At 44.4% G+C, this 144179-nt stretch overlaps 2 protein-coding genes across 10 annotated transcripts; both read right to left on the reverse strand.

Annotated features, from left to right (window-relative positions):
- Positions 1–33957: 33957 nt before the first annotated feature.
- Positions 33958–98051, reverse strand: LOC124002529 (SEC14-like protein 1). Of its 9 annotated transcripts, XM_046309989.1 has the most exons (22): positions 97732–98051; positions 96636–96760; positions 95798–95973; positions 94842–94928; positions 93871–94026; positions 82120–82209; positions 80307–80482; positions 47583–47732; positions 46654–46785; positions 45221–45349; positions 44343–44655; positions 44069–44178; positions 43678–43912; positions 41387–41475; positions 41222–41292; positions 40420–40591; positions 40126–40260; positions 39806–39940; positions 38934–39191; positions 38464–38642; positions 38129–38155; positions 33958–36980 (listed from the first exon to the last, which is right to left on the reverse strand). In XM_046309989.1, the coding sequence occupies exons 7-22, from the start codon at positions 80331–80333 to the stop codon at positions 36875–36877; spliced, it is 2268 nt and encodes a 755-aa protein (XP_046165945.1). In that variant the 5' UTR covers positions 80334–80482; positions 82120–82209; positions 93871–94026; positions 94842–94928; positions 95798–95973; positions 96636–96760; positions 97732–98051; the 3' UTR covers positions 33958–36874. The 9 variants fall into 9 exon arrangements, with proteins under 9 accessions (XP_046165945.1, XP_046165947.1, XP_046165939.1 ...); XM_046309991.1 differs by lacking the exon at positions 80307–80482 and having other exon boundaries at positions 43678–43867; XM_046309983.1 differs by lacking the exon at positions 80307–80482.
- A 2324-nt stretch (positions 98052–100375) lies between these two features.
- Positions 100376–102600, reverse strand: LOC124002356 (immunoglobulin kappa light chain-like). Its single transcript, XM_046309728.1, has 4 exons — positions 102461–102600; positions 101940–102241; positions 101626–101653; positions 100376–101006 (listed from the first exon to the last, which is right to left on the reverse strand). The coding sequence occupies exons 1-4, from the start codon at positions 102507–102509 to the stop codon at positions 100669–100671; spliced, it is 717 nt and encodes a 238-aa protein (XP_046165684.1). The 5' UTR covers positions 102510–102600; the 3' UTR covers positions 100376–100668.
- Positions 102601–144179: the final 41579 nt, after the last annotated feature.

Below are 144179 nucleotides of genomic sequence, written 5' to 3' on the forward strand. Positions count from 1 at the left end.
GGACTTTTAACGTTGTTACCCTGTATGCAGGACTTTTAACGTTGTTACCCTGTATGCAGGACTTTTAACGTTGTTACCCTGTCTACAGGACTTTTAACGTTGTTACCCTGTCTGCAGGACTTTTAACGTGGTTACCCTGTCTGCAGGACTTTTAACGTGGTTACCCTGTCTGCAGGACTTTTAACGTGGTTACCCTGTCTGCAGGACTTTTAACGTTGTTACCCTGTCTGCAGGACTTTTAACGTGGTTACCCTGTCTGCAGGACTTTTAACGTTGTTACCCTGTCTACAGGACTTAACGTTGTTACCCTGTCTGCAGGACTTTTAACATTGTTACCCTGTCTGCAGGACTTTTAACGTTGTTACCCTGTCTGCAGGACTTTTAACGTTGTTACCCTGTCTACAGGACTTTTAACGTTGTTACCCTGTCTGCAGGACTTTTAACGTTGTTACCCTGTCTACAGGACTTTTAACGTGGTTACCCTGTCTGCAGGACTTAACGTTGTTACCCTGTCTGCAGGACTTTTAACGTTGTTACCCTGTCTGCAGGACTTTTAACGTTGTTACCCTGTCTACAGGACTTTTAACGTGGTTACCCTGTCTGCAGGACTTTTAACGTTGTTACCCTGTCTGCAGGACTTTTAACGTGGTTACCCTGTCTGCAGGACTTTTAACGTGGTTACCCTGTCTGCAGGACTTTTAACGTGGTTACCCTGTCTGCAGGACTTTTAACGTTGTTACCCTGTCTGCAGGACTTTTAACGTTGTTACCCTGTCTGCAGGACTTTTAACGTGGTTACCCTGTCTACAGGACTTTTAACGTGGTTACCCTGTCTGCAGGACTTTTAACATTGTTACCCTGTCTGCAGGACTTTTAACATTGTTACCCTGTCTGCAGGACTTTTAACATTGTTACCCTGTCTGCAGGACTTTTAACATTGTTACCCTGTCTGCAGGACTTTTAACATTGTTACCCTGTCTGCAGGACTTTTAACATTGTTACCCTGTCTGCAGGACTTTTAACATTGTTACCCTGTCTGCAGGACTTTTAACATTGTTACCCTGTCTGCAGGACTTTTAACATTGTTACCCTGTCTGCAGGACTTAACGTTGTTACCCTGTCTGCAGGACTTAACGTTGTTACCCTGTCTGCAGGACTTAACGTTGTTACCCTGTCTGCAGGACTTAACGTTGTTACCCTGTCTGCAGGACTTAACGTTGTTACCCTGTCTGCAGGACTTTTAACGTTGTTACCCTGTCTGCAGGACTTTTAACGTTTTTACCCTGTCTGCAGGACTTTTAACGTTGTTACCCTGTCTACAGGACTTAACGTTGTTACCCTGTCTGCAGGACTTTTAACGTTGTTACCCTGTCTGCAGGACTTTTAACGTTGTTACCCTGTCTACAGGACTTTTAACGTTGTTACCCTGTCTGCAGGACTTTTAACGTTGTTACCCTGTCTACAGGACTTTTAACGTGGTTACCCTGTCTGCAGGACTTAACGTTGTTACCCTGTCTGCAGGACCTTTAACGTTGTTACCCTGTCTGCAGGACTTTTAACGTTGTTACCCTGTCTACAGGACTTTTAACGTGGTTACCCTGTCTGCAGGACTTTTAACGTTGTTACCCTGTCTGCAGGACTTTTAACGTGGTTACCCTGTCTGCAGGACTTTTAACGTGGTTACCCTGTCTGCAGGACTTTTAACGTGGTTACCCTGTTTTTAACGTTGTTACCCTGTCTGCAGGACTTTTAACGTGGTTACCCTGTCTGCAGGACTTTTAACGTGGTTACCCTGTCTGCAGGACTTTTAACGTTGTTACCCTGTCTGCAGGACTTTTAACGTGGTTACCCTGTCTACAGGACTTTTAACGTGGTTACCCTGTCTGCAGGACTTTTAACATTGTTACCCTGTCTGCAGGACTTTTAACATTGTTACCCTGTCTGCAGGACTTTTAACATTGTTACCCTGTCTGCAGGACTTTTAACATTGTTACCCTGTCTGCAGGACTTTTAACATTGTTACCCTGTCTGCAGGACTTTTAACATTGTTACCCTGTCTGCAGGACTTTTAACATTGTTACCCTGTCTGCAGGACGTTGTTACCCTGTCTGCAGGACTTTTAACGTTGTTACCCTGTTACCCTGTCTGCAGGACTTTGTGTGACACTGGACACATCAGTGTGCTTTGTCTCGTCAACAATTCACCCCTTTGGGTACAGTAAAGCTTAACTAAATTGAATTGATTACTACTACTAGCCCGAGCTGATGGTCAGTGCCACAAGACTGGCGCTGTTCCTGAGCTGCAGTAATCAACTTCCCTGGTGAGCCCTCTGAGTCCTTCCTCCCTAAAGGAAAGAGAGCAGAGTGGTGTTATGTCTTTAGCATTAGTTCCTTGTTGTCCATTAACAACTTCATGTCTTCCTGTCAGTTAGTATGGATTTCTGCTGTCCGGAGATAATTACCAGACGAGTGGATGTGGCCGTATGGTGCGGCGTTATTCACTGTACGGTCTGCATGGCCTCCGTCAACATTCGGTGAAAGGACTCTTACTGTCCATTAGCTTTGTTTGTGGCCTCATTAGGAAAGGCTAGGAAGAAGGGAGTGTGTGTGTGTGTGTTATTGACACAGACTTGTCAATCTTCCTCTCAGGGCGCGAGTGGGTGAGATGGAGAGCTTCATCATGTCCGTGTAAAAGCGCGTGTTCCTCCGCACTCAACGCACTGTGCATACAGACTCTGCTGCAGTGCCTTGACTCTTCCCTCAGCCCTCTGCACCATCAACTCTTCACTGCAGACTCCAACCATGATGTCACCTTTCTCTTTCATCTCTCTCTCTCTCTTTTAACTGTAGAGATCAGACAGACTGAGGGTTTTTCTTTCTCTCAGCTTTAACAGGTACAGTGAGGAGGGGAGGGGGAGAGGAGAGGAAAGAGAGGAGGGGAGGAAAGAGAGGAAGGGAGGAGAATAGACGAGAGGAAAGGAAAGAGGAGAAGGGAAAAGATGAAAGAAGGGAAGTGGAAAGGACAGGAAAAGATAGGGGAGGAGAAGAAGAATGGAAATAAGAGGCAAGGGGTTTAAGTTTACATTCTGAACAGGTGCCACTGCAACCTAGTTAAAATTATTTTGCTACAGTATGATCCCCAACCCATCTCACATGAACGGTCTACATACCCAGGTTCTTAATGCAACCTGTCAACCCAAATCCCTGCTTCCGGTGCCCCAAAAACCTCATTAACGTACACACTCCAATTTGTCCCTCTTCCTGAATGCATAAACAATGCCTGTGCCCTTATTTGGCAAACCTCCGCCACCTGCTCCTGTGTTTGGGTCCCAACAGTAAACTGCAATTAAACGCTGAGGAGCACGAGCATATTGTTGTTTCCACAGCACAAGAAAACTTGGCAACCTGTCGCTGCTGGCTCTGAGCTATCATCAGTGTGTATGTGTACACACCTGTTTGAGTGCTGGCTGGCAGCAGTACAGCTTATCAAGGGTCAACGTTGATGACCGTCTGGAGAGAGAGGTGTAGAGAGACAGAGAGAGGTGTAGAGAGAGAGAGAGAGAGGTGTAGAGAGAGTGGTGTAGAGAGAGAGAGTGGTGTAGAGAGAGAGAGAGTGGTGTAGAGAGAGAGAGAGTGGTGTAGAGAGCGAGAGAGAGTGGTGTAGAGAGAGAGAGAGTGGTGTAGAGAGAGAGAGAGTGGTGTAGAGAGAGAGAGAGAGAGAGTGGTGTAGAGAGAGAGAGAGAGGTGTAGAGAGAGAGAGGTGTAGAGAGAGAGAGAGAGGTGTAGAGAGGGGTGTAGAGAGAGAGAGGGGTGTAGAGAGAGAGAGGGGTGTAGAGAGAGAGAGAGGGGTAGAGAGAGAGAGGGGTGTAGAGAGAGAGAGGGGTGTAGAGAGAGAGGGGTGTAGAGAGAGAGAGAGGGAGAGATGTAGAGAGAGAGAGATGTAGAGAGAGAGAGGGAGAGAGAGAGAGAGAGGATGTAGAGAGAGAGGGGTGTAGAGAGAGAGAGGGTGTAGAGAGAGAGAGGGATGTGAGAGAGAGTGTAGAGAGAGGTGTAGAGAGAGAGAGGTGTAGAGAGAGAGAGGTGTAGAGAGAGAGAGGTGTAGAGAGAGAGAGGTGAGAGAGAGAGAGAGGTGTAGAGAGAGAGAGAGAGGTGTAGAGAGAGAGAGGTGTAGAGAGAGAGAGAGTGAGAGAGAGAGAGAGAGAGAGAGAGAGAGGTGTAGAGAGAGAGAGAGGTGTAGAGAGAGAGAGGTGAGAGAGAGAGAGAGGTGAGAGAGAGAGAGAGGTGTAGAGAGAGAGAGAGAGGTGTAGAGAGAGAGAGGTGTAGAGAGAGAGAGAGAGGTGTAGAGAGAGAGAGAGGTGTAGAGAGAGAGAGAGGTGTAGAGAGAGAGAGAGGTGTAGAGAGAGAGAGAGGTGTAGAGAGAGAGAGGTGTAGAGAGAGAGAGGTGTAGAGAGAGAGAGGTGTAGAGAGAGAGAGGTGAGAGAGAGAGAGAGAGAGAGAGGTGTAGAGAGAGAGAGGTGTAGAGAGAGAGGTGTAGAGAGAGAGAGAGAGTAGAGAGAGAGAGAGGTGTAGAGAGAGAGAGAGAGGTGTAGAGAGAGAGAGAGGTGTAGAGAGAGTGTAGAGAGAGAGAGAGAGAGAGAGAGGTGTAGAGAGAGAGAGAGAGGTGAGAGAGAGAGAGAGTGTAGAGAGAGAGAGAGAGGTGTAGAGAGAGAGAGAGAGAGAGAGAGAGGTGAGAGAGAGAGAGAGAGAGAGAGTGTAGAGAGAGAGAGAGGTGTAGAGAGAGAGAGAGGTGTAGAGAGAGAGAGAGGTGTAGAGAGAGAGAGGTAGAGAGAGAGAGGTGTAGAGAGAGAGAGGTGTAGAGAGAGAGGTGTAGAGAGAGAGAGGTGTAGAGAGAGAGGTGTAGAGAGAGAGAGGTGTAGAAAGAGAGAGAGAGAGAGAGAGAGGTGTAGAGAGAGAGAGGTGTAGAGAGAGAGAGGTGTAGAGAGAGAGGTGTAGAGAGAGAGAGGTGTAGAGAGAGAGAGGTGTAGAGAGAGAGAGGTGTAGAGAGAGAGAGGTGTAGAGAGATGTAGAGAGAGAGAGGTGTAGAGAGAGAGAGGTGTAGAGAAGAGAGAGAGTGTAGAAAGAGAAGAGAGGAGAGGTGAAGAGAGAGAGAGAGTTGAAGAGATGGAGAGAGTTGAAGAGAGAGAGAGGTGAAGAGAGGGAGAGAGTTGAGAGATGGAGAGAGTTGAAGAGATGGAGAGAGGTGAGAAGAGAGAGAGGTGTAGAGAGAGAGAGGTGAAGAGAGAGAGAGGTGAAGAGAGAGAGAGTGAGAGAGAGGAGGTGTAGAGAGAGAGAGAGTTGAAGAGAGGGAGAGAGTTGAAGAGATGGAGAGAGTTGATGAAGAGAGAGGTTGAAGAGATGGAGAGAGTTGGTGAGAGAGAGAGAGAGGTGAAGAGAGGAGAGGTTGAAGAGAGAGAGAGAGGTGTGATGAAGAGAGGGAGAGAGGTGAGAGAGAGAGAGAGAGGTGTGAAGAGATGGAGAGAGGTTAGAGAGAGAGAGGTGTAGAGAGAGAGGTGTAGAGAGAGAGAGGTGTAGAGAGAGAGAGATCGACAAAGACAGATAAGTGAGATGAACCAAATAAAGCGGGGAACGAGAGAAGAGATGGAGAGAGTTGATGAAGAGAGGGAGAGAGTTGAAGAGAGGGAGAGAGTTGAAGAGATGGAGAGTTGATGAAGAGAGGGAGAGAGTTGAAGAGAGGGAGAGAGTTGAAGAGAGGGAGAGATGATGAAGAGAGGGAGAGAGTTGAAGAGAGGGAGAGAGTTGAAGAGAGGGAGAGAGTTGATGAAGAGAGGGAGAGAGTTGAAGAGAGGGAGAGAGTTGAAGAGAGGGAGAGAGTTGAAGAGAGGGAGAGAGTTGATGAAGAGAGGGAGAGAGTTGATGAAGAGAGGGAGAGAGTTGATGAAGAGAGGGAGAGAGTTGATGAAGAGAGGGAGAGAGTTGATGAAGAGAGGGAGAGAGTTGATGAAGAGAGGGAGAGAGTTGAAGAGGGAGAGAGTTGAAGAGAGGGAGAGATACAAAGAGAGGGAGAGATTGAAGAGAGGGAGAGATACGAAGAGAGGGAGAGATATGAAGAGAGGGAGAGAGTTGATGAAGAGAGGGAGAGAGTTGAAGAGAGGGAGAGAGTTGAAGAGAGGGAGAGATACGAAGAGAGGGAGAGATACGAAGAGAGGGAGAGATACGAAGAGAGGGAGAGAGTTGATGAAGAGAGGGAGAGATACGAAGAGAGGGAGAGATACGAAGAGAGGGAGAGATACGAAGAGAGGGAGAGAGTTGATGAAGAGAGGGAGAGAGTTGAAGAGAGGGAGAGATACGAAGAGAGGGAGAGATACGAAGAGAGGGAGAGAGTTGATGAAGAGAGGGAGAGAGTTGATGAAGAGAGGGAGAGAGTTGATGAAGAGAGGGAGAGAGTTGATGAAGAGAGGAGAGAGTTGATGAAGAGAGGGAGAGAGTTGATGAAGAGAGGGAGAGAGTTGAAGAGGGAGAGTTGTTGAGGAGAGATACAAAGAGAGGGAGAGATACAAAGAGAGGGAGAGAGTTGAAGAGAGGGAGAGAGTTGAAGAGAGGGAGAGATACGAAGAGAGGGAGAGATACGAAGAGAGGGAGAGATACGAAGAGAGGGAGAGATACGAAGAGAGGGAGAGAGTTGAAGAGAGGGAGAGATACGAAGAGAGAAAGAAACAGAGTGGTTATCTCTCTGCCAGTCCCCTTGCTCTCAGCGATGTCCAGGTTCAATCTTATTGGACAAACCCCTAGCACCCACTAAACACATTAGCACACTCACTGATGAAATGAACACACACACAGGAGGAGATGAGTTAGCCAAGGATACACTACTGCTGCAGCTCTCCTGGCAATATACTGAGAATAGAGGTGTGTGTGTGTGTGTGTGTGTGTGTGTGTGTGTGTGTGTGTGTGTGTGTGTGTGTGTGTGTGTGTGTGTGTGTGTGTGTGTGTGTGTGTGTGTGTGTGTGTGTGTGTGTGTGTGTGTGTGTGTGTGTGTGTGTGTGTGTGTGTGTGTGTGTGTGTGTGTTGACTGCAGTGGAGAAAAATGACAGTGAGAGACAGAGAGGGGGGGGTAGAGAGAGCGAGAAAGAGTGAGTGAGTGAGTTTATGTGCATGTGTGTGTGTGTGATAGCACTGGGTGCAGTGCAGGGCTGATTTTGACAGCAGCACAGTGTGTAAGGCAGATGAGTTATGGCACCACACTTTTCTCTAAGGGAACAGCACAGTCTAGTGGCAGGAATGCAGAATAACACTAACAGACTGCAGGTGGAGATGAGCATAAAGTTAGAAAGAGAGCCTGCCCACCCTGTTTTTGCCATTATAAACTTCAATGGCGCTGCCCACGCTACAACAGGCTTTGTGGCAAGTCCAGCCGCTATCCCGCTCTATGAGAGAAGCAGAGACAGGTGAACTTCACATGGTGTCCCCTGTCCAGCAAGCCGTATTGATTTGCTCTGTTCCTCCCAGCCATTTGACATTTAACAGGGGTTCATCACAGTTGGCTTTCATTGATCGGACTGACTTCTAATCTGGTGACGGAGTGGCTCTTTTCGTATGCGTGTGTTTGTGTACCTGTGGGACACGGTAGCAGGAGTGTGTGAGGCGCAGGGCCGTGTCCAGGTTGATCTTTTGACCCACTGTGCATGTAGAGAACTTGATAACGAAGCTCAAGCTGAGAATAGGTTTTTATTACCGGCATAAGGCTTGTTTTTCTTTTGAGGCCAGGAAGGAGCTGGTACGATGTACATTACTATCGGTTTAAGATTTTAGTGATGTTGTATATATAGTTGTATATATGTTGTATAGTTTACTCAGCTCCGTGGCCCTGGAATTCTCTCCTGAATATAAAAAAAATGTGATGCTCTAGTTCCGTTGATGGATCTTAAACACTTGATCAATGAATATATCACAGAAGAGTGTAATTGTCCTTAGGCCAGACTTTCGTGTTTTTAACGTAAAATATTTTTGTTGTACTGTATGTGTGATTATAGTTTTGTTTAATGTTGTGTTAGTGTATGCAAGTTGTTTTGTCTGAAACGTTGTTCACCCTGCTGCTATTGGACCAGGTCTCTCTTGGAAAAGAGAAGTTCTCAATAAGAAAAAACCTGTATTAATAAAAGGTTTTAAAAAAACAACAAAAAACAACACCTGCACGGGATCGGTACATCCGAACATCACACCTGCACGGGATCGGTACATCCGAACATCACACCTGCACGGGATCGGGAACATCACACCTCGGATCGGTACATCCGAACATCACACCTGCACGGGATCGGTACATCCGAACATCACACCTGCACGGGATCGGTACATCCGAACATCACACCTGCACGGGATCGGTACATCCGAACATCACACCTGCACGGGATCGGTACATCCGAACATCACACCTGCACGGGATCGGTACATCCGAACATCACACTTGCACGGGATCGGTACATCCGAACATCACACCTGCACGGGATCGGTACATCCGAACATCACACCTGCACGGGATCGGTACATCCAAACATCACACCTGCACGGGATCGGTACATCCGAACATCACACCTGCGGGACAGGTACAGGATGGCAACAACAACTGCCCGAGTTACACCAGGAACGCACAACCCCTCCATCAGTGCTCCGACTGTCTGCAATAGGATGGGAGAGGCTGGACTGAGGGCTTGTAGCCCTGTTGTAAGGCAGGTCCTCACAAGACATCACCGGCAACAACGTCGCCTATGGGCACAAACCCACCATCACTGGACCAGACAAGCCTGGCAAAACGTGTTCTTCACTGACGAGTTGCGGTTTTGTCTCACCAGGGGTGAAGGTCAGATTTGCGTTTATCGTCAAAGGAATGAGCGTTACACCGAGGCCTGTACTCTGGAGCAGGATCGATTTGGAGGTGGAGGGTCCGTCATGGTCTGGGGCGGTGTGTCACAGCATCATCGGACCGAGCATGTTTTCATTGCAAGCAATCTCAACACTGTGCGGTACAGGGAAGACATCCTCCTTCCTCATGTGGTACCCTTCCTGCAGGCTCATCCTGACATGATCCTCCAGCATGACAATGCCACCAGTCGTTCTGTCGTGTGCGTGATTTCCTGCAAGACAGTATTCGGAAGGTGAGGGCTAAGGGCAAGCGTTGGCTGGAGTGGTGAAAGCTCGCCGCCATTGGACTCTGGAGCAGTGGATATACGTTCTCTGGAGTGATGAATCACGCCTCACCATCTGGCAGTAAAGTTTGGTGGAGGATGAATAATGGTCTGGGGCTGTTTTCTATGGTTCAGGAGTCTTAGTTCCAGTGAAGGGAAATCTTAACGCTAAAGCATACAATGACATTCTTGACGATTCTGTGCCTCCAACTTTGTGGCAACAGATTGCGGAAGGCCCTTTCCTGTTTCAGCATGACATTACCCCCATGCACAAAGCAAGGTCCAATCGTTTGTTGAGATCGATGTGGAAGAACTTGACCGGCCTGCACAGAGCCCTGACCTCAACCCCATCAAACACCTTTGGGATGAATTGGAACGCAGACTGCGAGCCAGGTCTAATCGCCCAACATTAGTGCCTGACCTCACTAATGCTCTTGTGGCTGAATGGAAGTAAGTCCCCACAGCAATGTTCCAACATCTAGTGGAAATCTTTCCCAGAAGAGTAGAGGCTGTTAGAGCAGCAAAGGGGGGACCAACTCCATACTAATGCCCTTGATTTTGGAATAAGATGTTCGACAAGCAGGTGTCCACTTACTTTTGGTCATGAAATGTATATCTTGTTTGAAGTGCATTGGCTGGTGTGAGTCATTGGTCCGTGAAAAAATGCACAATCCCGTCTTCACTCGACCTTAAACTTGAAAGGTAAAAATCTGATATTACACATATTGGAAGATATCGTGTTAAAATGAGAGAGGCTCTCAGATCCTGCAATCAGCTTGAGATACATTCAGATCAAAACGAACCATCCTCATCCCTGTTGCCAAGACTGATGCTGTAACAGGTGTCTCATTGGAGATGAGGACTTGGCTATAAACTAATGAAAGCATTGATGTCCTATCCATTTCACTATAACTAATTATAATACAGGACATGAAGATACGCCATGTGAGTGGCCAGGTAGGGCCCAGGGCCCATCTGGTGGCATTTAGGAGACCAGTGTGTCTGTCGGAGTCAGCCACCCTGGGCAGTAGGACATGAGACAGACCAACCATCAATAACACGGTGGTTTGACTCAGAGCCAGAGAGGAAGAGGAAGAGGGAGGGGGAGAAAGAGTGCGTGAAGGGTTCTGGGAGAGGTAAAAAATGACGATGAGATATTGAGAGACGGCAGTTGCAGAGAGAGTAGAGAGAGAAGGAGTGAAAGGAGTGAAAGGAGTGAGAGCTGGGAAATAGAGTGGAGACAAAGAAAGAGAAGTGAACAAGAGAGACAGAGAGGAATTCCAGCCACCTATCATCAGGCAGGGGCAGCAGATGTCGTGTGAATGGAATGAAGCCTCTATCCATCGAGCTCATCTCATTCAACAGTCCTCAGTGAGTCACTCCCTGGCAATGCACACAATAGAACCATTGATGGCCTGTACACCTGGGGCTGAATGTGTTGCAGTGACGCACAACACACACATTGTACACATGCTCGCGCTCCTACACACACACACACACACACACACACACACACACACACACACACACACACACACACACACACACACACACACACACACACACACACACACACACACACACACACACACACACACACACACACACACACACACACGAGAGAAGACCAGTGGCATGTCCATACAAACCTTCAGCCCATAATAAGACACAGTGGGTAACACAGACACAGAAATGTGATGTCACCGTGACAACAGAGGCTCCACGATTAAAGGAACTTCTATACAATCCTTCATGTTTAAATCCCATGAACTATTCACGTCAATTGTAATGCGATGTTTCAATGGACACTTTGCTTGAATTCGAATTGATTGTCCAACAGTAAACCTATTGGGCGTCATCGCAATGTTACAAAAAACACTTGGACATTTCATAACCCGAGGGACACATTGGGTGTCTGTGAGTGTCTGACGTCTCCTTCACTCTAGATGTAGGAACACAGATTCCCCTAATCTAATTTCAGGTGAGAGCAGTTGGAGGAACAAATATGACTCATGTTGCATTGATGTGATTAACGAGCAAAAACAACTGCACACATGGCAGTTTAACGCTTGCATCTAAGCAATATTGAAGTCAGGGAGGTCACATCTATCATTCTACAATCTGCAGTGAGTCATCGTTTGAAAACGGACCCTGACGCCAGTCTCAAAGTCAAGATAAGAGGTGTTCTAATGTTCCATTTAAAATAACTGGAGCGTCGCTCGCTAAAAGCCTGAGGGAAATGTATCTGGACGGCTAAAAGCTACCTGACACCTTAATGAAAGACTAGCTAAGAGCCAGCGCTTCTGAGCCTCAGAACAGATACTGTTCAGAGGCTCAGAAACCTCAGCCAATGCAATCCACACCGCGGCTACAGTAGTTCGGTTAGCGAGGCTTACGCGATCGCTATGGTCTGTGAGACGCTAACTGTCGCCTGAGAGAGATCGAATTAACTTGGGAGTCGCTACCCGTTTCTCTGGTCATAAACAGTGGAAACCTAATCTGAGTCTAAACATAACAGCCGTTAGAGCTGAGGGACATCAACTGTTTTTCACAAAGTGTTATGTAAGATCAGTGCGGTACACTAACATAGATGTGTGTCGCGGGGACAGTTTGAGCTGCGGTTATTGACTGGTAATTGAGTTTTTAGGGTGCGGAGGCCTTTTGGCAGTTGATTGCTGGTGGCGCGTGTTCAGGGTACTGAGCTAAACTCCCATGGCCTTTTGGCAGTTGATTGCTGGTGGCGCCTGTTCAGGGTACTGAGCTAAACTCCCATGGCCTTTTGGCAGTTGATTGCTGGTGGCGCGTGTTCAGGGTACTGAGTTAAACTCCCATGGCCTTTTGGCAGTTGATTGCTGGTGGCGCGTGTTCAGGGTACTGAGCTAAACTCCCATGGCCTTTTGGCAGTTGATTGCTGGTGGCGCCTGTTCAGGGTACTGAGCTAAACTCCCATGGCCTTTTGGCAGTTGATTGCTGGTGGCGCGTGTTCAGGGTACTGAGCTAAACTCCCATGGCCTTTTGGCAGTTGATTGCTGGTGGCGCGTGTTCAGGGTACTGAGCTAAACTCCCATGGCCTTTTGGCAGTTGATTGCTGGTGGCGCGTGTTCAGGGTACTGAGCTAAACTCCCATGGCCTTTTGCGATGGAAATCTGTTACCATTGTGGTCACATTAGTCATGTTAGTGCCATGTCTGTCTGTCCGACTGTTTGTCTGTCTCCATCTCTCGCATTCAAAATCCTTCACCAGAAGAGAGTGAAACCCTTACCTCTGATATTACTACCACCCCTCCATCAGTCATTACAGACACCAAACCATCACACTATAGTATTGCTCTGTTGCAAGCCTGAAGCATGCAATTCATTTCCTTAAAATTAAATTATTTTGCACGCCCAATTTTTCAGTTTTTGATTTGTTAAAAAAGTTTGAAATATCCAATAAATGTCATTCCACTTCATGATTGTGTCCCACTTGTTGTTGATTCTTCACAAAAAAATACAGTTTTATATCTTTATGTTTGAAGCCTGAAATGTGGCTAAAGGTCGCAAAGTTCAAGGGGGCCGAATACTTTCACAAGGCACTGTACATAACACAAATTGCTGCATAATTGCTTTAAAAATATATATATATTTACCGGAGACTTCTCCCACCAGTATTCTCTTCAGTAAGAGCTGGTTTACGGTTTTCACCAACAGGTTTTTGATCAACTTGTATAATACTGTTCAAGCCACAGAAACACTGGGGAGAGAAACTAACATCCCACAATAAAATATTACAATAGATCCAGGCAAGAAAACACAGTACCTTAAAAACATTTATCACAATAGAATGATGAATAATGCATTGTGCTCTCTGTGCTCCAATTTCAACACAGCTACAATATGTCTAAGTGTGAAAAATAGAGCTCAATGGTAGACAAGAGCCCACATGAATGATTCATGAAGATTAAATTAACATTATAAAACTGTATGCCAATAATTATTTTGTTGTTGCATTCAAATGTTGTTTGATACAGCAACAGGAAAAGTGACCATGCCACGAGTATGGTATGGTCCCCAGAATGGTATGGTCCCCAGTATGGTATGGTCCCCAGAATGGGATGGTCCCCAGAATGGGATGGTCCCCAGAATGGTATGGTCCCCAGTATGGTATGGTCCCCAGAATGGTATGGTCCCCAGAATGGGATGGTCCCCAGAATGGGATGGTCCCCAGAATGGGATGGTCCCCAGAATGGGATGGTCCCCAGAATGGTATGGTCCCCAGAATGGTATGGTCCCCAGAATGGGATGGTCCCCAGAATGGTATGGTCCCCAGAATGGATGGTCCCCAGAATGGTATGGTCCCCAGAATGGTATGGTCCCCAGAATGGGATGGTCCCCAGAATGGGATGGTCCCCAGAATGGGATGGTCCCCAGAATGGGATGGTCCCCAGAATGGTATGGTCCCCAGAATGGATGGTCCCCAGAATGGTATGGTCCCCAGAATGGGATGGTCCCCAGAATGGGATGGTCCCCAGAATGGTATGGTCCCCAGAATGGGATGGTCCCCAGAATGGGATGGTCCCCAGAATGGGATGGTCCCCAGAATGGTATGGTCCCCAGAATGGGATGGTCCCCAGAATGGGATGGTCCCCAGAATGGTATGGTCCCCAGAATGGGATGGTCCCCAGAATGGTATGGTCCCCAGAATGGTATGGTCCCCAGAATGGTATGGTCCCCAGAATGGTATGGTCCCCAGAATGGTATGGTCCCCAGAATGGGATGGTCCCCAGAATGGTATGGTCCCCAGAATGGGATGGTCCCCAGAATGGGATGGTCCCCAGAATGGGATGGTCCCCAGAATGGTATGGTCCCCAGAATGGGATGGTCCCCAGAATGGGATGGTCCCCAGAATGGGATGGTCCCCAGAATGGGATGGTCCCCAGAATGGGATGGTCCCCAGAATGGTATGGTCCCCAGAATGGGATGGTCCCCAGAATGGGATGGTCCCCAGAATGGGATGGTCCCCAGAATGGTATGGTCCCCAGAATGGTATGGTCCCCAGAATGGGATGGTCCCCAGAATGGGATGGTCCCCAGAATGGGATGGTCCCCAGAATGGGATGGTCCCCAGAATGGGATGGTCCCCAGAATGGTATGGTCCCCAGAATGGGATGGTCCCCAGAATGGTATGGTCCCCAGAATGGTATGGTCCCCAGAATGGTATGGTCCCCAGAATGGGATGGTCCCCAGAATGGTATGGTCCCCAGAATGGGATGGTCCCCAGAATGGTATGGTCCCCAGAATGGGATGGTCCCCAGAATGGGATGGTCCCCAGAATGGGATGGTCCCCAGAATGGGATGGTCCCCAGAATGGGATGGTCCCCAGAATGGGGATGGTCCCCAGAATGGGGATGGTCCACAGAATGGGATGGTCCCCAGAATGGGGATGGTCCCCAGAATGGGGATGGTCCACAGAATGGGATGGTCCACAGAATGGGATGGTCCACAGAATGGGATGGTCCCCAGAATGGGGATGGTCCCCAGAATGGGGATGGTCCCCAGAATGGGGATGGTCCACAGAATGGGATGGTCCACAGAATGGGATGGTCCACAGAATGGGATGGTCCACAGAATGGGATGGTCCCCAGAATGGTATGGTCCCCAGAATGGGATGGTCCCCAGAATGGTATGGTCCCCAGAATGGGATGGTCCCCAGAATGGGATGGTCCCCAGAATGGGGATGGTCCCCAGAATGGGGATGGTCCCCAGAATGGGGATGGTCCACAGAATGGGGATGGTCCACAGAATGGGGATGGTCCCCAGAATGGGGATGGTCCCCAGAATGGGATGGTCCCCAGAATGGGGATGGTCCCCAGAATGGGATGGTCCCCAGAATGGGATGGTCCCCAGAATGGGATGGTCCCCAGAATGGTATGGTCCCCAGAATGGTATGGTCCCCAGAATGGGATGGTCCACAGAATGGGATGGTCCACAGAATGGGATGGTCCACAGAATGGGATGGTCCACAGAATGGGATGGTCCACAGAATGGGGATGGTCCACAGAATGGGGATGGTCCACAGAATGGGATGGTCCACAGAATGGGATGGTCCACAGAATGGGATGGTCCACAGAATGGGATGGTCCACAGAATGGGATGGTCCACAGAATGGGGATGGTCCACAGAATGGGATGGTCCACAGAATGGGATGGTCCACAGAATGGGATGGTCCACAGAATGGGATGGTCCACAGAATGGGATGGTCCACAGAATGGGATGGTCCACAGAATGGGATGGTCCACAGAATGGGATGGTCCACAGAATGGGATGGTCCACAGAATGGGATGATCCACAGAATGGGATGGTCCCCAGAAGAGGAGAAGAAAAGCTTGACAAAAGCTTGACATTGGCAGTCAGACATTTGCTCAAATGCAGACCTACTGTAGGTAGGCTACCGTTTAGTAGTCCAATGTCAGTTGAGATCTCATTTGAGTGCTATCCATCAGAATTTCTTAACCAGTTGTTATTGTAAAAACAAAAAACACATTAAATATAACTAGCGAACACTCCACCATTAAATCAATGGAAACTAGTCCTTTGATTCAATGCAATTCCACCCCTCTGCAAAAATGTGTTTATCTGTTCATCATTTTGGTCTCTACCGGTGTGAAATGTGAGCGGTGGAGATCTCACCTGTGACTGGTCTCCTCGTTCATCTCCACATCCTGCACCTGCAGGAGGTTCTTGGCCACACCTATACAGGGAAGCCCTGACAGGACTACCAGGTGACACGCCAGGCCAAACTCTGGAAAAAAGACAACCCTGTATATATAGTAGGGGACATGACCGTCACAACCAGCTGAAGTCTGAATTGTTATGCAAGTATGTAGCAGGCTACTGTTAGTAGTAAATAGTCAATGCTATTAGTAGACAGTATGTAGCAGGCTACTGTTAGTAGTAAATAGTCAATGCTATTAGTAGACAGTATGTAGCAGGCTACTGTTAGTAGTAAATAGTCAATGCTATTAGTAGACAGTATGTAGCAGGCTACTGTTAGTAGTAAATAGTCAATGCTATTAGTAGACAGTATGTAGCAGGCTACTGTTAGTAGTAAATAGTCAATGCTATTAGTAGACAGTATGTAGCTTGAGACAGTAAGTAGCTCAGTCTCAGTTTGAGACAGAGACTATCTGTTCCACTACTCACCTTTGTAGTGGAACAGGCCATTTCCATCCACCAAGACCACTTATTGGGGACAGATACAGAACGAGGCAACGGGTGAGAAATGGGCAAGAACAGAAAGAGGCAACGGGTGAGAGATGGGCAAGAACAGAAAGAGGCAACGGGTGAGAGATGGACAAGTACAGAAAGAGGCAACAGGTGAGAGATGGACAAGTACAGAAAGAGGCAACGGGTGAGAGATGGACAAGTACAGAAAGAGGCAACGGGTGAGAGATGGGCAAGAACAGAAAGAGGCAACGGGTGAGAGATGGGCAAGAACAGAAAGAGGCAACGGGTGAGAGATGGGCAAGTACAGAAAGAGGCAACGGGTGAGAGATGGGCAAGTACAGAAAGAGGCAACGGGTGAGAGATGGGCAAGAACAGAAAGAGGCAACGGGTGAGAGATGGGCAAGTACAGAAAGAGGCAACGGGTGAGAGATGGGCAAGTACAGAAAGAGGCAACGGGTGAGAGATGGGCAAGTACAGAAAGAGGCAACGGGTGAGAGATGGGCAAGTACAGAAAGAGGCAACGGGTGAGAGATGGGCAAGTACAGAAAGAGGCAACGGGTGAGAGATGGGCAAGTACAGAAAGAGGCAACGGGTGAGAGATGGGCAAGTACAGAAAGAGGCAACGGGTGAGAGATGGCAAGTACAGAAAGAGGCAACGGGTGAGAGATGGGCAAGTACAGAAAGAGGCAACGGGTGAGAGATGGGCAAGTACAGAAAGAGGCAACGGGTGAGAAATGGGCAAGTACAGAAAGAGGCAACGGGTGAGAAATGGGCAAGTACAGAAAGAGGCAACGGGTGAGAGATGGACAAGTACAGAAAGAGGCAACGGTGAGAGATGGACAAGTACAGAAAGAGGCAATGGTGAGAGATAGGCAAGTACAGAAAGAGGCAACGGTGAGAGATGGACAAGTACAGAAAGAGGCAACGGGTGAGAGATGGGCAAGAACAGAAAGTGGCAATGGTGAGAGATGGGCAAGTACAGAAAGAGGCAACGGTGAGAGATGGACAAGTACAGAAAGAGGCAACGGGTGAGAGATGGACAAGTACAGAAAGAGGCAACGGTGAGAGATGGACAAGTACAGAAAGAGGCAACGGGTGAGAGATGGACAAGTACAGAAAGAGGCAACGGTGAGAGATGGACAAGTACAGAAAGAGGCAACGGTGAGAGATGGACAAGTACAGAAAGAGGCAACGGGTGAGAGATGGACAAGTACAGAAAGAGGCAACGGTGAGAGATGGACAAGTACAGAAAGAGGCAACGGTGAGAGATGGACAAGTACAGAAAGAGGCAACGGTGAGAGATGGGCAAGTACAGAAAGAGGCAACGGTGAGAGATGGGCAAGTACAGAAAGAGGCAACGGTGAGAGATGGACAAGACTCAACGCAGCTCTCTGCTGTCCCTTGTACTTCTAAGCATGAGGTCTTTCTTCATTACAGGCTAACAAAATAAGAGTTTTCCCAAGACTTTGTGAGATTTTGTTGGCTGGATGTATTGAACTGTGCCAACAGCCCTTTCACTGATTTGTTACAGTGTCAAGGTGGTTGTACAGGCATGTTTCTGCTGTGAATCATAAGCCATGTAGAAATCATTTGAGAGGCTGTACATACAGCAGCGGGGACTGGTCTGTCAGTGTCCGTGGCTAAATGTCAGTGTCCGTGGCTAAATGTCAGTGTCCGTGGCTAAATGTCAGTGTCCGTGGCTAAATGTCAGTGTCCGTGGCTAAATGTCAGTGTCCGTGGCTAAATGTCAGTGTCCGTGGCTAAATGTCAATGTCCGTGGCTAAATGTCAGTGTCCGTGGCTAAATGTCAGTGTCCGTGGCTAAATGTCAGTGTCCGTGGCTAAATGTCAGTGTCCGTGGCTAAATGTCAGTGTCCGTGGCTAAATGTCAGTGTCCGTGGCTAAATGTCAGTGTCCGCGGCTAAATGTCAGTGTCCGCGGCTAAATGTCAGTGATAAATTCATGAGGGCAGTGTGCATGTGTTAGGCAGAAGACGGCGAGTGTGTGTGAGTGTTTTGCGCTGGAGAGGTGTTTTGCATGTGTGTGCATGTGTGGATAGGGACCCGACTTGAGGTGGGAGTGAGTGATTTGTGTGGGCTGTGACTAACACAGGAGAGTGGGAAGGTATGGATGGCACAGAGCTGACTTATGGACACAAATCGTGCGAGAGGAAGACGGAGGGTTATTGGACAGCTGAAAAGAAAAGCATTAACACCCAGAGCTGCATCGCTCTGAGGTGAACAGTTGGACACAGCAAACCGGAAACGTCAATGAAACGGAACATTTAGTCTCAACAGAAGTTAGACCAGACCGTATGAGACATGTCAGAGTGAGATTTAGTAAATTGAACTAAATGTAAACATTAGTGTTCTGAGTATAACAGTAAATACGTCAGTTAAACCGAAACATCTCCAATGTGGCCAGACCCTGACCAGAGGTAGCCGGCTGAGGTAGCCGGCTGAGGTAGCCGGCTGAGGTAGCCGGCTGACGTAGCAGGGGGGGCTGGGTCGTCTCCAGGCGCTGCAGGGCCTCCAGCAGATAGAGGTTCTCCCTGAAGGCCAGGAACCCTGAGATGTAGGGGGCGGTCAGGGTCACCATCTGACTGTCCTCATACAGCAGCTGGTAGTGGACACAGGGAACAGACAGCAGAGAACACCAGTATAAACGTATGCCTGTGTTCTATCTAATGCAGCGCCTTCAGAAAGTATTCAACCTCCTCAACGTATTCCATATGTTGTGGTGTTACAGCCGGAATTTTAAATAATTATCATTCTCACCCATCTACACACAACACCCCATAATGACAAATTGAAAACATGTTATTAAATCAAATCACATTTTATTTGTCACATACACATTGTTAGCAGATGTTGATGCAAGTGTAGCGAAATGATTGTGCTTCTAGTTCCAACAACGCAGTAATAACCAACGAGTAATCTAACCTAACAATTCCACAACTACTACTTTATGCACACAAGTATAAAGTGATGAAGAATATGTACATAAAGATATATGAATGAGTGATGGTACAGAACGGCATAGGCAAGATGCAGTAGATGGTATCGAGGGCAGTATATACATATGAGATGAGTAATGTAGGGTATGTAAACATTATATTAAGTGGCATTGTTTAAAGTGGCTAGTGATACATTTTTTACATCAATTTCCATTATTAAAGTGGCTGGAGTTGAGTCAGTATGCTGGCAGCAGCCACTCACTGTTAGTGGTTAACAGTCTGATGGACTTGAGATATACTGAAAAACAGCTTCTCTCGGTCCCAGCTTTGATGCACCTGTACTGACCTCGCCTTCTGGATGATAGCGGGTTGAACAGGCAGTGGCTCGGGTGGTTGTTGTCCTTGATGATCTTTATGGCCTTCCTGTGACATCGCGTGGTGTATGTGTCCTGGAGGGCAGGTAGTTTGCCCCCGGTGATGCGTTGTGCAGACCTCACTACCCTCTGGAGAGCCTTACGGTTGTGGGCGGAGCAGTTGCCGTACCAGGTGGTGATAAATCCCGACAGGATGCTCTCGATTTAGCATCTGTAAAAGTTTGTAAGTGCTTTTGGTGACAAGTCAAATTTCTTCAGCCTCCTGAAGTTGAAATACAGAAATATCTCATTTCCTTAAGTATTCACACCCAATACTTTGTTGAAGCAAACAATTCAAGCGCTTAAATTGGATGTTGATCATTGCTAGACAACCATTTTCAGTTGAATGCACCAATTTGTAAGTCGCTCTGGATAAGAGCGTCTGCTAAATGACTTAAATGTAAATGTAAATGTAAAATGATTACACTGAACAACAAAATAAAGGAAATATTGAATGATCCAGCGCATCTCCCAAAAACCTTTACAATATACATCTGTAAAATGAGTCTAGAAACTAAAGCTTTGGTTGTCTTTAGAGGTCGACCGATTAAGATTTTTCAACACCGATACCGATTATTGAAGGACCACCAAAAAAGGCCGATACCGATTAAATCGGCCGATTTTTTAAAACGTGTATTTGTAATTATGACAATACTGAATGAACACTTATTTTAACTTAATATAATACATCAATAAATTAATATAATACATCAATAAATATCAATTTAGCCTCAAATAAATAATGAAACATTGACCATTTGGTTTAAATAATGCAAAAACAAAGTGTTGGAGAAGAAAGTAAAAGTGCAATATGTGCCATGTGAAAAAGCTAACGTTTAAGTTCCTTGCTCAGAACATGAGAACATATGAAAGCTGGTGGTTCCTTTTAACATGAGACTTCAATATTCCAATGTAAGAGGTTTTAGGTTGTAGTTATTATAGTATTTATAGGACAATTTATCTCTATACCATTTGTATTTCATATACCTTTGACTATTGGATGTTCTTATAGGCACTTTAGTATTGCCAGTGTAACAGTACAGCTGCCCCTCCCTCTCCTCGCCCCTAAATGTACTCGAACCAGGAACACATCAACAACAGCCACCCTCGAAGCAGCGTTACCCATCGCTCCACAAAATACGCGGTCCTTGCAGAGCAAGGGGAACAACTACTCCAAGTCTCAGAGCGAGTGACGTTTGAAACGCTATTAGTGCGCACCCTGCCTACTAGCTAGCCATTTCACATGGGTTACACCAGCCTAATCTTGGGAGTTGATAGGCTTGAAGTCATAAACAGCTCAATGCTTGAAGCACAGTGAAGAGCTGCTGGCAAACGCATGAAAGTGCTGTTTGAATGAATGCCTACGAGCCTGCTGCTGCCTACCATCGCTCAGTCAGGCTCTATCAAATATCAAATCATAGACATAATTATAACATACAGAAATACGAGCCTTTGGTCATTAATATGGTAGAATCCGGAAACTATCATTTTGAAAACAAAACCTTTATTATTTCAGTGAAATACGAAACCGTATATGCAACGGCCCAAACTGTTGCATATACCCTGACTCTGCAAGCAATGAACGCAAGAGAAGTGACACAATTTCACCTGGTTAATATTGCCTGCTAACCTGGATTTCTTTTAGATAAATATGCAGGCTTAAAAATATATACTTCTGTGTATTGATTTTAAGAAAGGCATTGATATTTATGGTTAGGTACAGTGGTGCAACGATTGTGCTTTTTTCGCAAATGCGCTTTTGTTAAATCATCTCCCATTTGGTGAAGTTTGCCCTCTTTGTCAAGAAGAAAGTGTCTTCACACAGTTCGCAACGAGCCAGGCGGCCCAAACTGCTGCATATACCCTGACTCAGTTGCAAGAGAAGTGACACAATTTACCTAGTTAAAAGAAAATCATGTTAGCAGACAATATTAACTAAATATGCAGGTTTAAAAATATATACTTGTGTATTGATGTTAAGAAAGGCATTGATGTTTATGGTTAGGGACACGTTGGAACAACGACAGTCCTTTTTCCAGGAATGCGCACCGCATCGATTATATGCAACGCAGGATATGCTAGATAAACTAGTGATATCATCAACCATGTGTAGTTATCTAGTGGTTATGATTGATTGATTGTTTTTTATAAGATATAAGTTTAATGCTAGCCTGGCTTCTTACTGCATTCGCGTAAGGCAAGCAGGCTCCCCGTGAAGTGCAATGAGAGGCAGGTGGTTAGAGCGTTGGACTAGTTAACTGTAACTTGCAAGATTGAATCCCCGAGCTGACAAGGTAAAAATCTGTCGTTCTGCCCCTGAACAAGGCAGTTAACCCACCGTTCCTAGGCTGTCATTGAAAATAAGAACGTGTTCTCAACTGACTTGCCTAGTTAAAAAAGGTGTTTATTTTATTTATTTATTTATATTTTTAAAAATCGGCCAGATTGGTGTCCAAAAATAACGATTTCCAATTGTTATGAAAACTTGAAATCGGCCCTAATTAACCGGCCATTCCGATTAATCAGTCGACCTCTAGTTGTCTTCCTATCAGGCTTCCATGTCTTCTCCCTGGATCTCCTCAATGTCCACGTCTTGAACATCAGACTGAAGCCTCATCTTCACTGTCACTTTCCAACCTTTTTGAGGATGGCTTGTTGTCAGCCTCAAAAAGCCTCAAATTTGACCCGATGGTCACCAATTTTTCAACCCAGACAGTGTAGTAGTGTGGGCTCAATAGCATCTCATTAGTGTGCAAGATTTTGAGAATCAGATGTACATGTGATGGAAGAATGCACTGTGCATGCAAAGGGTTGCAATTCCTTTTAATTGGGGATAGAATTGCCTCATGTGTATCCCACAAAAAAAAGGTTCACTGTTATAAGCATAACAGTTGTTATGCTTATTATTAAGCATATCAACTGTTATAAGGTTCACTGTCATCAGCACAAATCTAAATATATGTTATATTTCAGATTCTTCAAAGTAGCCACCCTTTGCATTGACGAAAGTTTTGCACACGCTTGGCATTCTCTCAACCAGCTTCATGAGGTACACATGGAATGTATTTCAATTAACAGGTGTGCCGTGTTAAAAGTTAATTTGTGGAATTTCTTTCCTTAATGTGTTTGAGACAATCAGATGTGTTGTGACAAGGTAGGGTGGTATACAGAAGACATCCATATTTGGTAAAAGACAAAGTCCATTTTATGGCAAGAACAGCTCAAATAAGCAAAGAGAAACTACTTTACATCATTACTTTAAGACATGAAGGTCAGTCAATGCAGTCGCAAAAACCATCAAGCGCTATGATGAAACTGGCTCTCATGAGGACAGGAAAGGAAGACCAAGAGTTACCTCTGCTGCAGAGGATAAGTTCATTAGAGTTACCAGCCTCAGAAATTGCATCCCAAATAAATGCTTCAGAGTTCAAGTAACAGACACATCAACATAAACTGTTCAGAAGAGACTGAGTGAATCAGGCCTTCATGGTCGAATTGAAACCACTGCTAAAGGACACAAATTCTAAGAAGAGAGTAGCTTGGGCAAGAAACACGATCAATGGACATTAGACCGGTGGAAATCTGTCCTTTAGTCTGATGAGTCCAAATCAAAGATTTTTCGGTTCCAACCGCCGTGTCTTTGTGAGACGCAGAGTAGGTGAATGGATGATCTCCACATGAGTGGTTCCCACCATGAAGCATGGAGGAGGTGTGATGGTGTGGGGGTGCTTTGCTGGTGACACGGTCTGAGATTTATTTAGAATTCAAGGCACACTTAACCAGGTTGGCTACCACAGCATTCTGCAGCCATACATCATCCAATCTGCTTAGCGCTTAGTGGGACTATCATTTGTTTTTCAACACAGGACAATGACCCAAAACACACCTCCAGGCTGTGTAAGGGCTATTTGACCAAGGAGAGTGATGGAGTGTTGCATTAGATGACCTGGCCTCCACAATTCCCAGACCTTAACCCAATTGAGATGGTTTGGGATGAGTTGGACCGCAGAGTGAAGGAAAAGCAGCCAACAAGTGCTCAGCATATGTGGGAACTCCTTCAAGACTGTTGGAAAAGCATTTCTCAAGAAGCTGGTTGAGAGAATGCCAAGAGTGTGCAAAGCTGTCATCAAGGCAAAGGGTAGCTACTTTGAAAAATCTAAAATCTATTTAGATTTGTTTAACACTGTCATGGTTATTACATGATTCCATATGTATTATTTCATAGTGTTGATGTATTCACTATTATTCCACATTGTAGAAAATTGAAAAAATAACAAAAACCCTTGAATGAGTAGGTGTGTCCAAAATTTTAATGGGTACCATATAAACAAAGAAAGAGAAATGCTTGTGCACAGCAGTGTGTCTAGGTCCAGGGGCTGTTTTTTTCCAGAAACTAGCATTAAAAAACAAGAGTATATACAGTGCCACACCCTGAAAAAATATAGGTGACCGACCTTGACTTAAGTGCTTTACAATCAGTTCAAATATGAAAAGTAAATAAACACTAAAGTCAGGGTCGGTTACCTGTCTTTTTTTCAGTGTGGTTTTTATAAATATGTAATTTCACAGAACTATCCCTTTAAAGGGGCGGCAGCGTAGCCTAGTGGTTTGAGCGTTGGACTAGTAACCGGAAGGTTGCGAGTTCAAACCCCCGAGCTGACAAGGTACAAATCTGTCGTTCTGCCCCTGAACAGGCAGTTAACCCACTGTTCCCAGGCCGTCATTGAAAATAAGAATGTGTTCTTAACTGACTTGCCTGGTTAAATAAAGGTAAAATAATTTTTTTTAAAAAGCCACACTGATTCTGGTGCAAAACATAATGTCTCTGTTGGTCTTGAGAGGTAGAGACCTGAGTCTGTGTTTCGAAGTCAATACTGTACTGCATACTCACTTAAAAGGGGATGTGATTGATCAAATGTTATTTCCCTCTCTTCTGTGTGTGCTCTTTCTAGATGTCTCAGGAGGGCCTTGAGTTTAACCCAGAATATCTTTCCACTGACCTGGACAACTCTCTCGTGTTCTGGCTTTTACTTATTTTGACAAAGTTGGGTCTCAAGTAAAACATTTAGTTAATCATTGAACAGAGATATATATCTCGGTCCCCAGTGATGGATCCATTGGAGTGGACGGTATCTACCTGAAGTCGATGACAAAGTCTTTGGGATTTTTCCTCATTCTTTTGCGACTTGTCGTGTTACACAGGGGGGAGTTATTTTTTTTAAATGAAAAATAAAATCTGGTGTTTAAGTCTACCAAAAGGTTTATAGATGGTCCTGAGTCCTGGAATTTAGTTACCCTGCTTTAGTAAGAACATTATGATACAATACAAATTAATCGGAATATACAGTATATATTTTTTTGAATATTAATGTCATCTTGGGGGTGAATTATTTTTAATGAGGCATTTTAATTGACGCGGTAATGCAATAAATAATGCAAATATTTATTGATTGATGGAGGCGTTTTGGTGTATTTGATATGTCCCCAGGGAAGACATGTGGAGAGAGTTAGTCTGTTGTTGTTGGAAATTCCATCATCAGAGGCATTATTGAATTACGGTGGCTTTTGAGCATGGAGGGGGGGGGGTACCTTAATAAGCATCTCAACAATAGACGGGCGTGATAAAATTCCATTACATAATTTGTGCAAACAATCCTTCAAAAACACAGAGAGGATACATTTCTTCTGAAATTCGTCAGAAAACAAAATACTGATGTTGACATACTTTCAAAGATTGAAGAATGTATGTGTGGTTTGGTAAGAGCAACGTTTGAGGAAAAAGAACTCATAAAAAGCCTTGTGGAAGTGAGGAATGACATGGTGCTCCCAGATCTGGGTGGGGAAGTCTTGCTGACGCATTATATTACATTGCCTTTAGTTTACAGCGCTCGTTGGACCACAGCTGGTATGGCACATTTTGCTCTTTCTCCCTCACCAGTTATTTGTTCCAATTTTTAGATCAGGTTTATCGGAAGATATGAATCTCTTACAGAGGCTCAGAAATATGTTTTTTTTTATGGCATTATGGTTAACCAGGAAATTATAGAGTTCAATATATACTATGATGAGCTTTGTGATAAATACTTTGGCCGAGATATTCATTATTACACATTGCTTTGTTCAGCTGACCTATGGTTGATTCGCTCCGATTTTGTTTTCGGGTCTCTACATCCAATTGTGCCAAACATCGTATACACATTGATGGCTTCTACTGCAAGCCTGTTCAACCGCTCCACTGAAATTGCTTCTGCCTTTTCCCAACGCCTCAGAAAGTCATGTGGAGACATGTTAGCGATAAACCCTCCATTTCGGGTAACAATACCCTCCTGGTAAAATGGCTGGCTCAGTCTGACCTCCTTGGTCATGACAAGATCAGAGCATTTGTATGGGGTTACAAATGTTGTCAAGGAGGCCATTTACCATGGTGTTGAGTTTGCCACTGTTCCAAGACCAATTTGACAATCTTCTCCAGCTGGAGAGAGAGGAGGAGCCAAGGTTTTAGACATTGGCAGTTTCAATAGAGGGATCTTCCTTCAGGGCTTGCAGGAAGTTCTCCACAATGGGGCCTTCAAGTGCAACATGCAGAAGCACTCTAGACTGCAAGGAGACCATTCCATGAAGCCACTGGACAGGGCCATCTACTGGATCGAGTTCGTCATGAGACACAAAGAAGCTGCTGATTTGCGCCCAGAGTCCCACAGGATGACATGTTACAACTACCACTCAGTGGATGTCATCACCATGTTGTTGGCAATGGTGCTCCTCTTCCTCCTGCCTAATGAAGCTATAGTAAAATACTGTTGCTGCAGGTTGTGTTGGAAAATAAAAATGTATCATCATATTGTACTCATAAGTAAAAGTTATTATTTCTGAGAGCTTCAAGTATTTGTGACTAACTTGTTGGGAAATGGGTATATCACAAGTGTATATTTTGTTTAAGAAATTGTGTTGATTTATTTCACATTGTCGGAGTACTCCTGCTAAAATGCCCGTCCTTGTCAGAATTTTCATTTAGTATTTTACTATCTTCTACGTTAATTGTCATGTGAATGTCACATAAATTATTATGATTCAGAAAATTACTCAGATATTCATCCTTGGATATTCAAAACTATTTTAAACTTCAAGCAGCCAATTTGTAAAAATTCATTGTGGCTCTTGGCTATTCTGAAATTGTTTGGGCGGATGATGCAAAAACCACTGTGTTTTGAATGAATCCAGTAAAAACCAATGGGAGAGACTCTGGGTAAATGATTGTGTCTGCACTGACTGGGGGACATTTAATTAGTCTTAGTATAATAAGATTACAACAAAATTGGTCCATATATCAACAAAACAAGCTGGCAAATATCATTAATTATGATGGGTTGTGTTTCAGAATGTGTTGACAGCCCTTGATGGAGAATTAGGGTCGGGTCCAATAGAGGGAGCGGAACGGTTAAGAATGAAAAATAGAGGCAATGAAAAGTTGAGGCAAGACTCGTGGTCACAAACTGCTAGGATGACTGAACAGACATGGCCTGTGTGTCAATACCTTCAAGTCACTTCCATTCCTCGTCTCCTTTCTTTGATCCACACTAATGCAGAAGAGCTATTCAGGTGAAATACAAAAAGAACACCATCTTTCTTTCATCTAGTATGCTCAAACAGTGCCTATGAGTCAAGAGGAGAAAAGGAAACCACTTTATAGTACTAAGACGCAGCCCATGGTTAGCATGAGTGTCGAAATGGTCTGTTTGGGCTTTATAGCATTAAGATGCAGCCAATGGTTAGAATTTGCATAGAAATGGTCAGCTGAAAAGAGTCAGTGTCTTACCTCTAGGTCTGGGTAGCTGAGCACCACTAGCTGGGCACAGGCGTTGACGTCATCTCCTTCGATGAACGACAGGTCCACTCCTCCAACCCGGTGAAGTCTGGACATCTCTGCCAATCCTGTGTGTCCTCCTCCACCACCTGCTGCCTCCGGCTGGCCGGTTCACTAGGAGAGAGAGAGAGAGGGAGCAAAAACAACAAAGGGTTAGGGCCAAGGGGGAAGAGGTTGGGAGAACATTTGGACCAGCCAACAGATGAAGACTTCTACTAGTAATGAGGCATTCTACAGCACCGGTCCCCCAACACCATCTGCTTGGCTTCTACATCTCTAGTGTCAGACACAAATCTACCAAGGAGGCGGCGCTGGGAAAAGGGACATGATACCATTATCAGTGACGGTCACAATAGATTCACAAGTCAACGGCTGATAGCTGATACTGGCAGCATTCCAGGGTTACTGTTGGCAGGGAACTTTTCTCTTGCGGAAAGGTCTCACCTCACCTGCCCAGTTGCTGTGTCCCTCAGCTGGTGTAATAGGGAAACTTACTACTGTTCTCCCAAGACAACCCTACCTGAACCTCACAAGGAACAAGAATAACTAGGCCGACATTCAAGACCTTTTACATGGTTGTGGTTGATATGTGATATTCAACCATAGGGTTTAAAATACCAAACTTGTGCAGGGCTGGTTCCAAGCCAGAAACTCAGTCTGGGTCTCAACTTACTGTTGAGAGCAAGAATAGTAGAATCCACAAGGTGCAATTTCTAAATGTGGTTGTGCATCAGCAGTTTTTCTCTTGTTCTGTCTGTCCCCCAGTGGCGCTGACCTCCAGGAGGCCCCCTTTGTTCTGTCTGTCCCCCAGTGGCGCTGACCTCCAGGAGGCCCCCTTTGTTCTGTCTGTCCCCCAGGGGCGCTGACCTGCAGGAGGCCCCCTTTGTTCTGTCTGTTCCCCAGGGGCGCTGACCTCCAGGAGGCCCCCTTTGTTCTGTCCGTCACCCAGGGGCGCTGACCTCCAGGAGGCCCCCTTTGTTCCGTCTGTCCCCCAGGGGCGCTGACCTCCAGGAGGCCCCCTTTGTTTTGTCCGTCACCCAGGGGCGCCCCCTTGGTTCTGTCTGTCCCCCAGGGGCGCTGACCTCCAGGAGGCCCCCTTTGTTCTGTCTGTCCCCCAGGGGCGCTGACCTCCAGGAGGCCCCCTTTGTTCTGTCTGTCACCCAGGGGCGCTGACCTCCAGGCGGCCCCCTTTGTTCTGTCTGTCACCCAGGGGCACTGACCTCCAGGAGGCCCCCTTTGATTTTGTTAGTCACTCTCACTCAGTTACCATTAACATGGCATAAGTCATGTAGGAAATGAGCTTTAAAAATGTCCCCCTTGTAAACTGAGTAAATGTGGATATTGAATTGACCACTTCAACATGGTTTTGTGGCACAGTCGATGCCACTGTCTCACTACACTACAATCAGACGGGGAAATCAGATTTACATTTTTATGATACCTATAATTGTAAGCCAGGTGGTTCAAGCCCTGAACGCTGATTAGCTGAAATCACTGTTTACTGTTCTAATATCGTTGGTAACCAGTTTATAATAGCAATAAAGCATCTTGGGGTTTGTGGTATTTGGCCAACATATGCATCGTTTTCCTACCAACAGGTTTCTGTGCCAATGAACCACACACAACCAATAAGCAATGCATAACTGCATACCGATTATCGACTTCCTCTTGGTTTACGTTTTCAACACTAGTCAAATAGAGTACGTCAACCTCGACAAACATAAAATAGATCCCTCCCTACTCAGTATCAACGGCTTAGTTTGACAATCTATGAATGTCATTACATTTGTGGGTGTTTTGTATCAAATGTCTCTTGCCATTGATTGAATGGCCAGTGTGCAGTTTGGATGCTGGAATTATATTTGAGTGGAGTGGATGAACGTGCGCAGGTAGGTTACATGAGACTTTTGACGTAGACTAATCAGATTAAAACATCGTGACTAGTTATGTTTCTGACACACAAAGAAAGGTAATACATTTTAAAAGTGACAAATATGTCGGCTATATTGAAGCCTTGGGTTCTAGATCTAGGAATATCCGCTCGGGTCGGAAAGGAGGCAGAACGTGCGTTAAATTTCGCTGAATAACAAGGCCTGCTGGGAGTATAGGGCTATGTGACTTCACTATATAGGAAGACTTCGGGGAATGATGATCTGCAACAGACAGTGCATCAGTATCAGAAGTAAAAATACAGCCGGACTGTCCTGTACTCTGCCTTTCTAGATTGTATCATCTGAGAGTAGACCCACAATTGATCCAAATGGAATTAAACATTCAAATAACAGGGCTTTTGCCCCATTATTTCAATTGCATGTTCATTCCAATTTACAGTCTATAGGAGAACTGTACTGACTTGAAAACAATAATGTCTCTAAGACTTTACAAATTGAATTAACTGTATAACGGATAAAACATGTTGAAATGTAAAACGAGCCAGCAAAAAAACAACAATCATAATGTTAGAATGTTATTAAACTTGCACCCCAATAATACTAAACCTGTGTACAACACCTAGCAACCTCACCAAGAGACTTTAGTGTTTTGGTATTGTAGCGAACAGTGGAGCAGGGAATTTACAACTCAGATCGCTGGCGTGAAAGACAAACATCGTGCCAAAAGGGTTAACCCAGTTGCTGGGAATTGTAACGTGGCTCGTATAGTGGGTTTTTCTACACTGCCCCCTCCATACTTGAAGGCAACGTCGCTGTGCTTCGACAACTCAGCCACCGAGCACATCCGAACCGTGCGTTCCCTCCATTCCACTTCTAACAATGTTTCTTAAACAGAAGCAAACGGGGATTAACATATTTGAATTTGTCCAACAAACGCTTGCAACTGTTGGGACTAATGATTACATCCAATATAAGCTTGATACAGGCAAGAGTGCGCAAGGGGCAGTATTGAATGTCACTGTCACCTCAAATGTATCTATCGGCCTGTGTGCACCTACGTTAACTTTCATTCACAGGCTAGGTTGTAGCAACATGATGGGTATAGGGACAATTTGAGCATAAAGTAGTTGCCTAAACATATCACTTGTTACATTGAACTGGGTGAATGAAATTTGAATGACATTCATCAAATATGCTTTAATAGAAAAATAAGGTCATGCTTAGGAAAAGAAAATCATCCTCTCTCATCTTGAACGGCACTGACGGTCAATACTCCATGTGCCAGACAACTGCTCTGCCCCTTGTAATGTCTGGCTTGATTTATACTAACTAGCTAGAAAGCACTGTAGCTTCCAAGAGGCTGGCAAATGATGTGAGCTTGCTAGATAGCTAGCTGTCACACCTGTCTGTGGTGTTCTACAATCTGACACAGGTGAGGTGGAGCAGCGCGTGCTCCTTTCCACTGCGAGTAGCTGTGGAATACAGTTGACATATAGCCATTCTATTTCTTCTTGAGGAAGAATAGACGTAGTTATTCGAAAGGAACAAGCAGAAGTGTCAAATTATTGCAGCGAAGATCTTATTTGTGTGTACCACAGACAGGAGAAACTCGAGACACTTCACAGGGACTATAAATCTGAAACATTCGTTTTCTTATCACCAAATATGGCAGTGAGAGGAAGTACAGTCGCGGGTCGTGGAAGAGGATGGAACTAGGTGAAACTGGGCCGAATTCTCTCTTTCGAAACATCTGCTCTCAATACATTTCTGTTCGCAAAACTATAATATGTTACGAACACAGTGCACTAAGTTTTATAGACTTGGTGCTTTGCCTAAGTTTAAAAAGGAGTGCAACGTCGAATTGAGTTTGTGCACACGCGCACTTCAGAGGAGGCGTTCCCTAACGAAAATATGCAAATACATGCCACAACGCCCCAATAGGATTTTGCTAGCTCGTGCTTTGGTTTGCCCACTGCGGCTATTGCCCCCACTGTAAACGAGACAGTGTCTTGGGTTAGTTATAAATATCGTTGGTCGTACCTTGTGTTGTTTCGTGACATCTCTCCATGTGGGCGGGCAGACCAGAGGCGGAACCAAACAGCGCTTGTCGCGCGTTCAGAACAACTGGAAACTCGGGAATTTCCGACTTCAGTGCATTCGAGACAGCTGGAAACTGGTGAGAAAACGAACTCCAACGGGGAAATTTGTTTTGAATGATCATCCAAGTTGGAATTCCAAGTCGGAAACTCGGGCATCCTTCTCGAGCTCCGGCTTTCCGACCGGACGATCACGGACTTTATAATTTTACCCCCGAGTTTCCAGTTGTCTTAAACACCAAGTGTCACTAAAACGTTCACATTTAGCAGTTCCATTGCAGTGGCACTTGTACTGTATTTCAAACACAACTGAGACAGACTCATAACATATGCATTGTACAAAATGTGCAGTTCAAATCTTAATTTGTCTTTTGGACCTGCATCCTGACTGGTTGCATAACTGCCTGGTACTGCAACTGCTCGGCCTCCGACCGCAAGGCACTACAGAGGGTTGTGCGTATGGCCCAGTACATCACTGGGGCCAAGCTTCCTGCCATCCAGGACCTCTATACCAGTCGGTGTCAGAGGAAGGCCCTAAAAATTGTCAAAGACTCCAGGCACCCTAGTCAGACTGTTCTCTCTGCTACCGCACGGCAAACATTACCGGAGCGCCAAGTCTAGGTCCAAAAGGCTTCTGAACAGCTTCTACCCCCAAGCCATGAGACTCCTGGACAGCTAATCAAATGGCTACCCAGAAGCTTCTTTTGCACTGCAGCTACTCTGTTATCTATGCAGTCACTTTAACTCTACCTACTACCTTGACTAACATGTACCCCCACACATGGACTCTGTACCGGTACCCCCTGTATATAGCCTCCACATGGACTCTGTACCGGTACCCCCTGTATATAGCCTCCACATGGACTCTGTACCGGTACCCCCTGTATATAGCCTCCACATGGACTCTGTACCGGTACCCCCTGTATATAGCCTCCACATGGACTCTGTACCGGTACCCCCTGTATATAGCCTCCACATGGACTCTGTACCGGTACCCCCTGTATATATCCTCCACATGGACTCTGTACCGGTACCCCCTGTATATAGCCTCCACATGGACTCTGTACCGGTACCCCCTGTATATATCCTCCACATGGACTCTGTACCGGTACCCCCTGTATATAGCCTCCACATGGACTCTGTACCGGTACCCCCTGTATATATCCTCCACATGGACTCTGTACCGGTGACCCCTGTATATATCCTCCACATGGACTCTGTACCGGTGACCCCTGTATATATCCTCCACATGGACTCTGTACCGGTGACCCCTGTATATAGCCTCCACATGGACTCTGTACCGGTGACCCCTGTATATATCCTCCACATGGACTCTGTACCGGTGACCCCTGTATATATCCTCCACATGGACTCTGTACCGGTGACCCCTGTATATATCCTCCACATGGACTCTGTATATATCCTCCACATGGACTCTGTGACCCCTGTATATATCCTCCACATGGACTCTGTACCGGTGACCCCTGTATATATCCTCCACATGGACTCTGTACCGGTGACCCCTGTATATATCCTCCACATGGACTCTGTACCGGTGACCCCTGTATATATCCTCCACATGGACTCTGTACCGGTGACCCCTGTATATATCCTCCACATGGACTCTGTACCGGTGACCCCTGTATATATCCTCCACATGGACTCTGTACCGGTGACCCCTGTATATATCCTCCACATGGACTCTGTACCGGTACCCCCTGTATATATCCTCCACATGGACTCTGTACCGGTGACCCCTGTATATATCCTCCACATGGACTCTGTACCGGTGACCCCTGTATATATCCTCACTATTGTTATGTTACTGTTGCTCTTTATTTGTATTTTTTTGATTAAGCAAGTATGTCACTGTAAGGTCTACTCCACCGGTTGTATTCGGCACGTGACAAATAAAATGTTGATTTGACTGTGCATATTCTGTTTGATATTTGATGATTGCCACCTACTGGGCATTAGGCAGTAGTACCTTGGACAGCTCCTCAATACCCATTCAGTAATGAACTATTTTCATGTTGCCAAGAAATCACTTTCAAATGAGATTTTAGGCTTCAAACAGTCCCTTCGTACATGCTATCTGCTTGTAATTCAGAGACCATCTTCCATTCCAGTCTAAAAACCCCAGCGTGCATGTAATCCCGTCCATCCATTGGTTCACCTATTCAACCACTCAATGTTCAACTCTTTCTGCTTATCATTTTGCCTGAGATATCTGTATGTAGGTGACTTGAGCTAACAAAACATTGACAGTCAAATTGAGTTTAAACTAAGATTGCTGCGTGCATTGCAGGTTGAAGCCGGATCAAAAGTAGAAAGACATGTTACACAAACAGGACAGCTTTTAATTCTCATAATTCAAGTTTAATGGTTTGAAAAATTGGAAAGACGCTATTTTATATTAATTTGAAGTTCTATCTTTAAACATAATTATGAATTTCAAGGGAAATAAAGATATGCAACATTATCGTTGTCTTACAGGAAGAGAGGCCAGATGAGAGAAATGGAGAAATCAGGATATGGTTGGTGACAAACAAGACAGAAATATGAGAGACATGGAGAAATCAGGATATGGTTGGTGACAAACAAGACAGAAATAGCCCTCATATGTAAATGAGTTAAGTAAAAGTGAAGGTTGACAAGTAGAGCAAAGCAGGTTACATAGCAGATACATTTCAGTAGTAGCAGTGACATTATGTTGAGGTCAGTTGAAACTGAAAGGTAACTGAAGACATCGGTCTCTGGTTTAACACAACAGCCACTTCTAAAGCACTGTTCCAACTCAGCTAAAGGAAAAACTAACATCGTCTCCTCTCACACGCATGTCGTGTTCAAAGAGGACTGGAACCTTTCTCTAAAGCTTGGTGAACCGTTGAGCACGTTACACATTGTGTTGATATTATGCTACACATTGTGGACATTATGAGTTTCCTTTGATAGAGAGCTGGAAAGTAGGAAACTACGCTAGTCTCGCTCTAGACATGCTTCAAGGTTAAAATGAGTACAGAAGACAATAAGTACAACTATACATCCTCAGTCCTGACATGGGTGACACCCTTACAGACATTTAGTTACTCATTATTCCATTCATTCAATAAGTTAATGAGTTCGTTCTGGACAGCTCTCGTTCTGAGCGGGTCCTTTCCCCAGTGAGCAAAGCATTTCATGCTATTCAGTTAGACTCACACTGTACATTAGACTGTTCACTTTGACCTTGGGTTTTCGTTATCATCGTTAAAAAAGTAGCATCTCAAAAAGCTGTTTAAAACAGACGTGCTGCTCGCCTGATTGGCCGATAATCCTTGAAGTGAGATCCAACGCCCCATCAACAAACACGTCGTTGGCCCTCAACGTCAAGCAGCAGCATGATGACTTGTCTTGAGAGCCTCAACTTGTAATGCAAGGCAAAAGCTTATCAAACCTTTGAACAGCCAACAGTAATCGGTAGAGAAGTTCATATATCTCTTTTGTGAGCTTGAAGCTCACAAAATATCCCCTAAAAACACTCAAAAATAGTTTGACAAAAACAAACAAACATGGAAACTATAAGACGGAACAGTTTTTTTTCTCGTCGTCTTTGGTGCTTTAGAAGCACACGGTTGCTGTCCAGAACATTATTTGCATATTATTTGCATGGGTACGTTGCATTACAATGGAAACATCCTCCACTTCACTCAGTCGAGGCAAAGGGGGTGTCCCCTAACCAAGCAGATATATTTCTTATACACATGGTTAGTTACAAAGGCTAAAATGGTGCTAACAAATGGCTCATGAGTAGTTACTATGGTAACTCCTAAACTAAAATCAACCATATCCCAATATGAACATGCAGCAACCCACTTCACTTTCAATGAAAACTAACAATCCAACCAGCACTAGCCCAGGTACATGTATGCATCAATACATTTCCATGAATGGCGCAGTAGCAAATGATAAGCTTCACCACAAAAAACATTCACTTCCTCCCTCTCTATATCTACCCCTCTATAAAGAATAGCAGTTTGACCTAGTCCTGTGACCCTGACAGTTCGGGGCATTCCATTGGCTAGCAAAAGCTCACCTGACCATCAGTAGCACATTCAAACCAATGACCACAACCACACCTAGCTACGGGTCAGGTTCATTCTGCAGACAGGGACAGATGGGAAACACTCATTTTGGGGTGGAATCTATTCAAATTCAAGTCACAGTAATTGAAATTCAAGAATTTAAACGTAATCATTGGTTAAGTGTCTTGAGCCCAAAATAGACTGGTAGATGTGTAGATGAATTTGCAAACACATTCAAAATGTGTCAATTCAAATTTCAAAAATAACCTCTGGCAATTTCTTTTGGCTATTTCTCCAAATGAAAGTTCAGCTAAATTAAATGTCTGTCTGTCCATCTAGTCACCCGGGAACTGGAAGGTCACCTATACATTGCACACATAGCACCCATGAGGAAAAACCTCCATACATACAATTTTCATGGTAAATAGAAATGTAATTATTTCAATAGTTGATATTCAAACTCTGCTTATTGCTTCTAAACGACACCTCGCTACGGCTTTACCCTCAATCCTTACATAAACAATTCACCAGGTCGAGACCAACCCCACTGATGATATGGCAAATACTGTGTTTCTCTGCATGTCATTGCAGGTGTGTTTATGGTTTGTGTCTATACAGTATGTGAGTGTGTGTCTTCCTATGTTTGAGCATGTTTTGTCTGCAGGTAACAGCGCATCCCGTTTCTTCAACCGCTCTAAAAAGTGTCCATGTTCTTATGTAACAGCGCATCCAGTATCACCAATACCTTGGAAGTGTGTGAAGTCTTCTAATGCACATATGTATCGACACATCCCGTTTTTATCCAGTCCCACAGCTCCTTAAAGGAGTGTGACAATTGCTTGAACTGGCATTGCGCTCCATGGGTGCGACACTTCCCACACCTACCAACGTCTCAGCAAGCAGAAAACGTTCTGCCAACGTTCTGTTCAGCAGCCCAGGAGAAAGCTGGGAAGAAATATACATGGACTGCTGCAAGAAAATAGGAGCCCTTTAAATCACAAGTCTTTGTTTTCAGTTTTTCAACCGCCGACATGTTCTTTCTCCTCTGTTGTGCAAGCATGCTTCAGATCCACATTGTGACTGACTAATAGTAGTACAGGTTTGAGGTGGTTAGGGCGGAAAGTGTAGACTGTGAAGGCTGGAGGAGCTGGGACTTGTAGTTCGGCAGAGGGAGAATTGTAAGTCCTTGGCAGGAGATGTAGTCCTCTACCTGGAGATCATGGAGCTGGACTGGGAGTGGTTAGAGGAGGAGGTAGCGTGGCTGAGCTGGGAGAAACCACTGTGACTCGACTCCAAACTGGTCATAGAGCCCCTGAGAGAAAAAAGGTTAGATTTGAGTTAAATGAATTGTTGGCCTAACTAAGGTTTTAGAACTACATACTAAATGGGCTTAAAAATCAGACCTGGGTGCAAGTACTATTTGAATTCTTTCAATTACTTTGAGCGTTTGCATTAGGAGTGACCAGTGCGAGGGGTTTGCACTTGTGGGACTCGTTTATTGGTTCTATTGCAGCAGGAAAGCTCAATCAAGCACAGCTGAAGTATAAACAAACAAACAAAGTATCTTGTCACATAGGAAACGATTTCAAATAGTATTTGATCCCTGGTCTGGTATTAATGATGCCCAGCTCAAGCTCCTGCTTTGTCAAGTCTAGTGCCGAATAGTGTAGATCATGCAGCAAGTCAAACCAAACGGGGGTGAATCCACTCTGTGTGACATTCATTTAGCATACTGCACTAAATAGGTTGTCCTTCTAAACCACAGGGACTAAAACATGGCCTCTCATGCTTCAGTGATAGTTTTGAGGGGCACGAATGAAAATACTTCTTATCCTTATCAACCAATTTGAAGAGGCAGAAAAACACAGCAGGGATCATCAGCTACATTCAGCTGTGTGCTGATTTGGTCTTGAGCAGATGGTCAGGGGGGCCGGAACAGAATTACAAATCATTTGTAGGACTGCAAATTGACCACAAGAAGCCCAAACAGATATCATATTTCGATAAAAACCTTTTCATTTTAAATGTACATAGATTTGTATGACATCACGTACTTCTATTATGCATGGCAATACTCGGGAACAGATTTCCTAAATTAAAAATAACTTTTATCTGTCTTTTATTTAAAAAAAAAATAAAAAAAACACCCGCAAGCAGCCAGTTGGGGAACCCTGAAATACAGGTAGCCCTTTGTGGCAAAGGAGGAAGGCAATTCAAACTAAAAAGGCATGTGTCTGTTAGTCATTCATGCAACGGTGAGACTAGCTAGCTTAGTGAGTGGCCTTTCTCTAGCTGAAGCACACAGAGAAAGCCTAGCATTACTGGTGAGGTAACGCTCAAATAAAGCCATAAGCGAGGGGTCAAGATGCTAGCATCTTAGAGTTGTCGCTAACTGTTAAAAGGGAGTTCTCATAAGCAACCAAACGCAATGCAAAGCTAAGGGAACACAAGTCCACTTACAAACTTTGAACATCAAAGCAAGCCATTCTTCACAGGAAGAGACAGAAAGAGAAGGGATAGAAGGAGGAGTGGAAGAGGGGTTGGTGAGCGATAAGAGGACAGGAGCGCATTGAAAAGAGAGTGGAGGGTAAAACGGACATCTCTCTCTTTAGGAGGGAAAGCCTACGCTTGGCACTTCATAATGGATACAATGTTGATGTCAATATTGTATACAAAAAATATAAAATGGAAAAAAGTGATGATACAATACAATCATAACACAATATACAGTATGATTTAAAAAATAATTAAAGTTACTTTGATGACCCATTTGATATCAGCTCACACACACTAACCTGAAGTCCTCGGAGCCAATGACCTCTGTGTAATACATGACTTTGCACTTGTGTGAGGAGACCTGCAGGGAGGCGAGGACGTCGTCCACGCGGGGCAGGTTGGTGGAGGCGCTGCCCGGCATGGTGTGGAACTTCCACTGCAGGATGTAGAACCCGGGCCACCTGGTCACGTGGGAACCCTGGGAGAGGAGGAGAGGGACGGCGAGAGGGAGAGATGGGTTTTAATCATTGTCAATCTGAATGTTCTTAACATTAGATCTATTAAGTATCGAAAGGCATTTAAAATCACACTTAACACTAAACTACTGGTTTCAACATTGGTGTAATATGCAAACCTGTATAATTTAACGAGTCAATCTTAATTCATTCATTCAGTCAAGAGATTCTCTCAGGCACTGACAAAGAGGCACCTGCATGCCTCATGTCTTTCTCAATACTACGAACATCTAGTCTGCTGTTCCAGTGCTGACCTGCACGCTCTCCCCCTCCTTGCAGGTGAGTGGTGACTCCACCATGCTGTAGTCCAGGCCTATGGTCCAGGACTTGTCTATGAGCTGGACGTTGTTCCCCCCGGGGGTGGTGATGCTGCTGTGTTGCCCCACTAGGGGGTCCTTGCGGGGGGTTTGGGGGGCGCGCTTGGAGTGGTAGAGGTGGAAGACCACGTCGCCCTTACACACGTCAAAGTCCCAGGTGATCACGGAGGAGGCGTCGATGATCTCGATCACCACCTGGCAGGGAAAGCAGGGAGGAGGGAGAGAGAAAGAGGAGGGTTGAAGATGAGGGGAGAGAAAAGGAAGGATGGGAAAATCAGGAGAAAAAGAGATGAGAAGAGTAGAAGTAAAAGAGAGATTGAGAAAGAATTAAAGAGAACAGATGACCGAGGGAGGGAAGACAGCAGATTTCTACCGAGTAGTATCCACATGGCTTCGTTTATAATAGATTATATAATCTACTTTCCTGTGACAGAAACAAAAGAACAAATGGGTGCAGATTCCTCTCAAAGCAACATTCATGTTCAATTTGTGACAGAACAGTGTGACAGAACAGTGTGACAGAACAGTGTGACAGAACAGTGTGACAGAACAGTGGCTTAAGGTCTGAAGATCAGTTTCAATGCACTTTCAGGATTTCTCCAGTCGTTGGCAGTGTTGGTCAAGTAACTTCAGCAGACCAATATTTGGCTTGTTAATTATTTTCCTCTCTCTATCCACATCTTTCGCTCATTCTTCCCATACCTCTTTCCCCATCTCTCTCTTTCTCTCCTCCCACCTATCTGCCCTTCTCTCACTTTCTTATTTCTCCACAAATGACTTCAAAGCTCCAGCTAAGGCCACAGTCTCACCTCGTGGGGCGCTCCCTTGAAGACGCTGGCACTCTGGTAGATAGTCTCTGTCCACAGGCTGATGTCTTCGTTCTCCAGCTCCTCTGCAGTACGGTACAGAGACTTGGGCACCAGGCCTCCCTCTGGGACTTCACACTGCACACAGACGACACACAAAGAACTAGGCCATAGGAGAACGAAAACTGCATAGAAAGTACACCTTTGCTACAATCTTAAATTCAAATCATAATATAATTTATAAAAAGGGATACAAACGTTTTCATGGCAACCACACAACAACGTGACTATGTTGGGTGATGACACCACACCCAGTGACTCACCATACACTCTCCTCCCAGGAAGTCAGGGATGACCTCCTTGTCTATGTAGTCCAGCAGGCCGCCGGGGCCCTGGTAGTCATTTCCAGCGTAGATCAGGAACTTCTTACGGGTGTTCTCGTCGATGAACGGGCTCACCTGAACACAGGACAGAGACGGTGGGACGAGTCAACACCCTACTGCTCCCGCCTAAACACATCATGCCTAACTGCAGCTTATCTAGTGTCCTATGAGCACTATATAGGGAATAGGGTGTCGTTTAGGAGTCTCCAGCCATAGTATTTCATAGTGTCTCACCAGGGTCCAGAGCACAGGGAAGACTCTAGGAGCCCTCAGTATGAGCAGACGTCCCAGGGTCTCTGGGTAGTTGGCCTCCACCACCTCAATGATTCTTAGAAGGGCCTTAACCCCCGGTCGCCACAGGTGGCGCATGTTTAACCCTTCGAGGTCCACCAGACAAGTCCAACAACTACACACACAGAGAGAGAGACAGAGAGAGATTGTAAGTACTCTACACAGATTGCAAGTAGAATACACATTACATTTCCAAACCAGACCTTATGACGTCAAAAAGGGAAACAGACAGATTCCTTCCCTTTCTCAATCAGGGGCTCTGGCTCCCTGTCTTACATGAGGGAAGCTCCATGGCATTCCACCCTAGCACACTTGAGATTCCTGCATGGCTTCTCTCCACAGTCGCGTCCATCTGATAAGCCTGACAGCTGCCAGGTAACACCCCCCCCCCCTTCTCACCCCTCTCTTTTCCGCTTCTCCTCTCACTCGCTTCATTTCTCTGTCACTTAATCAATTTCTCTCTCTCTCACCCACACCCTTCAGAGAGGAACCGTCCATTCTTTCCATCTTGCCTAGAGATAACTTTAAAGAGCATCCCCAACACTCAGCACTCGGTGTTAATAACCCCACTGCACCAAGGCAATTCCCATGATACACATTAGCTTAGCAACAGATAACTTCTCCCAAGAACTCGTGTCCTGTAGATCTGAGAGGCCTGGATAGGTGTATGCAATATGGCTTAAACTCCACTTGACCTATCAGAGGGAGTGGTGGAGCTACTACCTAATAGCAACAGGGTGTGTACCTGATTGGTCGGCCGAAGACTTTGGTGTTCTCCTCACAGCGCCTTAGGCCCTCCTCGTTTATGGATAGAACCTGAAGGGTTAAAAACACACACACTTAATGTAGGTATGTTCACACACACTTTAGTTATTACATGTGTGACTGACAGCAAAAGAGGCCCCCTCACGTGTCTGAGTAGAGACTCCTCCCCCAGGGCTCGGACCAGCCCCTTGGTGTCCATCTGTCCCAGACGCAGGATATAGAGAGGACGACCCTCTGGAAGGACACAGACAGACGCATATTTAGGGATGCGAATTTGGTCCAGTTTGCTGCAGATTAACTAACCCTCGTTAACCAGTCAACAAACAAAAAATACAATTCCAAACAGTAAAATATTATGCATGCATACAAGGAATGGACATTTTTCATTATGAGAAACATGCAACAGCAAGTCTATCGTCTTCCAGTCAAAAGGCTAATTACAGTCTATTATTGAACATTCAACTCGTGTAATGAAGCAGCTAATAAAGCATATTTTTCAAACATTTACCAAAATGCAATTTGTGGGAAACCAGTTCTAAAACAGTGTGCCTAATGCAAGTGGCTCCATATGACAGTGATTCAAATTTCTGCTAGAAACGTAGAGGGGGAATCTAATAGCAACAACTAGGATGGGTTGGGTCTTTGGCTTCTGGACAAAAATAAAGTTGATATGAAAACCAATAGAACAGGTGAGAAATGCTGGATAAATAGGATGGGGAAGTCTTTATAAAATGCTACTGGTTAAATGGGATGGGGAAGTTTTTATAAAATCTTACTGGTTAAATAGGATGGGGAAGTCTTTATAAAATCCTACTGGTTAAATAGGATGGAGAAGTCTTTATAAAATCCTACTGGTTAAATGGGATGGGGAAGTCTTTATAAAATCCTACTGGTTAAATGGGATGGGGAAGTCTTTATAAAATCCTACTGGTTAAATGGGATGGGGAAGTCTTTATAAAATGCTACTGGCTAAATGGGATGGGGAAGTCTTTATAAAATCCTACTGGTTAAATATGATGGGGAAGTCTTTATAAAATCATACTGGTTAAATGGGATGGGGAAGTCTTTATAAAATCATACTGGTTAAATGGGATGGGGAAGTCTCTATAAAATCATACTGGTTAAATGGGATGTGGAAGTCTTTATAAAATCCTACTGGTTAAATGGGATGGGGAAGTCTTTATAAAATCCTACTGGTTAAATGGGATGGGGAAGTCTTTATAAAATGCTACTGGCTAAATGGGATGGGGAAGTCTTTATAAAATCCTACTGGTTAAATATGATGGGAAGTCTTTATAAAATCATACTGGTTAAATGGGATGGGGAAGTCTTTATAAAATCATACTGGTTAAATGGGATGGGGAAGTCTCTATAAAATCATACTGGTTAAATGGGATGAAGTCTTTATAAAATCATACTGGTTAAATGGGATGGAGAAGTCTCTATAAAATCCTACTGGTTAAATGGTATGAGGAAGACTTTATAAATTCATACTGGTTAAATGGTATGAGGAAGTTTTTATAAATTCATGCTGGATAAATGGTATGAGGAAGTCAATATAAAATAATTAGTTCCACATTTCTATGGATGGATGCTACTTCGAAGCAAGGTAAGACATGCCTTATTATTTGAAGTAAAGTAAAACGTTCAGGTTTCAAACAATTATGCTGCCTCATGCTCACATTGCAAAGTGGTGTGTGACACGCTGATAGCCTGCCTACCTCTGACTTTAGCTTATGCACTTGAAAGGTGAATTGGAGGCGGGCTTTAATTACAAGTTGAGATGGAGAAAAAAAAAACAGTAGCTCTTTTTCCAATCGTGGCCATCAAAACAGTTTACACACGATTGCATTTAGAGTTGTTGTTTGCTGCTTAGAAAAGCACGGAGCTGCTCTCGCGCTGCTCCTCAAACAAGGCTCTTATACATTTAATTGTGTGATGAGCGCAATGTCTTGGGACTGCCGTGAAGACATGCAATAAACCAGAGCATGCAAATACCCAGGGCAAGTATGAAGTAACAAAGATGTATTTGAAACTGGGACTCTGGTGAACTGCAATGTCAATTCTAAGCTGTATTCCTTCATTGGACCAATATGGTGTATGACAGGAAGTTGTGGCTTAGACTTCTTTTTCTATCACAGTGAAATACAAAGTGACGTTTTGGGAAGTTATTTACAAAGAAACCGGACACACACAACATTTTTCTTTTAACCAATAATAAGAGTAAATGATACGAGTACAACAGTGTTTGTGCCGTGTGTGTCTGAGTAATTCTGAGTGACTACTGTATATTGTGAACATCATATGACTATCCCTCTACATCAAATCAAGACTTCATGACAATTATTAGCGACTAATTGTGTGTGTGTGTGTGTGTGTGTGTGTGTGTGTGTGTGTGTATGCCTGAGCACCTCTCTCGGTGTCCATACGCCATACCTTTATCATGGTGGTGCCACCCTCCAGTGTAGTAGTCATTGAGGACCTGTGGTGAGGTCCACGTCTCTAACAGATAGTCCACCTGGTGCTGTTTCCTCCACGTTAAGGACTGACACAGGATCTCCCTGGCCTTCTCCATGTTAAAGTCCCTGGCCCGCAGGAAACGAAGGATGTGTTCATCCTTAGGGATCTGGAAAGGTGGCGAGGAGGGAGAGGAGGGAGTGAGGGCAAGGGTCTCCAAGGGGGGGTTCAGAGGGGGCAGGGTAAGAGTGTGTGTGTGTGAGCATGTCACACATGCCTCTATATTTGTGTCTCAAGTAGCAGAGTATGATTATAAAGATAGAATATTCTTTAGTATGTGTGTATTGACAGCTGTAAGGATGTGTCTCACCTTGCCCTTGTGGCTCTCCTGCAGCCACTGTCGTAGTCTGATCAGACAGCTCTCCTGCAGAGGCGTCAGGTCTCCCAAGTAGCGCTTGATGTAGTCTGCATCCAACTTGTCTACAACACACACACACAGACAACATTAGGGGATTCTCAAGTCAGTCAATTCAATCTCCTTCAAAATCAATCACGCAGCTAAACGCCACTTAAAAATAGTGTTTCCCATTTTCCTCGTGTATTGAACCTTTTGAACAGTGTCTCAATCATTCATTAGTACTAACCATCAGGTGTGCCCGTCTGGTTCTCTGTCTGGTTGTCAGGTTGGCTAGCGGCATCGTTGCTGGTGGCATCACTTTGGGTGGCATCATTATTGGTGGCAGTGGCAATCTCATGGTCATTGGCATCAGTGGACAGGGGGATTGAGACGGCGGGCGTGACAGGCAGCTCCAGGTGGAGGAGCTTTGGGGTGGCACAGACATGTTTGGTGGTAAAGGAGGAGGAGGAGGGAGCATCCAGGGAGGGAGTCCAGCGGGGCACGTGGCTTATCCCCTCTTCCTCCAGCTGGTTTAGGTAGAACTCTATGATCTCCTTACCCTGAAGATGAGGGAGAGCAAGAGAGATGGGGGGGGGAGGAGAGAACGAACGACAGAGTGAGAAAAAGAAGATAGTTATTCATATGGAAGGAGGCTAAATAGGGAATAGTAGCTTACCTTTGTTTACATTGGCTCAGCAAAGTGGCTTTACATGACATAATAGGAATCACTTAGCCAGAGACCTCACCACTCACGGCCCAATGGCATGTCTGCTGTATTAACACTGGATTCCATGGTTGGGCCAGTTCCTTTTCATTTAACTCAATGCAGGAGATGAATTAAATTCCCAATACAATTAGGTTATTTAGAATTTCAATTCACTTATTGAGTTAAAATGGAAACTAGTTGGATTAATTATTTGTTGCATGAGGGGAATGTTTGACCTCTGGTGAATTCTCTACATACATCTGGGTTGTATTCATTAGGGCGCAACGTACCAACGGTAAACGAAAACCAACATTTCTTAATGGACAAGGTTCAGGTAGTCCTTCCACCTTTCAGTCTGTTTCTTACTGTTAATGTCTAATGAATATGACCCTGATCAGATCTGGATCACACACACACACCTTCTTGATACTGCTGGCGTACTGCTTCATGGCCATCTTCTCCACCGTGCTCTCGAAGCCAAAGAACGATTTGATGTCCAGGCTGGCCGACTGCTCGAAACACGTCCAGTCCTCATTCTCAGGGTGGGCCTGCGCGCACACACACAAAAGAGAATATACAAGTGTTACCGTGGCAACCACATACACCAATATGACTGGGCCGAGCACTGACGGACACTACAAGCTACACATCCTCAGCTATGTGTGGGAGTGCGTACCGATGACACTGCCCACTGGCATTATACCAATACGGACAGGTTGTGTCGTTATATGCCAACAAATATTGATAGGAGGGAATTTTGTGCCGGTATCAAGCACAGACAGCACATTCACAATAGATTTTGTCGAATGTCAGCGAGTGGAGTGGGTTAGATAGGACTGGGAGTGAGAGTGTTGAATGTCAGACACCGCTAGGCAAACCGAGGCAAGTCATACAGTGATCCCTCCGTGACACAACTTCTGAAAGAGCTTATTTTACTATGTAGCTCTTCGGCTAGCTCGGGCGTTGGATACCTGTTATCTCTGGCTACCAAAATATGTCAGCTTTAGCCAACTTTAGCTGTCTAATGGAGCTACCTAGCCCTGTTAGCTTCCGCTAGCTAACTGTAACGGTTCTTCCATAAGGAAAGCTGCATAACGGACCTAAAATAGGCCCGCTAGCCTCGTTAAATGCTAGCGCAATGACCTCATTAACTCAGAGCGCATTCATTCACCACGGGAGTCTGGTGAGAGTAGCACTGAGGTCAGAGGAGGGAGTGCCGCAACACACTGCAGTAGGCCTGGGTGGTGTGAAAGAACTGACTCCAGAACAGTGTGCGAGTGCGTTGAGGCGGAGTGCTGCAGGGAACAATGGGAGGTCTGAATTATTCAGTGGGAAGGAAGCAGCACATGAGAGGCTGGTTGGAACACAGCTTTCTCTGCATTGTGATTGCATTGGAGGGAAGGTCTTTCAGACAAGTGTGCCGTGGACAACTTGCTTTTACAGGGCTGTGGCGTGTCAGTGTCGTGTGAGCTAAGGTGATAGAAAACTAAGACTGAAGTGGCGTGTTTGTAGCTACATATCAGGAGCTGGTTGGAACACAACTTGATCCGTCCATTTGAAGAGACATTGTGAATGCACAGGTGTGCTGCCGACAGCTGGCTTCAAAGTGGTTTAACAGGGCTTTGTGAGTGTGTGATTGAGTGCGAGTGTGTGTGCATGCGTTTGACAAAATAAAGCCAAGGCTTGAATGTGTGTTAGCGAACGGACAGGTAGCTTATGTAACCATACTAACCAAAGGTACATTTTAAAATGTGTGTGTGTGTGTGTGTGTGTGTGTGTGTGTGTGTGTGTGTGTGTGTGTGTGTGTGTGTGTGTGTGTGTGTGTGTGTGTGTGTGTGTGTGTGTAACACACCGAGTAGCTGCAGAGTTCGTGGATGATGACTCTGTTGGAGAAGGTCTCATTGTGGGACTCGATGTGGAGTGTCCTCTCTCTCTTGTTCAGAGTGTTCTCCTGGCTGAAGTACACATAGTCCACCCCCGCAATCTGCACACAAAGAACACTCATGAAACCAGTTGCAGCAAACTAAATGGTCATAAAGGATACACTGATTACCAAATGGCCGATGCCTGATTTGCGTGTTACCTAAGGTCTTTTTATTTATTTATTTATTTGTCATGTCAGCTTCGCTTAGAATACAAGCTACGGATGTTTCAAATGCAACTTTATTTCAACTGCCCCCTGAAAATCTCACTTAAAATGAATATTCTGTTAACTCGTATCCAAATAATGTTGCCGACTCGTCCAATTCTCGTACTTGTGGCCAAAGCATAAATTGGAGAAAAACACCTCAAACTTGTATCTCAAATAAACCATTAAAAAAATGCTAGCTATTTCCTCATAGAAGAGATCATCTTCTTGAGGAGGATGAGCTGGCCAATCAGCCATCTACTCACATCACTATTTTTCATGACCGGTATACATCAACACCACTCTTTGTTTGGGGTAAGCCAACACCATTCCAACACAGAAAAGATACTTTATAAGAAATTAACATTTCTGGAAGGAAAACTATTTCACTCATATTTGAAGTAATTATAGGTCATATTTCACAGCGGAAACTGTAAAACAATACTCAAACACTCATATGGCTTTCTGCTTGGCCTTTGGGATCTAGACTGTGTTACTGTAAAGCACTTTGACAGCCCCTGACATGCAAAAAGGGCTTTATAAACACATTGGATTGGTTGATTGATTGATTGACTGACAATGGTTGATAAAAATACATTTGATTGATTGACTGACAGGACTCAAGAGAGAAGTTAGCGACAGGTTAGCCGTACCCGTTTGAGGAGACGAGGGGCGTCCACGTCCAGTTTGCAGCGGCGTTGGACCTGGTGTATGGATCCGTCCTCGCTCTCAGTTTCCTCCAACACCTCGCTGTCCACAAACATGGGAATCAGGTGACACGTGGGGAATCGCCTCTCGTAGGCCTGCGAGAGAGACGGAAAGAGAAAGGGTTATTAGTGTGGGACTCATTTGTTGAAACAACGCAAACTCCTTCACATTCCATGTTCATAAACTTGATAGTATAGCCAACAATGACATTTCATTGATGGATATTCTAGTTCCCAAAATCTATTTTGTCAGCTGTTTTCATATCTCAAAAAAGTGAGTAAGAGAGAAAGAGAGAAAGGTGGGCATGAAAGTTTAGGACAGAGAAGATAGACAGCGAGAGACAAAACACCCTTCAGGTCTATTAAACTCCCTGACCCGCACTCTGGTTCTATCGTTGACTCGTATCCAATTGTCTCAGCAGCTGGCACACATTCCAGCATTACACAACGCATCGTTCATTATCTAGGATGCAAAATAATAGGCCCAGTAATAATAGGCCCAGTAATAATAGGCCCATTAATGGCACCCCAGGCACAATATAGCAGTAGTATTCTGCTCATAAACACATACCACCTAGGTCGCGACCAAAATTGCACCCTATGGGCCCTGGTCAAAAGTAGTGCATGATGTAGGGAATAGGGTATCATTTCAAACACAGCCCTCAATTTATTGTGCTGCTGAAGGCAGCTGTTACACAATGTAAGGTCCTTGGCACACAATGGGCCTGCATTGGTTTCATAATGGTTTGATTACTGATCCTGGACCTAATTGGCAGGGCTACGTAAGCAGCAAGGGACATGAGAGGACATGTATCGACAGGTCCCCGATCAGTTTGGAGAGGTGTGGGAGACAAGGTTAATGCTTCAGCCCACCTAAGTGACACTGCGCTAAGTACAGTTAAGAGACTTGTACATTATGACAGCGTCTTTGCTAATTCTAGGCCAAGTCTGTGCCATGTGTTGTAATAAAGGAACTCATTTTGTCTACTTCTTCCTGGCTGCTCTAGACACCATTATTTATTTCATTTTGTGCTGAATGGGCAGATTCTTATCCTGGCCCAGCTGGAGTCTGCAGTCTCGAGAGAGCGAGAGGAAGGAGAGAGAGCAAGAGAAGAGAGGAAGGAGAGAGAGCGAGAGGAGAGAGGAAGGAGAGAGAGCGAGAGGAGAGAGGAAGGAGAGAGAGCGAGAGGAGAGAGGAAGGAGAGAGAGCGAGAGGAGAGAGGAAGGAGAGAGAGCGAGAGGAGAGAGGAAGGAGAGAGAGCGAGAGGAGAGAGGAAGGAGAGAGGAAGGAGAGAGAGCGAGAGGAAGGAGAGAGGAAGGAGAGAGAGCGAGAGGAAGGAGAGAGGAAGGAGAGAGAGCGAGAGGAGAGAGGAAGGAGAGAGAGCGAGAGGAGAGAGGAAGGAGAGAGAGCGAGAGGAGAGAGGAAGGAGAGAGAGCGAGAGGAGAGAGGAAGGAGAGAGAGCGAGAGGAGAGAGGAAGGAGAGGATGAGAGGAGAGAGGAAGGAGAGGATGAGAGGAGAGAGGAAGGAGAGAGAGGAGAGGAGAGAGGAAGGAGAGAGAGGAGAGAGGAAGGAGAGAGAGTGAGAGGAGAGAGGAAGGAGAGAGAGTGAGAGGAGAGAGGAAGGAGAGAGAGTGAGAGGAGAGAGGAAGGAGAGAGAGCGAGAAAAAGGAGGGAAGTTGCGTTGGGGTAATGAGAGGCCACCACCGGGCACAAATCCACCACTTAGTCAAGATGGCTCAGACTGAAAACACACATGTAAAAGCACTCACTAAAAGCTAAGTAAGAGCACGAGCGAGAAAGAACAAGCTTTTTTACAAATGTTTTACTCAAGGTTGGCAGGGTTCACAGCTCAATCATCAGTTATTATGGAGCAAGATGTCCCCGTCCTCTAAAAAGGCTTTGGGTTCAGCTTAGGTCCTCTAAAACCAGTGTTTTGAAATCCTTTTCATACCAGGGACTCACAAGCTATGGCTTTTCCTTTTTGGGGCCACAGACTGGAGGTTGAGAAACACCCCTGTAGCCTAGACAACTACCTCAAGCACATACTGTATTTCATTATTTATCTATCTTGCTCCTTTGCACTCCAGTATCTCTACTTGCACATTCATCTTCTGCACATCTACCATTCCAGTGTTTAATTGCTATATTGTACTTACTTCGCCACCATGGCCTATTTATTGCCTTAACTACCTTATCTTACCTCATTTGCACTCACTGTATATAGACTCTTTTTTTCTACTGTTCTTATTGACTATGTTTTGTTTATTCCATCTGTAACTGTGTTGTTGTATGTGTTGAACTGCTATGCTTATCTTGGCCGCCAGGTCGCAGTTGCAAATGAGAACTTGTTCTCAACGAGCCTACCTGGTTAAGGTGAAAAAAAGGGCTTTGTCATATAACTGTAATAAGGGCTAGAGCTTACCCTGCTAAAATGGGACCGGTATTCAGGTCGGGGTGTGAGGTGACGAGCAAACCAGGCTAACTAGGGGCTTAGGAAATTGGCAATAGCTGCACCCCCCATTCTTGGTAGCTCCAGTCAGCATGGTACCAGACTGCCTAATAACACTGCCAGGGCTGTTGGCTGTGTCCCAAATGGCAACATATTCCCTAAAGTGCTAAGGTAGTGCACTATATAGGCAATAGGGTGCTATTTGGGTTGCAACCATTGAGCTGTGTCCACTATCATCATGCTGAGTGCTGTCTCTCTCTCTGGTCTAGAAAAGATGCTCTCGCAGGTGTACAGTCAGCACTATGGCAGGAGTAAACACAGTGTTTGGTGTTTGCCCATCAACAAATGCTCTCAACAGCACTAAACATCACATGAAGCGGTAGGCCAAATACAAACAATTCCTCACACAACACACCTCAACACAAAACAGACATATACTGCTCACAGAAGTAAAGGGAACACTAAAATAACATCCTAGATCTGAATGAATGAAATATTCTTAATTACTTTTTTCTTTACATCGTTGAATGTGCTGACAACAAAATCACAAAAATTATCAATGGAAATCAAATTTATCAACCCATGGAGGTCTGGATTTGGAGTCACACTCAAAATTAAAGTGGAAAACCACACTACAGGCTGATCCAACTTTGATGTAATGTCCTTAAAACAAGTCAAAATGAGGCTCAGTAGTGTGTGTGGCCTCCACGTGCCTGTATGACCTCCCTACAACGCCTGGGCATGCTCCTGGTGAGGTGGCGGATGGTCTTCTGAGGGATCTCCTCCCAGACCTGGACTAAAGCATCCGCCAACTCCTGAACATGTCTGTGGTGCAATGTGGCGTTGGTGGATGGAGCGAGACATGATGTCCCAGATGTGCTCAATTGGATTCAGGTCTGGGGAACGGGAGGGCCAGTCCATAGCATCAATGCTATGCTGGATGTTGCAGGAACTGCTGACACACTCTGGCCACATGAGGTCTAGCATAGTCTTGCATTAGGAGGAACCCAGGGCCAACCGCACCAGCATATGGTCTCACAAGGGGTCTGAGGATCTCATCTCGGTACCTAATGGCAGTCAGGCTACCTCTGGTGAGCACATGGAGAAAGAAATGCCACCCCACACCATGACAGACCCACCGCCAAACCGGTCATGCTGGAGGATGTTGCAGGCAGCAGAACGTTCTCCACGGCGTCTCCAGACTGTCACGTCTGTCATATGTGCTCAGTGGCGAATTTGCCAATCTTGGTGTTCTCTGGCAAATGCCAAACACCCTGCACGGTGTTGGGCTGTAAGCACAACCCCCACCTGTGGACGTCGGGCCCTCATACCACCCTCATGGAGTCTGTTTCTGACCGTTTGAGCAGACACAAGCACATTTGTGGCCTGCTGGAGGTAATTTTGCAGGGCTCTGGCAGTGTTCCTCCTTGCACAAAGGCGGAGGTAGCGATCCTGCTGCTGGGTTGTTGCCCTCCTACGGCCTCCTCCACATCTCCTGATGTACTGGCCTGTCTCCTGGTAGCGCCTCCATGCTCTGGACACTACGCTGACAGACACAGCAAACCTTCTTGCCACAGCTCGCATTGATGTGCCATCCTGGATGAGCTGCACTACCTGAGCCACTTGTGTGGGTTGTAGACTCCCTCCATCTCATGCTACCACTAGAGTGAAAGCACCACCAGCATTCAAAACATCAGCCAGGAATCATAGGAACTGAGAAATGGTCTGTGGTCACCACCTGCAGAATCACTCCTTTATTGGGAGTGTCTTGCTAATTGGCTATAATTTCCACCTGTTGTCTTTTCCATTTGCACAACAGCATGTGAAATGTATTGTCAATCAGTGTTGCTTCCTAAGTGGACAGTTTGATTTCACAGAAGTGTGATTGACTTGGAGTTAGATTGTGTTGTTTAAGTGTGTATATAGAGCAGTGTATATAAATAAAAAAAACTCAACATCCAACATGTTCAATCCCAATTTACACCCCAGACTGCATAAACAAAGCAAATATTTCTGGGCAAATACCTTTGAATTCAATCACTTTTTGACAGTACCCTTTTTGATTTGAATGAAACATTCCATAAATATGTTCCCATTGTAGAAGTGGTCAGAAAGTGAGTTGTTGGACCTGAACACCAAAACATTCACGAGATAAAGGTGATCAAAGTTGACCTTTTGCATCCATCTCTTCATCACTGGAAAATAAACAGTTGAGTGATTATTTAAAAGCTTACAAAACAGGGTTGTAAAACTTTTAGAATTTCTAGAGAATTGTTTAAAAAAAAAATTGAATGTTATTTTTAACCTTTAATGTCAATTACACATTCGCATAGCTTAGACCCTGTTTTGCATCAGGTTGTGATGAGACAACATGCTCTTGAATACAGGGTGGGTGTTATGTTTTGGCTGACAAATGTACTAACATGGGAATAACAGACATTTCTACTTTCAAATGGGAACACAAAGATGGTTGGAGGTCCACACATCAGAGAATGGGAATATCTGTTTTAAATTATACGGTCAATCTTCCACAGGAAACCTATTGAAATCCTAAAAATATAAATAGAATAGACATGACCATTTAAGTTGACATTCAGTGGGTGGAATGATGGGCATCTTTGGGGTTGTAATTTATTTTTTATTTTTAAATAAGCTAAATTGCAGTGGTCTGAAGGGATAGGTCTTTTCTATGGATTTAAATGACACCTGCCCCTGTATTCAAGAGCATGTTTTGCCTCAACCGATGGCAGGTACAACACAAAAACCTCAGACGATATGAAAAATGGTCTAAGATACAAAATATGCAACATTTGAGATGAAACAAATCAGAGTTTAAAAAGGTTTAACATTTTAGAATTTATGAAAAACTTTTTTCCCCATGAAATAATACAATTGTTTTACAACACTAAGCTTTTAAATGATAAACTCCAGTTTCTCTTTTCCATTGGTGTTTCATGGTATGGCAAAGTATGGAAAATTGGTCAACTTTGAGAACCTTCATTTCTGAATGTTTTGGCATTAAGGTCCAAAAAGGCATTTTATGACCACTTATTCCATGGGCAAACACGTATGGCAAGTTGTTTTAATTAAAAAGGTACGTAGTTAAAAAGTGATTGAATTCTAAAATGAATTTACTCTCATGTCCAACATGATGTTTCAGACCAAAAACAACACACTAGGCTATAGGCTACAGGTAACTGCCAAAATAAAGGAAACCCCAACACAAAGTGTCTTAATAGGGTGTTGGGCCGCCACGAGTCAGAACAGCTTCAATGCACCATGGCATAGATTCTACAAGTGTCTGGAACTCTGTTGGAAGGATTTGTCACCATTCTTCCATGAGAAATTCCATCATTTGGTGTTTTGTTGATGGTGGTGGAAAAACGCAGTCTCAGACGTCACTCCAGAAACTCCCATACGTGTTCAAGTGGGTTGAGTTCTGGTGACTTGAGAGGGCCATGGCAAAATGGTTAACATCATTTTCACGCTCATCAAACTCTGTGGATGGGGGGCATAGCTCTGGTTGCCAAAATAATGGCCTTGCCAGCATTTTAATACACAGCCTTAAGCATGGCGGGATGTTAATTGCTTAATTAACTTAGGAACCACACCTGTGTGGAACCAACTACTTTTAATATAGGCCTACTTTGTATCCCTCATGTACTCAAGTGTGATTGATTTTGGAGGTTAGATGTATTTAAAGAGTCAACATACACCCAATGCTAAACAAAGGTCACACATGACAAGGGAAAACAAACCCCACAATGAATAGGAAAGCAAAACAGGAAATGTAAAGGCCATGATAGTGACTATTTTTAACAGAGAAACGCAACACTACTCAGGCCAGTACTCAGTGTCCTGACTGAGGGGGGGGGGGAGCTGACTCCAGATCAGTGTGGGGAAAACAATGATGGTAACTAGAAATCACGTAACCCGCCAAGTGCCTTCTAAACACGGTGCAGTGTGTAATATGTAGCGGCTGTTAGTGGTAGCCCAAGGACAATGTACTAGCTTGTTGAGGGTGTCGCTTGATGCCAGAGATGCCCTTGAGATACGTCAAATCGATCCGGGATGCTTCTTCCAAACAGGAAATGACCTACTTATTACATATTTTCAAATTCCCTATCAAAAGGCCCGAGTCACATCACTGGAACTCAAATACCACATTTGCAAGCATGACTCATTGCTCGGTCACAGCTGAGCACATCTTCAAACATCAGAAACTCACAAGGGAGACTGGGTCAATATTTAGGCCTTAGGCCGTCTAATATTGACACAAAGCATCATGGTCTTTTTAAAGTCAATTCAAGATAAGGGTGTCGGTAAAAGTCACGGGAGAAGTATGTCAAGGAAGAGGGAAATACTTAAGAATATTCAAAAGATGAAAAGGTAATTGGGACAAAGGCCTAGGCAGTCACGCGAGCCACCGCCCCATTGTCACATGACTCTAACAGAGCTGCAGCAGTTCATCCAAACAGACCCAAGCGGCAGAGCTCCACCACAGCACGGAACATTTGTATTCGATTGCCTCCAGCTCAACTCTTCCCCGAAGCAGATTAAGGCTAGCTATCAAACAAAACGGAAAGAGACATTTGACTAAAATTGGCTATATCAGGTTTCCAAATAAGCACGAAAGCATGCGTGTGTGTTTATGTGCGTGTCAGCTCAGGTCTCCATAGCTACAGGATACACTAAGAGGATAGGCAGGCCAAGTGTGTGAGTAACATTCCCAGGAATTTAGCTGGGACGTTTATAGGATCACTTTCCAGACATGCATGGGGAAATGTCAAAACAATACACAATACCTAATCCTTTCCAGGAAATAGAAAGGCCTTCTTCCTTTAGGAAAGGATAGTAAGACTGAGGGTGGAAGACTGGAAGAGGAACTATTTCTTAGTGTTTTCAGGAAGGGGAACGGCGCACACTTTGGAATGGAAAGCAAGGAAGTGAAAACAGTGGGAATAAATGAGTTGGGTGGAAAAGGAACCGAAGGATATTATCACGACTATTTCCAGACTAGAGGGGACTAGATGGTGTGTGAGTGTGGCTTTGAAAGAGACTGGTCTTTAGAAAGGGAAGGACACTGGCCAAGGTCAGGCTGCTGGAGCTGACGTGTGGGCGGGTGACTGCCTTAGTGTTGCCGATGACGTTCATCAGTAGCAGTGATAATGTTTGAGTGTGTGTAAATGTGTGTGTTGGGAAGGGAAATTGACGTGCCCTGCGATGGTCAATGACCACTGAACCGCAGTGTGTTTATGAGACCTGTTCTGCTATTTATGCCTACTGTATGTGTGAAAAAGGTTGGGTAGGGTAGAGACTCATGTAGCTTGGGGCAGAGCAGCCTGTCTGCACGGGACACACACACAAATCATCCTCACATCACAACAATTACATCAGCTCTAATTAAGCTAAGATTTGCTCTGGGATCAGTTATTCACCCTACTTGGCAATCAGCAGAGGTCTAGCCCGACACTGAGAACTGACTCTAGATGAGATGACAGGATCTGATTAAGAGCAAAAAAATAAAAAATGGACAAACAATGCAGACAGGCCCAACAACAATCTGAGATCACAAATACCTAGTCCTACACTCTCCCTAACACACACACACACAGAGGGAATATTGATGTAATTGCACAGTGCTGACGTAGCCTAATGGTTAAATCAATAGTAATGGGGGGACCCATGGCTTATATTACAACACTGTTTATAGTGACAATACTACAGTGCTGGGGTTACACAACGCAACTTTCACACAGTTGCAAGGGACATCATCTCAAACGCAATTGAAATTGCCTGGGACTCCAGTGGACTTCCTAGATGGGTGTGAGTGTCGTCTCCGGACTGTATCAGCATTGTTGTGTAAAAACAACAGAGCCAAGAGCCAACAGGACGTCAGTTCCTATATTTATAACAGCTGTTCAACGGCGACGAGCAGGACATTTTGGTGAGGGGCCGCTTTTGAGATTAAAACATTTAATGAGGGCTTGGTTTCCACGCAACATCAAAACAAAAGCAAAAAAACAAGGCATTTAGATGTCTGTGATATGGCCGGAATGTTTTTCTTTGGTTTTTAATGGTTGACAAAACAATTATCTTGTTCGAAAAGACAGATGTTTACCTTAGAATTAAGCTATTTGTACAAAAGAGATTGAGGTATTTGGAGTGTTCGGTTATGTACGAAGCTCTTTGGTCCAACATAGACTTTCAGATGACATTTCATAGTAATATTTGAAATGAGAACAATCCCCTTTTTTACATTCCCTATATCCATTATTCCATTTCTCTTCTCTTTTTCCAGCACAAAGTGGATTTAATTCAGGGCAGCCCCCCACCCCCCACACACACACAGTAAACAGAGAAACAAAAGGAGCATTATTGTGATTGCCTTCAGCACTATTCTGGAAAGTACTGTACTGTCAATGCCAGGCCTGGTAGCCAGGGGAATGAAGTGTTGCAGACTATGATGGCAGTGATCAATGGATGCTTTGAGTGTGTCTGAATTGGTACCCTATTCCCTATATAGTGCACTACTTTTGACCAGGGCCCCTATTGAACATGGCCCAGGGTTCCTGGTGGTTCAATATGTTGAACATGTTGTGCCACATGCGTGCTGTAGCCAGGTGAACGGTACAGGGTGGCTGTTGATTAGACTGACTGGGTCGTGTCTACTGACCTAGCTGGCAGAGAGGATGGGGTGTGGGTGTGTGTGTGTGTGTGTGTGTGTGTGTGTGTGTGTGTGTGTGTGTGTGTGTGTGTGTGTGTGTGTGTGTGTGTGTGTGTGTGTGTGTGTGAGACGTGTGTTGGTCAAATAACCACTTGACCCCAGAGTATATGTGACGCCTGTGGCTGGGTCCTGTGCTGTTGCTATGTAGTCCAACTGGCAATATTTTTGGCACCTCTTCCACTGGCATTAAGCTGAAATATGAAGCATAATTCCACATCTATTCAAGAGATCACACACACACACACCTGCTTACACAACTTGATTACAAGACTGCATCCATCCTAAAAGGGTCAGGGCAGGCGTTCAGGTGTGCTGCACTCTGCACCAAATGTAATGTGAGGGAAAAAAATTCCTCATGGTTTCTATTTTCAGAGTTTAGCCAGAAAAGCAGGTCACAGTGGAGTGAGAGAAAGAGAGAGAGACAGCTGTGTTCCAGACTGTTCTGAACGGTCGAAATGCTAAGAAAATATTGTGGTTTTGTGCAAGTCCAGACTTGGTAAGTTCCACAAAAATAGGGATAAAAAAAAACTTTTAAAAACTTGTCTTAATATTCCTGAGTGACTCCCTTTCCTTGTCTCCTTTCCTCTGTGAGTACTGAAAGGGACTGGATAGATTTCCTAAAGGTTCAACCATCACATCTTTGAAAGATTAGGGGTCAAGGAAAGGAGATTAGGAAGGAAGCCATTACAAGCTACTGAGACACAGCCAAGGGGCTTTAAGGATCCCTTAGAGTATTCCTAGTATATTTCTATGGTTTCTCCTTTCTGTAGGCAGTGTAGAATAGTCTAAATTCCCTTTAAATGGCAAACTCCTGCCAGGTGTCACAGCCTCCATTTAAGTCTTTTCACTGCTCATCAAAACCGGTTTCCTTATCCTGCCCAGTCCCTCACCTCTCCTGTTTAATAGGATGATAGCTATTGACTGAGTGTGGCCTGGAGTAGGTGGAACCGCGCCGTTGGGAGTCCTTGGGTAATACACCGAGGCCTGTCACTCCTGCTCAATACAGAGCATAGGCTAACAGGTTATACAGCTTTAAAGTGGGGCATATGAGGATGCAATGGCTTCCCTGTTATACACAGAGTACAAATCATGAGGAACACTAATATCCACTTCAAATCAGTGTAGATGAAGGGGAGGAGACATGTAAAAGAAAGGTTTTTAAGCCTTAAGACAATTGAGACATGGATTGTGTATGCGCCATTCTGAGAGTGAATGAGTAAGACAAAAGATTGAAGTGCCTTTGAACATGGTATGGTAGTAGTTGCCAGGTGCACAGGTTTGAGTGTCAAGAACTGCCACGCTGCTGGGTTTCACACTCAACAGTTTCCTGTGTGCATCAAGAATGGTCCACCACCCACTTGACACAACTGTGGGAAGCATTGGAGTCAACATGGGCCAGCATCCCTGTGGAACGCTTCGACACCTTGCCCTGCCGAATTGAGGCTGTTCTGAGGGCAAAAGGGAATGTAACTAAATATTAGGAAGGTGTTCCTAATGTTTTGTACATCATGTATGGGCTATTCTATTGTTCATATCCTGATTGTTTCCACACATCTCAACGCTAAGTAGCTACAGAGTTTAACTGCAGTATTCAGTTTGGTGCACAAGCATCATGACTGTACAGCACACTCAAGAAGATTGTGTTTCGGTGTGTAGGGGTGAAAACTATTAGAACTATTTGAATAGCTACATAGCTAGCCTAAGCTCTGTATAGGGCAGCTACTAAGTACCCACCACCACCCACTCTACAGCCCTCATCAACACAGAGGGTAATGTCAGGGCAGTATTCTTAGCTCTGCCAAGGACGGTATAGTGGGCATGAGCCCCCTTTCTGGGAATGCAGTCGGCATGAGATGGTAAGTGTGTGTGTGTGTGTGTGTGTGTGTGTGTGTGTGTGTGTGTGTGTGTGTGTGTGTGTGTGTGTGTGTGTGTGTGTGTGTGTGTGTGTGTGTGTGATAGAGAGAGAGGACTGAGGAGAGCTGAGGAAGCCCATCTGTCAGCTGTAAAAAACACTCTTGCCATCAAAACAGGAAATGCTGAGCTAAAAGTAGACACTCACTGTGCCACGGCCAGACATACATTTAGAGAGGCCACTGCCACCGTGACACACACAAAGCTGTTGGTGTTGCCCAGTAATGCTACACATGGTTCTACTTCTGCAACATAAAGTAGTCCTGATATTTAACCAACTGAGTTAGGCTACTTTAAAGGTGTCAAATGTAGATCCAAGTACAGAATGAGGCGGTCACAGGGCGGAACGGGGCAGTCAGAGGGTTGATTTCAAGTTTTCATAACAAATCGAAAATCGGTATTTTTGGACACCGATTTGGCCAATTGTTATTTTATTTTTACCCCTTTTTATTTAACCTTTATTTAACTAGGCAAGTCAGTTAAGAACACATTCTTAATTTCAACGACGGCCTACGAACGGTGGGTTTACTGCCTTGTTCAGGGGAAGAACGACAGATTTTTACCGTGTCAGCTCGAGGATTCAATCTTGCAACCTTACAGTTAACTAGTCCAACACTCTAACCACCTGCCTCTCATTGCACTCCACGAGGAGACCTGCCTGTTACGCGAATGCAGTAAGCCAAGGTAAGTTGCTAGCTAGCATTAGACTTCTCTTATAAAAAACAATCAATCATAATCACTAGTTAACTACACATGGTTGGTGATATTACTAGTTTATCTAGCGTGTCCTGCGTGTTGCATATAATCGATGCGGTGCGTATTCTCAAAAAAGGACTGTCGTTGCTCCAACATGTCCCTAACCATAAACATCAATGCCTTTCTTAAAATCAATACACAGGTAAATATTTTTTTAAACCTGCATCCATTTAGTTAATATTGCCTGCTAATATGACTCTTTACGAACTGTGTGAAGACTATTTCTTCCTAACAAAGACAGCCAACTTCGCCAAACAGGGATGACTTAACAAAAGCGCATTTGCCAAAATAGCACAATCGTTGCACGACTGTACCTAACCATAAACATCAATGACTTTCATAAAATCAATACACAGAAGTATATATTTTCAAACCTTCATATTTAGTTATCCAGGTTACCAGGCAATATTAACCAGGTGAAATTGTGTCATTTCTCTTGCGTTCATTGCACACAGAGTAAGGGTTTATGCAACAGTTTGGGCCGCCGAATTTGGCAGAATTTTACATAATTATGACATAACATTGAAGGTTGTGCAATGTAACAGGAATATTTAGACTCATGAATACCACCCGTTAGATAAAATACAGAACGGTTCCGTATTTCACTGAAAGAATAAACGTCTTGTTTTCGAGATGATAGTTTCCGGATTCGACCATATGACCTAAGGCTCGAATTTCTGTGTGTTATTATGTTATAACTAAGTCTATGATTTGATAGAGCAGTCTGACTGAGCGCTGGTAGGCACCAGCAGGCTCGTAAGCATTCATTCAAACAGCACTTTCATGCGTTTGCCAGCAGCTCTTCACTGTGCTTCAAGCATTGAGCTGTTTATGACTTCAAGACTATCAAATCCCGAGATTAGGCTGGTGTAACCCATGTGAAATGGCTAGCTAGTTAGCTAATAGCGTTTCAAACGTCACTCGCTCTGAGACTTGGAGTAGTTGTTCCCCTTGCTCTGCAAGGGCCGCGGCTTTTCTGGAGCGATGGGTAACGCTGCTTTGAGGGTGGCTGTTGTCAATGTGTTCCTGGTTCGAACCCAGATAGGAAGGGCAGCTATACTGTTACACTTGCAATACTAAAGTGCCTATAAGAACATCCAATAGTCAAAGGTACAGTGGGGCAAAAAAGTATTTAGTCAGCCACCAATTGTGCAAGTTCTCCCACTTAAAAAGATGAGGCCTGTAATTTTCATCATAGGTACACTTCAACTATGACAGACAAAATGAGAGAAAAAAAATCTGAAAATCACATTATGGAATTTAATGAATTCATTAGCAAATTATGGTGGAAAATAAGTATTTGGTCAATAACAAAAGATAATCAATACTTTGTTAAAAAGTTTCTCAAACGTTTTCTGTAAGTCTTCACAAGGTTTTCATACACTGTTGCTGGTATTTTGGCCCATTCCTCCATGCAGATCTCCTCTAGAGCAGTGATGTTTTGGGGCTGTTGCTGGGCAACACAGACTTCCAACTCCCTCTAAAGATTTTCTATGGGGTTGAGATCTGAAGACTGGCTAGGCCACTCCAGGACCTTGGAATGCTTCTTACGAAGCCACTCCTTCATTGCCCGGGCGGCGTGTTTGGGATCATTGTCATGCTGAAAGACCCAGCCACGTTTCATCTTCAATGCCCTTGCTGATGGAAGGAGGTTTTCACTCAAAATCTCACGATACATGGCCCCAATTCATTCTTTCCTTTACACGGATCAGTCGTCCTGGTCCCTTTGCAGAAAAACAGCCCCAAAGCATTATGTTTCCACCCCCATGCTTCACAGTAGGTATGGTGTTCTTTGGTTGCAACTCAGCATTCTTTGTCCTCCAAACATGACGAGTTGAGTTTTTACCAAAAACTTCTATTTTGGTTTCATCTGACCATATGACATTCTCCCAATCTTCTTCTGGATCATCCAAATGCCCTCTAGCAAACTTCAGACGGGCCTGGACATGTACTGGCTTAAGCAGGGGGACACGTCTGGCACTGCAGGATTTGAGTCCCTGGCAGCGTAGTGTGTTACTGATGGTAGGCTTTGTTACTTTGGTCCCAGCTCTCTGCAGGTCATTCACTAGGTCCCCCGGTGTGGTTCTGGCATTTTTGAGTTCATCATTTTGACCCCACGGGGTGAGATCTTGCGTGAAGCCCCAGATCGAGGGAGATTATCAGTGGTCTTGTATGTCTTCCATTTCCCAATAATTGCTCCCACAGTTGATTTCTTCAAACCAAGCTGCTTACCTATTGCAGAGTCAGTCTTCCCAGCCCGGTGCAGGTCTACAATTTTGTTTCTGCTGTCCTTTGATAGCTATTTGGTCTTGGCCATAATTTGCCAATAAATCATTAAAAACCATAAAGCGATTTTCTGGATTCGTTTCTCATTTTTTCTGTCATATTTGAAGTGTCCCTATTATGAAAATTACAGGCCTCATCTTTTTAAGTGGGAGAACTTGCACAATTGGTGGCTGACTAAATACTTTTTTGCCCCACTGTATATGAAATACACATTGTATAGAGAGAAATAGTCCAATAATAACTACAACCTAAAACTTCTTACCTGGGAATATTGAAGACTCATATTAAAAGGAACCACCAGCTTTCATATGTTCTCATGTTCTGAGCTTTCTTACATGGCATATATTGCACTTTTACTTTCTTCTCCAACACTTTGTTTTTGCATTATTTAAACCAAATTGAACATGTTTCATTATTTGAGGCTAAATTGATTTTATTGATGTATTATATTAAGTTAAAATAAGTGTTCATTCAGTATTATTGTAATTGTCATTATCACAAAAAAAAGGGCGATTAATCGGTATCGGCTTTTTTTGGTCCTCCAATAATCAGTATCGGTGTTGAAAAATCATAATCGGCCAACCTCTAATTCAGACCTTGACTTTTTCTACATCTTATTCTAAAACTGATTTTTAAAAAACACACAAAAAAAATCCTCAGCAATCTACACAATACCTACACGCAAATGTATAAAAAAATAACATTGAAATACCTTATTTGCACAAGTATTCAGTCCATTTGCTATGAGACTTGAAATTGAGCTCAGGTGCATTCTGTTTTCATTGATAATCCTTTAAATGTTTCTACAACTTGACAAGACAAGATTTGTAAAGGCACACACCTGTCTATGTAAAAAAGGTCCCACAGTTGAAAGTACATGTCAAAGCAAAAACCAAGCCATGAGGTCGAAGGAATTGTCCGTCGAGCTCCGAGACAGGATTGTGTTGAAGCACAGATCTGGGGAAGGGTACCAAAAATGTCTGCAGCATTGAAGGTCCCCAAGAACACAGTGGCCTTTATCTTTATTAAATGGAAGAAGTTTGGAACCACCAAGAATCTTCTTAGAGTTGGCCCATCCTGCCAAACTGAGAAATCGGGGGGAGAAAGGCCTTGGTCAGGGGAGGTGACCAAGAACCCGATGGTCACTGACAGAGCTCCAGAGTTCCTCTGTGGAGATGGGAGAACCTTCTAGAAGGACAACCATCTCTGCAGCACTCCACCAATCAGGCCTTTATGGTAGAGTGGCCAGACAGAAGCCACTCCTCAGTAAAAGGCACATGACAGCCCGCTTGGAGTTTGCCAAAAGGCACCTAAAGACTCAGACCAATCGGAAACAATCTTCTCTGATGAAACCAAGATTGAACTCTTTGGCCTGAGTGCCAAGCGTCACACCTGGAAGAAACCTGGCACCATCCCTACAGTGAAGCATGGTGGTGGCAGCATCATGCTGTGGGGGTGTTTTTCAGCGGCAGGGACTGGTAGACTAGTCAGGATCGAGGGAAAGCTGAACGGAGCAGAGTACAGAGAGATCCTTGATGAAAACCTGCTCCAGAGCACTCAGGACCTCAGGCTGGGGCAAAGGTACACCCTCCAACAGGACAACGACCCTAAGCACACAGCCAAGACAGCGTAGGAGTGGCTTCGGGACAAGTCTCTGAATATCCTTGAGTGGCCCAGCCAGAGCCTTGAACCCAATTGAGCATCTCTGGAGATACCTGAAATTAGATGTGCAGCAACACTCCCCATCCAACCTGACAGAGCTTGGGAGAATCTCCCCAAATACAGGTGTGCCAAGCTTGTAGCAACATACCCAGGACTTGGGCGGCAGGTAGTCTAGTGGTTAGAGCGTTGGACTAGTAACTGAAAGGTTGCAAGATCGAATCCCCGAGCTGACAAGGCTAAAAAAAATCTGTCGTTCTGCCCCTGAACAAGGCTGTTCCTAGGCAGTCATTAAAAAATAAGAATTTGTTCTTAACTGACTTGTCTAGTTAAATAAAAGGTTTTAAAAAATACTCACGGCTGTAATTGCTGCCAAAGTTGCTTAAACAAAGTACTGAGTAAAGGGTCTGAATAATTATGTAAATGTGATATTGTTTTATAAATTAGCAAAAATTAAAACAAATGTTGCTTTGTTACGATGGAAACAATCTACAATGTGTATTTTGATGAGGGAACAAACTATTTGATCAATTTTAGAATAAGGCTGTAACCTAACAAAATGTGGAAGAAGTCTAGAGGTCTGAATACTTTGTGAAGGCACTGCACCTCCATTGACTTACAAGAAACACATATCCCTGGCATCTTTATTGATGGCTGTGGGAAGTTGGCAATCTATAACATCTTCCCATCCCCATTGACTAGTTATAGAAAACAACTTGGCACTTTTGCTGACAGCCTTTGGAAACTGGTCCTCTTTTCATAATTTCTTCCCATCCTCACTGGCTGTGGAGCAACTCCATTGACTGTATTAGTGAATGGTGCAGAGGCTGCATTGAGCGTGTCATCACTTCCTGGAAATAAAGGCTGCTGTGTCAGGAGGCTATGGGCCGTGAAGCATGGGACAACGAGGAAGACCGGGGGAGCAGGGCGCAGGTGATTTGTGGTGTACTGCGTCAGAGGGAAATAACAGCACAGAAGGAGAGTGTGTGTTATTGTGTTTGTGTAAGTAAAGACGCAGGATGGGGGAGGGACTCACACACTGTACATATAGCCTAGCCTACATACTGGTATACAATACATATGTACACACATACACAAACATTACACTGTATGGGAATATGTAGGTCAATCATATTCCTATTAACGTCATACTGGCTCCCTACATCTGTAGTGAGTCACATTGACTGCAGCTTGGCTCTACGTAGACTGCAGGGCTGGGGAGAGGGCTGTCGTCGATAAGTCGTCGCAGCATCTCGACCTTGCAATGGGGAGTACTGTGATAAGTGAAACAGATCAGGATAATTCTCACAGTCCCAGAGTCAGTTGATAGAAACTCTGATTAATACAGCTTACTCGCACATAGCAGGCCCAGAGTCAGTCTCATCAATGCTGCCTCACAGAGCAGAGCGCTTCTCTAGGGGCTACAACCAGTCTCTGGCAGACGCAGAACTGTATCGGACGAAGTGAATTACACTCCGCAGGCGGATGCTGCTTGCTGACAGACTCATTCACAAAGTGTGTGGAGGAACAATTCCGAACCAAAATATAGTCATAACGCCAGCCACAGGGGAGAAGGCAACTCTCTGCATAATGCATAAACAACTCGCATCACAGAGAATGGAAATAATACTGTAGGCAATATGTAATGAGTTCCCTAAAACGTCAATTAAAAAGACCTCTAGCCTAACCCGAAAGAATGGAAAAATGGCTCCGTCTTGTATAAAATTCTCATTAGCGCAGTAAGTGCACTTGAATTCCCATTAGCGCAGTAAGTGCACTTGAATTCCCATTAGCGCAGTAAGTGCACTTGAATTCCCATTAGCTCACATGGTCAACATAGGAATGAAACAGCTGTACTTGGCCTACTACTGTTGAAATCCTAATGACAAAAGCCTGAAAGGTGACACGCTGGACAGGATGGATTGAGAGAATAAATGGACAATCCCCAGGTTTAGGGGCCTATAGGAGATGGTAAAGAGATTAGAATAACAATACAGCTAGAGACGGAGATGAAGAGAGAAACTACAACACTTCAGGTGAGAATGTGGCGAGAGCTGAAATAGCCTAGATCTGGGATGGAGGAAGAGGGATGAAGGAAGTGGGTCAGGATGAGGGATGGGATGAGACGGCTCCCAGGTCATACTGGAGTTGTTCTTCTACACTGGGCCAGAGAGACTACTAGACAGAGCACAGCTAGTCAGGTCTGCAAGCTAGTTTAGAAATTAGAGGTAAGCAGATCCACCTGTAAATCCAATCTTATTGGTCACATACACATGGTTAGCAGATGTTAATGTGAGTGTAGTGAAATGCTTGTGCTTCTAGTTCCGACCATGCAGAAACATCTAACACGTAATCTAACAATTTCACAACTACCTTATACACACACACGTGTAAAGGAATGAATAAGAATATGTACATATAAATATATGGATGAGCGATGGCCGAACGGCATAGGCAAGATGCAGTAGATGGTATAGAGTACAGTATATATATTTGAGATAAGTAATGTGGGGTATATAAACATTATATAAAAGTGCCATTGCTTAAAGTGACTAGTGATACATTCATTACATCCAATTTTGAATGATTAAAGTGGCTAGAGATTTGATTCAGTATGTTGGCAGCAGCCACTCAATGGCCTTGAGGTTGAAGCTGTTTTTCAGTCTCTCAGTCCCAGCTTTGATGCACCTGTACAGACCTCGCCTTCTGGATGATAGTGGGGTGAACAGGCAGTGGCTCGGGTGGTTGTTGTTCTTGATGATCTTTTTGGCTTTCCTGTGACATCAGGTGTTTTAGGTGTCCTGGAGGGCAGGTAGTTTGCCCCCGGTATTGTGTTGTGCCGACCGCACTACCCTCTGGAGAGCCTTACGGTTGTGGGTGGAGCAGTTGCCGTACAGGCGGTGAAACAGCACGACAGGATGCTCTCGATTGTGCATCTAAAAGTTTGAGAGTGCTTTTGGTTGAAGCCAATTTCTTCAGCCTCCTGAGGTTGAAGAGGAGCGGTTGCGCCTTCTTCACCATGCTGTCTGTGTGGTTGGACCATTTCAGTTTGTCCGTGATGTGTACGCCAAGGAATTTAAAACTTTCCACCTTCTCCAATACTGTCCTGCTGATGTGGATAGGGGGGTGCTCCCTCTGCTGTTTCCTGAAGTCCACGATAATCTCTTTTGTTTTGCTGACATTGAGTGTGAGGTTATTTTCCTGACACCACACTCCGAGGGCCCTTACCTTCTCCTTGTAGGGCGTCTCGTCGTTGCTGGTAATCAAGCCTACCACTGTAGTGTGGTCTGCAAACTTGATTGCGTTGGAGGCGTGCATGACCACACAGTCATGGGTGAACAGGGAGTGCAGGAGAGGGCTGAGAACACACCCTTGTGGGACCCCAGTGTTGAGGATCAGCGGGGTGGAGATGTTATTTCCTACCCTCACCACCTGGGGGCGGCCCGTCAAAGACCAGGAGCCAGTTGCACGGGCGGGGCCGAGACCCAGATCTCTCTCTGGAAGGCAACCCTTGCTTGAATTTTGTTTACCTTGTTGTCAAAAGAGATGCTGGATATTGGCGAGTAGTATACTCGGGAGCGGTGGGCGATGTGCCTGTCTACAGAGGCTGACCAGAAGACCGCTCCATCTACCCCTTCTGCGGCGCCGTTGTTTTGAGTCATAGTGAGTAAACGGGTAAGGTCAGTGAGGTTAACTTAATCGAGTCCAATTGGTCTTCAGGTTTCAAATTATATTTCCATTGGGCTGGGGAGATGTGCGTTTGGTGGATCTGCAAGAATCTGCTTGATTTAATAACATTTGTTTGTGTGTACTATAGTCAGTCCCTCCAGGATTCCGCGATCGCATAATTCAATGCAGAAATCGCAAAATGTATCACAGAATTTCAGAAAAGCTGCCGCAAAATCAAGCATTTCTGGCCACAGATATCACAAAAACATTTTGCGAAATCCTGGAGGGACTTTATGGTGCGAGAAGCTCAGAGGGACAACCAAGCGTGGAAGCAAACAGGCCTATTTGATTAAACTGGCCATAGGCCAGACCTGCTGCACTGTTGGCACACCTTTACATAGAGAAAGTGAGAAAATTAGAGAGAGAGAAACCGAAGTGACAAGGAGAGGGAGGAAAGTAAGAAAGAAAAAAGGTTAACCAGCCAGCTGACTACACACAGAGATTGGGAGAGAAAAACAGAGAGAAAGTGAAAAGGAGTGAGGTTCCAAGGAGAAAGGACAAAGAGGAAAGATGGAGCGAATTGGAACCAGTTGACTGGGGTCTAGTCAACAGACATCAGCTTTGTCCAGCGGTTGCCAAGAGCAGTTGTTATCCTCATAATGAGCTGGTTAAACACATAGTTACTGCAGATATAGGCTCTGCGTCTTCACAGCCAATCCAACACCCAGTGCTGCCTTGGCCCAAGGGGAGTCGAGTACCCGCAAACCTGGAGTGAAATCTAAACCCTCTCCACAAAAGGTCTTTATATTTTACAACATATACGCCTAGACATTGCCTCTACCTAAAGATTCCACATGTACTACTGTATACATTCAGAAGCCTCATTTTGTAAGGTAGAGGGGTTGGACGTCTTGTCAATGATTTCATAATTCTATAGGTTCTGAGTTTTCTACAGCCAAGCCTCTGATTCTTAGTGTAGAATCATAGTGGAGAGAAAAGGCTACAGTGCCTTCAGAAAGTATTCATACTACAGCCTGAATTCAAAATGGATTAAAACAAAAACATTCACCCTTCTACACACAATAACCCATAATGACAAAGTGAAAACATGTTTTATAGATTTTTGCAAATGAAATATAAAATGTCATGTACATGTATTCACACTCCTGAATTATTACTTTGTATAAGCATATTTGGCAGTGATTACAGCTGAGTCTTCCTGGGTAAGTCTCAGTTTCACACACACCTGGAATATACAACATTTTTCCCATTATTCTTTTCCAAATTCTTCAAGCTCTGTTAAAATTGGTTGTTGATCATTGCTAGACAACCATTTTTCAGGTGTTGCAATAGATTTTGAAGTAGATTTAAGTTTAAACTAACTCGGACCCTCAGGAACATTCTCCATCTAAGCAACTCCAGTGTCGATTTGGCCATGTGTTTTAGGTTATTGTCCTGCTAAAAGGTGAAACCATCTCCCAGTGTCTGGTGGAAAGCATACGGAACCAGTTTTTCCTACAGAATTTCCCCCGTGCTTAGCTTTGCCTGAAAATCTCCAGTCCTTAATGATTACAAGCATACCCATTACATGATGCAGCCAGCCAGTCACCACCGAGTTGGGCATCTCCGGCGCGGTCCACGCTTGGATTGCGTCCTACCTGACAGGTCGCTCCTACCAGGTGGCGTGGCGAGAATCTGTCTCCTCACCACGCGCTCTCACCACTGGTGTCCCCCAGGGCTCTGTTCTAGGCCCTCTCCTATTCTCGCTATACACCAACTCACTTGGCTCTGTCATAACCTCACATGGTCTCTCCTATCATTGCTATGCAGACGACACACAACTAATCTTATCCTTTCCCCCTTCTGATGACCAGGTGGCGAATCGCATCTCTGCATGTCTGGCAGACATATCAGTGTGGATGACGGATCACCACCTCAAGCTGAACCTCGGCAAGATGGAGCTGCTCTTCCTCCCGGGGAAGGAATGCCCGTTCCATGATCTCGCCATCACGGTTGACAACTCCATTGTGTCCTCCTCCCAGAGCGCTAAGAAACTTGGCGTGATCCTGGACAACACCCTGTCGTTCTCAACCAACATCAAGGCGGTGGCCCGTTCCTGTAGGTTCATGCTCTACAACATCCGCAGAGTACGACCCTGCCTCACACAGGAAGCGGCGCAGGTCCTAATCCAGGCACTTGTCATCTCCCGTCTGGATTACTGCAACTCGCTGTTGGCTGGGCTCCCTGCCTGTGCCATTAAACCCCTTCAACTCATCCAGAACGCCGCAGCCCGTCTGGTGTTCAACCTTCCCAAGTTCTCTCACGTCACCCCGCTCCTCCGTTCTCTCCACTGGCTTCCAGTTGAAGCTCGCATCCGCTACAAGACCATGGTGCTTGCCTACGGAGCTGTGAGGGGAACGGCACCTCAGTACCTCCAGGCTCTGATCAGGCCCTACACACAAACAAGGGCACTGCGTTCATCCACCTCTGGCCTGCTCGCCTCCCTACCACTGAGGAAGTACAGCTCCCGCTCAGCCCAGTCAAAACTGTTCGCTACTCTGACCCCCCAATGGTGGAACAAACTCCCTCACGACGCCAGGACAGCGGAGTCAATCACCACCTTCCGGAGACACCTGAAACCCCACCTCTTTAAGGAATACCTAGGATAGGATAAGTATTCCCTCTCACCCCCCCCTCTTTAAGATTTAGATGCACTATTGTAAAGTGACTGTTCCACTGGATGTCATAAGGTGAATGCACCAATTTGTAAGTCGCTCTGGATAAGAGCGTCTGCTAAATGACTTAAATGTAAATGTAAATGTAAAAATATGGTGTGGAACTCAGTACTGTGTTGTATTTGCCCCAAAGATAACACTTTGTATTCAGGGACAAAAAGTGAATTGCTTTCCCACATTTCTTGCAGTACTACTTTAGTGCCTTATTGCAAACAGGATGCATGTTTTGGAATATTTGTATTATGTACCGGCTTCATTTTAACTCAGTCAATTAGGTTAGTATTGTGGAGTAAATACAATGTTGACCATAGCTGTGGTTAGAAGTTTGGAGAGGGGAAGAAAGAAATGACAGCTATATTGGTCCACTAATACAGGACTAGGGTTGCCATCCGTTAGATAAAATACGGAACACTTCCATATTTCACTGAAATAAACTTTTTGTTTTCGATTTGACCATATTAATGACCAAAGGCTAGTATTTCTGTGTGTTTATTATATATATTTATATGATTTGATATTTGAAAGAGCAGTCTGAGCGGTGGGAGGCAGCAGCAGGCTCGTAAGCATTCATTCAAACTTTACTCATTTACATTTACATTTAAGTCATTTAGCAGACGCTCTTATCCAGAGCGACTTACAAATTGGTGCATTCACCTTATGACATCCAGTGGAACAGTCACTTTACAATAGTGCATTTAAAACTTAAGGGGGGGGGTGAGAGGGATTACTTATCCTATCCTAGGTATTCCTTAAAGAGGTGGGGAATACCTAGGATAGGATAAGTAATCCCTCTCACCCCCCTTAAGTTTTAGATGCACTATTGTAAAGTGACTGTTCCACTGGATGTCATACTCCTTTTGCCAGCAATGCTTGAAACACAGCGCTGTTTATGACAAGCCTATCAACTCCCGAGATTAGGCTGGCAATACTACACTGCCTATAAGAACATCCAATAGTCAAAAGGTATATGAAATACAAAAAGGTATAAGAGAAATAGACGACGAGTCATAATTCTTATAATAACTACAACCTAAAACTTCTTAACTGGGAATATTGAACCACCAGCTTTCATATGCTCTGAGCAAGGAACTTAAACGTTAGCTTCTTTACATGGCACATATTGCACTTTTACTTTCTTCTCCAACACTGTGTTTTTGCATTATTTAAACCAAATTGAGCATGTTTCATTATTTATTTGAGACTAAATTGATTTTTTTGATGTAGTACATTAAGTTCAAATAAAAATGTTCATTCCGTATGGTTGTAATTGTCATTATTACAAATATATAAATGATAATAATAAAAAATATATATATATTAAAAAATTAAAAATAGGCCGTTTAATCGGTAGCGGCTTTTTTTGGTCCTCCAATAATCGGTTTCGGCGTTAAAATCATAATCGGTCGACCTCTAGGAAGGACACCGGTATCTTTGTAGTGACGGTGTATTGACAGACCATACAAAGTGTAATAAATAACTTCACCATGCTCAAAGGGATATTCAATGTCTGATTTTATTTTTACGCATCTACCAATAGGTGCCCTTCTTTGCGAGGCATTGGAAAACCTCCCTGGTCTTTGTGGTTGAATCTGTATTTGAAATTCACTGCTCGACTGAGGGACCTTACAGATAATTTTATGTGTGGGGTACAGAGATGAGCTAATCATTCATCTAACATGTTAAACATTATTATTTCAAATAGTGAGCCCATGCAACTTATTACGTGACTTGTTAAGAACATTTTTACTCCTGAATTTATTTAGGTCATAACAAAAAGGTTGAATACTTATTGACTCAAGACATTTCAGCTTTTCATTTTTTATTAATTTGTAAAAATTGCACTTTGACCTTGTGGTATTGTTTGTAGGCCAGTGACAGAAAAAAGTGGATTTAATCCATTTAAATTTAGGCTGTAACATCAAAATGTGGAAAAAATCAAGGGGTGTGAATACCTTCTGAAGACAGTAGAATATGGAATGCAAAGCTTTCGTAGAGAGATTTGAGATGAGAAAAGTTCTAAATTCTGAGATGACGTTTAAATTGTGTTGTTCTACCAGACAAATTATATCGAAAGAGTAAAGACTCTACCAAAAACAGGGCCCCACAAGGTTAAAATTATATGCAGAAATTCTTGGAATCTGGCCTGAAAATCCACTCATCAGGACCACACAAACATAGGCTACTCTCTCCTCCCTTCCGTCTCTCACGCCATTTGCATAAACGTGATGCTGTATGATACAGTATCAGAGCTTCAACCCTTATTAGCCTATAGGCTACTATCCACTGGCATACAACCATCTGCCCAATGACATTAATTAGTGGAAAAGCTACTTAATTCACTAGTGCCATGGAAATTGCATCAGTAGTCTATACCACACAGATGCTTGGCTGATGGCAAAACACAGACATTTCCATTAAATATTAAAGGAGATTACACTGCGATGGCCTATCTCTATCCGCTAGAGTGTGCGGAGGTAGCAAGGCTGCAACCCAAAGAGGATTTGACTAAAAAGAGGACTCTTCCGCTTCTCAAATGGTGCACAGATGTGCAGCTGCAACAGCAGGTTGGCAATGGACACACTGTTCATTCCCAAGGTCTGAGGCGTTTTGTACTAGCGGATTAGCCTAGCGCAACCCTCCACTTAAAAAAATGGGCATGCTAGACTAGGCTAGGCTTACGGCCACGCTAAAAATCACCTTTCTGACCGCGCCCAGATGTGCAGCAGGCTGGCATGGGACACTCTGTTCCTTCCCTGATGGCCCGGTGGTGCTGTGTCCTAATCTAGTGGATTAGTGCATCCCCCTGTCTGTTGTGGCTCAGTTGGTAAGAGGGTGGCATTAGCAATCCAAAGGATGTGGATTCAATTCCTGCAGGGATCACAAACACATAGGCTAGACCCACTAACAATGTATGTACTGTACTCTAAGTTGCTTTTGGTGTTGTCTGCTAAATATTGAGCCACGCTACTCTAATTCATCTGGACACTATTGGAGTCTGAGGGAGAGGGAGGAGTGGGGGGTTGGTTGCTTCAAATCAGAACACAGAGCCTCTCTTCACCTGAAACAACAAACAGTGTTAGTTTCTCGCCTTCTTTGGGAACACAATTTCCCACAAAGGGCAAAACTTTAAAAACCCATGTAGTCCGTGGGGGAAATAGCAGTTGTTTGTTTCAAGGAGTCCTCTAAACTGGAACAACAAGTCTCGACATCCCTCTCTCCTCCCATTGGGAACACTATCTCAAATCAAATGTTATTGGACGCATACACATATTTAACAAATGTTCTTGCGGGTGTAGCGAAATGCTTGTGAAGTGCTCATGGGCTCCATGAACTGGCGCGGCGTGCTAATAGCAACAATAACATAAACTACACTTCCTGTTATTGCGGAGAAGGCACGCACGAGTCGGGAGTGTATGCTGAAGGGAGACTATGGACCACTACTGTGTTTCTGTAGCTATTGTTTTATTTCCTTCCAAAGCCCTTCCTCTAGAGAAATATTACACGGGTGAAAGCTGGACGGTATTCGTGTCCAGATTACTGAAGCATACTAGTTAGCTGCTGCAGTAGCAGCCCATGGACACTTTCTTCCGAGAGACTGACATCATCAGCCTAGTTAAAGAGGAAGTTGCGTTTCCCATTGCTGGGCTCGGTGTTTTTCAGCAATTCTCAGTCCTTATCAGTCACTTTCACAGGAGTCCTGAGCAATTATTTCCTGACTCCCCCTCAAAAAAACTAATTTTGAAAAATTACAAATCATTCAAGGTAGCGGTCTTATCTTTTTGAAATAATGTTCAGTGTTTCCTCTATTTCTTAGGAGGGGTGCCAAGGCAAACTAATCGGAGTGATATTGTATAACAGCATGCTACATAGGCCTAATCGGCCCACAATACATTTCACCTTTATTTAACCAGGTAGGCGAGTTGAGAACAAGTTATCATTTACAATTGCGACCTTGCCAAGATAAAGCAAAGCAGTTCGACACATACAACAACACAGAGTTAGACATGGAGTAAAACAATACAGTCAATAACACAGTAGAAAAATAAGTCTATATACAATGTGAGCAAGTGAGGTGAGATAAGGGAGGTAAAGGCAAAAAGAGGCCATGGTGGTGAAGTAAATACAATATAGCAAGTAAAACACTGGAATGGTTGATTTGCAGTGGAAGAATGTGCAAAGTAGAGAGAAATAATGGGGTGCAATGGAGCAAAATAAATAAATACAGTAGGGAAAGAGGTAGTTGATTGGGCTAAATTATATATGGGCTATGCACAGGTGCAGTAATCTGTGAGCTGCTCTGACAGCTGGTGCTTAAAGCTAGTGAGGGAGATAAGTGTTTCCAGTTTCAGAGATTTTTGTAGTTCGTTCCAGTCATTGGCAGCAGAGAACTGGAAGGAGAGGCGGCCAAAGGAAGAATTGGTTTTGGGGGTGACCAGAGAGATATACCTGCTGGAGCCCCTGCTAGAGGTGGGTGCTGCTATGGTGCCCAGCGAGCTGAGATAAGGGGGGACTTTACCTAGCAGGGTCTTGTAGATGACCTGGAGCCAGTGGGTTTGGCGACGAGTATGAAGCGAGGGCCAGCCAACGAGAGCGTACAGGTCGCAATGGTGGGTAGTATATGGGGCTTTGGTGACAAAACGGATGGCACTGTGATAGACTACATCCAATTTATTGAGTAGGGTATTGGAGGCTATTTTGTAAATGACGTCGCCGAAGTCGAGGATTGGTAGGATGGTCAGTTTTACAAGGGTGTGTTTGGCAGCATGAGTGAAGGATGCTTTGTTGCGAAATAGGAACCCAATTCTAGATTTAACTTTGGATTGGAGATGTTTGATGTGAGCCTGGAAGGAGAGTTTACAGTCTAACCAGACAGCTCTAAGTCAGAGCTGTCCAGAGTAGTGATGTTGGACAGGCGTGCAGGTAGCGATAGGTTGAAGAGCATGCATTTAGTTTTACTTGTATTTAAGAGCAATTGGAGGCCACGGAAGGAGTGTTGTATGGCATTGAAGCTCGTTTGGAGGTTTGTTAACACAGTGTCCAAAGAAGGGCCAGAAGTATACAGATTGGGGTCATCTGCGTAGAGGTGGATCAGAGACTCACCAGCAGCAAGAGCGACATCATTGATGTATACAAAGAAGAGAAGTAGTTGGTGAACCAGGTGAGGCAATCATTTGAGAAACCAAGGCTGTCGAGTCTGCCGATGACGATGTGGTGATTGACAGAGTCAAAAGCCTTGGCCAGGTCAATGAATACGGCTGCACAGTATTGTTTCTTATCGATGGCGGTTAAGATATCATTTAGGACCTTGAGCGTGGCTGAGGTGCACCAGCTCTAAAACCAGATTGCATATGGTGGGATTCGAAATGGTTGGTAATCTGTTTGTTGACTTGGCTTTCGAAGACCTTAGAAAGGCAGGGTAGGATAGATAGGTCTGTAGCAGCGGGGTCAAGAGGGTCCCCCCCTTTGAAGAGGGGGATGACCGCAGCTGCTTTCCAATCTTTGGGAATCTCAGACGACACAAAAGAGAGGTTGAACAGGTTAGTAATAGGGGATGCAACAATTTCGCAGCTCTTTCAGAACATCACGTGACTGGATTTGGGAGAAGGAGAAATGGGGAAGGCTTGGGCGAGTTTCTGTGGGGGGTGCAGTGCTGTTGACCTGGGCAGGGGTAGCCAGGTGGAAAGCATGGCCAGCCGTGCTGAAATTCTCAATTATAGTGGATTTATCGGTGGTGAAAGTGTTTCCTATCCTCAGTGGAGTGGGCAGCTGGGAGGAGGTGTTCTTACTCTCCATGGACTTTACAGTGTCTCAGAACTTTTTTGAGTTTGTGTTGCAGGAAGCAAATTTCTGCTTGAAAAAGCTAGCCTTGGCTTTTCTAACTGCCTGTGTATATTGGTTTCTAGCTTCCCTGAAAAGTTGCATATCACGGGGGCTGTTCGATGCTAATGCAGATTGCCATAGGATGTTTTTGTGTTGGTTAAGGGCAGTCAGGTCTGGAGAGAATCAAGGGCTATATCTGTTCCTGGTTCTAAATTTCTAGAATGGGGCATGCTTATTTAAGATGATTGAGGAAGGCATTTAAAAAAATTACCAGGCATCCTCTACTGACGGGATGAGATCAATATCCTTTCAGGATACCCCGGCCAGGTTGATTAGAAAGGCCTGCTCGCTGAAGTGTTTCAGGGAGCGTTTGACAGTGATGAGGAAACTACCACTGAGGAAGTACAGTTCCCGCTCAGCCCAGTCAACTGTTCGCTGCTCTGGCTCCCCAATGGTGGAACAAACTCCCTCACGACGCCAGGATAGCGGAGTCAATCACCACCTTCCGGAGACACCTGAAACCCCACCTCTTTAAGGAATACCTAGGATAGGATAAAGTAATCATTCTCACCCCCCTTCCCCCCTTAAAATATTTAGATGCACTATTGTAAAGTGGCTGTTCCACTGGATGTCATAAGGTGAATGCACCAATTTGTAAGTCGCTCTGGATAAGAGCGTCTGCTAAATGACTTAAATGTAAATGTATGAGTGGAGGTCGTTTGACCGCTGACCCATTACGGATGCAGGCAATGATCGCCGAGATCTTGGTTGAAGAAAGCAGAGGTGTATTTAGAGGGAAAGTTGGTTAGGATGATATCTATGAGGGTGCCCGTATTAATAGCTTTGGGGTGGTACCTGGTAGGTTCATTGATAATTTGTTTGAGATTGAGGGCATCATGCTTAGATTGTAGGATGGCTGGGGTGTTAAGCATGTTCCAGTTTAGGTCACCTAGCAGCACAAGCTCTGAAAATAGATGGGGGGCAATCAGTTCACATATGGTGTCCAGAGCATAGCTGGGGGCAGTCTATAGCAGGCGGCAACAGTGAGAGACTTGTTTTTAGAGAGGTGGATTTTTAAAAGTAGAAGTTAAAATTGTTTGGGTACAGACCTGGATAGTAGGACAGATCTCTGCAGTTGAATGCAACACCGCCCCCTGTGGCAGTTCTATCTTGTCTGAAAATGTTGTAGTTAGGGATGAACATTTCAGAATTTTTGGAGGTCTTCCTAAGCCAGGATTCAGACACGGCTAGAACATCCGGGTTGTCAGAGAGTGCTAAAGCATTGAATAAAACAAGCAGGAGGCTTCTAATGTTAACATGCATGAAACCAAGGCTATTACTCTTACAGAAGAGAGCGCCTGGGGAATAGGAGTGGAGCTAGGCACTGCAGGGCCTGGATTCACCTCTACATCACCAGAGGAACAGAGGAGGAGTAGGATAAGGGAACGGCTAAAAGCTATGAGAATTGGTCGTCTAGAACAGAGAGTAAAAGGAGGTTTCTGGGGGCGATAAAATAGCTTCAAGATGTAATGTACAGACAAAGGAATGGTAGGATGTGAATACAGTGAAGGTAAACCTAGGTATTGAGTGATGAGAGATATTGTCTCTAGAAATATCATTGAAACCAGGTGATGTCATCGCATGTGTGGGTGGTGGAACTGAAAGGTTGGATAAGGTATAATGAGCAGGGCTAGAGGCTCTACAGTGAAATAAGCCAATAAACACTAACCAGAACAGCAATGGACAAGGCATATTGACATTAAGGAGAGGCATGCTTAGTCGAGTGATCAAAAGGGTCCAGTGAGTAGTGAGGTTGGTTGGGGTCACGGCGACTCAGACAGCTAGCATAGGATGGAGGTCTGTTTTTAGCCACCCCGTGCGTTTCTGTCGGTAGATTAGTGGGGTTCCCTGTGGTAGAGGGGATCAATCCAATTGGCAAAATAGATATAGTTATAGTGACCCAAGACAAATTGTCCGATAGACTTATTCAGATAGCAGCCGTTAAGACAGCTAACGATTAGCGGGCCGCAGATGGGCATTCAGGTAACGTCGCGATGGAGGGGCCAGTTGGATAACTCCCTCGGGCAGATAACGTCGGTAGTCCAGTCATGAAGGCCCGGTGGGGCCTACATGGGCACAGCACAGGAAGTTGGTGGCACCTTATTTGGGGAGGATGGGCTCGTGGTAATGGCTGGAGCAGAATGGTATCAAATACAAACACATGGTTTTTCATTTCAAAAAGCGATTTAATGCAACGTAGGCCTACTTTAACTAAACTCCTCTCAAATTGCCCCAAGTCAAAGCGGGATAGAACCATTTTAATACTTTAAGAAAATAGACATCATGATGCTGTTAATACATTCCTTTGAGCCTAATGGCAACATTGCTAGAGGTGGAAAACATTTTCCTTCAATCCTGTCAATGCCTTGAGTGGGTGGTTGAGGCACAGCAAAGAAAGAGACTGTATTTTTTCTAGAAGGAATGAGTTTAAAAAGGTAATTGACAGACCGTCAGAGGAAGTAGCGCTTTAGTTCTCTCCTTCCAGAGACTGTAAGAGGGTGTTTCAGAAGACTGACAGTTTCCAAACAGAGAAGAAAAGTGGACAGGGAGAGATAGAGACATGCAACATTCCTCAAAGCAAAATGCCAAATAAAATCCCTTAAAGAATGAAAAGCCATGTTTGCCAACTTTCAAGTCTGTTGAAAGACAAACTGCAAGCCTTGTCATACCAAACAGAGTCTGATGACAACACAGCACTATTTATAAACACACCCACAACGACATATCAAATTACACTGGCCCTGCAAAAACACCTAAACACACGTACATTCTCATGCAGTGCACGCCCACAGCTATGCTGCATGAAGGTGTGGCACAAAGTAGGGACACTCAAATAGGTGCAGTCAAGGAGTTAGCTGAGAGCAGAGCAGGGACAGACAGCTTGCATGGCTTTGTGATCTCACTAGGGCATCAATAACACCAGTCTCTCAGCTCCATGGCAGAATATTTAGAGTTGCAGGGAATTGCTTTAAACCTGCAACAATCTCTCAGCTCGATGGAGAAATCTGTATAATTGCAGGAAATTGTCTTAAAAATGCTAACATTTCTCTACGCCACCCAGACCACCATCTCAGCCGCTTTTTGATTCAGAAAATTCCCAGAGTGTCTGCCAATTTGTAATTTCCCCGTGGAGAGAGAATATATCAAACTGCCTCTTCAAATGCACCAGCTTTAGGAGGGGACATATCAGTCAGTGTAAATGTACCACTCACATCAATAAAGAAAAGGGCAGACAGACAATAGGCTAGAGAATACGTGGCATAGTGAACCACCTCTTCTACGAGGCTACATAATTCTGACAACTGAGTCAGGCCGACCTGTTGAAGAGATATCACATTTAAAAAATACAGGAGACAGACAGACAATTGGCCATTATGACACACAGTGAACCACTTGTATCTGCACATAAACGTGTGCATGGTTCAACCATTTTTCCTGCCAAATAACCCTCTGCCTTGATTCCTCAGCCTCTTATGTTGGTTCTCTACCCCTCTGCTAGTGCCCCAGATTAACAGAACCCGTCCAATCTGACTCTAAAGGCATCTGCATGCTTCCCATTTGACAGTTCGTAACGGTTTGTGCTTATATCATGATATTTAGTGAATTTGTTATTCGTTTGGTCTTCAGCAAAGTGTTTTTGTGGGGGGAAGGGGGGCTGTTCGTGCACACACACACAAACATTTTGAGGCAAGCCGAAGACGGTAGTGAAGTCTTGGCCCCTTCGTCGATGTTTGGTCAACAGTAGGGATTATTCAATCAAGTGTTTGTTGTCATTCAACAAGAGACAACTCGTTTTCATGTAATTTTTTTCACTTGAGAAATACTGCACCAAACATAAAATTGCATGACTGAGATCTCAGGAAAAACGTCAAAATTAATGACAGATCTCTTGCGTTACATTAATTCTGACTATTTTGAGGAAGTGTATACTGGCTACAGCGTCTCAAGATGGACAAAGTACTATTGCAGCTTATTTCACGTTTTTCAAGTGAAGGTCTTTTAAGAACAACATTAAATCGTTTCACCTAGCCGAACCGAAGGTTTAAGGCAGCTCATCCCAGCTTGGAAGCCCCTCAGGCAGCCCAATGTGGTTTTGCTGCCATTTCAGTCCAGCGCCCCTCCCCTCCTCCTCCACTGCTGTCCCCCAGGTGTAGTGTTCAAGCAGCTGCCACTCACGGACTATTTATAGCCCCCTGTCCAGTGCTTGCCCACCATTAACAAAGGCCAGCGCTAAGGACATTTGCCTCTTCTTCACTTTAATGGAGAAAGCTTATTTGAGGCAGCAAATAAAACCTGCATGCTTGGCTACAATAGCCAAACTCAAAATAGTTTATTGAATCACATTCAATTGAAGCACAGTTAAATGGGATTGAACAAAAAACAATGCTTTGATCGCATGTCTTCTGGAAATAGTTAGAGGTCTTAAAGTTGGCCAACCTTGATTTTCCAATGAAAACTGAGTAACAACACCTATTAAGTAAAGCAAGATGAGGTGGTTAACCAAAATGCTGAATTATCGTCCTCCTCCTAGCTATGTGAAACATGGTCATGAAGTAACACTACTAAGTTACCACAGTGAATTATTCTGATAACCCACCATAACCCAGGTTAATGTAGTGAACATGCGCCTCCCGGCCTGTAGCCACTGTACTGTGGTACTGTGGAGAGGCGGAATATGCCAGTGTTTTTCCACTGCTCATCTGCTCCTGAACCGTTTACTCAGTGAACCCTCTGACGGCCCTGCCTGACAGTCCTGTCCTCTAGCTCTGGAGGCTGAGAAGAGATAGAAAGAGAGGGGGAGGAAGAGAGGTGCCAAAATAGGGAGAAAGATGGAGCAAACGAGAATGAAAAAGAGAAGGACAGTGAGTGCGTTAACGTTTCCAGTAATAATTTGATATTAAACTGGTTAAGGCAGTAGGCATATTATGCAATAGTCATGAAAACACCTTACGTCGGCTCAAGGTCATAATCTATGTTACGCATACGCGTATTACAAGACCTGGTTTTAAATCCAGCTGTGCGCTTGATCTGCGCATGTGCCAGCACCAGCCGAGTGAGAGTCCCTCTTTAGCGTGCGTGAAGTGAGTTTGGAACAGCTGAATATATGCAAAGTAGTTTTCAGAATTATATATGCTTCCCAAAAATAACATGGTCACTGTGGTAGAATGTTTATTTTGGATTTCCTGCATCTATCAGAGTGCCATCAGGTAGCCCGATTTCAGATGTCTCCATGGAAACAAGACTATTAAGGAAATTGTTCTTGCAAAGCATGTAAACGTTTTAACCAAACTATTATATTAATCTGACTATGCACAAAAGGTTGCATTATTGTGTGCATGTAACCATACTCATTGAGGCAGAGAGAGTGGAGGAGAGAGAAAGTGATAGACACCCAGAGAGAGAGAGAGAGAGAGAGAGAGAGAAAGAGAGAGACAGACCGAGGCAATCGCTACGTCTATACTTCCAGGTTGTGTACTGCACGCATCCCCTCATCTTATCTGAGTGAGTGAGTACAACTCAAGCACACGATAGGAGCCAGAAGACACGCACTCACCAAAAGCCTGCACATGTGCTGCATTTAACAGAGGAAACAGACCAGCAACCAATTCAATAATAATAATATAATAATATAATATATGCCATTTAGCAGACGCTTTTATCCAAAGCGACTTACAGTCATGTGTGCATACATCCTACGTATGGGTGGTCCCGGGGATCGAACCCACTACCCTGGCGTTACAAGCGCCATGCTCTACCAACTGAGCTACAGAAGGACCCTCCTTCAGAGGTGGTACTTCTGTTCAACATAACAGTGCCCACCATTTACTATTGAGATATTAAAAGGGTTGGTGCACGGACATGGCCTGAGATGGTGTGGAGGTTTGAGTTGTCTACATACTAGATGGACTAGAAGAGATTTGTGCATCCTGGACTGGACTTGTCTTGACAATTCTTGAGCGGTCTGCTTGGTACATTACAAATGATCAGTCAAGAAGACCAGTCGAAGACCAAAGTATTATGACTGCTAGTGCATGTTAGACCCAGGCAGCTATATTCGTACGCCACAGTGCAACACATCATGTGGCACACATGTTCAATATGAAGCCAAGGTTGCCCTAACGTACTTTACCAACCCTTCCCTCAAGGTGGTCATGGGGACCCATTCATTACCATTGCATAACCCAACCACTACTGCCTGGGTATTTGTTAGACCTAGGCTACATCTCAAACAACCATGTTGTCAAGTTAAAGTCAATCATATGAAGGACAGGGTTGCCCTAACGTCCTTACCAACCACTTCCTAGAGGTTGTCTTGTCGACCCATTCATTACCGTTGCATAACCACCACTATCTAATATTCATGTGGGGCGTCAATGGAGGTCAGGAGTCTAGGGTAGAGTAACACTTACCTCCATCACCAGCTCAAAAGGCTGCTTGTACACCCTGATGGGTGACTGATACTTCTGCACCATGGTGGGAATGACTGTGGTGCCAACGACCTGAGAGAAAACAATCTGATATTAGAGCTTATATAACCAACATCATAGACTTTTCTTGGTGAGAGAAGACAAAAATGGGCCAGACTGCATTAGACTGGGTGCGTAACATACGAAGAAAATTGTTCTTGAGTTGGTAAAATGGCAGTATAGTTCTGGATGGTCCCTCTGGAGGCATCTAACATGTCATTAAGTAAGCCACGTTTGTTTGTGAGTGCGTGTGTGTGTAGCAGCTGGCGGGGAGCCCAGAGTACTTGGCAGTTTGTCTGCAGTGATTGCCCGCAGGAAGGCACTTTGCTCTGCCGTGGGAGAGGAAGCGCGTCTCATTGAACTGATCAATGAATGCAGAGTTTCGCACCATGCATCACACATTCAGGTACTGAACTGCATAGGGAACGGAGATGGAGATAGACATGGCCAAATACTGGAAAGTCAGGGACTGCTATGTGCCAATTAGTCACAACCGCATGGCTGATAAACTATTCAGGTAGACCTACATTGATGCGTATGTAAATATTATGTGGAACTAGCGGTAGAACTGAAAGCTTGGGAGTCATTAATACTGCACTACAGCCTACGTAAATGCATGAATGCGTGCTTGGCCGTAGAGAACTGATGAATTAATGCATCCTCTGTGATGTAAAATGTAAGCAGCGCATTCCAAGAATTTAGTGGTGGTAACCACCACAGTGCAGACGTTGGCAAATACAGTAGGACTAGGCTATGGTCCTGATAGAGCCAACAGATGTGGACCCTGAAAACGCTGGAATGTTCCACTGCATGTTATTTGGATTGGTCGAAATGTTAAAATGTGTATTTTTCAATATATAGGACACACCCTGTGTTTTAATAAAATCAACTAGCTATGCATAGAGCTTGTCTGATGCCTTAAGCACACCTTTGATGAAATAAGACAAATGACTCAAGAGGGAGCCAGAGATCAAGATAACAAAAAACTCAAACTTAACCCGACCATTCTCCTCCCACTTCTACTGACTCGCAGATTCTGTCATTACTCTCCCGAATTTGCCTGTAATGGGCTACACGAGGAATCGGCAACCTTTCTCACGTGGAATACCAATTTATCTTACAATTTCTACCGATCTGCGTGCCAGTTAAAGTTTTCATGTGCATATTTTCGTGAAACTGTTTCATCTCATTTATAATAACATCTTCATATTTCAAAATCATTGTCATGTGGTTAATCTAAATGATATCCAAATGAAAATGATACAATTCTAAAAAGGTTACTTATATTGCCATTGCCAACTATGTAAAAATTGCTTATAAAGCCAACAAATAAAAAATAAAAAAATATTTTTTAATTTTACCTTTATTTAACCAGGCAAGCCATATTCTTTTTCAATGACGGCCTGGGAACAGTGGGTTAACTGCCTGTTCAGGGGCAGAACGACAGATTTGTACCTTGTCAGCTCGGGGGTTTGAACTCACAACTTTCCAGTTACTAGTCCAACGCTCTAACCACTAGGCTACGCTGCCGCCCCCGTTGTAGCTTGCAGGTAGAGAATATCCTGATAATAAATATTCTATGAATCACATTGTCTGCAACGAACTTGAAACGTATCAACTATTAACATGGGATATATGATAAATTATTCTGGGCCTTCAGAGTTTCCTGTAGGCTATTTGCGCAACGGATAAGAAGTCATTAAGTAGTCCTATGACATTTCCACTGGATCAGAGCATGACATTTTCCCCTTTCATGCTGAGTAGTTATCAAAAGGGAGAAAGCTGGAAAGATCTTTTGAAAACTTTTAGGAACTATTTTAATTCGCAATTAATGTAAAAACAACAAAAACAACAAAAACTGATGTGAAGAAAACATTACTTTGAGAAGCTCCACAGCTCAATAGTGGTGGTGCGTTAAGCCAATCAGAAATACGATCAGATCCCCAAATGGACACATTTATATGCTTACATTTGCACGCAGGCCAGTAATTGTACTACTGGTGATCTACTGTATGTAATGGGGAATTGACAGACTAACAATCACACAACGAAGTTATGAAACAATGAATGTGCACAAATGAGCAGGAGAGACCACATTCTGGAGAAAGATGTGCATTCTGCATGGTCAATCCAACTTCTGCATTGGCCTTGCAACATTTACGGTGATACGGCATCTGCAGAAGTAAGGACATTCATACTTCTTATGCTTCGTGGAGCAGCTCAGAGCTGTTGTGAAGGAAGTTGTCAAGGATGTGAGTTTGTGTTCATACAGAATCCCCTGCCCTAACATAACCAAGCACTAATCTAGTAGAATTCAATCATCTTTTCTGACTCACGTGTCTAACAGCTGATAATCAGATAAATTGACGAGCTGTACCAAAATAAACTAATGGTGGGAGTCAACGCAATTGCAACACATTCGGAGTGCTATTTTCAAAATGTCACATACTATAACTAGTGATGCACCGATATGACATATGTCCGATACCCGATATTTTCCTAGCCAACAAAAAACGATAGCCGATATTTACATTTTTTGCAGCCTTTTAAGCATTCTAGTACAGTTAAATAGTTAACACACACACACAGCGGTCTAAGGCACTGCATCTCAATGCAAGAGGCGTAACAGTCCCTGGTTCGAATCCAGGCTGTATCACATCCGGCCGTGATTGGGAGTCCCATAGGATGGCGCACAATTGGCCCAGCGTCATCCGGGCAGTCGTTAATAAGAATTTGTTCTTAACTGACTGCCTAGTTAAATAGTTAAACACGCAATGACCCAAACTGCGTTCCATAGTATGTATGTTGTGAAGCTAATAACAGTGACGCTATTACTGTGCATCTCCGGTAGGGCAACATCTGAAAAATAGCGCACTTGGTAGTGTGTACCGGTGCTTGACCAGTCGGTGAAAGCCAACATCACCCACGACAGAGAACGGTTGATTGTCAAGGGCAATGAATTCCATTATATTGGCTTTAATGGACTTCGCCTTTGAGTTGTCTCGCTGAAATCTTCTTACTCTTTCAAAGGACTGCTCGATCCACACAGAAGACATTGTGGGCTAGGTTAGGAATGCTGTTTTGCATGTGAGCGCAAAATTTTACATGGTGTCATTACGACATGTTATAAAACGTTATAAAAGTATGCACGGTAGCTTTGACATCAACATTAACCAAGACATTGGGCCGATACCGATGTCGGCAATTTGAGCTAATATCGGCAGATCCCAATACATTCACCGATATACATTTACATTTAAGTCATTTAGCAGACGCTCTTATCCAGAGCGACTTACAAATTGGTGCATTCACCTTATGACATCCAGTGGAACAACCACTTTACAATAGTGCATCTAAGTATTTTAAGGGGGGTGAGAAGGACTACTTTATCCTATCCTAGGTATTCCTTAAAGAGGTGGGGTTTCAGGTGTCTCCGGAAGGTGGTGATTGACTCCGCTGTCCTGGCGTCGTGAGGGAGTTTGTTCCACCATTGGGGAGCCAGAGCAGCGAACAGTTTTGACTGAGCTGAGCGGGAACTGTACTTCCTCAGTGGTAGGGAGGCGAGCAGGCCAGAGGTGGATGAACGCAGTGCCCTTATTTGGGTGTAGGGCCTGATCAGAGCCTGGAGGTACTGAGGTGCCGTTCCCCTCACAGCTCCGTAGGCAAGCACCATGGTCTTGTAGCGGATGCGAGCTTCAACTGGAAGCCAGTGGAGAGAGCGGAGGAGCGGGGTGACGTGAGAGAACTTGGGAAGGTTGAACACTAGATGGGCTGCGGCGTTCTGGATGAGTTGTAGGGGTTTAATGGCACAGGCAGGGAGCCCAGCCAACAGCGAGTTGCAGTAATCCAGACGGGAGATGACAAGTGCCTGGATTAGGACCTGCGCCGCTTCCTGTGTGAGGCAGGGTCGTACTCTGCGGATGTTGTAGAGCATGAACCTACAGGAACGGGCCACCGCCTTGATGTTAGTTGAGAACGACAGTTTGTATATCTTGCATCCCTAACTATAACACTTTCTTTTTACGGATACTATTTCACACGCTAGTATGGGTATTTGGACACAGATGTTATCTTGTACGGTTCACAGCTCATAGGGTCTTACAGAAGGAATGTAGGCCCTATAGTCTAAAAAGGCCTAAAATTGACACTAATGGTTTGGGATACAAATGTAAAAAGCATGTCAAACATTCTTCCTCCCAAAGTTTTTATGTGAGAATTGCCAGACCAATCTGAGACATGTTAAATATTTCCGGGCTGTCCAGGTGTGGAATTGCCCTGTTGTCAAACAGGCACAACGAGCGCTTCTTACTGGACAGGTTCAGATTGTACTACCTCCCTGTTTCAGACCATATTCTTATGCTTTGTGCCTACTGAACACAACCCAGTTTCAGACCATTTTCTTATGCTTTGTGCCTACTGAACACAACCCAGATGTACAAGATCTCAAAACAAAAATCACATTGTGAAATGTAAGTGTTGCTGTAAACCTGCTCCGGCAAGGACATGTAAAGACAGGCAGAGTACCTGCCCAGTCTTAGCACATGACATACCTTACTCGTTCAGTGTTGTTGATTTATTTAACTTGCAGATACATCTTACTAAGCAAGTGCTGCTTTACTTTTTCAGTAGCCGTGCGGCAAGGAAGGGACATCGTGTGATAGGGGTGTCAAACACTTTCTACACAGCACTACTTCTGGTAGTTCTGATCCAACCAGGGCGTTAGGGTCGGCTTGAGCCTCCAACGTTTAAGACATAAGCCATATGTAACGCACTGGACCAGAGCTATACTTCTGAGTGATATGGGGCTTTTCAACTAAAACGTCCCACTAGCCTGTGTGTCAGCCTGTTTTTTCAAATGAAATGTGGCATAACAATTTCATATGAGTTGGCAAGAGAGCAGAAGACCAGCACCAAGCTACATCTATGCTACTGTATGTAAAAGCTAATCATATTCTACTAAAGTAAAAGTAGGCTAATCCTTTCCATTTAGGCAACTATAGGGGTTATTTAGGCTACTTAAAACAGGTGAACAATGGTTACCGTCATGTATTAGAGAGAGATGATACTTCCCTGCTGAACAAAAGATGTAAGTCAAGGGGAAAAGAACAGGTGACATTTCAGAAACCAAACCAGAATACAATACAGGTTGGTTCACTGTTAACCAATACGCCATAGCCAGCAGCACTGTAATCTACTGTACAAACAAGCTGTGCCAGTGCCACTCAAACATTTATAGCTGAGCCCTTCAGAAATCAAGAACACTCACTCAGTGATGCTCAGTGAGTGACACTCTCTCAAACACACAGACATCCTATATAGCTATACCATGTAGAAGCCACAGGTTAAAGGCATGATTTAGGCTATTTAGCCTACATTAGCTAGTCATCACTGTACACAATCACTACAGGCATGTGCCTTGCAGGTAATACGAATTTACACATGTATAACGTTAACAAATATAAATGACACTCACCAATGAATTATCGAATTTCTTTTAACAAATATCTGCTTCTTTCGATATATTTGTATCGTATTGTTTTGACTGAACGGGAAACTCAAGTACACTTCTAACTATTAATCCATAGCCTTATTCGGTTCCCTTTTTGCCGGTCGGTGATGAACGAGTGCTGAAGGTTAGCTAGCTGTTTTGCTAGCCAATTAGCCATCGACCTGATAGCGACAACAGCACTTCAAAAAGGCATAGCTAGCTAACAGGTTCAGAATTGGGTTTTCATAACGAAAAGAGTCCAGATGCAGCTAGCGAGCTAAAGACAGCCAGCTGAAGGTTTGAGCCTTGAGGACTGGAGAGAATGAATGTATTTGAAAGCTTGAGCTTTTCTCATTGACAGCTTCGTCCCTCCCCCGTTGGGACAGACAGAGCTCAGCAGTGCCGCGGTGTGGTGCATATGCGGTTCCAATACAAATCATAGAATATAAATCAGTTTCTAAATCAATATGTAGGCCTATCAGAAAAAAATAGTTGAGTGATGGGACAGAATATTAGTAGACATGACATATGAGCTGGCATTGTGATTGAAAAGATTTTTTTTATGCTTCCAGCTCAGCTGTCATAAGATTAATGTCAAATGTCATTTATACTGTGACAAGCAACAGGGAAAAGCTACATGATATGAGTAAAGTGGTCATCTTCACTGAGCAGAGAACTGTGCACATGCACATTTGAAAAAAAATAATAAAAAAGTTTAATTTCATGACCATCAATTCATGATAGACAATATGCCCATGTGACATACTTCTGTTTACAAAATGAGTAATTTACTGTGTGGATCCCCGAAAATCCATACTACATTTATAAAATATTTGCCCAATTCTGCACTCAAATATAATATAGATTATACGAGATTGAGGGATTTAGGAGAGCTTTATCCATTTAAAATACAGCATGGCATGCACTTCACAACTCAGTCTCTAGAAACCATTTACTGGATTTCAGCTTAGTTCTCCTAAAGTCCATGTGCACGTGTCAGTCTTTCAAAAAAGTGTGGCCTAAGTTGGCAGTACAGTAGATCATAAGCATGAGTTGAAGGGTCCCCCAAAATGATTAGGTTATGGTTACTGTATAAGATACAATTGCATGAGCAATATGTTCAGTAGGCTGCAGAGTCAACATTGGGAATTCAAATCACCAGTATACGGCAAAATGAGTCATGGGATACAAAGGATGAACCATGACAAGATAGATGGAAATCATGAAGCTAACATGAAAACGTATTTGACTTTGTTTTACTTGACTGAACTGGTAATGACATTTTCAATACTAACCTCATTAGCCATGTATTATCTGCTTCCACCGCTGCAATGCCTTTTATCAACATTCCATTGATTCAATTTGATAAAGTTAGGACATTATGGCACAGGGGGACTGTTGTGTAAGGCATAGCCTTGTGTCAAATGTTTTACATGAGAGGTTCCACAATTACCCACTTCCCCTAGGGCAGGGCTTCCTGTTGGATAACCATTTGAGAACGCCAAATCCCAGCAGGGAAATTAAGAGGTAAGAATAATTTGCATTCAGCTGCAATATGGAAACATTTGACATGGCTGTGGAATCATGCACATGTAGTTATCAGAGTTTAAGTAGAACTAAGATAATCCTCTAAGATCCACACAGGGCAATGTCAGTCTATCCGTGCCATTCTTAGCACATGTGCGTGTCAAACATAGAGATTTTAGCTCATATTTCATAACAGTGCCATCAATGACAAGGCCTTCTGGGAATAAGCAGCAGCCTTGGGACGAAGCTTATTCTTCAGGCCATGGAATTATACACGAGTATGCAACACATTTAGCACAGATGGCTAGTGCTGACTGAAATGTAGTCGACTCCATTCTAAGGCAAACTAGTAACATGACATCCATTCAGCACCAAACCAAGGTCTACCATCAAACCCACCAAGGTTAAAACTTCAGATGGTGCAATTGCTTTCATGGTGACATTTTTACAGCATTAAAATGAATAGATTTGACATGGAAAAAATGAATTTGTTTACTAGTTTTATTGATGAGTCATGAACAATTGTACAGCAAAACTACAGTTCTGACATCATGCCACATTAGTTTACACCAAGAGAACAGCATGTTCCAGAAATACAGTCACACAAATGTGATATGGTCTTGGCTGAGAGTCAAGTTGTTACAGAGCCCCCTGCAAGGTCATTCTGTCATGAAAACATTTTCATGGTTGTAGCGTTTGTTGCTTGCTACATTGTTGCTTGCTACAGGAAGTGGATAATAACATACATCACTGAATCTTTGACAAATGGTTATCGTGATGACAATACACCAGTATACATAACATTTAATCTAGTTCTATGAATATACATCAGTCAAAACATCAACGGTTAGTTTGATTCTGCTCCTTAACTGCTTTTATTTTTTTGCGTTCTATTGCAAACGGTCATAAACAAAGCTCCCGGCTGCTATCCAATCAACACCACATTGACATTATCCCACCCCTGGGTAGCAACAATCGGCTTAAAAAGACAAACGTAACAATATCTGCCAATTCATTTCCAGCTATATTGCCCCAGTCTGTCTATTTGGTGTGCGCATTTGTCTAGCACTCCGTATATATCCAGTTAGGGATGCTAATGCTAGCCACCTTGCGGGTAGGCAGACTTTCCCCCAAAACCAATTAAAATGGTAACTGCATAGTAGGCTTACCTGACAAAGATAGATGATTTGTAGTATCAATTGGGTTGCCATTGTTTTGCAAACTGTGCTGCCTAACAGCAGAAACATAGCTAGACTGACATTCCTTTCTTGCTTAATGCATAATTAAACTCAAATGTGTTCGTTTCCACCAGACCTCAATTTATCTGACTTAAACATTGACATTGATAACTTCTCAATGCACATTTGTAATAAGCCTATTGAGTGTAACATTTAAAAAAATACCTTCATGACTCATTATTTGACCAGTTATCAACAAACAAATCCCGTGGAAGAGTTGCAGAGGAGAATGTGCCAATTTGAACGCTATAAAAAATAATTGTTTTAGTAGCTCTCATTAGTGATGCACCGATGACAATTTGCCAATATCCAATATTTTCCTTAAAATTAATAGATACAGATAAACATTTTAGGGTGCTTAAGAATTCTAGTACAGTTAAATAGTTACACAGCGGTCTAAGGCACTCAATGCAAGAAGCGTCACTACAGTCCTTGGTTCGAATCCAGGCTGTATCACATCCGGCCGTGATTGAGAGTCCCATATGGAGGAGCACGATTGGCCCAGGGTTGTCCGTGTTTTGTCTTGGTTAAGCCTTCATCGTAAATAAAAATTGGTTAACAGACTTGCCTAGTTAAATAAAGGTTACACACACACCAAAAAGTTATTTTGTTGGCATTTACGCATGTCCCCATTACAAGTAAAAGATAATCAAAACATATTTCTTTCACTTACATGCTGTGCTGTTTCGTTCATTTGTTAATTTGTTTCATTCTCAACTAGGATTTCTATGGAACGCTGTTTGGGTCTTTACATGTCAAATAACACTAAATAAGCTTGTCGACCAATCAGGACCTGAATGACTGCACGGCACATAATTTAACACGTTTATACATTTCTTACACATTGATTACAGTATCACGTCACAACGATTCATCGATATGTATGATATGCTGGTAAAGTTGTCTCACACACCTACAATGCAGGTCATAAAAAAAGCTAGCTTGCTCATGAATGCAAACAAAGTTCTTCCCCAAAAACATAGCAAAAAGACAACCGTTTCAGTAGCTATAGTTGGCTAACTATATAGGTAGATGTCATCTAAATTAACCCTATTTATAAGACAGTTCATATTTGATTAATGGTGGTCAGACACCTATGTGAAGCTAGCCACAATAATAATTAGCCACAGTAGTGGACTTTGCAATTATCCTTCAAAATAAGTTTGGCATAGGTCTACTTTGTATTCATTTGCATCACTGTCAATTACATACATTTATTTTGAAGGCAAACCGCAATTTCCACTATTGTGCCTAATCCTTATTGTGGTTAGCTTCACAACAACCCGGTCCTGTCGAGCCTCACTAGCCAGATGAAGCTCGCTGGCTGCTTATAACGCTAGCTTTGGGCAACAGTGTTAAGTAGCTGGCTAGTTACAATTTCAATAGTCAAATAATACTTACTCAAAAGGATTCCAAAATGAGTTCTAAGAATAATTAAAATTACTGCAGTTTATAATTGTCATTGTTTTCAGGCTGGTTATATTGGTGATAGCTAGGTACCAAGGTAAAGCTAGCTACCACAGAAGTTGCGGTCAAACAAATGATGCTTTATTACCAATGCTGTATTGTACAGCTTTGACAGTGCTACTGTATCCTTTTGACACGTAAAGACCCAAACGGCGTTCCACAGTATGCATGTCGTGAAGCTAATAGCAGTGACGCTATTACTGTGCATCTCTGGTAGGGCAACATCTGAAAAATAGCGCACTTGGCAGTGTGTACCGGTGCTCGACCAGTCGGTGAAAGCCAACATCACCCACGACAGAGAACTGTTAATTGTCAAGGGCAATGAATTCCATTATCTTGGTTTTAATGATTTCGCCTTTTGAGTTGTCGCGCTGAAATGTTCTTACTCTTTCAAATGATTGCTCGATCCACACAGCAGACATTGTGGGCTAGGTTAGGAATGCTGCGTTGCATGTGTAGCGCAACATTTTACGTGGCACCATTACGCCATGTACCTACGTTATATAGGTATGCACAAACTTTGACATCGGTTTTTAACATAAGAGTTAAACTAGACATCTAGTTTCTGATATGTTCACCAATATATCGTGCATCCCTAGCTCTCATGCTAGAAAACCTGGGAGACCACTACTTTATACCATGGAATTGTTAAATACTCATTTCGGATTGGCATTCTAGAGTATGCATTATTTCCCTATAATGCCATGTAAGAATTTGTTCTTAACTGACTTGCCTAGTTAAATAAAGGTCAAATAACAGTATAATTCAATGGCTAGAGTTCATTCTTCCATGTTTGAACTGCTTTTTACAGCAAAAGTCAAATTGAAAACATTTTCATAATAGTAAAATAAGACTGCTGGTTTGGTCAGATACTTTTGAGATGCGGAAATACCATTGGAATTGTATTAACAGCCATTTTGTAAATTGCCCATGTGTCATCAATGGGGCCGTCCTCTGAATTCTGGGACAAGGAAAGCTCTCCTTCAAGGAGTTCATGTGACAAAAACATTAGCATGAATTTCATCAACTACAACATTACACATGTTTCTCTCAAGATTATTAACTTGTTCTCAGTGACATTACGTACTGTTGAGGAAAATTGGCAGATTTTCACAAGCATGACAATTAGCTAACAAACGTGTGATGCTGCATGACAATGTGAACATGATTGGTTACAATCTGTTGACCGAGGAGTTATACATTCCTCCATTGCCCAACGGGAGTCTTCTCTGGTTCGGTAAGCTAAATAAGCAAGTCTGTTTGGTTACTAAGGCAACTACTGTAGCTATCAATTAAACTTGCTAGCTACTTCAGTGGATTTGGAACACACTTCTGCTAATTATGTCAAATTATAGCCATGATACAAAATTATAGCCATGATACAACGTGGGGGTTCTATGCGTTCTCTGGAACGCAACACACTGGGAGGTAAGTTCCACTCCGCTAGTCGTCGTAGAACATGCCTTCCAAGTCGTTCATAATTTTCCACAGAAAACATAGCTCCTTGATTATCGCTTATGTAATTGACAAATCTTTACACAAGATAAGTTGAAAATGGTGGGTGTAGCCTACGAAGCATGACACATGCAATGAGGAAATAGGCTGGGAGTTGCACAATACACCTACAGCATTTAACATCTGTTTTCTAAAGACATTTGTCTGCAGTATCATACATGAGCATCAAACTGCTGTATACATGCTCACACCTGCAACTGCCTGGGCAGCTTCACAGAACCCCCTGTTATAGTCTAGGTCCTACAAGACACGCTGCAGCATACAGCCATGATGGCTACACTGCAGCACCTGCCCAAGACCAGATTATCAAAAGCATGTACTTCCAGAATGACACACCATTCCTTATATAGTTCACTAACTTCTGACCAGAGCCATATGTGCCCAGGTCAAAAGTACTACATTAAATAGGGAGTCGTTTGGGACAGACACACTATAGGCCAAGCCATGTAGCCTACTTACCAGGTAGGCCAATTACAGAGGTGAGAGGGATCCATGGATGTTGGCGACACAGAAATAGAATCTGTCATTCTATTTCTATGCTTTGGCCCTCTTGCATCTGGTCTCAATGCCGCACGTGACTTCAAGGACATTGACTTGTTAAAATATCCTGAACCACTACAGGTGGGAAAGATTACAGAAGTGTTTTAGTATGCAATTTATTGTTGAAATTATTTACAGTTTCATATGTCAGACAGTTCAATTTATAAAACAGACCATTTGATCTGTTCCTCATGACTATTGATATTATCCTGGTAGGCCTCACTGGAATATGTGTATCATTACCACCAAATCTTTCTGGGCCTAGACTACTAGCTAAACCTGTGTAAACTTTTCACGACAGTACCCCTTTGCCATTAAAGTTAACTAGCTGGTCAAATCTAGTTACATTGAATTACAAAGACATCTACAGCATTTGATTCATGTCAACACAAAAGGGACACTTCTGTTATCTAAAGACAAAGTTTGTCTGCAGTATCATACATGAGCATCAAACTGCTGTATACATGCTCACACCTGCAACTGCCAGGGCAGCTTCACAGAAACCCCCTTTATAGTCTAGGTCCTACAAGACACACTGCAGCATACAGCCATGATGGCTACACTGCAGCACCTGCCCAAGACCAGATTATTTACATAGTGATTCCCTAATGGCACCCTAGTACCTATATAGTGCACTACTTTGACCAAAGCCCTGGACAAAAGTAGTGTACTAAATGGAGAATAGTGCCATTTGGTGAAAAGGCCAGACGATAGCCCAAGCCACATAGCTTAAAAAGTAGTGCACTAAGTAGGGAATAGTGTGCCATTTGGGACACACACAGACTATAGGCAAAGCCATGTAGCCTACTTACCAGGTAGGCTAATTACAGCAGCGGTGAGAGGAACCCATTTCTAACAGAAATCGAATGTGATAATATATTTCTATGCACCTTCATTGTCATCATGCATCTGGTCTCAACAGACGACCCATCATTTGAGTTCATCAAGGACATCGGACACGATGAGATGCCGACCAACTACAGGTGAGAAACAGAAGTTATGTTTTTATTACAGTAGTTTGCTGATCTGATAAACATTGGTTTCATATGTGGGACAGTTCAATTTAAGAATTTGATCGGCTCCTCATGAGTTTATTGATATTATCCAAAGTATGCCCTCTACTGGACAATGTTATCGTTATCACCAACAGGGAAATCTTAGTCACGAGACCATGTGGTCAAACTCATTCAGTGGAGGGACGACTGTCTGCGTGTTTTCACTTCTCCCTCATACTTGCATGATCAATTGAGCTCATTGATTAGTTTTAAACTCCATTAACCTGGTTGTTTAAGTCTATTACACACAAATTGAAAGGAAATTAAAAGGCAGCATACACTCAGCCCTCCATGGAATGAGTTTGACACCCCTGCACTAGACTACTAAACCTGTATAATCTTCTACAGTACCCCTTTCCCACAAAAGTTAGTTAGCGAAAGCCAATCTTGTTTAATTTAATTGTAAATACGTCTACAGCATTATTTCAACACAAAAATATAGAAGGGACACTTCTTTATCTAAAGACACAGTTTGTCTGCAGTATCATACATGAGCATCAAACTGCTGTATACATGCTCACACCTGCAACTGCCAGGGCAGCTTCACAGAACCCCCTGTTATAGTCTAGGTCCTACAAGACACGCTGCAGCATACAGCCATGATGGCTACACTGCAGCACCTGCCCAAGACCAGATTATCAAAAGCATGCACGTCCAGAATGACACACCATTCCCTATATAGTTCATTAACTTCTGACCAGAGTCATTTGGGCCCAGGTCAAAAGTACTACATTAAATAGGGAGTCATTTGGTACAGACATACTATAGGCCAAGCCATGTAGCCTACTTACCAGGTAGGCCAATTACAGCAGAGGTCAGAGGGATCCATAGATCTTGGAGCCACGGAAATAGAATCTATGTCATCCTATTTCTATGCTTTGCAGCTTCATTGTCATCATGCATCTGGTCTCAATGGCTCCCATCATGTGACTTCAAGGACATTGACTTGTTAAAATATCCTGAACCACTACAGGTGGGAACAATTACAGAAGTGTTTTAGTATGCAGCTTATTGTTGAAATGATAAACATATCCATGTCAGACAGTTCAATTTATAAAACAGACTGATCTGTCCCTCATGACTATTGATATCATCCTGGTATGCCTCACTGGAATATGTGTATCACTACCACCAACAGGGAAATCTTTCTGGGCCTAGACTACTAGCTAAACCTGTGTACGCTTTTCACAACAGTACCCCTTTGCCATTAAAGTTAACTAGCTGGTCAAATCAAGTTTCATTGAATTGTAAATACATGTACATCCTTGGATTTATTTCAACACAAAAAAAATGGTTTTCTAAAAGACAAAGTTTGTCTGCAGTATCATACATGAGCATCAAACTGCTGTATACATGCTCACACCTGCAACTGCCAGGGCAGCTTCACAGAAACCCCCTGTTATAGTCTAGGTCCTACAAGACACGCTGCAGCATACAGCCATGATGGCTACACTGCAGCACCTGCCCAAGACCAGATTATTTATACAGTAATTCCCTAATGGCACTCTAGTACCTATATAGTGCACTACTTTGACCAAAGCCCTGGACAAAAGTAGTGCACTAAATAGGGACTAGTGTGCCATTTAGGAAAAAAGCCAGACTATAGGCCAAGCCATGTAGCCTACTTACCCAGTAGGCCAATTACAGCAGAGGTGAGAGGGATCCATGATCTTGGCTCCACAGAAATGTGTGTACTATTGTCAGCATGCATCTCTTGACTTCCAAGGACAACCGATTTGAGATATGCTGAACCACTACAGATGGGAAACATAGGAGATTAGTGTTTTAGAAGAGCAGTTTATCGTTGATGATAAACATTGGTTTCACATGTTACAATATTTTCTGTTCCTCTTGAGTTTATTGATCTTATCCTAGTACCCACACCCTTTACTGGACAACATGTATCATTACCATCAACAGAGAACCCCTTTATGGCAGTGGAGTACTAGCCAAACCTGTACTCTTTTCTATAGTACCTCTGTCACTAAAATAGACAGCTGGCTAGTAAAAACGAATCTAGTTTCATTGAATAGTAAATACATTACATATTTTAGATTAACACACAAAAAACTGAGGGAAAGTATGTTTCTAAAGACAAAGGTTTGTGCACAGTATCATGAGCGTCAAACTGCTGTATACATATTCACAACTGCCAGGCTTCACAGAACCCACTGCTATAGTATACGGGTAACTACCAAAATAAAGGAAACGCTTGAGTAAATGAAGGATACAACGTAGATTTGAAAGCGTTTTAACGTCCCATATTAACGTCCCATAATGTTTTGGGTCATGTATAAAAAATAAAATCAAAGTCGCCTATTATTTTCACTACCATCGCTAGAAGAGTTTTGAATCTTTGAAAGAGGGGTCTCAAAAGAGCATATATGGTTTAAAGTGTATACGTCAGTCACCAGAGTTTAACACGCGAACTGTTACAGCCTACCGCCATGATGACTGCAGCACCTGTCCAAAGCCAGATTAGCTAACGCGACACCGTGGTTGCCGAATGCCACCCTATTTCCTAAGTGCCCTGGTCAAAATAGGGAATACAGTGTTATAAATACAACAATCACCAGAAACAAGTTCACGTTTTTTTTTTTAACAAAATGTGACTCAGTCATTGTCCTAGCTAACGTTACACTTGTTTGGCCTGGTTGGACGTTTAACAAACGTAGCTAGCTAACGTAGCTTTTGGCTGGTAGGTTCGCAAGGACACATTTCTTACCATGTTCATCAATGTGTTTCGGTCATTTCCATCCAAGCGAATCATCTCCTTTCCTCAAAACATATACGCATGTAGGGTTTTAACAAAAGTTGAAAATGAGCTCTACTTTGCTAGCATGCCGCCTCAATGACAAAAATACTTCTTCTTTGGGATTGTGTTGGCGGATCGCACCCAATTTAAGATGCACACACCGCCACCTACTGGAGCGCGAGGCCATTCACGAGCTACATATGTTGAACAAAAATATAAACGCAACATGTAAAGTGTTGGTCCCATGTTTCATGAACTGAAATGAATTATCTCAGAAAGGTTCCATACGCATCAAAAGCTTATTTCTCTCAAATGTAGTGCACTCATTTGTTTACATCCCTGTATGTGAGCATTTATCCTTTGCCACGTTAATGTATCCAGTTGGCAGGTGTGGCATATCGAGAAGCTGATTAAACAGCAGGATCATTACACAGGTGTGCCTTGTGCTGTGGACAATAAAAGTCCACTCTAGAATGTGCATTTTTGTCATATGACACAATGCCACAGATCAAGACATCAGTCAGGAAGTTAAAGCTTGGTCACAAATGGGTCTTCCAAATGGACAATGACCCCAACTGTACATCCAAAGTTGTGGCAAAATGGCTTAAGGACAACAAAGTCAAGGTATTGGAGTGGCCATCACAAAGCCCTGACCTCAATCCTATAGAAAATGTGTGGGCAGAACTGAAAATGTGTGTGCGAGTAAGGAGACCTACAAACTTGACTCAGTTGCACCAGTTCTGTCAGGAGGAATGGGCCAAAATTCACCCAACTTATTGTGGGAAGCTTGTGGAAGGCTACCCGAAACATTTGACCCAAGTTAAACAATTTAAAGGCAATGATAACAAATACTAATTGAGTGTATGTAAACTTCTGACCCACTGGGAATGTGATTAAAGAAATAAAAGCTGAAATAAATCTTACTCTATACTATTATTCTGACATTTCACATTCTTAAAATAAAGTGGTGATCCTAACTGACCTAACTGAACTTTTTGGACTCACATTGTTGTGCTTGGCTCACTTTAACAGGATGGTGACCCAGCGGTCCTCCAAGTTTACAGTTGTTTTGACCACGGCACAAATCATACTTCATTGACATGGCCAATGTTGATTGTTTATCATTTTAAAATTGGAAAATAGCCCCTTAATCCTAGATTTGGGACCACACAGCCACTGTCCCTGATTCCTTCCAAACCACTCATTGAATTTGTGATTTCCAACTTGTGTAGTGTTAATGTTCGATAGCCGATGAACACCTATACGTTTTATATATAATTTCTCTTCATATGACAAGGATTAAAAAGGACTTGCCAGTAGATTGTCAATTTGATTCATGATGATGAGTGCTAGCTAAGATTTTGAATGTATGATGTTGACATGATCAGTCCAATCAAAGCTACTGTACATATAACGTGATTTGATGTAATTTTATCTGTGGTCACTGACCTTGAGCCTTCTTGGATGGGCACTTCTACGGCAGCAGCCGAAGGACTAGAATTTTCAATGTCTCCTCTTACACTTGGCAGTGACGTAAAGTCCCCACGAATGATGGAACACTGAGCCAATCATGGCGCAACGTTCCATATTGTCTGCTGGCTTCGCCACCCTCACAGAAAACACTGAGCTAGGCTGAAACACCTGCATTTTGGAGCTGCTTTACTCGAGAAAACAAAAAAAGAGACCGTGTTTGTATGTGGCTTTATTAACTCAATGATACATTATTTTTTACATTGTTTGTGAACTGATGTGACACGTATTTTAATGCCAAAATAACATGCAAAACAGGCAAGCCCCCCCCCCCCCCCAAATTATTGACAGGTCGCCACTGTCTGTAATATGTTTAGTGACTGCCACCCCACATTCCTGTAATAGGTTTCCTGACTGCCCCCCCCACATGTTAAACCGAATCGTTTCTAGTCATCTCTCCTCCTTCCAGGCTTTTTCATCTTTGAACTTATACGGTGATTGCATCTACACTTTCATAGTATTACCACGACAACCGGCAAAACAGTCCGTCTTTCAATCACCCACGTGGGTATAACCAATGAGGAAATGGCACGTGGGTACCTGCTTCTATAAACCAACGAGGAGATGGGAGAGGCAGGACTTGCAGCGCGATCTGCGTCAGAAATAGAAAGGAGTTCTATTTTAGCCCTTGGCATCGCAGATGCTCATTGGTGCATGAGCAGTGTGGGTGCAATAATTGAATAACATGGATTTCTACATTTATTTTGTGATGCTCGCGCACGCGACGTGTCCGTCTGGTCAGCATGTTACAGATGCGGAGATAGAAATGTAGACTAAAGGTCCGATTGAGCCGATATATGCAGTGTTTACGTGAATGTAGTATTTAAACATTCCATTTCAATCACGCTGTAAAGTTGGACTTCAGCGATGCGGACTGAATATACCCCTAAAATGAATTGCCACTCATGCAGTCTAAAGCATTCGTTGACGCACACCCTAAAATGTTGGAGAGGTGCTGACTAACAGAATACGGTCCCAATAAATGAATGGATCAACACCAACCCTGAAGAATTGTATGGTAAAAGTCTACTTTAAAGCATTTGCACAATGGCTTTCATTATTGAAATATCAAATAGAGGCAACATCATATCATGAAATGCTTTATTCAACTCATCACATCAACGTGCAGAAATTCTTCAGATTACTTCACAAGCAATACAGCTTTCATCATCAGAGGTCCCTATTCACAAAAAGAGACATCATGAAAAAAACTAAACTTCAATAACTTCTAAAGCAAGTTGCCAATCTATTAAACTATGTGAAGCACACTAACAGTCCCTCTATCTGGGGGAACACTGCTGCTGGGGGGGGACAGTTCTAGGATCAGCTTCCCCTCCCTCAATCCTAATCTTAACCATTAGTGGGGGAAATGCAAACCTAACCGAACATTGAACATTGCCCGTTGTTCACACTCCTGCTCAGTGGTTTGGTCAGTGCTGAGTGGCTCAGGTGACAAGTGAAGGTCTGTCCGGAGCTCCAGCGTGTTGAGGGCAGACTAAGGAGGCTGCTCAGGGTGTACGTGCCGTCAGCCTGGCGCTGAGACTCGCCCTTCTGGACCTCAGCACCCGTCAGAGAGCCACCGTCATCAGACCAGGACAGGGAGGCACCGTCAGGGTGGAAGTCCTGCGCCAGGCACACCAGGGTGGTTTTGTCCCCAGAGAGAGGGGCCTGGGCGGAGGCCATCAGGACCAGAGAAGGGGGTGATGGAGGACGGGCTGACAGGGGAGGACACAAAAGATACAGACTGCAACAGTGAGATGGATCAAGATACTTTCTCATTGAAAAAAACAAGAATGGAATTTAACTTAAAGTACACTGTAATTGTTTGAAATTCAGTCAAAATTAAAATAATTCATTATTTATCTTTGAACATAGATGTAATATCCTAGTGTTAAACATTCAACTGCCTCAGTAGTCTATTTATATTTTCCAGAATATCACTTATAATTCTGAAACAAAAAAATACATGCTTTCCTCTCTCATAAGACAATTAGTGTACTTGACTTAATTAGGTTTATTTGAAAGGGACTATTCACATTGATCAAGATCATCTCTATAAATGTGTCAGATTTAACAAGCTGGCAAATTGTCAACCAGAAATTAAATAAATGAATGTACAGTATGATTTTAACTAATATATTACCTCAACAATGATTAATATTCATTATTATTGATAATGTATATTTTGTGTTATATACATTTGAATCAACACATGCTGAAGATTTTAAAATATATTCTAACCTTTACATGTCACTTAATAAAGGTTTAAAAAAATACAGATTTGTTGATATAAGAAAACATATCACGTGATTATTTACAAGGGATTTTACTCACCAATGGTGACTTCAGTTCCTTGTCCAAACTTGGTACCATGTCTTCACAGTGATACATCTCGATACAAAAACATCTGTGCTGAAGACCGTTCTTCATGCCCTTCTCATTGTCAAGTCTCCATTCATCAAGATGTAGAAATCCATGAAAACAGAAGCAAAGGACTTCGTGTGAAATTGAATTGTTACCCAACGCAATCCCCTTTTATACACGGTGGCATTCAGTGACCTGTGCACATTTAACAAGTATTATTTTCCAATCTGAAGCTGTTGGATTTTTGTACGACCAGTCTACTGAACTGCATCACTGTGTTATACACTGGTGCCACAGCCACCAACACAAGCACAGATATACACTGCCTCATCCTCAGCCGTGATTTCATTGATGTGTAGATACTCAGTGTAGCCAGATCCTGGTTCAGAATATGTGAACCTGTTAGGAAGCCCAGCTGCTCTTGTGGTGTCAGCAAGCAAAAAACTTGGGCCACCTCCAGCCTTCTGTCGGTACCATGAAATTGTCCAGGTCTGAGAGCTATCACTAACAGCGCAGGATATTTTCAAATTATCTCCCAGGTTCACAGAGAGGGACTTTTCCTGGGTCAGTACGAGAGCTTCCATACCTGCAGAAATATAGAAAGATTTTGTTGTAATTGGGAATAAAAATACTACAATACATCATGATCTTACAATACAAGACCATTGTGCCTCCTAGTGAGTGCAGAGTATATCAATGGATCTGGTATTAATACTTCTGAAAGTAATCATCTCCATATTTACAATATAATCTATAGTCAGAGATTTCACTTTACTGTAGTTAGTCAGTGTTAAGTCAGTCTTACCAGACAGAGTGAGTAGCAGGGCTATAATAGAAGCAGTAGAAAGGAACATGGTGATCTCTTCAGTTGGAAGCAGAGGTGATATCAGAGAAAGAGATGTCTTCACACACGGTCTTCACTTCAATGCAGCTCTGAAACTCCCAATGCCTCCTATAAAGAGCAGCTTACTGTACTGAAACCGTCAGCCAGCCCCACTCCCCCTTCCAAAACCAGCCACCCATAAACACACACTTCCTCTACCATTTGCATTGTCAATGAACAGTTTAGCAATTCTATTTTTGTAGCTTTTGAGTTCAATAAGAACTCTATGATTTCTCATTATGAAAAAGGGGTATGAACACATAACTTTTGATTCAATTGTGATATCATTCATATCATTGAATGTCCTCTCATAGGTACAACAGGCCCTAACAGAGTGGCATGTATGGCCTTTGACACAAACCAAAATGAATGTTTTTGGACAAAAATGAATTGCTGGATCTCAGGAGAATATATCCACTAGATATGGCATGGCATCTTCTTTTCCTCTCAGAAGCATCTTCTGTCTGTCTGGTATCTATTTAAGCAATAAGGCACAGGGGGGGGGGGCTTTCTTGCATTCTTGCTTCAGGTCCTGAGCTACAGACAGTTAGATTTTGGTATGTCATTTTAGGCGAACATTTTTAAAAAAGGGTCCGATCCTTAAGAGGATATATACACTGCTCAAAAAAATAAAGGGAACACTTAAACAACACAATGTAACTCCAAGTCAATCACACTTCTGTGAAATCAAACTGTCCACTTAGGAAGCAACACTGATTGCCAATAAATTTCACATGCTGTTGTGCAAATGGAATAGACAACAGGTGGAAATTATAGGCAATTAGCAAGACACCCCCAATAAAGGAGTGGTTCTGCAGGTGGTGACCACAGACCACTTCTCAGTTCCTATGCTTCCTGGCTGATGTTTTGGTCACTTTTGAATGCTGGCGGTGCTTTCACTCTAGTGGTAGCATGAGACGGAGGGAGTCTACAACCCACACAAGTGGCTCAGGTAGTGCAGCTCATCCAGGATGGCACATCAATGCGAGCTGTGGCAAGAAGGTTTGCTGTGTCTGTCAGCGTAGTGTCCAGAGCATGGAGGCGCTACCAGGAGACAGGCCAGTACATCAGGAGACGTGGAGGAGGCCGTAGGAGGGCAACAACCCAGCAGCAGCAGGGGTTGTGCTTACAGCCCAAGACCGTGCAGGACGTTTGGCATTTGCCAGAGAACACCAAGATTGGCAAATTCGCCACTGGCGCCCTGTGCTCTTCACAGATGAAAGCAGGTTCACACTGAGCACGTGACAGACGTGACAGAGTCTGGAGACGCCGTGGAGAATGTTCTGCTGCCTGCAACATCCTCCAGCATGACCGGTTTGGCGGTGGGTCAGTCATGGTGTGGGGTGGCATTTCTTTGGGGGGCCGCCAGAGGTAGCCTGACTGCCATTAGGTACCGAGATGAGATCCTCAGACCCCTTGTGAGACCATATGCTGGTGCGGTTGGCCCTGGGTTCCTCCTAATGCAAGACAATGCTAGACCTCATGTGAGTGTGTCAGCAGTTCCTGCAAGAGGAAGGCATTGATGCTATGGACTGACCCACCCGTTCCCCAGACCTGAATCCAATTGAGCACATCTGGGACATCATGTCTCACTCCATCCACCAACGCCACGTTGCCCCACAGACTGTCCAGCAGTTGGCGGATGCCTTAGTCCAGGTCTGGGAGGAGATCCCTCAGGAGACCATCCGCCACCTCATCAGGAGCATGCCCAGGCATTGTAGGGAGGTCATACAAGCACTTGGAGGCCACACACACTACTGAGCCTCATTTTGACTTGTTTTAAGGACATTACATCAAAGTTGGATCAGCATGTAGTGTGGTTTTCCACTTTAATTTTGAGTGTGACTCCAAATCCAGACCTCCATGGGTTGATAAATCAGCATTCAGGGCTCGAACCACCCAGTTTATAATATAACATAATGCATAGAGGTCATAAAACACGTTGCAGAAAACCTTTGTGTTTTCATTTTCAAAGTGGACTCATGAGTAAGCTGAATCATGATCTGGAGAAGAAAATCACAGACCACTTTTATTATCACCTCCCTGTGTCATCTATCTGAATGTTTATGCATCTCCAATGGCCTATTCCCAATATGGTGCACTACTTTTGACCAAGGCTCTGGTCAGAAGTAGTGTACTATAAAGGGTAGAGGGTATCATTTGGGACGCAGACATGTTTGTAAAAGAATGTGGGTTTGTATGTTCACTGACTTGTGGTTTGAGACCACATTTCAGTTCCCCTTCTTCTGTATCACTGTGCAGCTGTTGTCTCAGTTTCTCTGTCTTGGGGAGCTCCCCACCCCTCTCTGGTACTAAAAATACCCCAGAGCTCTCACACCTGGACAAGTGCAGAGGACATCACTGCACACTCACTAGGCACTTCTGAGAATGAGAGAAATGCTTGCAAAAGTCTACCATTTTTAATTGTAGAGGGAAATGTAGCCCGAGGAGTGAGACACAGTTGAACAAATAAGTCAAAATAAGTCATGGCCCATGGAATAGTCAATGGCAATGCAAAAGCAGAGAAAATACAACTTCAAACTTGACCTATTTTGAAGAAATGTCAGAGAGTACGATTATCCTGAATACAGCTTGTGTTTATTACATTTTGAAGATGCTGTTTCATTAGATGTCATGGACGTTTCAACAACGCCTTTTAAGATGCTGTTTCATTAGATGTCATGGACGTTTCAACAACGCCTTTTAAGATGCTGTTCAGGATCATGCCTCGAGAACTCCTTCTGATTTTGGGGTTAGATGATTGAAAAAGAAAAGTCAATTACTGCATGAGAAGAAAAAACAAAGCCGTTATCTTCTTCATAACAAATACAAGGTCAAGAAATGAAGCTACTGACTGATAACGTGTTGTTTGAGACGTTCACTACCAGGTCTAAAGCTGTGCAACACGGTGGCTGACAGTATTGGAGTTAAAACCACATGTTGACTAAAACAATCACCTGCTCTCATAGCGTACATACATGTCGACTCCTTTAGGAGTGCCAGCAGAGTCCCCGTTCCCTCAATGAACCACCCCTCAGTCTTTGGGGCAAATGAGCTGGCCTCATTGGGAGGTGGGGCGTCGACTTTTGGGGACTGCCTAATGGCAATGGAGGGAGCAATAGCCTGGGAGATAGGCTCCTCCTCATCGGCCACGGGTGGATTTGTGATGGTCTGGCAGGAGTAATGGAAGGGACGCATCTCATGCCAAACCTTGTCCCTTGTTGAAATGGGATCCTCATCCTCCATTGTATCGTTAGCTTTGGTAGTGTTGTCCTGGCCATTGACATGGGTGGAGGTCTGTACCTCACCCCAAACCTTGTCCTGTGAAATGGGCTCCTCAACCTCTGTGGGGACATGGTTGGATGTCTGTGTGTTGCCCATAGGAAAGGAGCTGACTGGCTTCTTCTCCTTCTTCCTCTTCTCTCTCTTCTCCTTGGTATCCCCAGGTGTGTGCAAGGGCGTGTGAAGGCGAGGGGAGGGTGGCTGGGCTGACAGTAGACTGCTTGCACCTTCCCTCCGCATGTCCTCCTTGGATCTGCCTCAAGGTGTTTTCCCAGCAGTACTGAGTACAGCACTTCGGACTCTTTCACTCATCCGACAGGGCTGCAGCTTGTCCACACGGGCTCCGCACCAACTGACACTGCTGCTCGTCGACGAGGGTTGTGCCGTTGATCTGTGAGGACAGCTGCAGGTCACGGAGGGGAAGTAGTATCACCCTCTAGAGTCCTTCACGTCTTCGAGTTTGAGTGGTTTTTCGTTCCCCCTCAGGAAGGTCTGTATGTTGTCACAGAGTGGGGGTTCATTGTCAGGTGGGCTATCGATAAGTTTGTCGTCCAGGGGTTTGGCTTAACAGGTCTGTAGGACATCATCGCTGGATGGAGTATTCATCTCCTGAAAGGGCTGGTTCAGGTTCGTCTCAGGAGTACTTTGAACCACCGGGGAGGACCTGCACATTATCCAAGATGTACACAGTATACTCTGTGATCATCATCATTTTCATCACCAACCAATACTTGGCTGACGATACTCACTTTAACATGAACGTTGAAGAATGCAATAAACTGCCACAGGATGTAGCCAAGGAGGAAACTTCCTCTAGGTATATCATATCTAGAGAAGAGAAAACACATGACGTTTTTTTAACAGGCTGAGGAGAAAAAATGAGTCTTCACAGTCACACCATGGCCTTTGGAGCACCTTTAGGATTTGATTGGAGCATCTTTATGATTCTCAAAGATTTCTCCTCCTAATTAGTGATGGTCAACAAACTGAATCGGAGCTCCTCACACCCGCTACCAGTGGTTACCTGGCGACTGTCCCCTCTGCGGTCCCGGCATTTGCTGGCTGCCCAGCTGCTTAGTCCAAGCCTGTTCCTGCCTTCCCTGGTCCCGCATTACCATTGTGGCCTCCACTCCCTCAGCTGGTCAGTCAATGTCCCGGTCTGAGTTCCACCGTGGACACACAGCAACCTATCACGTCATTCTTGGTCATTCTCACTGACTTTAACTTGTTACTCTGCAGAATCACATCATTCATAGACATTTTCACGGAAAACGTGTTATTCTAACAAATAGCATGCGAATTATGGACATTCCAATGGACGCTTAAAATGTTTCATATAGACACTGTACCTGATATTCTATCATACTTATTGCTGACCGTCTACTATCTATGCTGACTGTTTTTGTTAAGTGTCGTGTTGTGGCCATGCGTTTCTGTCCCGTGGTGTGATATCTGTTCTCCTTGTGCTGTAACTCTTCTGTTTTTATTAAGTGTCGTGCTGTGGCCATGCGTTTCTGTCCCGTGGTGTGATATCTGTTCTCTTTGTGCTGTAACTCTTCTGTTTTTATTAAGTGTCGTGCTGTGGCCATGCGTTTCTGTCCCGTGGTGTGATATCTGTTCTCCTTGTGCTGTAACTCTTCTGTTTTTATTAAGTGTCGTGCTGTGGCCATGCGTTTCTGTCCCGTGGTGTGATATCTGTTCTCTTTGTGCTGTAACTCTTCTGTTTTTATTAAGTGTCGTGCTGTGGCCATTCGTTTCTGTCCCGTGGTGTGATATCTGTTCTCCTTGTGCTGTAACTCTTCTGTTTTTATTAAGTGTCGTGCTGTGGCCATGCGTTTCTGTCCCGTGGTGTGATATCTGTTCTCTTTGTGCTGTAACTCTTCTGTTTTTATTAAGTGTCGTGCTGTGGCCATGCGTTTCTGTCCCGTGGTGTGATATCTGTTCTCCTTGTGCTGTAACTCTTCTGTTTTTATTAAGTGTCGTGCTGTGGCCATGCGTTTCTGTCCCGTGGTGTGATATCTGTTCTCCTTGTGCTGTAACTCTTCTGTTTTTATTAAGTGTCGTGCTGTGGCCATGCGTTTCTGTCCCGTGGTGTGATATCTGTTCTCCTTGTGCTGTAACTCTTCTGTTTTTATTAAGTGTCGTGCTGTGGCCATGCGTTTCTGTCCCGTGGTGTGATATCTGTTCTCCTTGTGCTGTAACTCTTCTGTTTTTATTAAGTGTCGTGCTGTGGCCATGCGTTTCTGTCCCGTGGTGTGATATCTGTTCTCCTTGTGCTGTAACTCTTCTGTTTTTATTAAGTGTCGTGCTGTGGCCATGCGTTTCTGTCCCGTGGTGTGATATCTGTTCTCCTTGTGCTGTAACTCTTCTGTTTTTATTAAGTGTCGTGCTGTGGCCATGCGTTTCTGTCCCGTGGTGTGATATCTGTTCTCCTTGTGCTGTAACTCTTCTGTTTTTATTAAGTGTCGTGCTGTGGCCATGCGTTTCTGTCCCGTGGTGTGATATCTGTTCTCCTTGTGCTGTAACTCTTCTGTTTTTATTAAGTGTCGTGCTGTGGCCATGCGTTTCTGTCCCGTGGTGTGATATCTGTTCTCCGTGTGCTGTAACTCTTCTGTTTTTATTAAGTGTCGTGCTGTGGCCATGCGTTTCTGTCCCGTGGTGTGATATCTGTTCTCCTTGTGCTGTAACTCTTCTGTTTTTGTTAAGTGTCGTGCTGTGGCCATGCGTTTCTGTCCCGTGGTGTGATATCTGTTCTCCTTGTGCTGTAACTCTTCTGTTTTTGTGTTTGTCAACTGTCCCTGTCCTTCTGTCTGTCTTGTCCTGTGATTTCAATGTTGTTTTGTTATTTGATGTATTGCTCTGCACTTCCCAGTTGTCAGTGACCAGGCTGTCATTGTAAATAAGAACTGGTTCTTAATAACTCACCTGGACCATCTAACATTGAGTGTTGTAAAATACTGAACTTCCTCTTTAAATACACCATTGGGAAAAACATCCTCCAGGTTGGCAAAAAGAAATTGACTGTAAAGTGTCACGCCCTGATTTGTTTCACCTGTCCTTGTGTTTGTCTCCTCCTCCCTCCAGGTGTTGCCCACCTTCCCCATTATCCCCTGAGTACCTACACCTGTGTTCTCTGTTTGTCTGTTGCCAGTTTGTCTTGTTTGGTCAAGTCAACCAGTGGTTGGTCTCAGCCCCCACCCGTCTGGTTTTGACCCTTGCCTGTCTTGACTCGGAGCTGAGTGCCTTTGCCGGTGCCTTTGCCCCTACTCTGGATTACCGATCTCTGCATGGGCCTGCCTGCCGTCCTCTACCTTTGCCCCACTACTCTGGATTACCGATCTCTGCCTGGGCCTGCCTGCCGTCCTCTACCTTTGCCCCACTACTCTGTTTTACCGATCTCTGCCTGGGCCTGCCTGCCGTCCTCTACCTTTGCCCCACTACTCTGGATTACCGATCTCTGCCTGGGCCTGCCTGCCGTCCTCTACCTTTGCCCCACTACTCTGGATTACCGATCTCTGCCTGGGCCTGCCTGCTGTTCTCTACCTTTGCCCCACTACTCTGGATTACTGATCTCTGCCTGGGCCTGCCTGCCGTCCTCTACCTTTGCCCCACTACTCTCGATTACCGATCTCTGCCTGGGCCTGCCTGCCGTCCTCTACCTTTGCCCCACTACTCTGGATTATTGACCCCTGTCTGCTTTGACCTGTTTGCCTGCCCCTGTTGTTGAAATAAAGTGTTACTTCAACATAGTCTGCACTTGGTTCTTATCTGAACATAACGTGTATTCTAACTTTATGTATATATTTTTACATTAGCTACAGGGAGTAAATGCTCAATAAAAAACACTTCATTAATTTGCAGAACATTCGGGAAAACATTCCATGACATACTGACAAGGTGAATCCAGGTGAAAGCTAAGATCCCTTATTGATGTCACTTGTTAAATCCACTTCAATCAGTGTGGATGAAGGGGGGAGACAGGTTAAAGAAGGATTTTTAAGCCTTGAGACAATTGAGAGATGATGTATGTGTGCCATTCAGAGGGTGAATGGGCAAGACAAAATATTTAAGCGGGGTATGCTAGGCGCGCACTGGTTTGAGTGTGTCAAGAACTGCAACGCTGGTGTTAAAAAAATATATATTTGTAATGCTCAACAGTTTCCCATGTGTATCAAGAATGGTCCACCATCCAGCCAACTTGACACAACTGTGAAGCTTTGGAGTCAACATGGGTCAGCATCCCTGTGGAACGCTTTCGACACCCTGTAGAGTGCATGCCTCGACGAATTGAAGCAGTTCTGAGGGCAAAAGGGGGTGCAACTAAACATTAGGAAGGTGTTCCTAATGTTTAGTGCAGATGCGCACACCAAACGCTATATTCCTACAACAAACATAAACCATCCCTCCGCTGATGGCCAGTGCGCAGCACAGACTGTACTGAAAAGACATCAAACCACATCTGGAGGTGATAGCAAAACATCTCAATCATGATACGTTGACACACAGCACTTTATGTTATACGTTATAAGGAATGTCCTGAATGAACCAACACATACAATAGACCCCTCCCCCCTCACACCCACCCCACCCCTTTCTATCAGCTGACTTTGCTGATAACTACTTTATTGAGGAAATGTGTACTTAGCATTCCTGTGATATGTGACTGTCCCACCTAGCTATGAATGCACTAACTAGTAAGGCTCTTGATAAGAGCGTCTGCTAAATTACTCAGATGTAATTTTATAAACTAGTATAAAATGGATTCTGTCAGCGAGGTATATAAGCTAGCTGTATAAGATCTGTTTACTTACAGTTTTTCTCAATCGCGTATCTTGGCCAGGTCGCAGTTGCAAATGAGAACTTGTTCTCAACTAGCCTACCTGGTTAAATAAAGGTGAAATAAATAAAATAAAATAAAAATTTAGGATCTGTGTCGAAACGTATCTATGGCGGAACACCAACGATAAAATGTTCAAAAACATTTTTTTTGTGAGCTGCAGAACGTCAAGGACAGCCTGAAGAGACGCTCTGTGGGGCCATGCAGCAGAGAACCATTGAGGAGCGGGAGAGGAATGTGGATGAGCCTTGTGGATGGAGAGAGAGGCCTTGAAGAGACATCTTATCAACTGAAGGATGACCAGGGCCTCCCAGCTAGAGAAGGCTCTGAAAGACACACTTAGAATCAACGAGGAGTCTGAGACCAGGGCCTCCCAGCTGGAGAAGGCTCTGAAAGACACACTTAGAATCAACGAGGAGTCTGAGACCAGGGCCTCCCAGCTGGAGAAGGCTCTGAAAGACACACTTAGAATCAACGAGGAGTCTGAGACCAGGGCCTCCCAGCTGGAGAAGGCTCTGAAAGACACACTTAGAATCAACGAGGAGTCTGAGACCAGGGCCTCTCAGCTGGAGAAGGCTCTGAAAGATACACTTAGAATCAACGAGGAGTCTGAGACCAGGGCCTCCCAGCTGGAGAAGGCTCTGAAAGACACACTTAGAATCAACGAAGAGTCTGAGACCAGGGCCTCCCAGCTGGAGGGGGAGATGGCAGTTATGGAGGCCAGACTGCAGGACAAGGAGAGCGGGGCCTCTCAGCTGGCTAGAGCTTTGAATGAGGAGAAGAACGCCTGTGACGAGCTAAGGAGTGAGCCAGGGAAAATGGAGGAGAAGAAGAGTGAGCTGGAGAACAAGTTCACTGAAAGGGAAACAGTCTCGACTATCTGCACCCAGCTGAGAGAGATCCAGGCTAATGTGGAGCAATGGCGGGCGAAGAGGATCTCCTTTGAGCAGCTCAAGGCTGAGCTGGAGGGCAAGATGGCAATAATGAAGGAAGAGAGGCATTTCGAAAAAGAGCCTGGGGCCAGCAGTTGGCCACAAAGCTGGTGAAAGCAGAGAAGGAGATTGGCAGACTCTGGCAGCCCAGCAGCAGGCGGAAGAGGAGAAATCACCCTCTAAAGATTTGATTGAGATAAAACAAAGTAATTTGTTAGGTAAAGAGTTAGCCTGTTTATGTTAATTGTGCCACAAGCCAATGTGTGATTATTTTGTAATACTCTTTCAGATGCTCAACAATAGGAGGCGGTATTGCTCACTTCAGAAAGAGGAAACATTAGGCCCAATGCAGTCAAATACGAACATTTGCTGTCTTTTATATATATTTCCACACTATGAGGTTCGAATAATAATGTGAAATTGTGAACATAATGATAATGTCCTTTTTAGTGTAAGAGCTGTTTGAAAAGGCCGCCTGAAATTTCAGTCTGTTTAGCTAGGATGGCGTTTTGGCCTGCCTGGTTACATCACCAGGTGGTAAATTATGTCATGGACCAATAAGAAAGAGGTCTAAACCTCTCTGACAATAACAGCTTTTTCTCCCCTTCCATACTCAGACCACTCCCAGAAAAAAATTATTGCTTGAGAAATTGCTCTTTGCTGAGAATATATATGAGTTTATTTTCTACTCCTGTTGAGTAGTCACATACAGCAGTCACATTGCACATCCATATCATGTAAGTTATTGTGAGTATAACTCATGCCAACAATGGATCACTGTTCATGGAACTTCTGTCTCCTGTTTCTTAAAAAAAAGACCCACTAGATGGAGCCGTAAGCCATTTTATGAAGAGAACTTGTACATTAAAAAGTCCTTCTAAAGACAGCTGTTTTGGTGATTGACGGATGGACCATTGAACATGTTGTCCCTCTAGATCACGCGATGCCATAAGATAGACTAGATGGAACTACTACCGTCCCAAGAAGGTTACCAGTTCTGAGATCAGCAGCACTAGCCCTGCTTCACCATCATCATCATCATCATCACTAACAACCTTTACCTTACATTCCCTCTGTTCAACAATCATATCAATAATACTCCATCATCACAGGGTCCATTTAGGAAGGTCAACTCTGGAGGGAAAATAAAAAGGATCAACACAATGATGTTCCCCAATGTCAAGAGTTGCCGACTAAACTAGAGCAAAGCCAGAGCGCAGCTCCATTGATTACTATGGTGCATTGCATGCCTCTCCTCTCCTTTCCAATTGAACTCCAATCATCAGCGGAGCTATGTGTGAGAGGGGTGGTTGTGGTGGAGCTGTTTACTCTCAGCTGACTGGGTGTCTGTCTGCCTGTAGCCGAGAGCGCTCTCCCTCCCTCTGTGGAGGCCAATCACCAGTGAGTGAGTGACGAGGAGTGTCCCTCTTTTGATCCCTGTTCTTATTCCGGGCACGGGGCACCCCCTCCTGTCTGCCATTACTCCTGTCCTGCTGATTAGAACATTAGAACAGCAACCTTCTGGAGCAGACTGAGACTGAGGGAGGCTGATAAAGGCCCCAGGGAGGGTAGGATCTTTCCCAGCATGGACAGGGGGGGGGTTTGTCGTGTAGCTGTAAACCCCATGGAACCTAGAAAGGACTAACTAGACTAACTAGAATGAGCCACTGGTCACGTTGGACCAAACAAGTTACCAGCATAGCTAGCTGATCAAGTGAATGTCCCGGTCCGCAGTCGATATAGCATTGCTAGTTGCTGCACACTGGTCTGAGATGTGTTGTAGGATGACCACAGTCATGGTGACACACCCTGCCCATTTGTTTGTTATTCTAAAGGACCTGTCTGATTGGGGCAGAGAGCTTAGCTTGGACCGCCACACTACGGTAACAGGCTACCCGGAGTACTTGCATTGTCCACCCCCCCCCTTTTTTATGCTACTGCTACTCTGTTTATTATCTATGCATAGTCACTTTACCCCTACCAACAATTGTCATTGTATTGTTTTTATTTATTACATTTTTTTACTTTTATTTATTTAGTAAATATTTTCTTAATTCTTATTTTTCTTAAAACTGCATTGTTGATTAAGGGCTTGTAAGTAAGCATTTCACGGTAACACCTGTTGTATTCGGCACATTTTATTTCATTTGATTCTCATGGAAGGTTAAAGGGCAGGTGTGTGATACTAATTAGGGGGGGGGTGCTTTTACTTGTCCTGTTACACACTTGTACAAGTGCGTAATGAAAATGTGTTTCTTGCATATCCCAACTCCCCCTGAGACATCTGCAAGGAATGGGGTCACAGCCAGAGTCCCCATTGTCCTGCACCCCTGGAGCAATTGGGGTGAAGTGCTTTGCTCAAGGGTACAGTGACACATTTTTCACCTTGTCAGCTCCATAATTCAAATCAGCAACCTATCAGTTACTGGCCCAATGCTCTAACCTCGAGGCTACCTGTATGTGTTTATGTGTCTCAGCAGAGAGAGAAAGTGCGGTTGTAAAGTTATTCACTTTTGATGGGGCAGATGGCACAGTGATACATAATTGTGGTGCAGCATGTCAAAGAGGAGGCTCTGGGGAGGAGGAGAGGGAGGGAGGCAGAGAGAGAGAGAAAGTGAGAAAGAGATAAATGAGAGGAGAAAGAGAGGAGTGGGTAGCGACAGAGAGAGTCACATAGGAGATAACCCAGCTAGCATATAACGTTCTGAGAACCATATATTACTTATAGCTCGGTGAGAGTGTGGTTGTCCTATGGTTATTTTGCATAGAACCTTCCCACAACTTTCTGGGAATGGTGCAGGATAGTTGCTTGGCTTTGGAACCAACTCAGCACGTTTAAGGATCGGCCCCTTTTTTTCCAGTTTCGCCAAAAATGGCATACCCAAATCTAACTGCCTGTAGCTCAGGCCCAGAAGCAAGGATATGCATTTTCTTGGTACCATTTGAAAGGAAACACTTTGAAGTTTGTGGAAATGTGAAAGGAATGTAAGAGAATATAACACATTAGATCTGGTAAAAGATAATACAAAGAAAAAAAAAGTTTTTTGTATTTTTTTGTGTACCATCATCTTTGAAATGCAAGAGAAAGGCCATAATGTTATGTATTTCAGGCCAGGTGCAATTTAGATATTGGCCACTAGATGGCAGCAGTGTATGTGCAAAGTTTTAGTCTGATCCAATGAACCATTGCATTTCTGTTGCGTCAAGACTGCCCAAATGTGCCTAATTTTTTTATTAATAACTTTTCATGTTCAAAACTGTGCATTCTCATCAAACAATAGCATGGCATTATTTCACTGTAATAGCTCTGTTAATTGGACAGTGCAGTTAGATTAACAAGTATTTAAGCTTTCTGCCAATATCAGATGTCCTGGGAAATGTTCTTGTTACTTACAACCTCATGCTGATCGCAATTAGCCTACGTTAGCGCAACCATCCCGCAGGGGACCCACTGACCCTGAAGAAGTTTTAACAGAACGTCTCCTGAAAGTTCATACGTTTACATTTAATTTCAATTTTGGTAATGTTCTACAAACGCTCTCCAACTGGTTTGACATTGGAATGTGTTCAAATAGTTCAGAGGACGTTAAGAAACAACATTCTTCTGTGGGAATTTTAGTGCTTCAGCATAACGTTTCCTACAAGTTTCCATATGGTTATTTCTATTTAAAGTCATGTTCTCACATTGTTCAGAGAACATTAAGAAAACCTTTCATAAAAACCACAAGAAAACTTTAGTAACTTTCAGAGAAGGTTCTAAGAATGTTATTGAAAACCTATACATTCCGTTGTCAGCATCAACAAAACTATCTAGCCATGGAATTAGTTCTAAAACAGAAGAGCATAGCTTAGAAATTCACTAATGCTGTGCCACAATAGAAAAAATGTATTTGCATGATTAATGCCTAAGCAAATCAATTTCCATCAGTGCTTGGAGTTCAAAACAGTTAAGCCAAACTAAGCTAGCATTGTTATCAAAAAACATGTTTTCAGAAAATCATTTTTATTACCTTCAAATAACCTATAATTTACATTCAAAGAAACATTCAGTGAACCATAGTAAAACGTTCTCAGAACCTCCCTGCAACCTAAACATTAAGGTTCACAGAATAGGGAACTGTAATTCACTTCTCGGAAAGTTGAAAATACTGTCAGTTTTACCAGTCAGGAAACGTATGGCTTTGTACCCAGAACCAATGGAAAACCAAAAACGTACTTTCCCACAACTTCCAAAGATCCACATGTTCTAGCTGGGAGCACCTCCGCCCCCCACACCACACTCCACCCCTCTCCTCTCTCCGTTCTACTGTCCCTCCATATCCCAGGCTGTATGGGAAAATCTATATTAGTAATCTCGGAGCTGACATGTCTCATGTCTCAAGCTCCCAGCTCACACGACATTCTCAGTCATAGCCATTTATAGATAACCTGCATTCTCCTTTCTTCCCTCCACCTCCTCCTCCCCCTCTTCCTCTTCCTCTCCATTCGACCCTCGCGGAGTGGGAGGCTGATGAAGACAAACGACACCTTTCAGTTTTCCATCACCATCTGCTTCCCAGGAACAGATGAGGCAGAAAATCCCTGGGAATTTCTTCCTGGTATTCCGTAGGGGTCTCGCGTCTGCAAACCTGGAATTGGATGGGATTACAAATGGGGTAGGAAAGCTGCGCAGGCAGATAGAGGGATATCAGTCATGGTCGTGCTTCTAAAGTCCAATGCTCAGCGGATTTCAAATGCAGATGAAGCAAACTGAGAGAACTAGGCAAGTCATTTGACAAAAGGGTTAGAATGTAATTTTGGTTCTATGATACCAAGATGACAAGGCTGATAAAGGATTGGCAAAGCATCATGAGTCCCGTGCATTCCCCCACTGGTTAGACACAGATGTCACTTCTAGTTTTGATTGAACTTTGGTTGAGTTGTCAACCAACGTCAAATTAATCAAATATTTCACCATGTCACAGGATTTAGGTAAAGAAAAATGGGCGATTTCCCCCCCATATGTTGATGACAACAAATAATTTAGTTGAAATGGCGACGAAGTGACGTGGAAACAACGTTCATTCGGATCCGTTTTTTTTTTTAAACTGCAGAGGTTCTTACTCTAGCTGAACACACAAATGCATGAATGAATTAAACTAACTTCACCAGTGATGGGACAATTGTAAAGTAATCCCTTGTACGAGGCTTCACATGTAACTTTCAATGTAGAGCAGTCTGGGTTACTTCACATATATCACACATACGAATACTTGTAAGGTAGACGCATGGAAGGAATACAAAACAAGAGCAGCGTCTAACAAGGAAATATAAACAATACTACCTGATGACTGACAGAAATAGAGTGATAGATAAATGGTAAGTAATCAAGGATGATGGGGCGCAGGTGTGCGTAGTGATGGGTTGCTAGGTGTCCGTAATAATGAGTTGCCAGGTCTGGTGGTTAGTAAACCGGCAACGTTGAGCGCCGGAGCGGGGCAATTGGAGTAGACGTGACAATACTGTATAGATTGGCATAATGTTCCATTGATACACTGCAGTCGACAGTCCTTCCTTTGTTAATAGCTTTGCGACTCTACTTGTGCTATGAGTTATTGTATTGTGTACAGTGTATTCATTACCCCTGTTTTCTGTCCATTATAGAACCACTACCATTCCATGTCCATTTCATTCCTGTATGTGTCAATCTAGTATCCTTGTGTGGAACTCTGAGGTTGCCTCATTCCCCTCTTACCAGGGGAGGTGCTAGCGGGTCACATATCAGCCCAGAGAGTTGTTCTCTTTCATTAAGTGTATGTGTATGTGTATGTGTATGTGTATGTGTATGTGTATGTGTATGTGTATGTGTATGTGTATGTGTATGTGTATGTGTATGTGTATGTGTATGTGTGTATATGCATGTGCATGTGCGTGCGTGCGTGTGTGTGTGTGTGTGTGTGCTTAGTTACACCTCTATATGAGGACAGAATGCCCTTCAAAGAAAGCAGTCTATTTCACTTAGCTAGGCACCTTGAGCCACTAACACAGGCAGCAGCCCTGAAACACAGCAACCAAGCCAGTAATTACTGCTTCACTCCTCTCTCGTTCATTCCACTCTCTTTCCTTCCTCTCTTTGTTTGGTGGTACGGTCTCAACACTCCACTCTCGTTCATTCCACTCTCTTTCCTTCCTCTCTTTGTTTGGTGGTACGGTCTCCACACTCCTCTCTCGTTCATTCCACTCTCTTTCCTTCCTCTCTTTGTTTGGTGGTACGGTCTCCAAACTCCTCTTTCGTTCATTCCACTCTCTTTCCTGCCTCTCTTTGTTTGGTGGTACGGTCTCCACACTCCTCTCTCGTTCATTCCACTCTCTTTCCTTCCTCTCTTTGTTTGGTGGTACGGTCTCCACACTCCTCTCTCGTTCATTCCACTCTCTTTCCTTCCTCTCTTTGTTTGGTGGTACGGTCTCCAAACTCCTCTTTCGTTCATTCCACTCTCTTTCCTGCCTCTCTTTGTTTGGTGGTACGGTCTCCAAACTCCTCTCTCGTTCATTCCACTCTCTTTCCTTCCTCTCTTTGTTTGGTGGTACGGTCTCCACACTCCTCTCTCGTTCATTCCACTCTCTTTCCTTCCTCTCTTTGTCTGGTGGTACGGTCTCCACACTCCTCTCTCGTTCATTCCACTCTCTTTCCTTCCTCTCTTTGTCTGGTGGTACGGTCTCCACACTCCTCTCTCGTTCATTCCACTCTCTTTCCTTCCTCTCTTTGTTTGGTGGTACGGTCTCCAAACTCCTCTTTCGTTCATTCCACTCTCTTTCCTTCCTCTCTTTGTTTGGTGGTACGGTCTCCACACTCCTCTCTCGTTCATTCCACTCTCTTTCCTTCCTCTCTTTGTTTGGTGGTACGGTCTCCAAACTCCTCTTTCGTTCATTCCACTCTCTTTCCTGCCTCTCTTTGTTTGGTGGTACGGTCTCCACACTCCTCTCTCGTTCATTCCACTCTCTTTCCTTCCTCTCTTTGTTTGGTGGTACGGTCTCCACACTCCTCTCTCGTTCATTCCACTCTCTTTCCTTCCTCTCTTTGTTTGGTGGTACGGTCTCCAACTCCTCTCTCGTTCATTCCACTCTCTTTCCTTCCTCTCTTTGTTTGGTGGTACGGTCTCCAAACTCCTCTTTCGTTCATTCCACTCTCTTTCCTGCCTCTCTTTGTTTGGTGGTACGGTCTCCACACTCCTCTCTCGTTCATTCCACTCTCTTTCCTTCCTCTCTTTGTCTGGTGGTACGGTCTCAACACTCCTCTCTCGTTCATTCCACTCTCTTTCCTTCCTCTCTTTGTTTGGTGGTACGGTCTCAACACTCCACTCTCGTTCATTCCACTCTCTTTCCTTCCTCTCTTTGTTTGGTGGTACGGTCTCCACACTCCTCTCTCGTTCATTCCACTCTCTTTCCTTCCTCTCTTTGTTTGGTGGTACGGTCTCCAAACTCCTCTTTCGTTCATTCCACTCTCTTTCCTGCCTCTCTTTGTTTGGTGGTACGGTCTCCACACTCCTCTCTCGTTCATTCCACTCTCTTTCCTTCCTCTCTTTGTTTGGTGGTACGGTCTCCACACTCCTCTTTCGTTCATTCCACTCTCTTTCCTTCCTCTCTTTGTTTGGTGGTACGGTCTCCACACTCCTCTCTCGTCCATTCCACTCTCTTTCCTTCCTCTCTTTGTCTGGTGGTACGGTCTCCACACTCCTCTCTCGTTCATTCCACTCTCTTTCCTTCCTCTCTTTGTTTGGTGGTACGGTCTCCACACTCCTCTCTCGTTCATTCCACTCTCTTTCCTTCCTCTCTTTGTTTGGCGGTACGGTCTCCACACTCCTCTCTCATTCATTCCACTCTCTTTCCTTCCTCTCTTTGTCTGGTGGTACGGTCTCCACACTCCTCTCTCGTTCATTCCACTCTCTTTCCTTCCTCTCTTTGTCTGGTGGTACGGTCTCCCACTCCTCTCTCGTTCATTCCACTCTCTTTCCTTCCTCTCTTTGTTTGGTGGTACGGTCTCCACACTCCTCTCTCGTTCATTCCACTCTCTTTCCTTCCTCTCTTTGTTTGGTGGTACGGTCTCCACACTCCTCTCTCGTTCATTCCACTCTCTTTCCTTCCTCTCTTTGTTTGGTGGTACGGTCTCCACACTCCTCTCTCGTTCATTCCACTCTCTTTCCTTCCTCTCTTTGTTTGGTGGTACGGTCTCCAAACTCCTCTTTCGTTCATTCCACTCTCTTTCCTGCCTCTCTTTGTTTGGTGGTACGGTCTCCACACTCCTCTCTCGTTCATTCCACTCTCTTTCCTTCCTCTCTTTGTCTGGTGGTACGGTCTCCACACTCCTCTCTCGTTCATTCCACTCTCTTTCCTTCCTCTCTTTGTTTGGTGGTACGGTCTCAACACTCCTCTCTCGTTCATTCCACTCTCTTTCCTTCCTCTCTTTGTTTGGTGGTACGGTCTCCACACTCCTCTCTCGTTCATTCCACTCTCTTTCCTTCCTCTCTTTGTTTGGTGGTACGGTCTCCAAACTCCTCTCTCGTTCATTCCACTCTCTTTCCTTCCTCTCTTTGTTTGGTGGTACGGTCTCCACACTCCTCTCTCGTTCATTCCACTCTCTTTCCTTCCTCTCTTTGTTTGGTGGTACGGTCTCCACACTCCTCTCTCGTTCATTCCACTCTCTTTCCTTCCTCTCTTTGTTTGGTGGTACGGTCTCCACACTCCTCTCTCGTTCATTCCACTCTCTTTCCTTCCTCTCTTTGTCTGGTGGTACGGTCTCCACACTCCTCTCTCGTTCATTCCACTCTCTTTCCTTCCTCTCTTTGTTTGGCGGTACGGTCTCCACACTCCTCTCTCGTTCATTCCACTCTCTTTCCTTCCTCTCTTTGTTTGGTGGTACGGTCTCCACACTCCTCTCTCGTTCATTCCACTCTCTTTCCTTCCTCTCTTTGTTTGGTGGTACGGTCTCCACACTCCTCTCTCGTTCATTCCACTCTCTTTCCTTCCTCTCTTTGTCTGGTGGTACGGTCTCCACACTCCTCTCTCGTTCATTCCACTCTCTTTCCTTCCTCTCTTTGTTTGGTGGTACGGTCTCCACACTCCTCTCTCGTTCATTCCACTCTCTTTCCTTCCTCTCTTTGTCTGGTGGTACGGTCTCCACACTCCTCTCTCGTTCATTCCACTCTCTTTCCTTCCTCTCTTTGTCTGGTGGTACGGTCTCCACACTCCTCTCTCGTTCATTCCACTCTCTTTCCTTCCTCTCTTTGTTTGGTGGTACGGTCTCCACACTCCTCTCTCGTTCATTCCACTCTCTTTCCTTCTTCTCTTTGTTTGGTGGTACGGTCTCCACACTCCTCTCTCTCGTTCATTCCACTCTCTTTCCTTATCTCTTTAATAATAATAATATATGCCATTTAGCAGACGCTTTTATCCAAAGCTCTTACAGTCATGTGTGCATACATTCTACGTATTGGGTGGTCCTTTGTTTGGGATCGAACCCACTACCCTGGCGTTACAAGCGCCATGCTCTACCAACTGAGCTACAGAAGGACTTTCCTTCCTCTCTTTGTTTGGAGGTACGGTCTCCACACTCCTCTCTCGTTCATTCCACTCTCTTTCCTTCCTCTCTTTGTCTGGTGGTACGGTCTCCACACTCCTCTCTCGTTCATTCCACTCTCTTTCCTGCCTCTCTTTGTTTGGTGGTACGGTCTCCACACTCCTCTCTCGTTCATTCCACTCTCTTTCCTTCCTCTCTTTGTTTGGTGGTACGGTCTCCACACTCCTCTCTCGTTCATTCCACTCTCTTTCCTTCCTCTCTTTGTTTGGCGGTACGGTCTCCACACTCCTCTCTCGTTCATTCCACTCTCTTTCCTTCCTCTCTTTGTTTGGTGGTACGGTCTCCACACTCCTCTCTTGTTCATTCCACTCTCTTTCCTTCCTCTCTTTGTTTGGTGGTACGGTCTCAACACTCCTCTCTCGTTCATTCCACTCTCTTTCCTTCTTCTCTTTGTTTGGTGGTACGGTCTCCACACTCCTCTCTCGTTCATTCCACTCTCTTTCCTTATAATAATAATAATAATAATATATGCCATTTAGCAGACGCTTTTATCCAAAGCGACTTACAGTCATGTGTGCATACATTCTACGTATGGGTGGTCCCGGGGATCGAACCCACTACCCTGGCGTTACAAGCGCCATGCTCTACCAACTGAGCTACAGAAGGACTTTCCTTCCTCTCTTTGTTTGGAGGTACGGTCTCCACACTCCTCTCTCGTTCATTCCACTCTCTTTCCTTCCTCTCTTTGTCTGGTGGTACGGTCTCCACACTCCTCTCTCGTTCATTCCACTCTCTTTCCTGCCTCTCTTTGTTTGGTGGTACGGTCTCCACACTCCTCTCTCGTTCATTCCACTCTCTTTCCTTCCTCTCTTTGTTTGGTGGTACGGTCTCCACACTCCTCTCTCGTTCATTCCACTCTCTTTCCTTCCTCTCTTTGTTTGGCGGTACGGTCTCCACACTCCTCTCTCGTTCATTCCACTCTCTTTCCTTCCTCTCTTTGTTTGGTGGTACGGTCTCCACACTCCTCTCTCGTTCATTCCACTCTCTTTCCTTCCTCTCTTTGTTACGGTCTCAACACTCCTCTCTCGTTCATTCCACTCTCTTTCCTTCCTCTCTTTGTTTGGTGGTACGGTCTCACACTCCTCTCTCGTTCATTCCACTCTCTTTCCTTCCTCTCTTTGTCTGGTGGTACGGTCTCCACACTCCTCTCTCGTTCATTCCACTCTCTTTCCTTCCTCTCTTTGTCTGGTGGTACGGTCTCCACACTCCTCTCTCGTTCATTCCACTCTCTTTCCTTCCTCTCTTTGTTTGGTGGTACGGTCTCCACACTCCTCTCTCGTTCTTTCCACTCTCTTTCCTTCCTCTCTTTGTTTGGTGGTACGGTCTCCACACTCCTCTCTCGTTCATTCCACTCTCTTTCCTTCCTCTCTTTGTTTGGTGGTACGGTCTCAACACTCCTCTCTCGTTCATTCCACTCTCTTTCCTTCCTCTCTTTGTTTGGTGGTACGGTCTCCACACTCCTCTCTCGTTCATTCCACTCTCTTTCCTTCCTCTCTTTGTTTGGTGGTACGGTCTCCACACTCCACTCTCGTTCATTCCACTCTCTTTCCTTCCTCTCTTTGTTTGGTGGTACGGTCTCAACACGAGAGTAGCTGGGAAAAAAACAACCCGGCCTTATATCACGTAAGTTGGCTTGGAAAGGAATGAGAGAGACATGGTTCCAATTGAAAGAATGTAGGTACTGATTTGCAGTTATGTTGAGCTAAGCAACATCTATCAAATTAAACATATCACACAAAGACTGAGACGCAGGTGTCTACCCTTTCAATTAGGCGCAGGTGTTTGGCTTAGCGGGCCAATGCACTTTTCACGAGACATGGGTTCGAACCCTGTCAGTGACTCACACACATACATGCGCACGACAGAGCAGATGCTTAGAGAGTGTGTCGATGATCCCATGAAGTAGAGCTAATTGGAACAGGCTTGGATGGTGCGATAAGCTGTTGTTCCAGAAGACCAGGATAAATAACACTGTAGAACACAGCTGGGATGGAGAGAGAGAGAGCATGGAGAGAAAGAGAGAGATGGTGGAGTGAGAGGGAGAGAGAGAACAAGACAGACAGAGACAGAGATGGTGGGGAGAGAGAGACGGAGAGAGAGAGAGACAGAAACAGACAGAGAGAACGAGACAGAGAGAGAGAGACAGAGATGGTGGAGAAAGAGAGGGAGGGAGAGAGACAGATAGAGAGAGACAAACAGAGAGGGAGATGGTGGAGAGAAAGAGAGAGAGAGAGATAGCGATGGAGAGAGTGAGAGAAAGACAGAGCGAAAGACAGAGAGCGAGAGAGAGCCCACGCTGAGACACTGCCAAGTGGGCCAGTGCAGTTAACTAGGCTGGGCTTCTTTCTCTGTCAGCACTGTAGAACCTCGGCAGTAGAATCTGTGTCAGGCTTCTTCATGCAGATGTAATATTATAATATCCCATACAATTCTCAACATGGGGTCATTCATGTCTTTTTTGTCTCAGGTGGGTGCTGATGTTGACTTCTTTTGTTTGCCTTTCATTGTGTCTCTTTGTAGCATACAAAGTAACTATAGGATGCTCAAATGGTCCAATCACACTCACTAAACAATATAGCCAGTTAGAGAAAGACACCTGACTTCCTGAAAGATTGCACTTGAGACATGTCATCTCAAATGCTTCTGTTATTATCTAGTGTTGATCACACAGTAAGAGCACAAATGTACTGAATGGAGCTGTAGAGAATCGAAAAGAACATCTCAGGGATACACCACTGAAAAGGCTTTTGTGTCAGACAATCTGGAGGACGAAGGACACTTGCATAAATAAGATATAGATTTGTCTCTTCCTGCCGGCCTGCGTATAAAGTCTCACTGGCCACAGATGAGTAATGTTCTGTTTATTCCAAGGTAAAATTCAACTCTTCACTGTTGCACTTTTTTCTCTCTGGAAGTGTGAAGGGGTGGAAATTCTGCCCTGACTGGGGTGCGAACTCACAACCCTCCGCACTGCAACACAACAAACTCCCGAAACATCGTCTAGAACACTGGCCCTGAAAAGCATTTCTCTAACCTGGGTGACAGTACTTCTAGGTCTCAGGAAAGATGCAGCACCGGCTGGTTCCACTGGCTGGTTTGGGATGCAGGGACTTTTGTACTACGTCCACACTATACACATCCTGTATCTCAAAGGCATAGCCAAAACACAAGCTCACCTTACTCCTCTTCTGGCAGCACTTTTAAAGGGAGGCAGCCAATGGGGTGGTCGGGAATAATTCAGTGATCCTGCGCTACAAACGCACCTGGGAGACGGTGTTACAGTCGACCACCTCCTGCCACAGACTGCTGTTTAATTGGCTGGTCTCCCTCGGCAGTTGACATATGCTGGCAGGCAACATATGCTGCAACACCACGAGATGTAGCGCGGCGTCACCAGTTCCCCAGCCCCTGGCCACATGACCTGTTCTGACGTCGTAGAGCAATTATACAACTAGAAAGCAGAACTAAAAATGTACATTCTCATAAGAAGATCACCTTCTCATAGGAAAAACTATTCACTTTGATTGTGGCGGTGAACAATAATTGATTGACAGGTAGAGGATGCTGCCCATGGACATTGCCTTCCACTTGTGAGACATTTTAATTATGGGGGTAAAAATGTTTGATTGACAGCTAGAATATGCCCGCACATGAACATTGCCTTTAAAACACGATCCAGTCGCATGATTGACTGCAATGAGGAGTGAAAAAGCCGTAAAAATGTGTATTCTATGTTAGTGTCAAGTTCTGGGAGGAGGAAACTCCTGGCAGTTCTTCACTCCACTGGGCAGATATGAGATTCATGAGAAGGACCAGAGATGGACGCACACATAACCCAGCATAATGGCTGGGCGTTAAACTGCACAGAAACAGTATGGCCAGGGGGCGGGATGGGAGAGGGATTGGTGATCGCTCTCCCTGAAAACTGTCAATCAAAGCTCTGTAGGATCAGATAGAAATCTCTTTAAATCGATGGACGAGGGTTAGAAATCTGCCTGGCTTTGGTGGGACACAGCTGCTGCATTAGAAGTAGTGTGTGAGTGTGAATGTGTGTGTGTTGGGGTGCTGTAGTCCCGCCTTCCGAGCATCTATCTGCTTCTTTGATAGAAAAGAAATGCTAGTGCAGAGGTACTGTCCCCTACATATTTATTTGGACAGTGAAACTGAATCTTTTAGTTTGGTATTTGAGATGTTTTATGAGGCGAATGTATAAAATGTCACTCTTTATTTGAGGGTATTTTCATACATTTGTTTTGCCGTTTCGAAATGAATGCACTTTAAGTATCTTGTCCCTTTGAAGGTGTCCTAAGTAGTTAGACAAATTCACTTTTATAGCGTATTACATTTAGCCAAAAAGTTTAGGATTTGGGCCCCTAGCACACAATGTCTACATCAAGCTTCTAACACTACAAACTTGTTGGAAGCGTTTGCTTTTTGGATGAATTTGCATAATCCGAAACAAAAACAAAACAAACTGCAAATGGATCCAACAAGTTTGAGCCACATGCTTGACGTAGCCATCGCTGGCTAGGGATACGGTAGCAAATACTAAACTTTTGACTCGTCTACAACACTATAAGTGAATTTGTCCAAATATTTTTTTGAATGCGGGGACTAGATACATAAAGTGCTTTCATTTCAAATGGTAAAACAGATACGTATGAAAATAACCTCAAATAAAAGGTGACATTCTATACTGTCGCCTCATATGAACCGTCTGATCTCAAATCCAAAATGCTGGAGTATAGAGACACATTTACCAATGTCAGTTTCACTGTCTAAATAAATACATAGGAGAGTGAGTGTTGATCAAAAATGATAGCCGTATGTTTGGGTGACTGATTGTACATAGTGACTGTGTTATTGGGACTAACTCTGAAGCGCTTTGAAGCACACTTTCAAAGTGAGTGTGTGCTTCTTCTCCCCATTTGTACTCAAAATGAGAAAAAAAACCTCTGTTATTCCACTTATATTCCACTTCAGTGGAATACATCTTCCATTTGAAAGCTCCAAGTCTAGTCTGTCCAATCCAATGTGTTGATTACAGTCAAATAGTGTTTATATTCATGGAAAAACATTTGTAAGATTTATTTGATGAATTTCTCTGTCGTGTAATCTGTCTGAACAAAGGCACCTCTGGAGTCCCGAGTGACAAGCCTGGCGGAAATGAAACGAGTGGGTAGGAACTTTGTTCACAGGCATAAATAGAAGAGAAACACCTGACCCCCTCCCCACTCAATCATTTATGGACCTGGTCAAATTGGATGCTGCCGAGGTGCCTTTGATAGTCAGTGCGTCTCCGAAAGTGTGTGTGTGTGTGTGTGTGCACATGCAGATCTCTCACACACTCTCAGAGACACACACCTGCCCTTTAAACTCACATGATAAGTATTATTTTGAGCATTTACACCCCTCAGCACATACGCACATACACACACGCACATGCAGACATACACCCTCACACGAACACACACCTGTTCTTTAACCTCTCATGCGAAGTGCCTGTTCCCGTAGTGGGCGATCCAAGGATATCTCCTCAGCCCCAGTCAGACTTGTCATTTAGAAAAACAAACAAATGACCAGGGTACGTAATGTCACCATTGTAACAGTGACAGTGATGGCTAATGGGATTCTTCCTGCTTGGCAGTTATACCATTGTGATGGACAAAGCAGGTGCAAAGAAATGAAAGGTTCAGGGCAAAGTGTCTCAGACTAGGAGTGCTGATCTATGATCAGATCCTACCAGCCCATATAATCTTAAACATTATGATCTAAAAGTGAAAACTGATTCTAGATCAACACTTCTACTCTGAGACGCTTTGTGATTACAGGCCCAGAAGAAAAACTCTCCACTTTTGATTCTGTTTTGACGCAAAACAATCCATTTCACTAATACATACAGTATCATCTGCAACAGGGAGCGTCCATCAAATCAACCTTTGAAAAAGATACATTGTTTTGCATAATTGAACATCTAATACAGGACTAACTACTTGAATTGCCACCAACTAAAAATCCCCGTAGATTTGTCTGGTCGTGGTTGGTATGGCAACATCAAATCAAATTAGTGGGGCACTTTAATAGTCAGATTGCAGACAGGCTTCGGGCAGCCACACTAGTATAATTAAAGAATATTTGAATTTATTACAACCAGAGAGCCACTCAGATACAAGAAGAACTAGTGAGGGTGGACTTCTAATCTCAACTAACAGTGTAAAGTTAATGGATTATCCAACATTTTCTAATAATATAAAGATTCTTAATGCTGAGGTCTCCTTGTGTGTTGGCCTAACCGTCAGAGTTTGTTGCCTTGGCAATCACTTCAGGTTGGCATTGAGGCAGCACCCGCTGTGAGGCACACTTCCTGTCTAATAACCTCATGAAAGAGGTGCAGAGGTCTCCGATTGGTTGATTCAGCACTGAATGGCGCTCTGCTGCCTCCTTCCTCCCACCAACTGGGTTTGATCATCACTAAGTGTACTCAGGTCCGTTCGGTAAGGGAAGGAGTACAGCAGAGAGGTGCAACCTGTTCCTATTAGCACCGGGTCTCCGTTGGACCCTCGGTTATAACCTGTTGTTCACCTCCAATGTGTTTGTGTCAAAGACGCTGTTAGCTATTAGCAACCCGGCGGGCTACTTCAATTGACACGGCAAATATAGAACCCGACACGCTAGTAATGGAAATGCACAACAGTCGTAATTGGCTCACATTCAGCCTCGCTGTCAGAACGGTATTTTCCTGGGGAAGTAAAGGCATACTGTATGCTGCTTATATATCATAAAGCAGACAGAATTGCTTACCTCCAATGACTCACAGTAAAGTTAAACCTGAAGGAGGATCAGGGCTGTGTTAAAAGTAAAATAGCTCTCATTGAAAAGTTGTACGAGCTTGTACTTTACAGTGTGTGTACTTTTTCACTGTCTGTCGGAACATTTTCAGAAGATAGGGCATGTTTATATGAAAATGGTGGATTTTTGATCGTTATTGTTCAAACGGTATTAGGATTTGAGAGGAAACCATTTTGGACTATTGAGATGCACACTGTCCTCTCCACTGATGGAGGACGACAGGTCAGTCTAAGGCTCTCTGCAGAACTCCTGAGCTATTGCCCATGTATTGTCAAACATAGATGTGCTTCTCAGATACCAAAGAATTTTGATTGCCCCAAGATGAGTCTTTCATTAGTTTCTTCTCAAATATCCCTCACACACTGGACATGAGGAGCACTGTGGAGATTTTTTATATTTTTAAAATCTTTATTTAACTAGGCAAGTCAGTTAAGAACAAATTCTTATTTTAAGAATTTAAGATGGTCTCTCCATTGCGGTGTTGTGTTCAGATGTGAGGTGTGAAGTAAAGTGTATTTTTTTTGTTTGGGCCGTGCATTATAATGCCGAAAAATCTTATTCGAATTTGCGAGAAAAGCATTTTGGACTATTGAGATGCACCCAATGAGATTCTCAGGTCCCTCTTCCGTAAAAAGGTCTCAGTCTTTAGTAGCAGATTAAGCTGAGTTCCTTCTGGCAATCGTTGGCCTCCCACCATGCCTCTGTTGCAATTGCCCCACATAGAAGGTTCCAGGCGGGGACACTGATGCTGTCCACCCTGGGGCCTGGTCCTCAAGGGGATCCCCGTTCACCCACAGCCAGCGGTCGGCAAAATAGTGCAGGCCCGTCCACACGTGGGCCGAGGTGGTCTGGGCCTCCCTGCTCTCCCTCGGGGCCAGACGCAGCTCCGTCTCAGACACCAGGCTGCCGAGGCCTCCTCCCACATCTTGCTCTCCCTCACCACAATCAGCACAGAGCAGCAGGGGGATGGAACATTCTCATAGTTATCATGCCACCCATCACAATAGAGAAAATCAGCGTTTTTCAAGAGGCCGTTGTTTGGTTGTACGGGTGCACAGGTCCCAAGGTAGGTTGCATATCCACCTCCTGATCACCTCTAGCCTGTTAGGTTGTAAGGCTCTCTGTACAGACCAATGCAGATCCAATGGTACAACCAACCACCTGCAACACTTCTTAGCTGTTACTCTTCCCTATCACTGCTGATGGAGGACAGGCCAGTATAATGATCTCTGCAGAACTTCTGAGCTTGTGCCCAAGTCATCAGTCTCTTTCCAAACACACTGGACATGAGGAGCACTGTGGAGATGGTCTTCACCATTGCAGTGTAGTGTTCAGATGTTAGGTGTGAAGTACAGTGTGTCTGTTCTGCTGTGTCTGATCCGTCTGATGATTTGACTCATGAGTGATGAGGATGAGGCCGGTCTGTTTGGAGGCACAATGGACATTTCTTAGTTGTTTTTGAGACGAAAAGGAAAGTTCCTTTGAATGCTCATTCAAACACGCGACAAGCAAATCTAGGAACACAAATGATTTTTTCCCCCAAACAAATTCCCTGTCCGATGTCTGGAAATGTGACTGATGCACTGGGTACACAGTGGGTACACAGTGGGTACACAGTGGGTACACAGTGGGTACACAGTGGGTACACAGTGGGTACACAGTGGGTAGGAAGGTTTGAACAGGTGTGTGCAAATGAGGTGCATCATTTTGAGTGAGGAGCAACAGTCATGTTTTCCCATGTGTCTTCCTCCAAAACAAAATCGTATGGAAACACCTGGCACGTGCAAAAGTGGTTTGAAAAAGTGTTCCGAAAGTTGCACAGGTGGACTAGCTCAATGAATGTCTTTAAATGAAACTCCCTGACCCAGCCTGCTCTTTCAACAGAAGGCAAACACATGAGGTGGTAAATAATGTGGTAAATAATAACTATTGTTGACATAACGGTGGAAACCCCGATTGGACACATGTAGAACAACTCGAAGCGTCTGCTAGGGGCATCCAATCATTACCACATATGGCGATGAGAGGAAGTGTAGTGGCAAGGCAGAGGCAGAAGATTAAGCTAGGCTGACAGTCTGCAAATGTTCTCACGAATGGCATCCTATCTCAGTACAGTTTTCTGTTCAAGCCTCAAATCTGGTCGGAATAGAGCGCACCAACTTCAATAGACTTGACCCTTTGCTAGTGCTGAATGATTAACCAAATATGTATTTAGTTTACATTTACACTGACAAAAATATAAATGCAACATGTAAAGTGTTGATCCCATGTTTCATGAGCTGAAATAAAATATGACTGCAGGAACGTCCACAAGAGCTGTTAGTGTTAATGTCTCTGCCGTAATCCTCCTCCAATGTTGTTTGAGAGAATTTGGCAGCATGTCCAACCACAGACCACGTTTGTGTATGGCATCATGTGGGCGAACGGTTTGCTGATGTCAACGTTGTGAACATAGTGCCCCGTGGTGGTGAGGTTATGGTATGGGCAGGCATAAGCTACAGACGACGAACACAAGTGCATTTGATCAATGGGGATTTGAATGCACAGAGATACCGTGACGAGATCCATTGTCATGCAATCCATCCGCTGCCATCACCTTGTGTTTCGGCATGATAATGCACGGCCCCGTGTCGCAAGGATCTGTACAAAATTTGTGGAAGCTGAAAATGTCCCAGTTCTTCCATCGCCTGCATGCTCACCAGACATGTCACCCATTGAGCATGTTTGGGATGATCTGGATCGACATGTACGGCAGTCTGTTCCAGTTCCTGCCAATATCCAGCTACTTCACACAGCCATTGAAGAGGAGTCGGACAACATTCCACAGGCCACAATCAACAGCCTGATCAACTCTATGTGAAGGAGATGTGTCACGCTGAATGAGGCAAATGGTGGTCACACCAGATACTGACTGATTTTGTGATCCAAGCCCCTACCTTATTTTTTAAGGGTTCTGTGACCAATAGATTCATATCTGTAATCCCAGTCAGGTGAAATCCATAGATTAGGGCCTAATCGATTTTTATGACTGATTTCTATATATGAGCTGTAACTCAGTAAAATCTTTGAGGTTGTTGCATGTTGAAAGTGGGCTGAATGTGTCGTTTCTCTAATGAGAAATCATATCAAACACAAGATCAATAATCAAATCAAGAACGAACTGTGGGAAGCTGTAGGGAGTTGTAGTTTTCAACAGGTAAATATTCAACCTAGGTCAGTGCAGAACATGTGGTAAGTAACTACAATCACCAGAATCCCTTGCGCCTATTCGTCTTGGCCCCTTGCACAGACCGCATGAGATCGAGATGAATGTACAAAACACAGTGACGAGAGCGATAGAGACAGTTCATGAAGTAGCTCTACCCGATTGATAGTTGTAGCAATATTGATAGTATGCTTTGAAGAACTACTTAAATAGGGATTTGGTCAGACCGCTCGGCAGCATGGGCAGCTGTGGCAACCCAATGATTACGGGCTACACTTTTCGCTAGCCAAGGGGAGCTTGGCTAGTTGTGGAGCAAAGAGATAACGTTTTGATGGTTATCTTGGCTCTCCTGCTGTCTGTCTGGCTGCTACTGCCTGAGATGTTACAGTATACAGTATACACAGTGCTTTCAGAAAGTATTCATACCCCTTGACTTATTCCATATCTTGTTGTGTTACAGCCTGAATTAAAAAATGGATTAAAAAATATATATAATTCTTACTCATCTACACACAATACCCCATACTGACAAAGTCAAAACATGTTTTTAGACATTTTACATATGTATTGAAAATGAAATTCAGAAACATCACATTGACATAAGTATTCAAACCCCAGAGTCAATACATGTTAGAATCACCTTTGGCAGTGATTATAGCTGTGAGTCTTTCTGGGTAAGTCTCTAAAAGTGTCATGCAGGTGAAAGAGGACCCAAAAGCGACTTAACAGAAACAGAGTTTATTTAAGTCCAAACAGGGAATAACAGAAATCCTCTAGACTTGTAGAGGGGAAATAACTGGAGAAGCGGCCACAGACTGCAGGTCGCTTCGGGTAGGCGCAGGCCGTAGTCGACAGAGACACCTGCTCACACGCAGCATCTGATGAAGGCAAAAAAACACGACAGGACAGGGCGATACACAATCACAGCAAAAACACGACAGGACAGGGCGAAACGCAATCACAGCATGGTGAATACAATACAAGGAACCGACGGGACAGGAACGGATCACAAAGGAATAAATAGGGACTCTAATCAGGGGAAAGGATCGGGAACAGGTGTGGGAAGATTAAATGATGATTAGGGGAATAGGAACAGCTGGGAGCAGGAACGGAACGATAGAGAGAAGAGAGAGCGAGAGAGTGAGAGAGGGAGGGGGAGAGAGAGGGATAGAAGGAGGGAAAGAACCAAATAAGACCAGCAGAGGGAAACGAATAGCATGGGGAGCACAGGGACAAGACATGATAATAAATGACAAACATGACAGTACCCCCACTCACCGAGCGCCTCCTGGCGCACTCGAGGAGGAATCCTGGCGGCAACGGAGGAAATCATCGATGAGTGAACGGTCCAGCACGTCCCGAGACGGAACCCAACTCCTCTCCTCAGGACCGTAACCCTCCCAATCCACTAGGTATTGGTGACCCCGTCCCCGAGAACGCATGGTCCATGATCTTATGTACCTTGTAAATAGGTGCGCTCTCGACAAGGACGGGAGGGGGGGAGGGAAGACGAACGGGGTGCGAAGAAAGGGCTTAACACAGGAGACATGGAAGACAGGATGGACGCGACGAAGATGTCGCGGAAGAAGCAATCGCACAGCGACAGGATTGACGACCTGGGAGACACGGAACGGACCAATGAACCGCGGAGTCAACTTACGAGAAGCTGTCGTAAGAGGAAGGTTGCGAGTGGAAAGCCACACTCTCTGGCCGCAACAATACCTTGGACTCTTAATCCTGCGTTTATTGGCGGCTCTCACCGTCTGTGCCCTGTAACGGCAAAGTGCAGACCTCACCCTCCTCCAGGTGCGCTCACAACGTTGGACAAACGCTTGAGCGGAGGGAACGCTGGACTCGGCAAGCTGGGATGAGAACAGAGGAGGCTGGTAACCCAGACTACTCTGAAACGGAGATAACCCGGTAGCAGACGAAGGAAGCGAATTGTGAGCGTATTCTGCCCAGGGGAGCTGTTCTGCCCAAGACGCAGGGTTTCTGAAAGAAAGGCTGCGTAGTATGCGACCAATCGTCTGATTGGCCCTCTCTGCTTGACCGTTAGACTGGGGATGAAACCCGGAAGAGAGACTGACGGACGCACCAATCAAACGACAGAACTCCCTCCAAAACTGTGACGTGAATTGCGGGCCTCTGTCTGAAACGGCGTCTAACGGGAGGCCATGAATTCTGAATACATTCTCAATAATGATTTGTGCCGTCTCCTTAGCGGAAGGAAGTTTAGCGAGGGAATGAAATGTGCCGCCTTAGAGAACCTATCGACAACCGTCAGAATCACAGTCTTCCCCGCAGACAAAGGCAGACCGGTAATGAAGTCTAAGGCAATGTGAGACCATGGTCGAGAAGGAATGGGGAGCGGTCTGAGACGACCGGCAGGAGGAGAGTTACCCGACTTAGTCTGCGCGCAGTCCGAACAAGCAGCCACGAAACGGCGCGTGTCACGCTCCTGAGTCGGCCACCAAAAGCGCTGGCGAATAGACGCAAGAGTGCCTCGAACACCGGGATGACCAGCTAACTTGGCAGAGTGAGCCCACTGAAGAACAGCCAGACGAGTGGAAACAGGAACGAAAAGGAGGTTACTAGGACAAGCGCGCGGCGACGCAGTGTGCGTGAGTGCTTGCTTAACCTGTCTTTCAATTCCCCAGACTGTTAACCCGACAACACGCCCATAAGGAAGAATCCCCTCGGGATCAGTAGAAGCCACAGAAGAACTAAACAGACGGGATAAGGCATCAGGCTTGGTGTTCTTGCTACCCGGACGGTAAGAAATCACAAACTCGAAACGAGCGAAAAACAACGCCCAACGAGCTTGACGGGCATTAAGTCGTTTGGCAGAACGGATGTACTCAAGGTTCTTATGGTCTGTCCAAACGACAAAAGGAACGGTCGCCCCCTCCAACCACTGTCGCCATTCGCCTAGGGCTAAGCGGATGGCGAGCAGTTCACGGTTACCCACATCATAGTTGCGCTCAGATGGCGACAGGCGATGAGAAAAATAAGCGCAAGGATGAACCTTATCGTCAGACTGGAAGCGCTGGGATAGAATGGCTCCCACGCCTACCTCTGAAGCGTCAACCTCGACAATGAATTGTCTAGTGACGTCAGGAGTAACGAGGATAGGAGCGGACGTAAAACGTTCTTTTAGAAGATCAAAAGCTCCCTGGGCGGAACCGGACCACTTAAAACACGTCTTGACAGAAGTAAGAGCTGTGAGAGGGGCAGCAACTTGACCGAAATTACGAATGAAACGCCGATAGAAATTAGCGAAACCTAAAAAGCGCTGCAACTCGACACGTGACCTTGGAACGGGCCAATCACTGACAGCTTGGACCTTAGCGGAATCCATCTGAATGCCTTCAGCGGAAATAACGGAACCGAGAAAAGTAACGGAGGAGACATGAAAAGAGCACTTCTCAGCCTTTACGTAGAGACAATTCTCTAAAAGGCGCTGTAGAACACGTCGAACGTGCTGAACATGAATCTCGAGTGACGGAGAAAAAATCAGGATATCGTCAAGATAGACAAAAACAAAAATGTTCAGCATGTCTCTCAGAACATCATTAACTAATGCCTGAAAAACAGCTGGCGCATTGGCGAGACCGAACGGCAGAACCCGGTACTCAAAATGCCCTAACGGAGTGTTAAACGCCGTTTTCCACTCGTCCCCCTCTCTGATGCGCACGAGATGGTAAGCGTTACGAAGGTCCAACTTAGTAAAGCACCTGGCTCCCTGCAGAATCTCGAAGGCTGATGACATAAGGGGAAGCGGATAACGATTCTTAACCGTTATGTCATTCAGCCCTCGATAATCCACGCAGGGGCGCAGAGTACCGTCCTTCTTCTTAACAAAAAGAACCCCGCCCCGGCCGGAGAAGAAGAAGGCACTATGGTACCGGCGTCAAGAGACACAGACAAATAATCCTCGAGAGCCTTACGTTCGGGAGCCGACAGAGAGTATAGTCTACCTCGAGGAGGAGTGGTCCCCGGAAGGAGATCAATACTACAATCATACGACCGGTGAGGAGGAAGGGAGTTGGCTCGGGACCGACTGAAGACCGTGCGCAGATCATGATATTCCTCCGGCACTCCTGTCAAATCGCCAGGTTCCTCCTGAGAAGTAGGGACAGAAGAAACGGGAGGGATGGCAGACATTAAACACTTCACATGACAAGAAACGTTCCAGGATAGGATAGAATTACTAGACCAATTAATAGAAGGATTATGACATACTAGCCAGGGATGACCCAAAACAACAGGTGTAAACGGTGAACGGAAAATCAAAAAGAAATAGTCTCACTGTGGTTACCAGATACTGTGAGAGTTAAAGGTAGTGTCTCAAACTTGATACTGGGAAGATGACTACCATCTAAGGCAAACATGGGCGTAGGCCTGTCTAACGGTCTGAAAGGAATGTTATGTTTCCGAACCCATGCTTCGTCCATGAAACAACCCTCAGCCCCAGAGTCAATCAAGGCACTGCATGTAGCACCGAACCGGTCCTAAATCTTGTTGACAGTGACGGTGATTACTTTAAGAAGCTCTATGCATAATTTGCACTGGTAGAGGTGGGGTGAGGACGATCTTTAGCGATGGACCGTAGATGGACCGAGTCATTTAGCTCTTATAGTACAAGATCTAGAGTGAAAGGGATCTAAATCTTTTGAGGGGGGTGAGAAGGATTACTTTATCCTATCCTAGTATTCCTTAAAGAGGTGGGGTTTCAGGTGTCTCCAGGCGGTGATTAGCTGTCCTCCGTGTTAAAAGAACAGTTTTACTAACCTGACCTGAATAACTTTGGATCAGTGTTTTCTGGCCTACACAGCCAGTTACACAATCATTTTCAGTGGACATGTTTACAATTTGCAACAGAGAAAAAATGTCCAGCAACATCTTCTAGCAATCTAGAATCTAATAGTTTCATATGCAGCACAGGCTGTGTTGATTGATCCTCCGTTCATATCCTTCCCATTCAGAAATCATGTAAAATGGACCTGTGTTGTCCCGATGCGTCAAGTAAACTAAAGATTATGTTTGTATTTTCAACATGGAATCCCATCCCAGACTGCATGGGCTCAGTCTCAAAGCCAGCCATAATTTGCACTGGTAGGCTTTTTGGTGATTATCTGGAGATAAAGATGTTATTGCGATGCGGAGATTCACCTCGGGGAAAATATGGTCCAAAATATGATCAAAGAAAACAGATTGAATTGTTTTAAAAGCCCATGATACTTGTATGGTATTTTCTCTCTTCCTATTGACAATGGAGCCCGGCTTTCTGTGGAGCAAAGCCATTGATTAGCAGCTTCATTCTTCAATCATACCTGTATTACAGATAGCTGAGAAAATGCCTCTTAACAGGAAGCTTGAAGCCTGTGGAAGTTGGCAGACTCTTACAGGATTCTTTAAGAATAATCCGGGTCAGTTAAAAATATATATTTTCAAATGACATAGTCCACAAAGATCTGGTCAAGGAACCTCCCGGATGGGAGAGAACTGCCTGGTATCTCATCCTTAATCCCTCCACTGCAAATGTGATCAAACACTTAATGAGTGCCCCTCCAGAAAACGGGAGAAAAACAGAGTGATGGCCGCTAATAGAAAGAGGACTGATGGGCTCTGGCCTCTTACTGGACATGAATTAACAAAATGTCCCAACTCACTAGAGGCAGCAGCTGCATGGGCTCAGTGCCGAAACTCAATGGAATAATCCGTTATGGACCGTCAATGGAATAATCCGTTATCACCTTGGCATAAGGAAGCCAGGGCCCTAGAAGCCTCCCCACCAAAAACTGAACGGTCAAAAACCCGAATCATCTCCTCTTTAAAGTTCTGGAATTTGTTAGAGCAATCAGCCCTTGCCTCCCAGATAGCTGTGCCCCATTCTCGAGCCCGGCCAGTAAGGAGTGAAATGACGTAAGCAACCCGAGCTCTCTCTCTAGAGTATGTGTTGGGTTGGAGAGAGAACACAATCTCACACTGCGTGAGAAAGGAGCGGCACTCAGTGGGCTGCCCGGAGTAGCAAGGTGGGTTATTAACCCTAGGTTCTGGAGGCTCGGCAGGCCAGGAAGTAACAGGTGGCACGAGACGTAGACTCTGGAACTGTCCAGAGAGGTCGGAAACCTGAGCGGCCAGGTTCTCCACGGCATGGCGAGCAGCAGACAATTCCTGCTCGTGTCTGCCGAGCATGGCTCCTTGGATCTCGACGGCAGTGTAACGAGCGTCTGAAGTCGCTGGGTCCATTCCTTGGTCGGTTCCTTCTGTCATGCAGGTGAAAGAGGACCCAAAAGCGACTTAACAGAAACAGAGTTTATTTAAGTCCAAACAGGGAATAACAGAAATCCTCTAGACTTGTAGAGGGGAAATAACTGGAGAAGCGGCCACAGACTGCAGGTCGCTTCGGGTAGGCGCAGGCCGTAGTCGACAGAGACACCTGCTCACACGCAGCATCTGATGAAGGCAAAAAAACACGACAGGACAGGGCGATACACAATCACAGCAAAAACACGACAGGACAGGGCGAAACGCAATCACAGCATGGTGAATACAATACAAGGAACCGACGGGACAGGAACGGATCACAAAGGAATAAATAGGGACTCTAATCAGGGGAAAGGATCGGGAACAGGTGTGGGAAGATTAAATGATGATTAGGGGAATAGGAACAGCTGGGAGCAGGAACGGAACGATAGAGAGAAGAGAGAGCGAGAGAGTGAGAGAGGGAGGGGGAGAGAGAGGGATAGAAGGAGGGAAAGAACCAAATAAGACCAGCAGAGGGAAACGAATAGCATGGGGAGCACAGGGACAAGACATGATAATAAATGACAAACATGACAAAAAGCTTTGCAAACATGGATTGTGCAATGTTTGCACATTATTATCAAGCTGGTTGTTGATCACTGCTAGACAGCCATTTTCAAGTCTTGCCATAGATTTTCAAGCTACTTTCAGTCAAAACTGGAACTACGCCACTCTGGAACTTTCAGTGTCATCTTTGTAAGACACTCCAATGTATCTTTGGCCTTGTATTTTAGGTTATTGTCCTGCTGAAAGGTGAATTCATCTCCCAGTGTCTGGTGGAAAGTAGACTGAACCAGGTTTTTCTCTAGGATGTTGCCTGTGCTCTATTACATTTATTTTTATTTTTTAAAACTCCCTCGTCCTTGATGATGAAAAGCATACCCATAATATGATGCAGCCACCACCATACTTGAAAATATGAAGATTGGTACTCAGTGTTGTGTTGGATTTGCCCCAAACATAACGCTTTGTATTCAGGACATAAAGTAAATGTCTTTGCACATTGTTTTGCAGTTTTACTTTAGTGCCTTATTGCAATCGGGATTCATGTTTTGGAATATGTTGTATTCTGTACAGGCTTCCTTCTTTTCACTGTCATTTAAGTCAGTATTGTGGGGTAACTACATTGTTCTTGAGCCATCCTCAGTTTTATCCTACCACAGCCATTAAACTCAGTTAACTGTTTAAAAGTCACTGTTGGTCTCATGGTAAAATCCCTTAGCGGTTTCCTTCCTCTCCGGCAACTGAGCTAGAAAGGATGCCTGTATCTTTGTAGTGACTGGGTGTATTGATACACCCTCCAAAGTGTAGTTAATAACTTCATTCACCATGCTCAAGGGGATATTTAAGCTGTTCTGGACCGGTTTCGACTGACATTTTGGTGTACAAAGCGCTCTGGGAACGTCGCAGGATCCAGTGCCTTGAAGTGCCAGAAAGACCCATCTGTCTACTTTCCGCTGTCAGTGGAGCTAACTTGAAGTGTCAGGTTTCACACCCCACATTTGCATAGGGAGTGCCTGGGAGACGGAAATGGTGGTTATCTCTCTGTCTCACTCTCAACATGAAAAAATACAAAATCATTTTAAAGAAATGAAACACGCCCACTTTCTCTTGGTCACAGAGGGTCACTTCGTGAGTAAACCGAATGGACCTTAAAAAACACTAATCGCTCAGCTCTTCCCTTTGCCAGAGTTTCCAAAATGGCTGTTGTTTAGAAGGAATCCAATGGCGAATTCAAGTTCTTCAACACACGTACTTCAGAGACTTCCCTAACGGAAATATGCTAATACAGTACATGCTAGAATGTGCCAATTGGATTTCGCTCTCTCTTGCATGGCTCTGCCCACATCCTCCCCACTGTAAAAGGCCCATCTGTCCCTTCCTGAGTTAGTTAAAAGTCAATTTGTCGATTGAAAGTAATTAAAAAGCGTGAATACAATGACATTTCCCTCTAAATCAGATCCTATTTTGCTAGGATTCTAGGCTATTCTGCACAGGCAGCCGGGCAGGGAGGAACTGGTCGGGGTGTCAAGAGAAGACAATCCTATAGTAATGGCGCTAAACTAACAACTGTTGCTCCTCATTCAAAGTTATTCACGTTATTTGCACAGACCTCAACCTTTTCCATCCATTTTCTACGAGCAGCCTTTTCATGTGTCAGAGAATTTGTTTGACTGGTAGAGACACAACGACCAGGCAAACCACTTTGGCCCCTCATTCAAAGTTCTACGTGTCACTTGCTGACTATTGTTAAACTTGTTCCACCCATCTTCAGTGAGCCCCCCGAAGAGACATCATTTGTATGTTCGATTTGCCTTCCTTATGTTTGTACAGGTGAGCATATTTGCAAAACAAAAATGTAAAATGTAAAACTCTTCTATTGGTCCCTCATGCCTCAAAACAGTCCAGCGTCATCAATCAGAGCATCAAACAGAGCAGCATCAGCAGAGGAGACACACTTCACCTCAAATCGGAAACACAACACTGTCATGGAGAAGACCGTTTGCACAGTACTCCTCCTGTCCAATGTGTTGGGGGCATTTTGGGAGATTGGATACGGGGGGAATCAACCATACATCTCTGTGTCTGGGAAGCACGTCTATGTTCATGACCAAAAAAGGTGGTTAGAAGCTCAGGAGTTCTGCAGAAAACATTACACCGACTTGTCCTCTATCAGCAGTGTTCGGGATCAGCGGCAGCTACAAAGGCGGGGAGATAGGTGGATTGATTTGTCCACCTGGATTGGTCTGTACAGAGAGCCCCACAACCTAACAGGCTGGAGGTGGTCGGGAGGTGGATACGCAACCTACCTTGGTCCCTGGGACAAGGGTCAACCAAACAACGCATATGGAAAAAACTATGGTATGATTATAGGAAATACATGGCATAATGTGTTTGAAGACCTTCAGATACCCTTCTTCTGCTTGAAGCTGATTGTGGTGAGAGAGAGCAAGACGTGGGAGGAGGCTCTGGAGCACTGTAGGGAGCAGCACACAGACCTCACCAGCTTGGTGTCTGAGACGGAGCTGCTTCTGGCCCAGAGGGAGAGCAGGGAGGCCCAGACCACAACAACACACTTGTGGACGGGCCTGCGCTACCTGGCCAACCGCTGGTTGTGGGTGAATGGGGACCCACTGGAGTACGAGGCCTGGCCCCAGGGTGGACTGCATCAATGCCCCGCCTGGAACCTCCGCTGTGGGGCCATAGCAACAGAGGGATCATGGGAAGCCCGGGACTGCCAGGAGAGCCTCAACTTCATCTGCTACTGAAGACCAATTCCAAATGGAAAGATAGATTTAGCGTTCTCTTTATTTCTACACAATTAATTGTTTTACATATGGGATTTCTGCTAATACTTGTATAAATACTTGTCCTACTATGTATATTGTCCTTATAATTGTTGAATCACTTAATCAATTGATAATACTTTTAGGTGTGAATAGGCCTATTTCCTAACTTTATAATCAAATTGCTTTATTAAAATGTTGACTTAAATCAACTTTTTAAGTGATTGACTATGATTTCCACTGATATGTAAGTTGGTCTTCATCTCTGGAAAGAGGGTACTCCAACTACAATGCCATGAAGGACTTATTTTAGTAGGGCACCAAACAGACTAAAACAGGGAGGGACTACCTGGATTCGTCCAATAATAACCTCTTGTTTTCCTGTTCTGTTGAAAAATAAATATTTGTCCAAAATGGAACCACTTGTTTCATTTCACGCTGAAAAGCGTTGTGCTACAGTGTGCCCCAATGAAACAACCCAGATGATTGCAGGCCATAGAAGGACAGATCACTAGAACCCATCATTTTGTTGATTTATTTTCCCTTTTGTACTTGAACTATTTGCACATCGTTACAACACTGTACTGTTTATAGACATAATGACATTTGAAATGTCTTTAAATCTTTTGGATGTACATTTTTTGTTTATTGTTTATTTCACTTTTGTTAACTATCTATTTAATTTGCTTTGGCAATGTTAACGTGTGTTTCCCATGCTAATAAAGCCCCTTAAATTGAATTGAAATTAAATTGATACCCAGGCTACGGGTATAAATCAACCAACCAGCCTCACTAAAGGTCCTGCTAGATACAAGTAAAACAATAAGCTCAGGTCATTTCCCCTTCTGATTATACACTGGCTAGAGCAATGTTTCCCAACTCCAATCCTCCAGTACCCCCCCAACGGCACACAGTTTTGTTGTAGACCCAGACAAACTCACCTGATTCAACTCCTTGAGGGCTTGATGATTAGTTGACAAGTTGAATCAGGTGTGTTGTCTGGGTCTCCAAAAACAATGTATTGCTGGGGGTATTGAGGAGATGTGAACCACTGGGCTAGATCAAATGTAATGATCATTTCCCAAAGGCAGCCATTTAAATTCACAGTAGGGGAGCTCTCACCATAATAAAGTGGATAATCACATTTCAGAGCACAGTGTGATAGAAATGATGCATTCACTTTAGCTAGGAGGTACTCTCCTGGGTCATGTTCATTAGGCACGAAACAGAAGAAAACAGTCTGAAACAGGAATGGACGAACTATCTATCCAATAAGAAATGCACATTTTTGGTTTCCGTTTTGCAACGATGTGCCCTAATGAACACAGACTAGTTCTTTCTAACAAAGACTACAATAGAAACAGGGCAGACAGCTTCTGGGTGCAACGAAAACAACTTACTTAACGACATCCATTCCCAGGGCATAAACAAGATAACTAAACCAACCAGCCTTTGGTGCTGAGGCTGTTTTTCTAACTATCCACGTGTGTGGTTGCCTTGGGAAGAATCACTGTTGAAGTTGATTCACTGATATGTTATAGGTGGCAGGGGCACGAGATTGATGCGCTGTTGTACGATGATGAAACGATGATGACAAATGTCCTTTTCTGTTCCCCTCAGAGGGGGAAAATAAATGTGTGTTGCAAATTGCATTACAATGGCAAATTAAATGTGAGATTGAATTCTCCAATAGGAGTCTGTTTGACTGATGTGGGTTTGTGGCAAAAAGAAGAGGTGTCAATGAGGGATATTTAATGCGAAAACGCCATATGCAAATACTCTCCCTTAGTAACTCACATTGGACACCACCATAGAGGCTCATTCAGACAAGCCTAAATTGTTACTAAGGATTATATACAAGTTAATGATTTTTCATCTCGGCCTAATCTGAATCAACTGTATCTGAATTAAAACAACAAATCACATAAAGTCAAACACCATCAAACAATTGGGAGGTCAGAAGGTCATGTGGGGGTCAGATATCAAGCACGCCAACCCAGAGGGTCAACGCCGACGGACGCATCTGCCTCATGGCGTCCTCTTCCCAGGGTGGTCAGTCAGTCATGCAGAACGTATACATGCGCACACAGTCAGTCACAAAGAAAAACAAACCATTTAACTATGCTAATCCAGGTTATGCTAATCACACACTAATTAGAATTAAAGAGACTGCCTGCTGTAACATGAGTCATCTCTCTGGGAGGGAAAGACCTTCAAACAACAAAAACAGAACTGCACTGCCGAAGGTTGAGGTAAATAATCAAGGAGATAAACAGAACACGATACATTTCCCTGCTTCCTTTTGCGTCTCCCCAGGTGCACCGGGGCAGAGCTAACCAAAATAGTGGGGCAGTGTGTGTGTGTGTGTGTGTGTGTGTGTGTGTGTGTGTGTGTGTGTGTGTGTGTGTGTGTGTGTGTGTGTGTGTGTGTGTGTGTGTGTGTGTGTGTGTGTGTGTGTACATGTCACTGTGTGTGTGTGTATTTGCTTGTGTGTGTGTGTGTTTGCGTGTGTGTGTGTGTGTGTGTGTGTGTGTGTTTTTGTGTGTGTGTGTAAAAACAGGAGAGTTGCAGGACTGTGTGCTTCGTACATGCATATATTTGCTAGTGTGAGTGTGTCTAAATAGCAGATGAGTGTGTTTGTTTGTATGTGTGTGTTCGTGTGTGTGTGTTGACATGTCACTGTGTGTGTGTGTGTATTTGCTTGTGTGTGTGTGTGTTTGCGTGTGTATTTGCTTGTGTGTGTGTGTGTGTGTGTGTGTGTGTGTGTGTGTGTGTGTGTGTGTGTGTGTGTGTGTGTGTGTGTGTGTGTGTGTGTGTGTGTGTGTAGAAACAGGAGAGTTGCAGGACTGTGTGCTTCGTACATGCATATATTTGCTAGTGTGAGTGTGTCTAAATAGCAGATGAGTGTGTTTGCTTGTATGTGTGTGTTTGTGTGTGTGTGTTGACATGTCACTCTGTGTGTGTGTGTGTGTGTGTGTGTGTGTGTGTGTGTGTGTGTGTGTGTGTGTGTGTGTGTGTGTGTGTGTGTGTGTGTGTGTGTGTGTGTGTGTGTGTGTGTGTGTGTGTGTGTGTTGACATGTCACTGTGTGTGTGTGTGTGGGTGTGTTGACATGTCACTGTGTGTGTGTGTTGACATGTCACTGTGTGTGTGTGTGTGTGTGTGTGTGTGTGTGTGTGTGTGTGTGTGTGTGTGTGTGTGTGTGTGTGTGTGTGTGTGTGTGTGTGTGTGTGTGTGTGTGTGTGTGTGTGTGTGTGTGTGTGTGTGTGTGTGTGTGTGTAGAAACAGGAGAGTTGCAGGACTGTGTGCTTCGTACATGCATATATTTG

Source organism: Oncorhynchus gorbuscha, linkage group LG18 (genome assembly GCF_021184085.1).
Source record: "Oncorhynchus gorbuscha isolate QuinsamMale2020 ecotype Even-year linkage group LG18, OgorEven_v1.0, whole genome shotgun sequence".
Taxonomy (NCBI): Eukaryota; Metazoa; Chordata; class Actinopteri; order Salmoniformes; family Salmonidae; genus Oncorhynchus; species Oncorhynchus gorbuscha.

Excerpts from the sequence above, each read along its gene's own strand:
- LOC124002529 (XM_046309983.1), bottom strand. The coding sequence starts at position 82,182 with ATGGTGCAGAAGTATCAGTCACCCATCAGGGTGTACAAGCAGCCTTTT. Across the intron at positions 45,350-46,653 it reads ACGAACTCTGCAGCTACTCG|GCCCACCCTGAGAATGAGGA; the intron begins GTGTGTTACACA and ends GTGTGCGCGCAG. Across the intron at positions 38,643-38,933 it reads AGGAGGGGGAGAGCGTGCAG|GGTTCCCACGTGACCAGGTG; the intron begins GTCAGCACTGGA and ends CTCCTCTCCCAG.
- LOC124002356 (XM_046309728.1), bottom strand. The coding sequence starts at position 102,509 with ATGTTCCTTTCTACTGCTTCTATTATAGCCCTGCTACTCACTCTGTCT. Across the intron at positions 101,654-101,939 it reads TTGGTGGCTGTGGCACCAGT|TTTGGACAAGGAACTGAAGT; the intron begins GTATAACACAGT and ends CATGGTACCAAG. Across the intron at positions 101,007-101,625 it reads AGGAACTGAAGTCACCATTG|CCCGTCCTCCATCACCCCCT; the intron begins GTGAGTAAAATC and ends CTCCCCTGTCAG.